The 131,100-nt window shown below is 40.6% G+C and overlaps 2 protein-coding genes across 3 annotated transcripts in view; both read right to left on the reverse strand.

Moving 5' to 3' along the window:
* Nucleotides 1–53,087: 53,087 nt before the first annotated feature.
* On the reverse strand, nucleotides 53,088–121,378 carry sorl1 (sortilin-related receptor, L(DLR class) A repeats containing). 2 transcript variants are annotated; one of them, XM_061073334.1, is made up of 48 exons: nucleotides 121,067–121,378; nucleotides 106,768–106,884; nucleotides 105,303–105,437; nucleotides 104,327–104,488; nucleotides 103,762–103,829; nucleotides 100,526–100,706; nucleotides 89,481–89,582; nucleotides 88,366–88,535; nucleotides 83,117–83,309; nucleotides 82,558–82,675; nucleotides 79,134–79,207; nucleotides 78,337–78,425; nucleotides 77,683–77,861; nucleotides 76,804–76,990; nucleotides 75,635–75,763; nucleotides 75,255–75,340; nucleotides 74,518–74,690; nucleotides 73,926–74,057; nucleotides 73,364–73,455; nucleotides 72,746–72,992; nucleotides 72,473–72,611; nucleotides 72,126–72,299; nucleotides 71,892–72,005; nucleotides 71,660–71,782; nucleotides 70,776–70,895; nucleotides 70,371–70,496; nucleotides 70,014–70,124; nucleotides 69,046–69,177; nucleotides 67,898–68,029; nucleotides 67,625–67,759; nucleotides 67,362–67,517; nucleotides 66,866–67,033; nucleotides 65,756–65,884; nucleotides 64,688–64,814; nucleotides 64,356–64,525; nucleotides 63,584–63,696; nucleotides 63,055–63,159; nucleotides 62,796–62,862; nucleotides 61,658–61,740; nucleotides 61,474–61,564; nucleotides 61,164–61,354; nucleotides 59,875–59,994; nucleotides 58,263–58,427; nucleotides 56,961–57,135; nucleotides 56,470–56,576; nucleotides 56,007–56,199; nucleotides 54,329–54,541; nucleotides 53,088–53,239 (listed from the first exon to the last, which is right to left on the reverse strand). In XM_061073334.1, exons 1-48 carry the CDS (start codon nucleotides 121,376–121,378, stop codon nucleotides 53,172–53,174), a joined length of 6,693 nt encoding a protein of 2,230 aa, XP_060929317.1. In that variant the 3' UTR covers nucleotides 53,088–53,171. The 2 variants fall into 2 exon arrangements, with proteins under 2 accessions (XP_060929317.1, XP_060929315.1); XM_061073332.1 differs by having other exon boundaries at nucleotides 66,866–67,036.
* Nucleotides 121,379–130,746: 9,368 nt separating this feature from the next.
* LOC133003753 (carotenoid-cleaving dioxygenase, mitochondrial-like) overlaps nucleotides 130,747–131,100 on the reverse strand; it is a 4,423-nt gene continuing 4,069 nt past the window's right edge. The window contains exon 12 of the mRNA XM_061073554.1: nucleotides 130,747–130,863. Within this exon, the coding sequence (XP_060929537.1) occupies nucleotides 130,747–130,863 (117 nt within the window). The remainder of the gene's footprint in view (nucleotides 130,864–131,100) is intronic.

The following is a 131,100-nucleotide window of genomic DNA, read 5'->3' on the forward strand; positions in this document are numbered from 1 at the left end:
GACATTCAAAGAAGTTAGTAATTACACTCAAGCCAAAAAACCGACACACCAGCCATAGTGTACCAGTCATACTTTCCTGTTTTACCTGTTTTTACGTGCCTGCTTTGACATCCTGCCTGCTTGGTCTTGATCCCTTGGCATCTCTCTTTAAGGCAAACTGGGGAAAACTTAAGCATATCTTTTCATTGGCGGCTGGTGAGGATGGCAGGTGAACAAATTGCATGACTATCCCTTCAGAGGCTGGGATTCTGTCTCAGGTTAGGTTTAGGCAACAAAAACACTTAAGCTAAGATTAGATAGATTACAGTGCATGTGTGGTATGATACAGCGAAAGTTCCCTGTGACTTTAAAGCCCATTTATGACAGCAGACAACGGGTTGCGGTCTGTTTGACTCATACATCAACTTTTAACTGAGAGCAGTGGAAGTAATCATACGACCCTGCATGTTGAAAAATTGCACTAGAAGGAAACTCGGGTTAAAAAGTGACGTCAAAGGATCCTAACCAACTGTGCCGACCTGCGAGTCAGACTGTTCATTCTCTGACTTTTCCTCTACCTGATCCTCTTAGCTTCTTCCCCTGGTTCTCTTGTCTGCCTGTTGCAGACCACTGCCCCCTTATGTCTGTCATGCCCTGAATAAAGGCAAACCGTTTTTTTTTAATGTATTGATTTCTGGCATTTCAGTCTGTCCAGTTCTCAATCATACGTTTTAATGCACAATGTAAAATCCCTGTAAAATAAACTTTTGAAGTAATTCACTTTGGGTCAGTTTGTTCACGTGTGTGGTTTGAGTTAATAAAAGCTGTTAAACCTGAATGGTTTGTCTCTGGCTGCTGTGGTGAGAGCCCCATGGCATGAACTTTTCTGTATGAACTTTTAATATGAAACAGTTGTCCTCATATTCATTCTTATAAACAATTCCAATTGAAGCAGACACAGGACCCTCGTTTTGTGGAGATCTGACCGAAGCTTTTTGAAATTCATGTTGGTTTTAAAAACCATTAAACATGGTCTGAGTGGGTGTAGGTAATGACAGCAAAAAGACTTTGACAGTTAATGATTTTTATTTTAAAGATATTAAATCATTTTTCAGGGATAGGATGTAATGATGACACAGAACTAAATTGTTCAATGTTGACTCAGTTTCTAGGGATAAAAACTGCTGTGGCAAAGGCTGGAAGGATGGATGACATCAAACATGTTCAGATCTAAAAGAGAGATCGTCATAAAGTGTGAGCTTTGCAGAAGATAACCCTCTTCTGTTCTTGACTTTCTATATCGGGTTACCAGGAGGCAGAATCTGCCACCTCTGTCAGGATCTCAAATTAAAGCACCAACAAAAAGCTAAAATACTTGACAATAGCCAATACCATTTTGACAACTTAATTGTACACTACTGAGCTCCCCTGAGAAGAAACCCTTTCACATTTAGACACTATTGCTTTTTCTCAGGTGCCACCCTCAGTGAAAATGTCAGTTTTTGCTTCTAATAGTAATGAACTTCTTTGTTTGAATGACTGTGCACTTACAGTACATTGAGTATGTGTACAATCAGTCTTTCAGATGTAGAGAAGAATGAGTAATGTTCACTTCCCGCTGATTGATATGTCAATTATTAAAACAGAAAATGAAGCTTTTAATTAGGGCGAGCCACAGTTCCCGTAAACAGGAATTTTTTTTATAAATAAACTATTGTAACTTATTAAACAGCATCCTCTCTAGAAGTGTAGCTGTATTAGAAAACAATGAAGCATTTTGTCAGTGCTTTGTCAATAAAAAACATCAAATTCACAGTATATCTTCTGTTAAATCTCAGTATGAATATTCTTGCAACAACGTGAAGTCTTCACTCAGACAGAACGCCGGAGTCCTGGATGCTCCTCTCAGAAGGTTGTGGCAACTTGTGTCAGTTTTACTTATTTAACATGAAGTGTGACATTGCAATTTCATGCGTCTCACTGTGTGTATGTGTCACGTTTGCAAAGACATGACTGCTCTGGAAATAGAGTTCTGTCTTCATTTGCCTACACCCACCCACCCACCCACAAACACACACACACACACACACACACACACACACACACACACACACACACACACACACACAAACACATCTTAAATCTATGATTTCTAAATAATAAAGGTCTCCTTAGTTTTATCAACATTTTTTAACAAGAAATTATTGTGGCAGAACTTAATAAAAAACTGCATATGTTTTCATGCGAGAACATGCAATGAGAAAAGTTGGCATGTAGTTAGAACAAGAACGCACCATTGCCTGAATAGACACTGTACCTGAGAACAATCACATACATTAACATGATTAGAAATCATTGAGCACTATAGGGATTGTGTGGTCATGTGTTTTTATGTATCATGACTTTGGGTGGCTCACACTTTGTGCAGTCAAACATTTGGCATTTTTGGCGTCGCTTATTCTCAGTGACCTGGCAATCATTGTGTCCCGTTCAGTGTTGATGTTAAAGTTTCTGAACGGACATTTTCTTCCCCCCCACCTCCACCTCCTGACTTACAGCCAGATACAGTGATATCAGAGATGACCGTGCGCTTAAATAAACGTTCTTCTCTGTCTTAAGACTGTACAGTCCTCTTAAAATGTAGTCTCTTATCAACGACCACCCAATAATTTTGCATGTATCCCTTAGGCTGTGCATAATGTAGCAAACAAGAATAAATGAATAAGTGAATACAAATATGACCACATGCTATTTGTCAGTATAATGGAGGGCAAGGGCTAAAGAAAAATATGCAGTAATAGGCTTTGAAGCTTAATTTAAAAATACGTTAAAGACACAGACATTCAGACGAGAAAATTATCTTATTTCTTATTTGTTGTGGCTCATTAAGTGGCACAAGCCCATTGAGGACAATGAAGAAACATTGATGCATTGGTTTTAAGTTTAGTTCCTCCTTAAGTCGACGTGGATCGTAGATGATGATCGTGGTGGCATCTGATCGTGGATAATGATACAACAAGATTGCTTAGATATACATATACCTTATCACTTTATCGCTATTACTGGCAATACTTTTATCATCAAGGTCATTACTGCTCCCTCATCGCGGTGGCACATTTTCTTTTGTATAAACATTGATACATCTCTGTGTTATAAACTGCCATTTCTCATGAATGATGTAAATATAGTTTTTTGTTGATGTGACACCTATTGCCTGTCCGTCTGTCAGGGACTGGGATCCCTCACATGCTACACTCATGGAGGTTTCATTTTATTCCCTACTTAAAGGCAGAGGATGTTGCACCTTTTAAAAGGGACAGTTCACCCAAAAATTCAAATTTTGAGTCCACAAAACCCTTTTGGAGTTTCAGGGTTAAACAGCCTTGCGAAACAAATCCAATAAAATTGAAGTAACTGGGGGATCACTTCTTCAAACAGATAAAAAAAAAACATAACAAAAACATAAAATGCCTCCATACTGCTCCTGTGGTGTCATCTAAGTGTCCGATGATTTGTGAATTTGGACGATATTAATCAGATTGAGTCTGGGTCACTCTTTACTGACCATTTGTGTATATTTCTTCTCCTTTCATATACATTCAATGGACCCAACTCTACGGATGTTAGCTGTCATTAGGTTAACATTTACAATGAATGTGTGTTTGTATGTTTTGTTCTTATTCAGAACTTTATTTTATATTTCAGTTTGTTCAGTTCTGTTAGCGGGATTTCTTCTTCTCGCTTATATGCAGTGCCTTTAAAATTGAATCAGTATTGGAGTAGCCTCCTGTCAGAATCCAGTAACACATCTAATGAAGCCATTTAACCAGCTCCACTGCAAAGTCTCAGCTTATTGCCTGTCTTGAATACACCAAAGAAATATCAACTGAAGGAATTTTAATTAAAGTATGTATTTTGTGTATTGTCGCTGTCAGGATTCCAGAGTTGGCAACTTTTGTCCAACAAAATTCTTCAAATTCTTGTCCGACAGAAGACGAAACCATCATAGCGCCATAACCTGTAACATCAGTGTGTACGTTGTACTCCGTAGAGGAACCAGCAGGAGTTCTGAACTTGATGGTTTGTTATTGAGGTCTGAAATTAGATTAGTCTCCAAATCTAATATGGCATATGTTCTGTATCTGTGGTCCACATCTCATTCCCCGGAAAACCAGGGGGTGGACTCGAACAAGCAGAGGTGCCAAACAGTGACTGATGTAAGCAGAACGGTAGCATGTGGTGTCTCAGAAGGTCTGAGGCCACATTTAGCTCATCTCCACATCTGATGGCTGCTCTTGTGGGGTTAGAAGTGCAGACAGAGTGCAATGCATTGTTCAGCATGAAATATAAATTATAGTGCCAGAGCTGTTTTAACAGTATTCCCAGATCTCTGAAGCGTCTGAAGTCAGTAGAGTTAGATTTCACAGTAATTCCACTGTGTCTTTGACCATTTTAATTAACGTTGCACAAAACTGAGGTAGTGGTTGCTTTGAATCTCATAAATCTAAAAATATCACAAACTTTCAGTTTTCCTGAATCAAATTATGATTAGATTAATGAAAAGCAAAAGTGATAACCTTCAAATAATAAGCTGTTTACTGTATATTTAATGTAAGTGATGCCCCCTAAAACTTCATGATTGGAATAATAGGTCGTGGACCTGTCGACTGAGACTCGTCAAGTTTGTGTTGGTTTCTCTGTCAGTCAGTGAGCACCTACAGTATGAACTACCCTGCTCTACAGGTAAAATCCTCCCAGTCCTGTAAGTCATCCTGTCTACTTTGTGTTGTCTACAGGTAAAGGCAGCTGAGAGAGCAACTTAGTTTGATAAAGTATTTGGCTTTCGTTTGATTTCGAGTGCTGGCACATTTCGAATTTGATCTCAGTGTAGTTAGCTCAGAGAAATATTGGGCTACGACCAGACTACGACATTTTAGTTTGAAAATGCATCAACTCAGAACAATGGATATGCCCGGCATCCACACCACAGAGTTTTAAAACAGTTGAAATACAAAAGTATTGGAAAAACTAAAACCCAGTTTTAGTTTGAAAACTGCATTTTAGTCTGCACAGGCAGAAAAGGAAATGTTTGGAAATGATCAATCATGTCGTAGCCTTTGCTTATTTGTCAGGCTCCTAGCCAACATGTGCATGCCCAGTCAACAAGGGTGGTCAAGTGATATGCATTTTCAGCCATGTGTAGTAATGACAGGGAATAAAAGTGGTACAGAACAGATAGAGTTACCTGCATGGCTTTAGAGAAAGAATTTTGCCTGATGGAAAGTAATGAGAATGAGAAGGTTACAGGTGGCAAAGATTTTTTCCTTTTTCCGGTTGAAGCTTGACTATTCTCGTTTATCAAGAGAGAGAGAGAGAGAGTGTGAGTGTGAGTGAGTGTGTGTGTGTTTGTGCGTGTGTGTGTGTGCGTGTGTGTGTGTGTGTGTGTGTGTGTGTGTTTGTGTGTGTGTGTGTGTGTGTGTGTGCTAACATGCTTTGAGACTAAGGTACAGTATTCAAAGAACTATATGGCTGCACAATATCTTCTCTTACCTTGGGAAGTTGGGAATAAAGGAAAGTTTTGTGTGTGTGTGTGTGTGATGGGGGGGGGGGTACTGTGTGTGGCAATTGGCCTGCTTTGATCTCGCTCTCTCTCTTGTCCCGTTTCAAAAGAATCCATTAAGAAAAATGTGTGTGCTGGAGGGGAAGGAAAAAAGGTAGGAGTAGGAAGAAGAAGAGGAGGATGAGGAGGAGGGATGGAGGGATTGAGGGGAGGGGGCTGTGTTGACCACCGAAGTGTGAAGAGTGTGCAACTTCCTCCCACTGTCTTTCATTGCTTTCTCAGTCTAAGACGTCTATTATGTCTGTGGAAAGTGGGAGAATGAGCAGGCGCTCTCTCTCTCTCTCTCTCTCTCTCTCTCTCGTTCTCTCTCTCTCTCTCTCGTTCTCTCTCTCTCTCACTCTCTCTCTCTCTCTCTCGCGCTCCCTGTGTCTCCCGCCTCAGTTTTCTCAATAAAGGAAGCTGGTTCCCACAGGCTGAACAATACGTTAGCCAAGTGGAGCAGCATTGTCTGATGGGCGGATTGGGTGGAAGTGAAACTATATGACCTTATAGGAACTGTAAACGGTTGCAGGGGACGTGGGAGCTCTATAATACGCATGAAGGCACGACCGCAATCGCTTTCTCAAAGCCGCTTTCAATTCAACTCGGGTTAAAGCCGACAAAGTTCCTGTCAAGTGTTCGTACAAGCACTTTTGATGAAAATATGATTTTTGTTTAAAATCAGTTCCTCATGGATGATTTTACAGAAAGGAAGACCTTGAAGCTGCTAAGTAAAACGAAAGATAAAACTAAGGTTGTAATTGTGATAAAATAAAATTCTAGTATTTCCTATTGTAACGGCAGCTGTGGCTCAGGAGTTAAAGCAGGTTGTCCACCAGCCAGATCGTCGACGGTTTGATCCTGGTCTTTCTCATTTCGCGTGCTTGGACAAGATATGGATACGGGGCGTGATACTGAAGGCTGTGTCTGCAGTGTGAGAGTGATCTGTGATACTAAAAGTGCTGAGCTGTATGAATGAGTGGGTGAATGGAAAACTGTAAAGTGCTTTGTTCTGCTGAAAACGGCTGCTTATATCATCACATTCTGTGAGTCCCTGAAAGTCTTGTTGTGTGTGCTTTGGAACCTGTAGGTTAAGCTTTGGTCATATTGTTCTAGAAAGACTCTTGATCATATTCCAACCTTCAGAGACCTTCAAAGACTTCACTTTAACAGAACTTTCTCAAACACACAGAATAGTCCAATAGAAATTCCTATAGCCGTCGTAGCTGACATAGCTGACGTGTTTACTTTAGTGGCCACCGTTCCATTCAGCTTTGAACTAGGTGGAGTAACGTTTTTTGTCAAAGAAAACCTTAGAGACACCTTCTTTGTCGACTGTTTATTACTTTTTCTGGAGGACAAATTTGTCCCTGATCTTTCTACACAGCTTCGTACACTCGTCGACCTGCAAATCGACGTCAGCCGAGATAAAAAATGACATGTAATCTCCTTTCAGGTCATCTGCGTGTCCTTGTATTTAGTCAGTGACGGATTATACAAGTCGTCATACTTTCAGATCTCTTCTGCCAAGTGCTCTTCTATTTGGTCCATATCCATTCTTCTAAATCTTCCTTGGTTTCTGCCGGTATTATGGGGCATGAAACCGGAAATATGACTCTGGAAAGGATGTAGTTAGCGGACCAATCACAGCCTTGCGGGCTGCGTGAGGCTTGCCTAGCTTTGTCGTATAGTTACAAAAATTGGTGAACGCCCGCAAGCACGAAAGAAGGAGCACGCAAGGGGCTCTTGCGTGCTCCTTTTTGCATGTCTCTGAAAACGCAGAATTATGCACCGGCCTCTCTCCTGTCGACGAAGCCTGGCCCCATAAAGCAAAACAAATTCTTTATGTAAGTGCCATTTGAGCGCTACTAAATTTTGAGTTTCAAAAAAAAAAAAAATGTTAATTTTTTTTTATACATTATATTTTTAGACATTGATGCGGGCCAATTACAAATGGATGGCGGGCCGCAGTTGGCCCGCGGGCCGTAGTTTGGACACCCTTGTGCTATGCAGTTTGCTGTGACAGCTTCATGGACTAATGTGCTTATGTTGATTATTGTAGTTTTCATAGTAGTTCATATTTTCCATTTTATGTTGTTGGCAACATGTTGATTAAGAGTTATCATTCCTAACAATACAAGAATAAAACCCATGTTGACAAATACTGGAATTTTCCTGTTGCATGTGTGGTCCTGCAGAGAGCGTTTCTAACACTGTGGTTTATAACACCTCACATCACCAATGGGGGAGCAAGCGCCCCACTCAGTACAAGAATGTATGGGGAAAGTGTGCTCTAAGGTGCCTCCACTGTAGAGTTAACATGATTAAATACCCACCCAACAGAAAAAAGATAACCAAGTTCTGGCTGTCTTAGCTATTGGTAAAACAGCATGAAGTGCCCTTCAGAGTGCATTTACATGTGACGGTCTGGAATGAAGTGCCCTCATGGGTGCCTGCAAAGTACCCCCCCCCCCCCCCCAGTGAGAAATCATGATTTAGAATCCTTTAAATGGAGAAGATGTAATGCAGTGCCCTCTGTGTTGCCATAGTTATAGGGTGAGCTGTATGTTTGCTCCTCTGTTGAAGAAAAAATATAAAGTGCTGTGTAGGGTGCACCTATGTCTGACGTTCTGAAGCACAGAGATGGGTGTTCTCTCAGTGAAGAAAAGATAAACATGGTGTAGCACTCTAGTGTGGGCGCTGTGTGAGGGGACAACATCGTGAAGTGTGTGTCTTCTCTATCATGGTAAAGGATTAAACAAGCAACACTCTGGTGCCCTAAAGTTCCCTTTGTGATAAGAGTCGCATCACTATTTTAGGGATTTAAAGGTATAACACATCTGTATACATATTTTTTTATATTATATACTCTCTATCTCCTTGTATGATTTAATGGCTTAATGGATCCAACATTGCACCATTTGTTTTAGATACACATTATCCAAACTTTGCCTTTCACACCTGAGCAAGGCAGCAGGAGATTTTCGACCCGGATACGTTCACACCAACGCAAAAATCTCAGGAGTGTAAAAGTGACGGTTTGTGCAGCAGGCAGAGGACGGAACCTATTCATTCCGCTGCAGAGATCTTGTGGTTGTATGTTTATCACCTTCACCTGTGTTAGCCCTTATCACCAAAAGCTCCATCGACACCTTTTTGGGTCTCTTCTACATGTAAATGTTTTTACTCTTCCAAACATTTGTACTCAATTGTTTGTTTGTTTTTCAGTTGTGCATCGCTTCAATGTTAGAAATGTCATCAACACTCCCTGTGGCTGACTGTAAGTCCTGTGGATAATCTCTTGCTGTGTTCTAATATCAGCTCATTCAGACATTATCCAGTGTTTTTACCAGGGGACTTGCTGGAGAAACTCCAGAAGAGTCCGGATCCTTTCACTCGGACACTTGCCTTCTCACATACAACCCCTCCGGAGAATGTCCAGAGATTATCGGGAGTTTATGTATGAAAGCGGCTTAATGAAGTTTTATTCATTGTAAAACACCAAGCACTGTATGTTCAGTAGACAGTAGCAGTTTTTGATTTCCATATGCCTGACAATATGTTTGGCTATTGTGTCAACATAGAATTGCACACGTGTATGTCAATTTACTTAGCTAATAAGGTTGATTGTCATTCTCTGTATCATACAGGGAAAGACAAGAGCAAATGTTCTATTCTCCCTCTCTCTCTCCCTCCCTCAGATCAGGGGGTGGGACCAGTCAGTTATAAGCCAGTGGATGATACATATAGAGGAACAGAGGAGGAGGAAATTACACGTGCTATCAACCAAGTTCAAGAACATTCTTCTTTATCTCCCCCCCACCCCCTCTGCCCTCCTGTGATTCTTTTTCTCTTCTTCTCTTCTTTTTCTCCTACGCGCTGCTGCACAAACAGCCGTCAGAAAAGGTATGCGTCTCACCATTCACAGCAGCCCACAGGGGGTCCCTCACCTCAAATCAGCCCTGCTGTTCATGGGATTTAAACCCCCCGCCCCCCCACACACAAACACATATCCCCTCTACCAGCTCGCAACACCGCCTACCCCTCCACCTAAGACATGCACTGCTCACAACACACAGTGGATGAGTATTACTTTGAACTTGCCCGTGTTAGAGTGTGTGTGTTTTGACCTTCTGTCCCATTGCAGGTACCGGTAAGCTTGGACTATAACATTTAAAACACATAAATGTTAGAGTGCAATCTGTTCACATCAGAGCGAGTCCTTTAACAACAATTAGAATGAGGATAACTCCATGTAGCAAGCACAAGCTCCGAGTTCGGAATGTCTCCAGACCTCTTCACTTTTTGCACTTTTATTGGGTTTAAGATAAAAGATTTAAAGGGATAAAATCCTAGTCTACATTCAATAACCCATAACAATAAAGTAAAAACATGTTTGTTCGTTTTTTTCAAATAATGAACAAAGAAAACTAAAATCAAATAAAAAATGTAAGTATTTAGATCTTTTGTTGCAGCACTCAAGGCGTTATCAGCTGCATCCTGTTTCCTTCAATGGTCCAGTCTGTAGGATTTATGATGAACGGGAATTAAATATAATGTTAATTATAATTAAACGTTTTAAGTTGTGATTGATCACCTAAAAATAAGAATATTTGTGTTTTCTTTAAAATGATCGCTTCACTTATATCATATTCCTCCGTGTTGACCATGTTTCTGTAGCCCAGAATGGACAAACCCCACACTGCTTTAGTGTTTTCATATTTACAATTACATCGCTAGATGCCAATAAATCTTACTCACAATTTGATTATTTAACACTTTAAGCTATCCCTGCTCTGTGCTCAGAACTCGATTTCACAACTGAGTTGAAGTAGAGCTAGTTTAGAAAGAACTAAAACTTGTGTGTAAGGGCTGACAATTCACCAGTAAATCCAGTATACACCAATAGGACACTTTTAACTTCAATATAAAATAGAAAACCAAAATATGCAATCTGTGTAAATGTAGACAAAACTAGATCAAAAGATTACAATTTGAGAAGATACTCCATCATAGTGCATGTGCTGTACTATTATCATCCGGACTCCTGCCTTGTTGCAGGTTTCAATGCCTGTCCACTGTTTTCATGCAGCCTAAGTGTAGCTGAGCACACCTCTCACTTGATTTAACGCACACTGAAAACCACCCAGTGTAAAAACAATGCAAGGGGCTGTGTTGATGGGGGAGTGTTGCTTCAGGTACCATTGACACTTAAAATATGATCCAGGAAATCCAGCAGAAGTAACAGATACATGAGTTAAGTTCAAGGCTGGTACGAAACCAAACACTCTGCTCAGTGGTTTATTACTATGAGACAGGATTTTACAACCCTGGACAGTTGTAGAATCTTGTTTTATCGTTCAGCTCGACAATCGCCAGGTTAATGGTGGAAATGCAGCGTTCACGTTTCAAACTAATCCACCAGGAATGTGAACTTTGCATATAATTGATTGTGGCTTTTCCTACAGTAGATTTGTCCAAAGTGCGCACCACAGCTCTTGCAAGGATGAGAGCACAGTACACACAGTACACCATAATTGATGCAGCAGCAGTGCACACACACACACACACACACACACACACACACACACACACACACTAACACACACACACACAGACACACACACAGACACACACACACACACACACACACACACCCTGTGCGTCAGCTAACATCTTTAACATTAGACGCTGTTATGGCAACGAAATGTAAATTGGCCCGATAGTTTAGAGTTTAACCATGAACTTTATTATAAATAATAAGAAACTAATACAACCAAACATATATATGTTTTCATGCAGAGGTCATTCATGTTCACACAGCCATACCTTTGGATTGTTTGGTACCAGTTTCTCTAACATAGTGAAATGAAATGACTTCATATGTCAATCAGTCATAAACTATGATCCGATTAATCTAAGTCATAAGTACCAAAAGTCAAAGTAGCTCTAATTAGTAGCTCTAATTCACACCTACAATGTTTCAATGACTGGACTTCAAGTTTGATGACTCCTGACTCCACTGTAATTACCACCTGACCATGTTTTAGGACAAATGTACACTCAAACACAGATTATACTTAAAGCAACACTATGTAACCTTAACTGAGCAACAGCGCCCTCTGCAGCCACACATCATTTCTCTTGGGTTCCGTGTCCAAGCGATTAAGTGGTGAAGAAAAATCAAACTCTGTCAAATGTTCAGCAGAGCTCTGATGGCGTTGTCCCACTCACTGAACTGAAACATACCTTAATGGCGGGTATTACTCATGGTCCCCGGCTTCCTGAACCAGGAGACAAATCTACCAAACGAAGTTTCCTCTCTGAATACCAGAGAGAGACGCTGGTTTTTAATGACTTCTATATCTTGTACCTGGTTTACAGCTTCACTCTCGAGCTTGAACCTGATTCTGCCAATTTCAGTCAGTTATTCTCACCAGAGTCACAGAGAGCATGAGCAGACGTTCAGGGCGAACAAATGTGGCTTCATTTGCCAAGTCAATGTTCCATCAAACTGAAATACAAACCTGTTATTTTAAGGTAAAATAGTCGAATAGTGTAGCTTTAAGAGATTTTCTTGTCAAGATAGGTAACACAGTAAATACCCCTTAACAAATCATTTGATTAAAAAAATTTAATAAAACATTATGGTGGGTGATTTACACACAAATTACACACACTCCAACACACACACAGTTCCCACTGTTCTCCTCTTTGGGAACTTCATCTTCTTCTCCTTCTTCCTTTCTTTTTCCTATTCTTCTTCTTCTTTTTTCTTCTGGGGAGAGTTTCGGGGGGGCTGGCACTCCTGTGGCCCTGCAGCTGCACTCTGGGTTTCCTCGCCTGTTCTCAAGGGGCAAATAAAACCCTATTATATATTTGAGGGAGGGCCGTATTCAGGCTGCAGACGCTCAGATGAAACACAGCCGCAGCCACACAATCACAGGCCGTGAAGGTATGAATGAACTGCACCCATTAAAAACCTCGCCCCCCTCTCAACCCAGTGGCTCCAAAAGCATTTTTTTAAACTGAATCTGCAGATCGCTGAACTTGCTAAATTCAGGATGATTTGTGAAATAACTATATCCTGTAACTCATTCTTCCACTGAAAACTCAAGGTCACTTATGTGCCATGTTGAGGCATTAAGCTTATTATCCTCCATTTGAAAGTTCGACATTGCTTTTTCATCATCACTTAAGAATCAGCCTGAATTTCTTTCCATGACCATATCATTTTCAATTGGACCCTATAATTAATATATTGGGAAAAGATTTGACTGCTTATAATCCACAAATCTGCTGTTAGATACGTTGTACGTTTCTTAAAGCAATTATCTGAGGTTGTCATTAGCTGTTGAATTGTTTTTGTATAATTTCTATTTCTATTTAGAGCATAATTCAAATCTATTGAAAAGTGATCTATAGAATTGATTCTTATGGACCCTCAGAAATCACGGTTATCAATAGCACCTCCTCTTTTAATCATTTTCTTACCCAAACCTCATCAAATGGAGAGGTGCAGATTCCAACACAGTTTTAACAATGTGATCTTGAAACACGTATCCAAGCAGAAGCAGAATGATTCATGGTAATATTGTGAAGTGAAAATGTTGTTCTTTGTTTGTGGCCTTTTGTGACCTGGAAAATGTTCAATGTGGGTCAATATGATATCAAGATGTCAGGGTGGGCTGCAGCTCTTCTAAAACACACATATATTTACACAGGTCGGGTTCAATCTGAGACGGTCCTCAGAGAACAGCAGCAGTACCAGGAATGTCAGCGGGTGCAACACAAACTCAGCTGCCAGTTCATTAGGGAATACAGCTCTACTGCAGTTATAATGTTTAGATTGTGTGAGTAATAATATCTCAGTTACAGAGTCACTTTCAGCAGCTGTACAAACTGTGTTTCAAGTGGTTAAAAAAATGTAAAAATCAAAGCAAATTTGCAAATATGAAATGTGCCGTTGTCCCTCTCAGTAAATGGGATTTTTTTGGTGCGTAAAGCTCTTTGCTTGAAAGCTGGGCAATGTATTGTGTAAACTTTGATTATCTTATTTTGAAGTTACAATCATGAGCCTAGAGTTCATTCTCCCTCCTTCAGGTCTGTATGTGTGTCCTCTGAGTTAGTGTCAGAGTTGTGTTGATAACATGTTTCTCCCACATACAGGCCGCTCCCTGCTGCTGACACGCTGCAGCCGCCTGCTCTAGATTGCAGACACGGACTGTTTTTCCTGCTGAGAGACGTTGGGGTTATTTAATGCTCGGATAAACCACGCTGCCTGATACAATCGCTCTGTGTGTGTGGTGTGTGTTTGTTCAGTGTATGTCATGCTATGCCACGAGCAGGGTATTTCCGTCTCAACCGAACCGTAACAGGCTTTTCATTACAAACTATTTATATCCAATTGTGTGGAACTACATAAACAGTCCTTAAGTGTTTTGTAACTTTTATTTTATCTCACCCGCACAACTAAATGTTCCTTTTCATCCCACACACTTTGAGATAAGTACAATCACAGGGCACTTATCAGTCACTACAGACACTGAGGAAACCCACAGAGCCTTTATCCAAACAGCCATTTGTCTGCTCCACTCATACTACATCTACTACTGCAGGTATTTCCCTGTATCTATATATTCACAAAAATAGTGTATATCTATATCTATCTATAAATAGACAGATATAGATATATACATTGTTACATTCTATTTTTTCTTATATACTGGAGTGGAAATGAAATCTTATAAAACTAATAACAGCAAGTATTATTGGTCAATATTGCTTAGTGATTACAAACACACTTTAAAGGTCCTACAAGGAACTTTTCATTTTAAATATATAGATAGCGAATGATGAAAAAGTAATAAATTACCATTTCAAAATAACAAGTTAGTAAAACACAATAATAAGAAATACTAGTGTCTTGAAATGAGTTGTTAAATGAAAATAATAAAGAATCTCAAAATAATGACTTTAGCATTATATTTAACTGTTAACTTAATCAATCATACAGAGGGTGAAGTTATATTGATGCCCTTTTATGATTTCTATTCTCCTTTATTACACTCACACCTCCCATTCCATCTATCCCTCTGTATGCCTCCACCTTTCTTCACTCAGCTGCCACGCTGAGCCAAGCCAAGCTGCTGCATCCCTCTTTTGCATGATGGCGCATTCTCATGGTGAAGTGGCCTTACACTGTGCAGAGTAGGGAGCCTGGGCCAGTTTATTGGGAGTTGCCAGGGAAAACTAAATCTCTGCGAAGTTCCAGCAGAGCACCAACTCGTGTATCACTTCAAATGGCCTGAAAAAAAAATGGACTTTCACGTTTGTTTCCCATGTCATACCGATCACATTACTGTCTCTTATATCCGTGACAGTTCCTCAGCCCTTTGTTTGTTGCCAAGATGACGTAGGTCTTCCAAATTATGAGGAACTATTTTTTTGTTTTAGTTAATCATCATCATCTGTGCCTTAACCTAAAAAAGAGTGTCTGTTCCACAAACGTAACAACTTTTACATTTACATCATCGCCTTGATGACTTCAAGGGAGTCTTGCTCATCTTTTATAGCCAGTTCAGTCTTCAACAGCTCCTTGAGTCCTCTCAAGACCGTTCCCTTGATCTTTCCAACTTGATTTTGCAGCAGTGATACCAAGTGCCAGCTTATATACACTGCGGAAGCCAGGACAAAAAAAGAGGAACCAGTGTGAGGCATTTCTAATTACTATATCAGATTGTCAAAAAGAGAAGCAGTGAAGGAGGAATTGACATTGGTACTTTGACAATCCCAGTTAAAATTATGGTAGCAAAACTGCAAGATTGGCTGCGTGACTGCAGTCAGTCTGCTTGGTGTGTCGAGAAGAGATAGAGGAGATTACAACTTTAAGAAACTTGACCTGATGATAAGACAGCTCTACCTATGTGAGGCTCTAAGCTGTCGGTCATGCTGGCTGAGGACTGTGCATTGACTAGCAAGGGCTTTTTGAACTGAACCTGTTTCTGCTAGGTCCACAGTGGAGAGATTTAGGTTGAGCAAAATCGACAAAATGGATTGTAAAGGTAATGCATGCTGAGCAGGTTTGTGGTTAGGACTGGAGATAAGGGGAAAGTAGGCAGAAGCCAGTGGCAGGGCTTGGAGATGTTGGGCAGCAGGCAGGTAGGCAGGATGAGATTCAGTCTTGGAAATATAAGGTCAGTGAAAAAGGCTGAACATGAGGAAGCAAAGAACTTGAGGAAGAAGGAAGAATCTGGTGTATAACTGGGTGTCATCCACATAGCAGTTGGAATTTACAGAGTGTGTCCTTCCTAGTGGAAGAATATATAATGAGAATAAAATTGGGCAGAGCATAGAACCTTGAGGAACACTGCGGTTAAATTTGGTGTGCGCAGATGACTCATTATTAATTTGCACAAATTGGAACCAATCTAAGAAATAGGATTTAAACCTGGTAAGGGTAGTTCCTTTAAGGACAAATAACTGTTCTAGTCTCTGTTATAAAATGTGATGATCTATAGTGTTGAATGCTGCACTAACATGTATCATAGGAGCAGAATTTTAAACCAAAAGTTGTGGGTTTAGACAATGAGAATTAGTCTTAATAATTGGTAAGATTCTCAGCTCTTCCTGACATTTCTGTTCTTGATGATGTATTAGTGTCAACTGAGGGCAGGCGATGGTAGATTTTATTTCAATTTTTTTATTGTTAAAGAAATTCATAAAGATGTTAGGTAGGAGCCTTTAGCTCAGTTCCATCTGCAGGCCTTGGGCAGTTACACACTAACTCTTAAACACACCGATTGAAAAAAATATTCATTTACAAAACCATCAAAGTCTCTTTGACACAAATAGAATAGTTATATATTCAAATCTACGAGTAGACATCGACATATACCAGCACATTCACTCAATACATTGGAAAAATTGCAATTCAACAAATACAAAATCTGAATCACGGTCATCCGTATCTGTACTTGAATAAACACAAAAATCAGCTTTAAAATATATTAAAGTGTATTACCATGGGCTTTACTGTTTAACATATGATTATATTGCTAAAGGTATATTGTTTTCCATATTTTATATTAAGTATAAAAAAAATGCAAGATAGGGAATGTAGGTACATTTAGGTCTGTACATATACTTTCAATGGAAGTGCTTGACAAAAAGAAAGAAAACATCAGTGAACTCAGTGTTGATTATCATAAAATCATCATCAAATGATGAAAAATGACACACTGGAGAACACATAGGATGCAGGATGCATGAGAGCACACACACTCACACACACACACACACACACACACACACACACACACACACACACACACACACACACACACACACACACACACACACACACACACACACACACACACACATACATGGGAAGAGCTTAGTGGAGAGACATAGCCAGTATTGCCAGCGAGCCGTACTTTGGGAATGATTATGTTATCTATTCAGACAAATCTCCCGGGGTAAATATTGGAAGCCATAAAACTGCCAGTTATCCCCATCTGTGTGTCTGTGTGTCTGTGTGTCTGTGTGTCTGTGTGTCTGTGTGTCTCTGTGTGTGTGTGTGTGTGTGTGTCTGTGTGTCTGTGTGTCTGTGTGTCTGTGTGTCTGTGTGTGTGTGTGTCTGTGCGCGCACGTGCGAGTTCGGTGACATTGCTGAGCGCAATGAGCCGATGGCATCTGAAGGCTATTAGCATGGAGAGAATACATTCCGGAACTGGCTGGCCAATACAAACATTTGGCTCGCCATAATGATGTGTGACTAGACTGCTCCGTTTCCATGGAGACCCTCAACAAGCCAGTGTGGCTCTCTCACTCTCTCTTTCTTCTCATCTTATTTCCTACTAATACTTATTCAGATGATTCTCATATTCAGGCGGAATTAAAGACTGTGCTTAAGTAGTTAAGCGTTAGTGTAGCTGCTTTCAATCTCAAAATCGTGTCTACTTTGATTTTTTTTTTTTAAAGACCACTGAAAGCCAAATATTCTGTTACAGTGCTAAACTTTGAGGGGGCACAGAGTAAGGAAGTCAAAAATATGGATGTTCTAGAGGATGTTGCACCATTTAAGCCCAATGAGACCAACTGTGATTTGGGAGTAAAGGGCTATACAAATAACATTTGATTGGTTGATTGATTGATATTATTAGGGATTGAAGTGAATCCTGGTCTTTACCGGGTCTGGTCCTGTAAATGCATCAAATATTTTTAGTAAATTAATTACAATCCTTCAGGCTACAAGAGTGCAGGGCACACTAACAGGATGTGTAGATATGCATGGGAAATAAAACAATATGATTAATTACCCACCCAATATACTGGTACATGAACCAAAGTCTTGAGTGACGATACAAGAGCGTATCAGCAGTGACTCGAGTGCACAGGTTTGCAGTCCTTTTTAAAAGGGAAAACCTGATCTGTATCGAACTTTATACAAATTGAAACCATGCCAACAAATGTATTGTTATCAGTTTTGTTGATTCAACCTAGTTGACCTTTATGATAAACTTTTTTACAAAGTAAATTAGCTTTTGTTCCAAGCCACTATAATTCCTCTGATGTTTTGATTTGACTTAATATTGGTCTTGCCCTCAAGCATAACTCAGCGACCTTTGGTAGATGAATCTGACTAGATCAGAACAACCCAGGCCAGGCCAGGCCAGGCCAGGGAAGGTTTCACTCCGTCAGGTACATTCCACCCTCTTGGCAAGTCTTGTGTTTATTTCTAAGGAGGGCTCTCTTTCCCAGGTCTCTCTTGGCCTCAGAGCGAAGGCTCTTGGCTGAGGTCCACGTTGCACAAAGGGCCCGGGCATTCCAGCTGTCTGCCTTTAATCCAGTGTGTCAGCTCGTGTTAATGTTGCAGCGTGAAATCTGAGGGTGCAAAGCGGCGTGGAATATCTACAAGGAAAAAACCCACCCTAAGAATTCCTCTGGAAAAGGCCACCGAGAATCGAACTGGCCACACTGCAGTCGGCTGGTGGTAGAGTTAATGAAAGGTGGACACAGCAATGTTGAGGATGATTGAGTGTGTGTGTGTGTGTGTGTATGTGTGTGTGTGTGTGTGTGTGTGTGTGTGTGTGTCCATCAGTCTCTGAGCCTGCCCGGCAGGTGGTAGAAAGTAACATTTGGGAGGTATTCCTAAATGGAGCCACCTAAGAGCCGAGGAGGACGCTGGTCTAAATCAAAAGGAAAAGCGAGGAGAAAGAGGAGTCCATGGACTAATGTGAGACTAAATCAGCATTTCCGCTCCTCCTCAGGACCCCCGCGGCCCACTCTGACACACAATAGAGGAATGACACGCTTCTGTGGACGGTTAATTATCTTAGACACACACACAGCGCATGTGCGTGACCACGGACATTAGGGCAGATGTACATATACATATTCCACAATGCACACACAAGTCAGTGCACACACACTCTCAGTGAATACACATAATCACTCCACACCCTGTCTGCCTCACCTCACTCACTGCTGTCCAACTATTGTAAGCTGCATCTACTCAGCTTTAGCACAACCCTCCCTTCTCCAGCTACTGTAACTCACGGACAGTTAGCGGACGTGCAGGCATGTATAGGAGTCCAATCACCCTTTCCGTGGTTGATTTTATCAGTGAAGGGACCTAAGTCTCTTTCTGCTGATCCGCCTCCCACATGAAGGTGCCACCCAAGACGTCCTGACATTCTGCCAACCTGTGCTCTTCCGTGCCATAAAAGCCGCACACAGATTTGGATTTTATCACTTCATGAAGCAGCTCTACTGAGCAGCTGCACTCTGATCCACTGCTTTCGTTTGTTTCTACACATACCAGAATCTAAATGGAAGGTAATCTTTCTTTCATGAGTAAATGTGTTCATATTGTAAACCTTAATACTAAAGAATAATAACATAAAAATTAACTTTATAGTTTTTGCTCTCGGGTAAATGAAAATAAAATGCAAATGTATTGCTCAATTGCCTGATTGAGAGGTAACTCAGGTTTATGGTATGTTGAACATATATTTAGGGTTTTGTGCTTCAATCTCCAATGGCAACACAATTCAAAGTGCTTCACGTGAGATATAAAAAGCCACAGATATAGAAGACACTAGTGAGTTATCAATTAAAACATTTAATACAGCACATAAAATACTGAAACAATAAAAAAGACAATAAGAAGCACCCACCAAAAATCGAACTAAGTAATATATAAGAAGATAAAACCCATCATAGATTATGTAATATTAGCGCAGGCGCCCTGCCTACAGAGGCTAGAATCCTCCTGCAGAGGCCGCAGGTTCAGACCCGTTCCTTTGCTGCATGTTAAACCCGCTCTCTCTCTCCCCCACTTCACATTTGTACTGTCCTCTCAATACAGACTAAATGTACCAAAATGGCTTAAAAAAAAATAGATAATATGTTTAAAATCTTATAGAAAACAATTTATTCTCAACTGCTGTTTTCAAGAACAGTGAACTTCAATCTCAGGGAGGACGTGAGGAGAAAACGCACGGAATTACACATTCCATAAATTCAGGCAATCCAAAATCTAAACCGAACAATGTGAAGATTTAAAAAATGTAAAGGTTGGTTATTTTGGAGACCAGTGAAGTTCAGTTTAGACTAAAAATAAAAAGTGGGTTAAGCCAAATCTTACAACATAGAGCTGAGCCTGACAAATTTGGAATGTGCTAAAATGGTCACTGTGCAGATAATAAATAAACCCTTTCAATTTAGGTCAGCGTCACTGCTTGCATCCTCTTCAGGGTTAGGGTTAGTAATTTTCATTTGTTGCAGCAACTAAGAATAGGAAGTAAGAAGCAAGACTATAAGTCATTGTCACCATTTCTCATCTCTCTGACAATTTTGTTTTTCTCATGACACAGATTCAGAATGATATCCTCAGACTCATTCTTTGAATTTCATTATCTATAATGTCCACAGCAAATGAACGTCCACATCACTGTGTATGGAAAACACAAGAAAAAGATACTCTCATTACTCCAGACATTCCCAAAGAATCATCATGCCTTTGAGTTTTCAGGAGTATCAAAGTATTGTATATATACACAAAAACGTAGGCTGTATTTTGCATGGTGATATTGGAGATTATTACCTGCTGTGAAATCACACTTTCCCATGCAGTGATCTGATCAGTCTATGACTCTATGCTGGTGTCACAGTTACAGCAGATGATGGAGTATTTGAAGAAAAAGATGAAAAAAGTGAGGTGGAAAAAGCCAGAGTAAAAGTCCAGGAAGACAATGTAGTTAAGTTTTTAGAAATTATAACTTGAACTCTTCCACCGATAACCGCTAACAAATTCCACAGATAGCTCAGTGCAGTTGTTCCAGAGACAGTTCCACAGTGCTGCTATGAGTAATGGAAATTATAAAGTTGTAATAAATGAGTACAAATAAAACAAACAAATCAAATGTAGCAAAAGTGACACGAATTAGTATCATTTTAGAAATAAGATAAATCTGATATAATGTGTAGAAAGCCTGATCATATTACACACTGCAGGTTCATGAAATTAATCATCAAAAACACCAGCGATGTTTTACTTCAGGCATTCTGTGTTTAGACTCCAACCCCAGAGCATAGGTGGTCGGAGCATGGAATATAATTCATCTGCTGTTGTTCGTGTTGTACGTTAGAAAATAAGTATTTCCAAATTTTATTGTCTTTTGTGTACAGATGTTAATGAATGTTGACACATGCACTGTTGTATCAAATAAAGACGTACAATGTAATTACGCACATCACTGAGACCACGTGTTGTCTTTATCCAACCTGAGAAATGAAGGAAATCTAAAGACAGAAACAGTGACAGCTTCCTTCAATTTTGGTTTCCTGGCGATGCACTGAATTGCATCGTACTTCTTCATATGATTCAAGAAGAGCTTATGCAAAACGTTAACAGCATTTAGAACAACATCGGCGATCAAATAGTAAGATCACACCCTTCAACATTCATTTTCATCTGTACATGAAAGATAATGAAATTAGGCAATATCTCCTAAATTGAAATAAATGGAAAATAGTTATTTTCAATGCCTAAAAAAATTAAATAAATAGGCAAACAACTACTAGGGGGTTGGGGTCAATGTGTAAATCTTGCAGGTTAATAAAACGCTTGGACATTTTATTTGTTCTTCTTCTCCAGGAGCCACAGGGTGATGTTCTTATTATCGCACCAGTGTCATCATTCTCTGTGTTCATCACACAGCCATCAGACACAGAGGAAGATGCACGCACGCACGCACACACACACAGACACACACAGACACACACACATGCACTGACTAGTTCACAGCCTATTATCGCTACCTGTTTGTGTGCATGATTCAGCATTGTCAGGGCAGGGGTCCTTCACTGTGTAATGAACACTTCCTACACTTCATAATTTCCCCCAGACTTGCTGAACAGGTTGAGTGGTTGGTCATGATGTTGGCATTTCCTCAAACAATTGTTTTATTTGAAATGTAACCGTGTAATAAAATGTGTCTGTCCTGTTCCAAGTGAATGTCAAATCAAAAAATGAATGCCATTTAAGTTTTCTTGTGATTTTGTTTTTTGATTTGCTGATATTCATTACTGTGTAATCTGGTCTTACAGGCATTATTTCCAGAAGATTCTATCAGAAATAGAATTTTATTGCCTATTTCAAATTTTCTTTATTAATTTCTTCTTTTTCCTGATGTATATGTGATACTGTGTTTTATTGGTAGACTCATTTGGGAACTACATTTGTGATTTCCCATGTTTAATCACATAATAAAGCAGGTATGGTCCAAATCCATTTAATTTCGCTGATCTGCATTATGGCAACAACATTCATAGAGTCACTTCCTTTTTGCTTATTTGTCTTCATGTAGAAGCACAATGTTTAAGGTATTACTGTTATGCTTTATATTGAGCCGAATTACACAGCTTTTGTTTTTTCAGTATTAAACTTCGATCTGAAGATTGTGTCAATTTCTTAACAGACCCCGGAAAAAGCCAACATTAAATGTAAATTAATCAAATGTATATATAAACTTCACGTGCACAGTTATATAGAAAAGTCTGTTTTATTTTATGAAAACAAGGACTATAAGATCTTCATTGCAGATAAACCAGGTAGGATGAAAACAAAATGGTTTAACTTCACTCTGCGCCTTAGACTGTTTCTAAAAGGCTCTGCACATAACATCAAGTAAACACAAACAATAAAAAGTGACAGTATATTGTAGAACTGTTTGAGGAGGAGTCACTAATGACAAGTAATGCAGGGAGTATATAGGGAGAATAATTCCAGAGTATCTCCAGAGCCTTAACCCAGTACAAGAGAACAGCACATTACAAACAGGCAGGTTTAGAACCGGCACTGCACTATTTATTTACTTATATGTCCTTAATAAGAATAACTGTTTGGCACACTGTCCCCGTCTCCCCTACTCTGTGTGCTGAAGAGTCCTTTGGCAAAATACTCATCCTCAAACTGCCCCTGATGGCTGTGCTGTCAGTGCGAGAGAGAAAGTGCTGCATGTGCAGTAGATTGAATTAAAATTAATACAGGCCATTTAACATTCATGGATTTGTAATAAGCCATCACATCTGAAGGTATAAATGACAGTGGAAAATTATGGCATTTAATAAAAGATATTCCATCAAATCAGTATTTGCTAATGTTAATACATTTTATTCATACATATACAGATACAAGTGATATATTAAATATATACAAAAGCAAACAAAACTAACCTGTGATGTGACAATATACTAGAACTTCAGTTTCATGATGGAAATGTCAAAAGTTCTACTTGACGATCTACAGCCCACCTCCACATGTTTATCTTCCACCCAGCACACCACATCTTGCACTGGCACTGGATGTAAACAGTCAGGTGCCAGCTCACCCAATATAGAGGTAATCTCTAGATGGACTGGGCTGTATTAAAAAGTCTTTGATTCCCCTTTGACTCATGATGATCTAAAGACCGAAGGCTTAATTTTATGGCTCTGTGAACTTGTTACTACACTAAGGAGCAGGATGTACTGCACCTTAAACTTGTGCGTTCTTGAGTATTGTGGACAATGACGCCAGAAAGTCTGGATCGGTTATTCATTTTTTGACCAGTGATGAAGAAAGATGATATATATAGTAACCTGCAAACAAGAAGCCACTGTCTGCCTTACATAACCATTTAGCCTAATTATCAAGTTAATGTCACCAAGTTAGTCATGACAAAGTTTCTAAGGTCTTTGTAATCATGAAACCAAAAGGCTTCCTCATGCTAGGTGCTTTTGCTCAACTGTGCTTTTTCAGTTGTCTTATCCTTGTCTTTCTTTGGCATGTTCAGCATTCAGTTGACTTATAACTCCTTTAGGCTATGCACACATCTCAGATACTTTCACCTGTACTGCTTTATGTAACAAGATCGGATCTTTTTCATATAAATTTGACCTAAATCTTGACGTCGGAAGTCATCATCCCAGGACAAATACCATGTATTCAGTCCTGTTGGGTAACCCTTCTTTGTCGCCCAGTTTGAAGAGCAACTTGATTTAGTTACTTTCAAGTTCATCCCACCCTGCACCTTTCTGTATCCTTGATGTTGAGAGAACAGTGTCGAATGCCCAGCTCTCTAATCTTTCAGACTGCTATCTGGGCTTCTCATCTACACCCTAGATGTAGAATCCAGTGCAAGCCAACCTGCTCCAAACAAAAAAGGAGGAGGAGGCAGAGGGAATGGGAGGGAGAGAAAAAGATCCAGATAGGACAAAGCTGGGAGTGGGGAGAAACTGAACACAGTGTCTGTTGTGTGTATGAAGGAAAGGACTTGGCACAAACACTGGCTGGTCTGTAAGAGTATCCTGTGCTTGCTCCCTGCTCCATGCCTGCCTCCTCAATACTGTCTTTGTCCTCCCATGGTGCACAGTGACACTGAGAATCCACACACAGCAACACCTGCCCCCTGTAACGCTTTTACACAGGAGGAGGCAGGACAGAGCGGGACAATGTAGGACAACACAAGATTGGGCAGGATAGGACTTTTTTTCTGTCCTCAACAGAAAACCGTCAGCTTTGATTCTGCTCTTCGGGCATTTATCTTTACAATTTCTTCTCAAATACACCCTTGTGGCCATGGTAAGAAAAGAGGTGTTATGTTATGAATTTCCTTTCAGTATGACCACAACCTTTCCCTCCCCTTACACAAGTAGATTTATTTCCGCTAAACTTGCTGTACTAGTATGGTAAGATGTGTGTAGGTGTAAAAATATACAGTTTATATTAGGCAGAGAAAAGCTGTGAACACATGAGTCTTGTTCATAATATTGGACCCTCTATATATTCCTAACATTACAACTGTTTTTAGTGGGGGTCTCTTTGAAAACTTTGATAGCTGTGTCTTTGAGTCATAAGCTATCTGAGCTTGCCATTGTAAGTATGATCCATGGCATTGTTCAAAGAGTTAGCTTCAGTTTCTGTTAACCATGATCCACATGTCACAATGATAACAAAGTACCTTTAGTTTCATAGCCTTTATCAAACTCATACAGCATATTTATTAACTTGTGGAAGTTTCAAACAATGTCATCTGCTGATAGGCGTCAGGAGGGATTCACATACTCCCACTTGAAATGCTGTGACACCAGTGGGAGTATGGAGACAACTTTTTTGCAGATGAAGGGACAAAAAAAACAAAAAACTTCTTTTTGACATGAACACACATTTTATTGTAAGTTACGCCTAGCACAACAGGTACTTGGTATTTTTGAAATGTAGGAAATCACAGTGGATGGATCTTCATTATTTTAATTGTAAGAATGCACATATTACACAATTCAGCCAAAACACAGAACCACACACTGTTGCCTGTTGAGTTTAATGATTTTGAAGAGGTGGTTCCGTGGTCTTGGGAGCTCACAGAATGGTCAAATATTGACTTCAGAACACAGCAATAGGCGGATCATCCTTGTTAACTGGTTGCACATGTGTGCTATATTTAGTACAATAATAAATATTGGATGAGTTAAAAATAAATGTGGATGAAGTCATGGCTGAGAAGATGCAATCAGCATGGCTTATACATTTTGCAGCAAAAGTTGGAGGTGAGAAGGAAATAAGCTTTTTTCATCGGTCTCAACCAGGGATATATTGCAAGTTATTAGTACAAGTTAATGATTTTTGTACACAGGTGACAGGAAAGTGAGACGTGTGTTTATTAGGTTATTTTCTCCTAGTGTCCACTACCATGGAGATGCGACTCCATATAAATATTACTGTGCTACGTCCGAAAGGGGACACCTTAATGTCAGCTCGCTCTTATTGGCTATTGCAGGTTTCGTTACATTTTTCAAATATTGGGGAGCATCAGTACGTTAGGATTATGTCTATAAACCTCTCACAATACAGGATCATTTGGCCAGATAATTGGTTCTGACCGGCCTCAAATTGCAAACGCCCACACTATTGTCGGGAGGGGCAATCCAGACCCCAAATCTACCCAATTATCCTGTAGTGTGGGGCAGAGGCCAAGTTGGAAACTTAAGGCTCCCACTTCATTTGTCTTGCTTGCTCTCTCTCTCTCTCTCTCTCTCTCTCTCTCTCTCACACACACACACACACACACACACACACACACACACACACACACACACACACACTCACAAACACATACACACACACACACACACACACACACACACACACACACACACACACAGAGAGACATGCTCCACACACTAATTTGCTCCAGCAGGTTTTGGTTCATTGGTTTGTGTTATGTGAGGTTATTGTTATTCGTTTATTTTTATTTGTATAATTTACATTATTAACTCAAACTTAACCTTTCATAATTCATATCAATGATTAATGAGACTGAGATGATACTGTGAGGCTGAGTAGTAATTCCCAGATTGCACTAAGATCTTCAAATCTTGTGGATCATTGGTCGAGCCACTTTGGGAGGAAAACCACTGTCATAAAAATTGAACGCATTTAAAGTCGTTCTCAATATTTTTGGTCTCCTGGTGGCTGATAATTAAGTTTTACTTGATAAAAATGGTGAAAAAATGCAAACAGTTTCCTATAAATATGCAGTACTTTAACAACAATAGTAATAAAAATAAAACAGGAGGTTATTTATCTGAAATCATTATCGGTGAGGTTGATGAGACCAATGAGACCGTACCATGACATAAACACTGAGTATCGGTCAGAGTATTTTCAGGCAGCAAAGCACTATAACAAAACATTTGGTTTACTTTGAGAAAAATTACTGACACCATCAACACTGGGTTTCAAAAGTCAGCACTAATCTCTAGAGTGTCATCATATTTATTTTCAACACCTGTCAGTCCTCAGATAAATAAACTGTGTCTGTTTAATGTTCACAGAAACTGTCGCCTGCTTTGAGACGTATCGGGTTGCTAAGCTGACGGCCTCATCGCCGGGCTGTCTTCTTATCCCTCGGCAGCCATCTTGTGTCAGCTTCCAGTGTAGAAGCACTGAAGATTTTTTTTATTCAATGGGAAGAAAGTGGTTCTTGCCATCACAACTGAGGCCTAGAAAGAGAGGGGGGGGGGGTGCAAGGGGGCATTGAAATAGAGAGTTAGTGGCAGGCAGCGTTTTTCTTTTAGCAACCTGATCTGAGCCAGGAGTGGAGCAGGACGAGATAAAAGGAGAAAGGAGCGTTGTCCGAGCCCAGCTACAGGAAAAGGACGATTAGAACAGAGCTGGGTATCAGGTATGCAGGCCGGCCGTTCCAACCAATCGCACGGCTCGTACATTAGGCCAGACGGCAGCTTGACTCCACTGCACTACCCCCCCCAAGGAACCCGCCCAACTCACCTCCCACCCCTCCAAATACCTCTCTCTCCCTCTCTGTCTCTCTCACCCTCTCTCTGTCCCTCTTGGTGTTGCACTCCTCTCTCTCGCTCTCTCTCTCTCTCTCTCTCTCTCTCTCTCTCTCTCTCTCTCTCTCTCTCTCTCTCTCTCTCTCTCTCTTCTCTCTCTCTGTCTATCTCTCTCTCTCTCTCTCTCTATCTCTCTCTCTCTCTATCCATTCCTCAGTATAATTGATCAGGTTGCTTCTCCCCCGAACACAGTACAATATAATAACATTATTGACTCTTTGCTCGATATTGCTGGATGATGGTTAATCAACAAACCTTTTTAAAACCCATACAAACAAAATTGCTACATTCAAACCATGAATGTGAAATGACTGGTGATTTGGTGAAATCGGTGAAACAGGACAATTTCACCATTAACTTTAAAGCTGTACAAATCACAATTTTTCAGTTCATCAAATCAATACAATAATATTTATTCTATCAAGCGACCATGTAAAAGGTGTCAATTAGAACAGACCTGTAGAGAATGATCACTCAGCAGTTCCCCTCAGCTCAAGGAAGAATAATGATGAACTAACCCCTAACCCTTTTTAGGCCCACAACTGTTCTAAGCTCACCGTCAAAGCTCTCATCAATCCAGTTTCCCGCCGCAGCAGAAAAGCTCTGATAACCTTAGACACAGCCAGTAATATAGTGGAGCGTTTAGGGGATGCGATGGGAGGGAACATTGGATTTCTGTTCATCACAGAGACAAACTTGATTTATGAATGCTAATGTTACTCCATGTCTGCTGGCCGTGTAAACAGGCAACTGTTAGCCATAAACAACTTTACTTCCAGGTGACAGACACACTGCGGTTACAGCTCACTGCACTGCCCCCAAGTGGTCCAAAAAGAAAACAAAATCAGGTTCATGACATAAGAGATGTTTTCCGAGCACCTTCAAAATACATGTATATTTTTTAAATTGCTTTTGTCTCACTCATGTCAATTGGTGTGAAGTCATTTTGAATATACATAGCTTCTAAGTGTAATGAGCTTCTTATTCCCTCATTATTTTTGTCCTTGCTTTGTTTATCTCTCTGTTGTCTTTCCTTCGCTCCAAACCCTGTGAGAACGCTGCAGAGGAAACCGCTTAGCACCCACAGTGTCACACACACACATACAGGCTGGTTTCAGGCAGATTTTTTACTCCAGTAACTGAACCCTATTTTGTCTTATTCATGACATTCATGACATAATTTAAAGATCATATATTCAATGAATCTTAAATGAATTTAAAAACAGCACATCAGCATTATACAATATTATAAAAACCACAGTTGCCAAAAAATGGGACCTAATAGCTACTCCTTATACATTCATCTTATGTGACTACATCATGGCCCTGCAGTGTGATCTGGTAGTTTCAGAATCTTAATGGAAGCAAATTATTCCTCATCTCCCTCTTTCTTATTGGCCCTATTTTCTAACACAGCATCTTGCAGGTGATGGAGAGGGACAGTTATCCTTCACAGGTCAGTTCAAGATTGTGTCCAGTAGCTATTCATGTTTGATTTAAGCATCCAAGTTCATCCTTTAGCCTAGAATCAGTAGTTTAATCACGTAGGCTCCTTTTAGTTGACTGATGCATTTGAAGTGAGATCCAGTTTCAGATCTACTGAGCACAATCTGGAAAGCTTGGTCAATACAATATAGCACAATGCAATTCCAAAGGCAATTTAGCTTAGGGCAAATAAAAGGCAAACAGCCACAAAAACAATAAGACAATAAACCACAATAAAAGAGCTGTTTAATTGCTTTGAGCTAAGAGTGCAATTTCTTTAAAAAATACTAGAGAAAAGAACTTGAGAAATGTTTGGATGAATAATCCTGGAAAAACTAGTGCAAAAAAAAAAAATGCTACGGATACATCCCATGAAAGCCATTAAGGCTACAACCCCAAAACACATGAAAGTGCATCTGCTAGAAGCCGACCTGTCTGTGACTGGCCAGCTTATTTCCGGTTACTGGGTCTGCTTCGGTGTATGTCCGTACAGACAGGTACATCAGCCAATCATTTCATTCAGTCTGGATGAAATTATTGGTCGTGTTTATTTCAGTCCTGAGAGTACTGGCACAGCTGTTTCCTCCTTTTTTTTTCCGACGATGAGACAAGGATTTTAACAGATAAGAGAAAAAGAGAAAAATAAAATTTTTACCAACCCTGCTTTTAATTCATTTCTTGACCTCTTAGTCGTATAATTTTATTTTATTCTATGATTCTTGAAATAATTTACCACCTTTGGCACTTTGAGGACCTTTGTTCATGCTGGCTAAAAAGTTAACATTAAAAGTTCACTCTTGATCTCGTATTATTTGACAAAAGGTAAAAGTATCCAAAGCTCAAGAACAACTTAGGTTAATCGACATTGTGGTAAAACTGTTTTTGTTATCTGATCTTTGCAAGGTCAAGCATTAACGTTCATTCCCAGCATGTCAAAATTCAAATCTACCCCCCCCATGATTAAAGTAGTTACTCTGAGGTGCTGATGGTGGAAATCCAGTTAGCTGGTGTCTGCCAGAATGCTGACAGGACAAATACTATGTATTATAACATCTGAAGCCAAAGTGAAGTACCAGTGGGATTTTTTTTTATTGCTGTATCAGTAAAAAACTGGCAAACATGGACTTTTGAAAGGAGCACACACAAAATATCCTCCTATATTTCTGCATGTCTTAGTTCAAAGAATAACAGAAATATGTGTTTTCACTTTGCCTGTCCTGCTGTATTGTGCTCCAGTGATGACATTGGAAGCCGGCAAGGTTTTATGTCTCCCAGACAGCTCTCAGAGGCACTGGCCAGCCTCCACAGACTTCGAGTAAAATGCACTGAGCCACTGAATCAGCAAACAGAAAAACAATGCGAGGAGAAAAGAGGGAGGCAATGAGAAAGGGAGGAGAGAGGGTGATGGTGAGGGGATGAGAGCAGGGGAAAACAGAGACAAGCACAGCCAGCAATTTACAGTATGGTAAGGGGGAGTGGGTATTAGGGCCAGAGTAGATGGACACCAAGAGATGTGTAGTTGGATGTGCACAAATTGGAGACAAATTGTGATTTCTGCAGAATTTTGTGGGATGAGAGTCGAGGGAGGGGGAGACAAGCAAATGGAAGCTGAGGAGCAGTGGGTTGATGGAGGAAGCCTAGAGGAGGATATTTAACTGGCAATCAGGTATGTGGAGGGCCAGGGGCCTGACAGCGGAGCATTGTAAATGTAGTGAAGTGGAGTCAGAGACAGAGATGCAGGGAAACGAGGGGACAGATGGGCCAGCACTAGATCTTACTGGGAGATGATGGGGATCCTGCCCAGACAAGATAAAGGCTTGTTTTCATTAAGCACAAGAGGTTGTGAGTAACGCGGGCAGCAGGCACGGAGAGTGTGTAAAATGAAATGGATGAGGGTTCATCACTGGGGAGAACTTCCTTTATAACACAATGAGACACAATGACAGCTCGCACGGATGGATCCATTGTTCTGAAGCACAAGTGCCAGGTCATACTACCCTGCAAATAATCCACAGCGAACTTCAGCAGAACAAACGAATCAAAACTCCTGCTGAGAATAATCAGATTTTGGGCTCCACACAGCTTTTGCCCATTGGCAGCGACAGTAGTAATGCAGTCATGACACAATGCAAATGGATTTCACTGAGGTGACGTCAGTAAAACATTTTTTTTACCAATCCTGGCTTAAATCATCCATTATAGCACATACTATGTGATACCTTAGTTTAAACTTTTTTATAAGATAAAACCTTTAGTACAGCGACCTGTTATTGTCCAGTGACAATGGCTTTAAGATTAGCTTTGCATTTCTAAGATTCTGAACCTACAGTGGCTTGAATTAATATTTTGATATTAACTAGATGGACTTCCAGAGAGCGCATTCCTCCGACAAGGCCCCCTTGAAACTACATATAAATTCACTAGATCCCGTCGGCACTAAATTGCACAGACACATAGTCACCTCAACCTATTATCAAGAGCCATGAATTATTCTCTGAGAAATCAGCCAAAGTGTTGGGAAAGCGCTATCTTGAAATGTTACAGAAAATAGAAAATCCACCCTCTTATCCAGATCAGAAATGAATGGGTTCTTTCCTGCCCCTAACCACATTTCATATAAACCTGTTCAGTATTTTGGGGGTTATTTTGTTGACTGGTAGACAAACAAACTGGTAGACAAACAAACACCAGTGTCAAAACATTATCAAGAAAATACATCTTGGCTAAAGTAAAAGTGTTTTGCTTCTGGAGTCAAACTTTTTTTCTATGTGTGCAGTACATAGAGGCAAAAGTGTACATATAGAGGAGAAAATGAGTTACAGCAGGTGCACAGTTTATTTATACATTCTATTTAGTCTATAATTAAAACATAGCTGCTGTGGTTGGATGGCCTTCCATGTCAAGCTGTTTGTATTTTTCTCCCGTGATTTTAATTCCCTCTCTGTTGGCCTTGGCCTTCACCAATCTCTGCACCCGCAGCAGCTGTGATTTTGTAAAATCCCGCAGAAAGAAAACCTAGGACAGAACCTGCAGGTTGTGATTTGATGATTTTCTGAAAAGAAATCTGTAGCCTGTAGGTTCTTCTGTTTTTTTCCCTTTGGCCTTAATCATCACACAGTGTGAAATTATTTATGGATTACAGGACGAACATGTAGACCCACCGCATCCACTAAGCTTATACTGTATTCATCCTTTCTAAATCCCTCAACTAAATCAGGCCACTTCCTCTCAGCCTTTGTTTGTTTAATTCTGTCTGCGACATCCATCCCACACAGCACAACATCAGACTGATCAATCAACAGGCTGCTCCATACTGCTGTCATTGTCAGCGCCCTCCCAGAGTCAAGGAACACACTGACAACCTCTGTTTGCATCCTTTCTCTGCTTTCTCTGGGCCTTGAACGGGCCATATAGTCGTCTCTTTGTCCTCCCCACCCGTATTGATGGAATCTGAAAGTAAGCAGATTTGCAACGGATATTAACAGTAGGCTCGCAGAACAATGGCACAAGGTTGAGAACAAATGTGCCCTTTATGTCCAGTGGGGGCCTTGGTCCAAGAGTGGAGAATAGTGAAATGTATGAGGAGGGGTGTATTCTCACACTGCAGATGGAAATGAGAATGTCTCTCACACTCATCTCCACACTATGTGCACTGAACACTTCCTAACTGTCATCATTTCAACCGGACTTGGACCCGGAGCCAGACCTTCTTGCATTCTGACAGAGCGGAAAGCAGGGCATCAAACACACACAAAGACATATCAGATCCATCCTGCTCGTCCAGACAAGCAGCGGGGGAGTTTGCTCCGTACATCTAGGTAGACCCATATATCTTCAGCTTCAGTCTTCTTCCTCCCTCACTGCCAATAAGGTTTTACTTCTCCCTCTGTGGCTGCAGCCTTCCATCCCTTTGACAACACCGAGGGGAGTGTTATTGGCTGGAAGCTGCAGGGAGTCTCTTCCGACACACAACTGAGTGTGTACCCTGCAGTAATGCAACACCTCGGTTGGGTCAAAGGAAAGTTGCACTGACAAGTACTTTCTTCAGTATGTCGTTACCTGCGCTGCAAGATCCAATGGAGAATTTCTCTTTGTTAACGATTTTGGATTCTTTGTCTCTGATTTTGAGTATGCAGAGGAAAATCTTCTGAAAACATTATTATATCATAATTACTATAATTATATTGTTTATAATAATTATATTATATATAATTATAGACACATAGTAACACACAATTAAATTCCCAACTTTAGATTGATTGGTTTTTGTGAAAGCAGCACAGAAATGAGTCTCCACTCCTGTGGATGAATACAGTCAATAGGAAGTAGGAAGGTGTTGACATGGTGACGATGTTGTTGTTGACAGTTTCAGCAGTTGAAAGTGATCATTTTTATTTTTATTGAGCAAGATTCAAGTACAGACATTTATTTGTGTTTTGACAAGAATCAATGGAAATGTTTGTCTATTCACTGTCTGAGAGTGTGCGTGCTGTCAAAATGATGGGGTCAATGTGTGTGTGTGTGTTTGTGTGTGTGTGTGTGTGTGTGTGTGTGTGTGTGACTGTGTGTGTGTTTGTCTGTGTTTGTCTGTGTGTGTGTGTGGGGGGAGAAGAGCTAAATGTTTGAGCACATGATTACAGAGATTGATTTGTCATTGTCATATTTTGTATAATATTAAATATGTTACATCATGAACGAAAAAAAGGAGAGCTTCTTTTTTATTAACGAGAAAATCGAGAACCGTGGATAACTTTGTCAGTTTCAGTTAATTTTAGAAAAGTGTCAGGGAACCGACCCCTTAAGCCACTCTCACATAATAGAGAAAGAAAAGAGGAATCATTATGTTACACAGAAGAAAATATCATTCGGAAAGGATATAAACACACAACGTCTGTCTTTTGACAAATGAAGCTTTCATTCATACCAGTTTTGCTAATGAAAAAAACATAATTAACGTCAAGTATAAGAAGAAGAACAGTTTTTAAATGACGTCTCTTCACAGTGTCAGTTGGTTAGTCAGTGGCTTTTCATAACCATTGAATCTTGTTGCTAGGAGAGCTGCAACTCCGATCTCTTCGATTGGCCAGAAAGATGTGGATGTTCACCCAATAAAAACCCAACAGATATAACACACTGATGGCCATCTTCACACAGTCATTGTTTGTCCTTTGACTGCAGCTGAAGTGGCCTGAGAAGTAGCTGATGGAAAGGTCACTAAACGGTAAATGGTTTGTATTCATAAAGTCGTTCTAGTCTTGATGTCTACAGTTTGCCATTCACCCATTCACCACCCATTCATATAGTGCATCTATGGGCAGCACTATTTTTTTCATGAGGGGCCATTCAGGGTTCAGCATCTTCAGGAGAAGAGGTTAAAGTGGATGTTACACATACATATTTCTTTAATGCAAATAGTGTATTTGAAGGATGCTGATGATTACAATATCCTGTAGAAAATAATAGAACAGGGGAAATGTGTTGATGGATTTGAGTAGCATCTTAGAGCCAATGAGAACTATTCTCCATCCTCTTTCTTCAGAATAATCTACCGGCCGTATTGCTGCTGCAGGAACTCATGGACTGAATTTAGAGATTCTTGTAACTTGAACTTTTAAAGGCCACATGAAATGACAAATACTTGTTGTGCCAGTTCTAATCCTGAGGTTCTGTGCTAACTGTATGAATTAACTTTAATCTCCTGTTATGTTCCAAATATGTGACAAAAACCCTAGGATTGTTACATCAAAATCTCTATCTTTTCTCTTCCTGTAAAATGTCAACGGCTTGATGCTCAGGATTCACACTGCAGCATAGAGGGGTCGGCTGCAGTTGCTGCCAGCAGACAGATGTGTTTTACACTTTCAGCAGGCAGGGATGCTGTTTCCGTCATCTATAACAGCATCTTCTGCAAATTACATGCCTCTCATCAAATCAACTGTCTCTCTTGAAAAATCTAACATCTGATTTGCAGCAGTTTAGTTGAAAGTGTAACATTTTCTCCTCCATGATAATATGCGACTCGCCCAGACGTCAACACACGGGAGACTTGGCTGAGTGACGTGATGAGATTTGGCCACTGACAGCAGGGGAGAAGACTGCTTACATTTAAAGTGGAGGAATCCATCAAAAATAAATCTAAGTAAAGCTACCGGGCATATTTCTAAATAAGAATAAACCTGCCTGCTTGGAATGGACTGTTCTCTTGTCCTGTTAAAGCTCTGGAGCTGCTTCAGATTTAAGACTTGTCCTAACATAGACACGTGGTGGTTCTACTGCTGCTCTGCTAATGTGCTGATCACCTCCTGTGTGGACATGGTGCTGTGTTTGTGGCAGTCGCCCTTGTTGTGATGCGACAACACGTCTGCTGAGCAAACCCTGAAAGCACCTGGACCTGGCATTTCTTGACGTTTGAGCAGTGGAAAGGGCTTATCAGTAAATTAAGTTGTTAAAGCATCAGTATCTGTCACTCAGATTCACCTGAACCTGAAAATGGGCGACTGAACCGCGAAGTGCATGAAAAACATTAATCATTCACTTACGCAGCTGTCAGCTGTGTTTTCAAGGTCCAAGCCGTATGTGCTGGGAAACATATTATTACAGGTCACATGCTGAGCGCCAGAGGAAACATATTATGGCAGATGTCAGAAAGCAACTATTCCTGTAAAGCAGGTATGTACTGTAGCCTGGTAATAATGACCTGCCTCCCAGGGGGAAGTGGGGCTGGATGTTTGAGGACTGTCTTAAGAGCAGCACTAGAGGAACCATCATGAAGTCATTCAAATCAAATGAGTTCACTATGCTGTCTATTTGAAGAATTATTATCACTATTTCTTTCATCAACATTACATAGCTCAGCTTGTCTATATGTGCAAATGCTCTGTAATTCTTAATTTTAAACAAGAAATCTTAAAAACAGCAACACAACCCCAGAAAATGTACAATGTGGAAGTAAAACAAGCAGGATATACATAAAGTAAGAACTACAAAGTAAAACAGCAAATGAGAAGAAGAACGCATATCTCCACCAACACAATGTTAAAGATGCCACTTTGTCCGGATCTACATCAAAATGGACTACCACTTAGTGGCTAAATAGGCCAACCCCCCCAATGCAACCACATTTAAATCTTCAACTCTACAATCGGGATCCATGATATTCAATCGAAATAAGGTGTCCAGTGCAAGATGGCAGCGTCCCTGTACAAGATATTTTGGCATCATGTTTGTACAGTGGAATAAGGTGGAAATGCATCATCCATTACAGGGATTGTTAACATGACTTTAAGCTCATTAATTGAAACAAGGTGAAGTGTGAGTTTTCCTGTCCACAGGGTACATAAGCAAGTACATAAGCAAGTATGAAAACACTAATACTTAGTACCTGAAGTATAAAAAAGAAAGCTCTGACTTGATATTGGTAGTAAACTGCTGCAAAAGTATTCTATAATAAGCTGAAAGAGTGGTTACAACAGCATTTTGAGAGAACCGACTCATAAGGGTCAGGATAGAGCAGAAAACAAACTCACATGTCTCATGCACACAGCTATGGAAGGCTTGTATTGTCATCTGGGGGTGACAGCATAAATATGATATTATTAAGTGATTGAATAATGCGACAATAATATGGTGGGTAATTAAATCATAACTAAACATTGATGTATAATTGGGAAACAGCCATTCAACTGCAAACCGGAGGACAGGAAACAGGATGTGATGGTGATGATGGTCCGAGCAACAAGAGGTTGGAGAGACAATTGCCATTACTCATTGTTACGGACAGTGTTCTGTATGTCCTGTATGTATACATGTGTTGTGTTCTGTCTTGTGTTGTTGTTTTGTTCCCACATCCTTATAGACTGGTGTTGCCTCCAGTGACTGGAAGGGGGAGCTCTCGGGCAGGACGTGCCAGTGAAGTGGCCAGAAGAAGAAGCATCATGGCCGCTCATCTCACCTGCATCCAATCTTCCAATCACCCCACCTGTGACAGATCTCTCGTCAACCCTTCCCCTTTAAATAGTCCTGTGTTTGTTTTGTTGGCGAGAGGAGGCTTTTGTGGTGAGCTGTGTCAGAGCGCTGATTGTTTTGTTTGGTCCTGATGTTTGCTGGTGTCTTGAGTTTTTACCAGTAGTTGTTTAAGTTGTAGCAGCCTACTTTTGTTTTGTCTTTTGTCGTTGTTGACTTTGTTTGTTGTGCGCACAGGGACTACAAGGGCAGGTAAGATACTCCGGGGTTTACATATCACACTCACGTAGGTTTACTGTTTGTTAAAACCTCAGGTTAGAGTAAGCACCACCCGCTGTACTTTTGGGTGCTAAGCACCTGTAAAGGGGGGGGGGGGGGAATTTCTTTGTGTTCTTTTTCTTTGGTGCCACTGTTAGTCCTTGTTGATCCCTGTGTTGCTTTGTCTAAATAAATACTGTCTTTATCTTATATCTGGTCTTGTGTTTTGTGTGATTGCACCCTCACTTATTCAGACCTGTTGCATTTATGTTATGTCCAGCTACGAGCCACCAGGGGGCGTAACATAAATTGGGGGCTCGTCCGGGATCGTTGATCCTAATTAAGCAACAGGTTTGTTAAGTGTTGGTGTGCAGTGTACACGTCAAGTAGGCTGTTACTTTTGGTTAGGTTAGTTAAGGTTTGAGTGAAGGCTGGTTGAAACATCATGGACATGTTTGATCTTGCGTGTTTTCTTAGTGATCCTTCTGTGGAACAGATTGATCGCTGTAAAAAAAAGATTTGTATGCCATTGCGGCACATTTTGAATTTTCAGTCCCCCCAAATCAGCTTAAAGCTGAATTGAAAGAAGAGGTCGTACGTATGTTGGTTCACAATAAAGTGCTTGGTACGGGCAGCAGTGCCGCTACTCGTGCGCCCACTAGTCCAGCCTCATCCTTGTCTTCTAACTCAGAGAAGGACAGCAGGGAGGAAGAGGTAGATGGGGAAGGGCTGGGTAAGGATGAGTCAGTTCCTTCTGATCTGGAGCGTAAGCCTCCTCTAACTCTGCCCCGACTCTCTCCATTTTCCTCACCTAGAGCAAGTGATGATGCCCGCTATAGGCTACGCTTAGCGCGCTTGCAGATGGAGGCGCAGGAGAAAGAGAAAGAAGCAGAGTATAGTCACAAGTTGGCTATTCGTAAAATGGAATTAGAAATAGAGGCGGATAGCCGCAGATTAGAAATAGAGGCGGATTGCCGCAGAATAGAAATAACCGCAGATAAAGAGGTGAAGTTAAAGCGCCTAGAAATAGAAGCTGCTGCTGCGAGTTCAGCTCAAACTCGGTCCGTATCTGCTGAATCCTCCGCGCCTGCGAGAGGTTTTGAAGTGAGCCGAAATATCGTGCTAGTACCTCAGTTTCGTGAGGCGGAAGTAGACTCATATTTTACTGCCTTTGAGCGAGTGGCTACCTCCCTGCAATGGCCAAAAGAGGTATGGTCTATAATGCTTCAATGTAAACTCACAGGTAAAGCCCAGGAGATTTTAGCTTCCCTCTCTCTAGAAGACAGTTTGTCTTATGACACTATCAAGACAGCTGTGCTTCGTGCATATGAACTCGTGCCAGAGGCATATAGACAAAAGTTCAGGACATTTAAGAAATTGTCGAGTAAAACCTTCGTGGAGTTCGCCCGTGAGAAAGAGACTTTGTTTAATCGCTGGTGCAAGGCAAGCAACGCGACTAATTTTGGCACTCTATCACAATTGGTTCTCATCGAAGAGTTCAAGAACTGTCTGCCTGATCGTATAGTGACGTATCTCAATGAGCAAAAGGTTGGGACAGTGGGGCAAGCTGCGGTGCTTGCTGATGAGTTTGCGTTATCGCACAAGCAAACATTTGGGATTCCCCGATATGAGAGTAGGTCTTTTACTCCTTCTGCCTCGGCTAGAATGCAGTCTAGTCCGCCACGTCCCTTGCCTCTCCGCTCTAACGAGGAACGGGAGTGTTACTATTGTCACGAAACAGGTCACATAAAGGCTGACTGTTTTAGGTTAAAACGCAAGCAGTCACAGCCAAGCAAACGACCAAAAGAGGTTGGTTTGGTGCAAACATTGTTGGGTCCAGTGTCACTAGTCCAGGAGATGGAGGACAATACTCTGGAACCCTGTTACACACCATTTGTGTTGGACGGCCTGGTTTCCCTTAGTGCGAATGCGTTGAACCAGCGTCCAGTGCGCATATTAAGAGATACTGGCGCAGCACAGTCTTTTATATTGTCAGATGTGTTACCTTTTTGTAATGACACTTTAAGTGGCTCCAGTGTGCTTGTGCAAGGCATTGAAATGGGCTTTGTGTCTGTGCCTCTCCATAAGATACATTTATCCTGTGACCTAGCAAAAGGAGTGTTTAAAGTGGGCGTGCGCCCGTCTTTGCCCGTTAGAGGCGTCACATTTCTGCTAGGGAATGACATCGCTGGTGGCAAAGTTATGCCAGTTTTAGAAGTTCTAGAAAGACCTGAGATTTTGCAGCCTGATGTGTTGGCTCAGGACTTCCCTGAAGTGTTCCCTGTGTGTGTGGTCACCCGTGCTCAAGCACGTAGTCTGGGTGAAGCAGTTGATTTGTCGGATACCCTGTTCGCGACTGAGGTGTCTGGCCAGACTCTTTCCCCATCTGTGGTTATTCAGTCTACTGCTGAGCCGAGTGTCCAGCTTAAGGTTCAGGGCGATACTTCCACCACAGAGACAACTAGGTTGCCTATGGTACGAAGTAGTCTTATTGCTGCTCAGAAGGAGGACGTTACTTTAGCAAAGTGTTTTGCTGCGGCTCTTGCTCCAGAGAATGCTAAAAATAAAGAAATTGATTATTTTATGGAAAATGATCTACTGATGCGGAGATGGAAATCTCGCGCTGATTTTGATAATGAGTGGAGTAATGTTTTTCAGACTGTTGTGCCTACACAGTACAGACAGTCCGTGTTATCTCTGGCTCATGAACATCTCTGGTCTGGTCATCTAGGTGTTACGAAAACCTATGACCGAGTGTTGCGACATTTCTTCTGGCCAGGTTTGAAGCGAGATGTGTCTTCGTTTTGCCGTACGTGCCACGTATGTCAGATCACGGGGAAGCCTAATCAGGTTATCAAGCCTGCACCTCTTCACCCGATCCCGGCTATAGGGGAATCGTTTGAGCACGTGTTGGTTGATTGTGTTGGTCCTCTGCCAAAAACGAAATCCGGTAACCAGTTCCTGTTAACAATCATGTGTGTAGCTACCCGGTATCCAGAGGCTATCCCTCTTAGGAGAATAACAGCTCAGTCAGTAGTAAGGGCCCTGATCAAGTTCTTTTCTACTTTCGGCCTTCCTAAGATAGTGCAAACCGATCAAGGTACCAACTTCCTTTCGGGTATTTTTGAACAGGTGTTAACATCCCTCTCGATATCACATCGGATCTCGAGTGCTTATCACCCTGAGTCGCAGGGGGCACTCGAAAGATGGCATCAGACGTTTAAGTCAGTGTTGCGAAAATATATCATGGAGAGCGGTAGGGAATGGGATGAAGGCGTCCCTTTGGCTCTATTTGCCGTTAGGGAAATAGTGCAAGAGTCACTAGGTTTTAGTCCAGCAGAGCTGGTATTTGGTCACACCGTGAGAGGCCCTTTAAGGGTGTTAAAGGATCAGCTAACAGACAAGAGTTCGTCCACCCAGCGAAACGTGCTGACCTACGTGAGTCGCTTCCGTGAACGACTGCACGAGGCTTGTAGTATCGCTAGGGAGAGTCTCTCTGCTGCACAACAGGGTATGAAGCGGCAGTTTGATAAAAAAGCACTTCCACGTTCTCTACAGCCAGGTGACTTGGTTTTAGTGTTACTGCCCATTCTAAGTAATTCAATGAGTGCTCGGTTTTCAGGACCTTATACTATTGACAGGAGGTTGAGTGCCACTGACTATGTGGTCAGGACCCCTGATAGAAGACGGAAAACCAGAGTGTGTCATATAAATATGTTGAAAAATTATTACAACAGAGACGAGGTCCAGCCGGAGACACGCAGTGCGCCTCTTGTAGCCACTGTTGCGGCTGCGGTGTCACTAGCAGTGAGCCCTAATGCAGTGAGTGATGAGGATGGCCTGAGTTTACGCAATGCCCAGCAACAGACCCCTCGGTTGTCCAATTCAGAGATGTTGGTGAAACTTCCATCCTTGATGCATCATTTAAGCAGGGAGCAGGAAGCTGACCTACTCTGCCTTATCTCAGAGTTCCCCTGTCTGTTTGGAGATGTGCCTACCCGCACTACGGTGTTAGAGCACGACATAGAGGTGGGTGAGTCCCGGCCTATTAAACAGCACCCATACAGGGTAAATGCACATAAGAGAGCTTTGATGAGAAAAGAGGTTGACTATTTACTTGAACATAATTTAGCTCAGCCCAGTTCCAGTCCATGGAGTTCTCCGTGCTTATTGGTTCCAAAGCCTGACGCTGTCAGATTCTGTACAGATTATCGAAAGGTAAACCATGTTACTGTGCCTGACTCGTTTCCTATGCCCCGAGTAGATGATTGCGTGGATACCATAGGGTCAGCTCGATATGTCACAAAGTTAGATCTATTAAAAGGTTATTGGCAAGTGCCCCTTTCACCACGTGCTTCTGCTATCAGTGCTTTTGTGACTCCTGACAATTTTTTACAATATTCCGTGATGGCTTTCGGAATGAGAAACGCTCCGGCCACTTTCCAAAGGTTGGTGAATATTGTGTTTAGTGGTGTACCTAACTGTACTGCATATTTGGATGATGTGGTAATACACTCATCAGAGTGGACTGCTCATGTGGACTCGCTAAGAACTGTGTTTCAGCGACTGGCTGATGCATCCCTGACACTGAACCTGGCAAAGTGTGAGTTTGGGAAGGCAACTGTGACCTACTTGGGTAAACAGGTGGGCGGAGGCCAAGTGCGTCCCTTGGAGGCCAAAATCGCAGCAATCACGTCTTTCCCAGTGCCCACCACTCGGCGGGAGTTACGCCGATTCCTCGGAATGACTGGTTACTACCGAGGGTTCTGTAGGAACTTCTCTTCTGTTGCAGCCCCAATGACTGACTTGATCAGTCCATTGGTAAAGTTTGTCTGGTCAGACAGGTGTCAAACTGCCTTTGAGTGTTGTAAAGCACTCTTGTGTAATGCGCCAGTATTCAGTGCTCCTGATTTTAGTAAACCGTTTTCCATGGAAGTCGATGCGAGCGGTATTGGTGCAGGTGCAGTTTTAACTCAGATGGATTCTGAGGGTTTGGTCCACCCTGTAGGATTCTTTTTGAAGAAGTTTAATAGTAGCCAAATGCACTACTCTACCATAGAACAGGAGACGTTGGCTTTGCTGCTTGCGCTTCAATTTTTTGAGGTGTATGTTGGGTCTAGTGCGCAGCCTGTGGTGATTTACACAGACCACAATCCGCTGGTGTTTCTGCATCGCATGCACAACCACAACCAACGACTGATGCGTTGGTATTTGTTTATTGAGAATTACAACCTTGTGATCCACCACAAAAAGGGCACCGAGAATGTGTTTGCAGACGCTCTGTCTCGCATGTAAATATTGTTGGTCAGTAGTCCTCAAAACCTCTCTGTGGGAAATTGATATTGATTTTGGGTTTACGGGATGGTTTAAGGTATCGTCAGCCCTGGGCTGACTCTTTATGGAGGGGAGTGTTACGGACAGTGTTCTGTATGTCCTGTATGTATACATGTGTTGTGTTCTGTCTTGTGTTGTTGTTTTGTTCCCACCTCCTTATAGACTGGTGTTGCCTCCAGTGACTGGAAGGGGGAGCTCATATTCTTTTTGTAGATTTCCAAATTTGAGAACTAACTTTGCTATGAGCAAATACTAATAGAAGGCATGCATGAAGCAGTAGTTGTTAGCCATGGCGTGGTGTCATGCCATTGGAGGGTAGGATGAGCCTCTCAGCAGTAAAAACTGGGATTTGACTGCAGGGACTGCTCTGCTCTTTCTAACTTGGATTAACAATGCAAATGTAACGTGTTATTTATCTTTCGTGGGACTTGGTCTTAAAATACAGGTATAGATATAATTAAGATGAAACAACAGTTCACTCTGCTTTGACTTTTGTTCGTCTCCAGGGCTACAGCCATGCCGCAATACCCATCAAACTTTCAAGTCTTCTGAATCTTTCTAAAGGGCAAAAAGGCAAACTCACGGATCCCAAGGGGCTCGAGGGAGGAAGACATAATCATTTTGTTCAGGCTCTTTCTGCCTCTCGCTTCTGTCTGTGAGTCTGACAAGGTCAGAGCAGCGATCCCTCAAGCAGACGGGGAGAGTCTGAGTTCAGCCCTAAGCACCACCCCAGCTGTGATACTGTCAAAGACGCACAATATTTATATATTTAATATTTAACAATACCAATGTCCTCCAGTATACTGAAATCATAGGGCGTAATAGAGTTATAAACAACATGGTGTAGTCATATATATTCAGATACATAAAAGGACTAAAGGGTTTCTGCCTTTATTATCACATTGTGTCTACTGTGATAAAAACGGCTTTGTTTTTGTGAAATCTCCTGCAAATGAAAAGGCACGCATGGTTGTGGCCAACTAATTGCCGCAGTTTGGATTCCCAAGACAACACACTTGTCAGTATGAAAAGAGCTGGAGCACGATGACATGTCGGCCGATGATGACGAACACTGTCAGCTCCTCTCATCGTGTTTGAAGACGTTCTTAAATGAAACACTTACACCACCTGGAGCTTTGGATGAGGCCTAATGTTTGTAGCTTCAGTGTAGTTTTGGGGGATTTTGTAAAAATGTGATGTGTACACATCAATCTGCAGCACAAGCCAGCCAATAGTAATCACTTCACTTCCATCATTCTGCAGATTTCCCCACATACCCAGAGTCAGTTCAGTTAGTTCGCTACACCTGAAACAGGAAATGTTACATCGGGTTGTAATAAAACAATAATAAACATTTATTGAATAAATTATATAAATTGCAAGGGTCAGGCGGTCCATATAAAGAGCGTTGTACGAGTATACTTATAACCTGATCAGCATCTTACCAACTGTAATACAAACAACCATCATCAAGGACATAGTCTTCATCATCGTCATCATCATCATTATCATCATCATCAAACAAGAACCACCTTGAATTAAAAACCTGAATTTAAAAGACAAATATGTAACACATATTGATTTTAAAGACGGCATTATCATGGCCTAAGGATTTCGAGCTTATCCAGATATCTACAGCAACTTTGGAAAATGTTCTATAACTTTGTCAACATACATATTATATTGTAAGGAGGCGGAGAGAGAGAGTTTGTAACCATTTATCCTCGAGCCCTATCAACAGCTCATGGTAACACAATCACTTTCTGGTCTGTTTGCATGTTTGTGTGTATGTATGTATGGAATGATATAGTCATTTGTGTAAACCTTATGTTGTGTTTTACCTGTGATGTGAAGTAACTGTCTGTTTTAAAAAGTGCTATATAAAAAAATATATTATTAATAATTGTTGGGAGCACTGGACTCTGAAAAACTGTGATTTAATGTCCTCACCAAATTTTACCTTCTTTACATTTCACATTCTCTTTCTCTGTCCCGAAGCCGCCTGACAAATAAACAGGAGAGCGAAAAATGCCCTGATGACTTTAAATATAAAAGGCTCATTCAATGGTAACACTTTTTAGAAATGTTGCACACGAGGAACTTGAAGGAATAAAAGTGCTGGTCATGGTGCAGGTTGTTTTTATGTTTTTTGTACGCAGAGAAAAATCAATTGCCTCAATAGGACAAACTGCAGATGGAAGAACGAGAAGATCACCAGTAAAATGGATTAGGCATGAAAACTGAACTAAGGAACTGAACCTATATTCACTGGAATGAAGATGTTTTGAGTTTGTTGGATTTAACACAATACACCGAGGGGAAAAATGCGAACTTCATCGTCATCTTCAAGAAATTCTTCTTCAGTGAAAGTTGCCTTAATAAATAACGTTTAAATGTATGAACAGATATATAAACACATCATCACAACAGCTGTGATCTTATTTCTTTAAATCTACTTTTATCCTCTGGCTTTTTAAGAACTGATGGTATTTTTTTGTACTTGTTTTAATTATTTAACTTTTTGAATTTAAAACATTATGTTTTGAAAGGTGCTCTGTTAATAAAAGTGAAACTATATGTCTATTATCAGACCTCCAGGAAGACCTCAGGGAAGCTGTTCAATAAGAAAAAGCCTCCATTCTTGCAACTTCACATTTAAGTACATTATTGTAAGTTTAATTTTGACCTGGAACATTTTTCAGTTAGTAATAATAAAGCTTTATATTACAGAAAATTACTGAATGCAACATGTACTGAGATTTGGTTAAATAATGTAAAGGAATATTAGATTTATTGAATTAATTTAAGCCTTTTGATTGCCTTAATTAAACTAGCTTAAATCTTACTGGCAGAGTTTTACAATTAGATATTAGTCTGGCAATTGTCCACTGAGAATTTATTAAACTGAGGCAGCAAGGAGCTGATGATAATGACTAAATGAAGCACCGTCATATAAAACCTGATCCTGTCTCCAAAGTCATTTCAGTCTGAGCCCATGGGAACCAGTCCTCTGCAAAGCCAGCTGCCTGTGAAGGCCTCAGTGAAACACGGTGTTTGCCAGATTGTGAAAGAATTTTGCAACTTTGCTTATCTGGCGATTCGGCAACGGTGATTGTTCAGGTGTGATGTTGGGAGCCTTAAAACTTCCCTCTCGATGTTTCTTCATTATTATTATTCAGATTTCTTTCCTTTTAACTTTTTGTGTGTTCACAAGAGCAGTTTGCAAATGTGAACCAGTATCTCAACATGTGTTCCTCAGAGGAGCTGTTATGGATATTTTCATAATAACAATGTGACTATGTAAAAGGCTCAGAGTGACGACTCCACAGAGAATCTGCAGCTCCCCCTGGCTTTACGGAGCTGCGATGCTATAGTCAGCTCATTGTTAAATCGTCCGGGCCACAGTTTCACTGCTTTGTTTAATTGCCAAAGTTCTCATGGCCTCACTTTTCTAGTTTATTATTTCTTTCCTTTATTTCACCTCTTTTGGTTTTAGATTACTTAACATTTTAACGGTTTTTAATTGCTTTTATTATTTCTTTTTGAAAGCACTTTGTAACGTGGTTTTAATAAGTGCAATGTAAGAAAGGTTTATCCATTCATTGATATTATTATCATTATTATTATTATTTATTTTTCTTTGGCCAAGACGATAGATTTTAGACTCATGAAATGCTGTAAACAAGCTGCAGTAGCTGCTGAGCCACTGTAATAGCTCATCAACTTTGTGGAGTGCAGGAGGTGGTGGAGACCAAAAACAGAGTGAGAAGAGTATGACTATTGTACTAATTCAAGGACACAGCTCCAAATGAATGATAAAGTTGCACTGTAACTGCTGGATGTGTAAATAAGTTTGTTTGTGAAACAGTTCATCATACCAACTCAAAATGTGATAATATGTCAACAATGTTTTCACTCCCCAAGTAGCACAAAATAGAATATTCAAGAAACATTCCTGGACGTTTTTGTGTGAATTCTTATGTAGAAATTTTTTTTGTTGATAATGTTGTAAAGTGTAGGAGACCTCCAAACCAGTGTAATCCTCCTTTACTGGGATGGTCAAGTTCCTCCAGTGGAGCACGATGGTAAACCAATGCTCTGTGGACTCTGCCTCGACTCTCCTCTCTTTTTCTTTTTCTGTCACAGCCTTCACTCCAGTCTTGATCTTGCATTGTCAACCTCCAGTCTACTGACCTTTGACCCTAGGCAATTAGAAACTGTCAAAAAGCTCTTGATCACCTCTTGACCTGTGGAGGTTGAGACAAGTGCTCTGTTGTTTTGGTGCATTTATGCGTGTGTGCATTTGTGCTATGTTCTCAACCTTCCTGACCTTTGACTAGTAGCTACACTAGAAAGCAACCAGCAGCTCCCTGATGAGGCTTAACTCTACTTTGTGTGTCTTTCTGAGTGTGCGTGTGTGTGTGCTCTTTTACAGCTATCTTTGTGAGGACCATTTTGAGCCTACAACCCACGAAGTGAGGACAGTTCTGGAAAGTGAGGACATTTTGGCTGGTCCTCACTTTCTGACCCACCTCTATTGGATTGTTTTGGGGTTAAGACTTGGTGTCAGGTTTAGAATTAGGTTTAGGGTTAGGCATTTATTTATTGATGTTTAAGGTTCGGGTAATGGGGCAGGGAAGGCATTATGCCAAAGCGTGTCCTCAGTAAAATAAATTGAATATGTGTGTGTGTGTGCGTGTGTTTGTGTGTGTGTGTGTGTGTGTGTGTGTGTGTGTGTGTGTGTGTGTGTGTACTGCACAATACATCTTTATGGACAAGGTAACCCTAATCCTAACACGCTTTAAACAAATTTTGGCAGCTTAAACTTAGAAAGCTGATTAAAATGGAACTGACATCATTTTAGATGCTTACTCTGTAACCGACGGCATTCAAACTTCCTCCAGGTGGTATTATAAACTGCTTACAGTCTTTTAAAATGCACTGAGATTTACTTACAGTTCTAATAAAAGTACAAATCCCTGAGCTGGTTCTTGGTTTCCCGATGATATTAAGAGCTTAACTAGCCTGACGTTGTCATACTCATGATTCTAGTCAGAATATGAGTCTGAGACCGCTCCATTGGGCTGTGATTATGGGGCTTTTTTCAACCGCACCAGGAAAAAAAATGCCTCTTCGCTCAATTGGATAGACCTACAATCAATCAGAGCAACGTAGTATGTGACGTATGTTGAGCGACGCATGGTTGTTGTCAATAGAACTCAACTGCACGCATGCTGGAAGAAGTAGAAGAAGAAGATGAAGAACGATTTTTGCCGGTGTTGTAAAAAGAATTTAAGGATACACGGACAACTTACAGACTCAATGGCAGCATTTACACATTTCAGCTCTCCAGCGGCAGACACGTTTGTGGAAAACAAAGTCAACCCAAGCGGTATTTGCTGACGTAGTTGATGACGTAACTGTTGATCATCTGTCCATCATCGTATAACGTCCGCCCTGACAATTTGATTGGTCTGAACAGCTTCTGTTCGGAGATAATTTCTCGCCAACGGAGCGACTCCAGACCAAACTTCCCGACCAAAAAAATTTGTGGGAGGGGCTAAGTTCGTCTGGCACCCAGGCTAGAGCTTAACCATTCCAGCTAGATAATTTAGGGACCTACATGTCTGTTGCTCTGTCAAACAACTACATATATTTCAATAAGTATGGATCACAAATGAATATTGGAAGTTGCTCAGGAGACATCTTTATCCTTATCAGATGCGTGAACCACCTCCATCTGGTTCCATTTGACACAAAAGAGCAACGGCTCTGTGGATGTCCAAAGTCGTCACCCTATCTCAATGTAGAACGCTTATTTCATCTGCTCATTTCATCCGTGATCTCGTTCTTTCCGTCACTAAGTAAAGCTCATGACCACAGGCGTGGGTCAGGACAAAGTTTGACTGGTAAATCGAAAAGATTCACCTTCCAGCTCAGCTCTCCTGTTCACAATTTTACCATTAAATAAATATCAATCTGTTGAGGACACCAGAGTAAAAGTCAGGGGTGGGATTTAACCTGTGGATACCTTGAATGCCTTTACAACATTTCATGGCAAGAAGAGTCCCTCAACAACTGGTCCAACAGAACTCGTGCTCTCATCATAACCTGCTTAAAAAACCTTGAAATCTGAGAGGCAGTGGCTGAGGAGGTAGAGCGAGTCGTCCACAAACCAGAGGGTCTGTGGTTTGATCCCCAGCTTCTCCATTCTGCTTTCTGAAGTGTCCTTGGTGAAGAAACTGTATCCTGCAAATAACCTTGATAGTGTTCTGTCCCAGTTGTTTGTGAGTGATGTGTGAGTAAGAAAGAGCTGTGCATGGGCTGTATGACTGTGCAGGGCAAAAATATACTGCAAAGTGGTTTTCAAGTCTAAAACTGCACAATGTTAATACAGATCAATTTTCATGCATCTCCAAACTGCAAATGAGCAGTTGTGTCCATAAACAGTAACTTTCCTCTAAAGCAGTACAACCCAAATTACACTATGAAGCCGCAACCTGAACTTATCAGGACAGCACTGATTGAAGTTTTTGGCAGGTTTAATCTTACCTTTTTGGTTAGATAAAAATGACTTGGAATTATTGTATCGCTGATCTTCCTCTTAATAATTACGTTCATGATTTTTCACCCCACCATAGAAATCCTAGGAATATTTGTCAGATTTCTAAAAACTAAAGCTTGTGACAAAACTGGATAAAAATGGTAAGTGCTAACAATCTCAGAAACAAATTTAAAACACAAAATACATTTTATGATAATCTATTGCAAGAAATAAGAAGTTTTTTTATTTTACAATTCTGAATTGTGAAAATTTTATTTTATTTTTCTCTTGAGCTTTGGAGAAATATTTTTTGAAATTAGAGGGTAATGAAGATGTTGATATAGACAGTTATTCAGACATTGTTGATCACTATGACAATTCCTTCTTCTCAAACCATATTAGTGTTATCTTGACAGTAGCTTCTTATTCATTTATTGTGTCTTTTATGATGTTGTATACCTAAAAGAAACAGTTATATTTTATATCCTTCCTCAATCAAATGTTTCATCCCATGTCCATACTTTATTCTGTTTTGTAATAGTTATTCAAAAACAGAAAATAAAATTGAAATTGTATAAATAACTGATTTCTTTACATTTTCATACTATTTAAAATCATCCTGACTGACTTTGTTTGACTGGTCAGTTGATTAATTGATTATAATCAAACACTTTCAAACTTTAATTATTGTGACAGCTCCTGTCAGCCTCCATACCAAAGGTCCATTCACGGTCATTATTTAGTAACCTCCTACTGTTTTCTTCATGCATGACTGAACGTGTAATTTCTCAACTGTATGTTGGAGTTCACATCTGTGAAGTTGAGCTTTCATCATACATGACCTATTCATCCATTCCTCAGTAATATGACAAAACGGTTTATCTCACTTCTGTATCAGTAGAAACTCATTTCCGGCCCTGATCAAAAGAAGGAAAGAGCAGAGTTTCATTTCCAGCAACTTTATTTCAGTACAAGTGGTTTTTAAAACACCTCACACTGTTTCTCCAAACATCTCAGTTTTCTTGCAACTTCCGAGAAAAGCAAGCGAGACATTAACATCTTCAGACACGGCCAAGTCCAACTGTCCTCTGTGCCAAACGACATTTTGAAGCAAACTATTTGACAAGAGTTGACATTAAGACAAGAGGGGAGCAAACCATCACATAATAACAAATGATCGTACTTTGTACATGAGTAAAATCTGACTAAAGCCAGACTAAGTGGCAGCTTACAGCAGCTGACACAGAAAGGAGCAGTGATCTGACAAAGACAACCGAATGCCCTGACACCAACCTCTTCTCTAGCCTCCTTAGCCTGTTGTATGGGTAGTGCGTTTGTGTCTGTGTGTATGTGAGACTGTGTAGGCATGCATGTGCACTTGTGTTCTATCACAAAAAAACAATACATTACATAAAAACCAAATGTGTTCTAATAAGGCATTATGTGGCAAAACACAAAGTCAGAAACTCCACAGAGCAAAAAACAGCATTGATGCCAGAGAAATCTGTTTTTAAGGCCAAGAAACAGACCAAATGTGAGAAAGACGGGGTAAAGAGCTGAAAATCCAGCCTTGAGGAAACCTTACATGTTACAGCACAAACAGAGGAGGGGGGGTTAAGAAAAGAAATATGGTTCAGGAATATTCTGGGCTTTACCTGACAAAGAAAAGGTTTGCTGCTCTGGGTTAATGATGTGAGCGCTGAAGTTTGTACGAGCCGGTCTACAGAGGAACAACAGAACTCCTGTGTCCTCCTCAGTAGAATGGGTGCTTTACAAATTCATTGGAGCCAGGACAGAACCAGGGAGTGTGCATAAACCTCACAGGTGGTGACGGTAGCATTATGAGCTGGGACAGTACCTCGGAAAATATAGATACAGTATAAAATACATTCATGAAGACATCTCGACAAACAAAACAAAATAAGAGCAGAACACCATCAGTTCTAATGGCTCAAGCTGAGAAGCAAAACACAAAAATCAGTTAATGGACTATAGTGCAGAGTCAGGTGGGGGGGGGGGGACGACAATGGTGAGGATTCTCCAAAATGTGTTTTGAGTTGTACATCAATGGGCTTACAACAGTGTGATCGTACATACTGAGATAGACAGATCAGCTAACCAAATAATAGAAAGTATGTTTTCTCACACAGGACCTACAATCTACATTATTTTCTTTTATAGTACATAAATGTTTTGAGATATCCGTCTCTGAGATTTCTGCCTCAACACCCGTGTAATGTGGGTGAATAGAAAAGAAATAAGAAAGGCCCGGTCACAACAGCATTGGCAAATTTCGGCTAGACATCAATCACTATTTTGTGACATATTAACAATGAACTGAATGATTGAAAACAAGGATATGTCATCATCGGATAATTATATTGTTAATTGTAGCCCTATAATCTATAAAAATGCGTTTTTACAAAGGACAGTTGTTTATAAACAGCCTTGAACTGGATTTTATTGACATACTGAAGTTATACCAGAAATGAAGTTTAATTACAACAAATGGAACCAGAACACTAGGCTGGAGTGTCAACAAAGGTAAGTATTGCACAATTAAAATCATATTGTTTCATATAAAGCTGTTTGGTTAAGAGTTAGCCTATTAGCCATGCTAGGTCACAAAATATATGCTAAGAAGCCTGTCCTCACTATTTTTCAAAGTAAAATCAGGTCTGACTGCACAACAAGGCCCCAGTCACTATTGCGCAAATGCATCAGTGGTGAACCTTCGATTTTATGGCGACTTTTATTGGCGAAAGATAACCGTCTCTAGAGAGATGTACATTTACCACGAGAAATCTCAGCGACAGATCTCTTAAAACTGTCAAACTACAACTACATGCTAACAGAGGTATGTGAACAAGTATGTGAGTGTATTTTTGCGTGAATCAGCCCTTTCAAACTTTTTTCCAAACCTGACTCTTCATCATCACTACTGACAATGACGTGTACCTGCCAGTCATTCCACCCACAGCTGATCCTGACCTCCTCAGAGGTTCCTGTACCTAATCAACAGTAGATGGACAGTGCTGCCTAAGCCAGGTGGTGATGGTGGTGGTGCTGCGCTGGTGTCCGCTCTGACACAGTTCCCTGAGAACCCCAAACACACTTCCTCTACGTCTACAGCTATGGCAAAATGCTGGGGGCAATAATTTGTGGTCCTGAATGATAACAACAACAAAAAAAAGATTACACATTTTACAGAATGATATGACACAGCATTACAAGGAGAGAACATAATAAAAGCCAATATTTACAAATAGTTAGGATCTTGGCAACGCTGCGAGGGATTCCGTCCCCCTCAAAGCCAGAAATATTCTCATATCGTGGGACATGTGTTGCCTCTACATACAGACATAGAACAGTGTGCTGGTGGTGGAAAACAGAGTAAAAAAAAGGGGATCTATGGGGACACTACAAGGTGCCAATGGTCAATCCGGTCATGGATCTGTTTAAATATGTTTACAAGAACAGTTCCCAAACATTGAGATTCAGTAAATGAAGAAACATAATCCACAGTTAACTCATCCGACTCTCACCCTGGGCACCACTGTTACATACACTGCTATAGTACACACTGTACTAATACCAAACTATGTAACAGTTACTGCTCCGACCGTTTCTATGTGTACATTTTGTATACAGCATATACCATATCTAAATATGTATTTTTTTTTATCTTTAGTGACTCTTAAAATGTTTTTGCATTCTATATTTCAGTATCTGGATGCTTATTTTGGCTTTAAGCAGTGAACCGCTCCTATGGATAATGAGTTTGCATCACAAACAGGGTCGTTCCCTCCTCCACAAACTCAAATCCTTCACAGTTTGTTTCAGTGTCCTCCTCCCAGTCTTTTTGACCCCGAACATACATATATATATTTAGTATTATAAAAAATAAGTTATTGCGCATCCCAAAAAAAGTGCATTGTATATTTGAAAAATATCTCTTTCTTTTGTTAGACTTTTTCCTTTTTTTTCTTCATGATTCCTGTTATTTGAGGGAGGGGGGGGAGGAGCGATCGGGGGTGGGGGCGGGGGAAGAGAGAAAGAGAAGAGGAGGAGGGCGGAGAGATAAACAGGTAATGGAGGGATGTCTTGCTACGCGATGACCATGGGAACGTCGTCTGAGAAGCCGCTGATCATGGGAGCATCTTCATCATCATCACCTGGAGAGGAAGAGGAGAGAACAGAGCGGAATGTTAACTACAAGTTTGCTGGATGATTAATAAAAAGGCTTTTTATTAATACTGTACTATTCCATATATATTTCGTACTGTACATATCTTATTTATTTACATATTCCACTTTAAATATGCACAATACTCTGCACTTTTACTGCCTTTTTTGCACTTCTGGTTAGATGCTAGACTGCATTTCGTTGTATAAGTACTTGTACTGTGCAATGACAATAAAGTTGAATCTATCTATCTATCTATCTAGCTATTATTGAAGAATCCTACATATGATTGTCTAGTTCTTATAGTCGAAATATAAAGGGGGAAAAAAGACCTGAGAGTTTAACCCTGAAACATTCATGAAAATGTTCAAAATTGCCCAATGTTGCAATGTTACTGAAAAGTTTAAAAAAAAGTCCTTGATCTGCTCCTTAATCCACATGTGAATTAAGATTGAATTGGTTCTTACAATAAAGGAGTTTTATGACTGTCATAAAATCATTGAAGAAGAAGAAACAATACAAGTTACTTTGGCCATCTACAAGGGAAAGTTATAATCACTCTCTGTGTTCCAGCTTCTTCTCTGTCTCGAGAAGCGGGAAAACAGCTGATCAGTCATGTGATTTAGCGTTTCAATCTCCCAATGAGTACATTTACTAATTTTTTCGTTATTTACTCGTGTAATACTTCAAAATGCGCTAAAATATATGTTTATGGAAACACAGCATATAAAGGGAGTTTCTGTTATATATTTAACTTCATGAGTCGACCATCTATTCTCTTGTGTATCCAAACAACACATGACGTTCACCTCTTAATTTCTTTTTTGCCGTTTCCTGTGGGTGAAGGGAAACGACATGTGCCTTTTTAAGTCTGGCGTGTGATTTTCTCTCCAACCCCCAGTGGCATTTTATTTATTTATCTGCCCAGAATCTCCACCGTCTACACTTCAGAGGCAACCTGAGCAACCAGTGGGTGTTTCCAGTGCAGCCTAGTGATCAAACACAGATGGCTCCTGGACCCTACTGATCTCTTCTGAGTGTTTTCCTGGATGACCACGTACAAAGTAGAAAGTCTTACCCAGCTCATCCCCTGATGAGAAGATGGCAGAGCCCAAGCGAGAGTTATAGTGGGAGTTGGCAAAGGCTGTGAAATTGTTCTGCAGCCGGCGGTGTCGGAGGTAGAGAGCCACCAAGCTGCCACACACTCCGAGCAGCAGCAGGAAGAGGACGGGCACCACCACTGCTGCCATGTCCCCTGAGTGGCCCTCACTGCGGGAGGCGTCACTGGCACCTGGGCAAGTGGAAAGGAGCATTAATCGCATTAAGGGGAAATCAGGTTCACCGTCATCAGAGGAGTCAAGTAACAAAGTACAAATACTTAATCACCTTACTTAAGTAGAAATTTTGGGTATCTTTACTGGAGTATTTATTTTTCAGACGACTTTTAACTTCTACTCCTTACATTTTCCATAAATATCTGTGCTTTCTACTCCTTACATTTTAAAAATAGCCTCGTAAAGGGAACTTAATGTTAGGATAACAGATGATGACTGGAATGATGCTTGGAAAAGTGCTATAATACTGAATGTATGTAACCGAGTGAGAGCTATGCAACTGAAGCTCCTACCGAGGGTTCATATCTCTCCCTCTAAACGTCATAAATACAACCCTAATACATCTCCACTGTGCCCCAAGTGTAAGATAGAATTTGGGGGTCTGACACATTGTTTGTGGGATTGTAGAAAAATACAGCAGTTTTGGCAGGTCATAGGGAAGGATATTAATAAGATTCTGTCCATTAACAGTATTAATAACCCTTTATACCAGCTACTTGGTATATCTGACATGTCCATCACTGACAAATTTAAAAGAAGACTTTATCAGACACTTGCTTTTTGTGCTAGAAAGTGTATTCTTTTGAAATGGATCACAGATAAAGCTCCATCTAAGGCTCAGAGCCAAATAAACATATATGAAAAAAAATAAATAAATAGCCTCGTTACTCCTATTTCATTTTGGCTTGTTTTCATTCCGGTTTGTCATTGTTCAAAAACACACACAAATTGGGTGCCATGTTCCACCAGAGTCGAATCAAGATTACAATACAGGATTGAGCTCAAAAGTCTCAAGGTCTCTTCCAATAAAGGTTATTGATAACATTCCACTGAAGTTTGACTTTTTGCACTATTACAATACTTATTGGCAACTAGTTATCATGTCTTCCACTCCATGAAACGCATGTTAATGCTCAGTAGTACACATATGGTACTTTAATGTATTTGCATTGTAATAAAATGTGATCATTTTCAATGGGCATATATGCAGCTGAAACGGGAAGCCTAGTGCATCCCACATTTTTCAACATGACATTTTAATACAACCATACAAGGCCATTAGTCATTATGGCCTTTAGAAAAATGTTTTTTTTGTAGGAGGTGGTGTAGTGCATTATAGGCCCCTGAGACGCGGCTTAAGAGTTTGTCCTTAATGGGAAAAAAAATCCCCTTACATTACTTTTACTTTTATACTTTAAGTAGATTTGAAACCAGTACTTTTACACTTTTACTGAAGTAAAAAGCTTGAGTTGATACTTCAACTTCCACAGAAGTCTTTTTAAACCCTAGTATCTATACTTCTACTTGAGTAATGAATGTGAATACTTTTGAGACCTCTGACTGTCATACACACAGTATTGAATTGTGCAAACTCTTGTTTTCCTTTATGCTCCAGCTCACATTACAACATGGGGTTAGTACCTGCTGTCAGCTCGTCAAAGAGCAGCAGGGCTGGTTCCCCACACAGCTGACCACTGAGCAGGCAGCGGGCCTGCACGAAGAACGTGTAGTTGTGACCCGCCAGCAGGCTGCTGATGCGGAAGAAGTTCTCTGTGGTGTTTCCCAGGAAGGACGTCTGGTTGGTGATGCTGTCATGTACGTGCACTTCATAACCCTGTGAGCATCACGCCAAGAAAGTCAGAGGAGGATAAAAGGAGCATAAATGCATGGGGAAGAAAATCTATCCTTATGAAAACACTTCTGTTACTACTACTGTGCTTGCTGATTAAATCGCAGTACTAACACTTAACCACAAACCTTAACATCAAGAACATTATTATTATTATATATCATTAAGCTGTATTAAACCTATAAATCCAGCAGGCCTTTAGTAGAGTGTGAGAAGACTGTGTAAAACAGAAGTTGGTGCTCAGCAGCGTCTCACCCTGCTCTCGTTGAACTCCTTCTCTCTGACAGCCAGGCTCTTCCAGAGGAGGATCACATGGTCTTTCTCTGTCAAAATCTTCAGGGCCTCAGGAGCAGCAAGAGGAACTGCAGCAGAGGAGAAAATACTTCTTTAAGCAACACTGGACTCTCACTGTATCGTCTCTGTAAAGTTACTGCTTGTATTTAGGTGTGTTGGGAGCTCATGAAAGAGTACAAAGTATTACAAATATTACAAACTGTATCATGTTGTGCACTTTAATGTGACATATTTGATGAATTACGTGAAATAATGGAACACTAACACATATTAGAAAATTGGTAATAATATTTTTTTTCTAGATTGACTAACACGATGATTGATACTATTGAGTTGATTGACATGGCACAATGGCAAGCTGTATGATAGTTACTGCTCAGAGAGGAAAGGCATGAGACGCTGTGTGTGTGTGCGTGTGTGCGTGTGTTCGTGTGTGCTTGTGTGTGTACGACCTGTGCTTAGAGTGAAGCTGGCCTCCTTGCTCATGTTGCGCAGGCGGACAGAGATGCTGTACCGTCCTCCGGGCTCCAGGCCTTTCAGCAGGTACTCCACTGTGTTGTTTGGTGTGGTCACCTTGTAATCGAGTTCCACTTTACGGATCACGTCCCGCACGTGGACTGCATAGGTCTAGAGATGGATGAAGACAGATTCAGATTGCTGAGAGTTGAAATCCATCCAGTCTGACAAATGATTAGATCGTGTAGTGGTAAGATATGAATTGCTGAGTTGGGATGGGAAGAGGAGGACTGGAGCCTGGTGGAAAACAAACTTGTTGGAACTGGTTGTGCATGTCAACAGTTGGAGTTGGTAAGATGCACGACGGAAAACTAAGGATCAGTCATGGGGACTTAAAAGAGATGGAGACAAGCAGGATAAATGTCTTCAATTCTGAAATGTTTGATCCTTCCGATCCGTTTACCCTGACCCCTTTCATTTATTTTAACGAGGTTTTTATTGTTATTGTCGGACAGGAAGATGCACAGCTTCTTATCGTAGAGTCCTGGCGTTTAGTTCGGTACAAAGGCTGCTCGTTCCAGAAATCTCACATAGCAGCTCGGCAGCAGACTGTGTGAATAGCAGATGCACGCGCACCGAATGCCGCCTTGCATAAGGCTGTTGTGGGACCTTAGGATCAGGGTTAGGGTTCTGGATCAATGCCACATCATCAAGGCAAAATTGTGCACAGCATAGTATCCAGTGTCTCTGGCTGAAACAACCCAGGCTGATGTCACAAATGAGCAGCCTAGACAAACACTGAGATGCTGAATCTGGGATGCCAGAACTCGCTGCTTAACCTGCTGTAGGAGTCGTGAAATACAGTCGTGAAACATATACCAGTGCAGCCTCAATAAGAGACCTGGACCATCGAGGAAACCACATGGGAGCAAGTACTGGGCAGAGCTTAAACCTTCAACCACCCCAGTGGGTGAGAAATACAGGGGTGTCACTTTAGACTCTGACATCATGTATCTGAGAACATATTCAATGGAAGCTTACACTAAGTGAGGTGGAAGGACATTTTCAAAGATAAAAATAAGCGGATAAACGGGTTCAAGACCCGACAGGTTTACCGATGAGACATCCTCCTGAAGGATTAGAGACACCCTTCAGTACAGTGGTGAACATCAGCATTTGCCTATCAGATTCTCTGTTGTCTGTTCAACTCTACCAGGTCATGAAACTCCCTCCTGATCAGATTCCTGATGCTTATTGTCATGTATTTATCGTCACAGTAACATGAGACAGTGTTTTACCAGAGCGGTGTTTGGGGTGTCATAGGGCGGCTGCCACTTCAGCGTGGCCTGCGTTTTGTCTACTCGCACACGATGGAGGTTCCTGGGTGGCAGCCTCTCGTTGGGAATCATTTTCACCACAGAGTACTCAGAGGGCGGACCCAGGAAGGGTGAGACGGACCGCACCTGAGAAGAGACAAGAGAGAGAAATCACCACGGTGAAATGGGACAAACGAGGCAATCTGATGCTCCCAGTCACCTTTTCAATGACTTCTACTCCACTAGTGAAGATGCCCCTATGTGACCTGTTACCTGTGTATTATATAATTAGTCTATCCTACAATGACACCGACATTGACGGAAAGCACTTCACTTAAAATTGTCCACTGTATTAAAATGTCTGTAATGTCAATGCTTTTTTATTATTATCCTGTTTTTAATTTTCCTATAATGCTTTGTTTTATTTAGCCCCTAAACAACATTTCCACATTAACATCACCAGACACAAATGTATACAAAAAACAACAATGTGATCCAACGACATTAAGTTGAACTATCATCAGTTAAGTTGATAAAAAAAGTATTTAAAGGCAGGGTAAGCAATATTAATTCAATACACTTATGTTGATTCTGCCAACATCTCCTCACCGTGAGCGAGTTGTATGTTCTGTGTGTGTACATCAGTATTTGAGTGTCTGCCTCTTCAAGGGCCACAAACACACACTGTAGGTTGTGTAAAAGAGTTAATGCTCATGTCTGTGGTGGCTAATTCCAACTTGTTGAGATCCACGGTGCACTTTGGCAATTCATGTGGATGAACGTGGGGGGGTGGAGCTTCTGAGGGAGCAGTGAAAGGAGGGGGGTATTTGTTTTCAAATGTCAACAGTTACTCCCCAGACTCAGTTACTCCACCGTTACTTGGTGTATTCAATCCACACTTTATATTTCTGGGTAATTTTACAACGTGTTATGAACAGGAGCTGCTGTATTTCATACCAAATCAAATGGAAAATGCTGAATACTGAATACTCTGATGTGATATTGTTTTTCTAATGTGAGCAATAGTCATGGTTTTAAAGCTGTACTTGCAGTGAAGCACGTGAAGCTAAAATCTGTCTTCACTCATGTAGTCATGATCCGCTGTTCACTTTTCATTCCACAGCAGACAGGTTGTGGCGGAGCTGCAGATCAGATCATGTTTCCCATTAGCACCTGCATTTGTCGAACCTGACACAGAATAATTTGCTACTCCTGCTTTTTCTACTTTTTCTTTGTTAGGTGAAAAGACTGAGGACAATTTAGCCCTCCACCCACCCCCCCATTGTATCTTTAATCAGACGCCTCTGTTCAGACCCCCTGACTGCTGGAACAAGTTCATGCCAGCCCGAACCCTTCGGTGTGAAAACTGTGACTGATAGATGTGAATGATTTCATGTGAGACTTTTGTGGGTTCAGACATCTGCCCGGACGTCTCTGGATTGAGCTTTACTTCACAAAAGTAAAAGCTTCAGCTAAATATGAAAATGGTATCAGCACAAATTTTAAAAAAGACCTGGTTGCAGACGTCCAGGCTTTGAGGCAGCAGATGTTAAAGTGGATTCAAATAGTCTGTAGAGGATTTCCAAAGACTCACCAGGAAGAGATACTGTTCATCACTGTCCACGGTGACTGTGAGGCTGAGGGAGGTGGTGCGGACCAGGTGAGGACTCCGGTACAAATCCAGGAAGGAGGTGGCATAAAACACACCATACATCTACATACACCCACAAATAAAACAAAGTCAACTTGTAACACTTCTTTTTCCGAAGGGATATTTTCCCCTTGGTTTTACAAAATATCTCTGTCCAGAGGAAAACACTAAAACGACTATAAACTATGTATTGAATACCAGAGAAGAGCATTGATACCATGCTCAACCGTATATAGCAAGTTGGTGTTACATGTACACACAGATACAGAAAACTTCGGAAGGCATTTGTAAAAATCTTGTTCAATTGTGGACAAGAGGCTCACACACAGAGGAAATGTTCATTTTTAGGTCTCAGCAAAGTGAGAGAGCACTGGTCAGTTTTCTGGCTTTAATAAAATGACAATGTGTACAAGCAGCATCATGCAAGAAGTTTGATAACGTGTGACCCTTCTGGGTATCCAGACCCACAGGTTGGGAAACACACATAGTACAAAAAGTACAAAAAGTGAGTCTGAAATGGTATTCACTGAATATCTGCCTTTTTGTAGAGTTTAAAGTCAAAGTACAAAGAGGTATTTTTACGGAGAGATTTTGGTTCTGTGACCTACTAACAATGTTTTTGGAAAAATATGGATAGGTACCTCCGCCAAGGACGTTATGTTTATTTGTCATTTAGAAGGATTACGCAAAAACTACGATAAGGATTTCTACAAAACTTGAAAGAATGCAGTATGTGTCAGGGAAGAACCCCTCCAGCATTTTTATTTCATAAATGTGGTTCATATGTGGTCTGTTGGGCCTTGGCAGAGGGAGTGAGTGCACTTCTTTTTCTTATACTTTACTGTGTTGCAGTTCAGTGTTGTCTTTAGATTAGGAAAATCATTGACCCCCATTAAAAATCAGCTTTGTAGATCTGCATAAAAATACTTAAATGAATGTTTTTCATTTAATCGTGACAATTTTCATGTTTATTTTTTGTTCGACATTTTTATCAAGTCATTTCATGTCTTCGATAGATTTGTTTCAATGGTTAAGTGTAAATAACTGTCCCGAACAGGCTAAATGATGTGTAGTCACTGAGTATGTAGTACAACATAAAGAGCAGGTTCATATGCGAATGTTCTGGTTATTTTTTACTGTATCACATGTTTATAAAACAGACAAATAAATAAAACCTTAATTTCAAAATTTGTTATCGTTTCCTTGGACTGCATCTATGGTGAGTGCTGTACCTGAGCGGGGGGGCCTTTGAGGGTCCAGGTGCAGTCCACAGCTGTCTGATTGAGAGCCCTGGTTTTGAGGTAGGGTCTCTCTGGCTGCGTACCGGCGGTCTGATGATGGGACAGGGCAGTGGGACTGTCTCCTATGCTGGTGTGAGCCCACACAGCCACTTCATACATGGTTCCCGCCGTCAGGTTGGCAGCTGGAAACAGGCAGCACACAGGAAATGACTGGATTGAGATGATAGTCGGTGTCACTGTGTCACTTGAAATTGAAAGTGCACACGTATCTGGACAAAGACACATCGCCATTAAGCAGTACCTTTGAGAATCCCCTGTTTTACTGTGAAGTTCTTGCTCTCCTTGACGTGTTTGTCAAACTGCCACGACAGAATCACAATGTACTGTTTCACCTTGAAGAAACACAGGGAACCATCAGTCGTGTTCGGACACACAGAGACAGAACGCAAGCTTACGACCTGAGATGTTAATTTAAAGAGACTTACATCGTACTGCGAGTTCAGGCTGAAGGAAAGACTCATGGAGTCAGGGGTGATGCTGTCAGCGATCACAGAGGGGGGAGGCAGAGCTGCAGCAGGACAAAGTGGAATTAAATGAAAATTAAACCAACATGAGTTTCACATTAAAAGCCTTCCAGCAGCTGTATTCTCGTAGCCTCCTCACACAAAGAGTTTGCACCTATTGAGAAAATGTAATTCTTTCTGAGGATGTCTTCCATCACAATTCAGACTAAATTATTTTTCCCAAAGCATCTCGGACTTCAAGGTAAAAACCGTGAAGTTAAAGTAAGGGAGCTTTTATTTGAATTTTTTTCATTACCTATCACAGCTTTTAAAATAATTCATCATATGTTCAAGGTTGAAGAGTTAAATCTTCTGTAAGCTCGTCAAAATAACCTAAAGTGCATTTTGAGTATTTTGAATGAATGAAGGAACGAAGGAAGGACAGAATCTATGTGAACAGATTTTCATTCCATTTCTTCCAATGAGCACATTTCTTTTTGTGAGACAAAGTAATGGAAATTAATTAATGATTGAAAACTGAATGTGACCAAATTTTATCTGAACAGAGTGATGACGATGCCACAAATGTGTAAAATATCATTTGGAATTGACCCCAAAAGCAACTGGGAAGTTTTGTTTTCCCCCTGGTTATTATTGACCAAACTTCACTTTGAGAATTTATGATGGCCAACTAATCTTAATATTAATCTAATAAGGTTTTAGAGCACTTTTAATGACCGTGCCATGAACTGTGGTGAATTTATTAAGCCTTGTGGTTTAATCTGACCATTTTAACTGTGCTGGGAGAGGAGTGAAAACATGTGGGCGGCGGTTTGCCCAAGGAAGCTGCCAGCGGTTTTCCAGTTATGTGGTGAGGCTATTTCTGATGAGTTGTGAAAAAAATAAACTTGTGCTCTTCCCTGAAGGACACAAGCTTTGTGCACGGAGATCCAAACCATCAGATTCATCAGAAGTCCCACTATCCCAGTTTAAGTTACAAACACTGGTGTATCTCCAAGCACAGCACACCTGCACAACCTGACCTACCTACCTAACACCAGCAGGGGACAGTGTTGCACAGATGTTTAAATTGTATTTATGTGAAAGATGGACGAGTTACCTTTCTTAGGAGTGATGGATTTAACCTCTGTCCAGTTCCCCACACCTCGACTGGTCACTGCTGCCACCTGAGAATCATCATGTCAGAAACATCCACAGCTCTGCATGATAATATCAGCACTGTGGAAATCATAGGTTTCTAACCGTTTTATGATAGTAACAGAACAGAGTGTGTGTGTGTGTGTGTGTGTGTGTGTGTGTGTGTGTGTGTGTGTGTGTGTGTGTGTGTGTGTGTGTGTGTGTGTGTGTAGGTGACTTACCCTGAACCTGTACAGGTTGTCTGGCTGCAGCTCCTTCACCTCAGTGCTGGTTGTCAAGCATCTCTGTGATGTCCAATCAAGACTTCCACGCTCACTGTATTCAACCTGAACACACACATACACACACACACCAAAGAAAAGTATACAGTAGCTCAAATAGTTTGCTACAAACCTTTAGGAACACGCTGAAGTCAAATTTTATTTATACAGCAGATATAAAACAACCATAGTTAACCAGTGGCCGAACAAAAAAACAAAAACCACTTTATATATAAAAGAATAAATAGAAATTACGAAAAATAAATACAATGTTAAACATCATAATCATTCGTATAAAATATTGCACACTAGCAAATAAAATGAAGGTCTCAACCTGAATTGAAAGCCAGTGAGAAGAAGTGAGTCTTAAAGCAATAACTTAAATGTATCAGGGTTTGACGATCAGTCAGTCTTGGTGTAAGTATCGTTATCAGTAAATATTCTAAGACTCTAAGTACATGTAGTTTCTGCCGCATAACAAATGACTTACGATGTATTCCCTGATGAGGCCGTGTCCTTTGTCAGGAGGACTCCAGGAGACCTCCACTGTCCCATCCTCACCGTTATCACAGGACAGCTGCAGGTTCCGGGGAGGATCTGGCACTGAGGCACACACACACACACAGAGAAATTCATTATAAATTAAGTATTAATTAGATGAAGCACACTCAATGGGTTACATTTGTGTTAAACTACATCACTACAATAGTTAACTCCACAATGCGTATTCTTATTGCCTGCTCTCAGAAAAACAACAACATCAAGAGACCTTAGACGTGAGGACATGTTCCCTGACAGAGCCGACTATTTGCTGTCAGTTACCTGAACAACCCTGTAATTTAGAGACAGGGATAACAAGTGAACCCTCTCTGTTGCTTATTGGCGAGTAGTTCTGGGCTCTCAATTTCAAAATCATAAATGTACAGGTTAAAAGCCGGACTTCTTGGCTCTGACAAACAGGCGCTAGAATTATATTGACAGATTTCTCTATAAATTCAAAGGCTGTTTTGTTTATAATCTTCATTTGAAATGTAACTCCACATCCTGTGCTAGAGCTGTGACTTCTTCAGCAATTTTATGTGTTTACTTTATTGAAATAAGGTGAAAAGTGACAGCAATGTCCTGGTTTTAGCTAGAAGGTTATGATACAGACCAGTACAGATTTCAGATATGATTTCATAGAGGTTAAGTGTAAATACTGAGGTCCCTGACTCTCAATGACAGTAACCCAGCCTCCTGTACATCGGTCACTTGATCCTCACCTCCTTCTGGCGTCCTGACTCTGATCACCTCGTTGGTCTTGTGCAGCTTGCTGAGACACTGAGTGAGCACCTTCACGTGGTAGGTGGTGTCTGGCTTCAGCACATTCAGTTTGTAGCTGGTCTTGTTACTGTGAGTATCCATGATGGTCCACTGCTGCACGCCCACAAGTCTGAAGACAGAAACAAGAGAGGAGAGACATGAAGGGGCGTCACACGGCACTGGGCCAGGAGCATTGCTCAGCATTGTATTCTGGGCAGTGGGAGAAAAGCTCTAGACACATTCAACGGGTGAACTTCAACATTATCAAGAGACTGGTGGCAGAGGAGTTCACCTGTAGTAGATGAGGAAGTAGCAGGAATCCAGGGGAAGGTTCTTGGGACGAGACCAGGTCAGCGTGATGGCACCTAAAACGTCTGGTGTCCACTGGAGGTTCTGGACTTTGTAAGCCAGGGTGTCCACTGGTGGTGGTGGTGGTGGTTGGGGGGAGAGTTAAATGAGTTAAGTGGCATACAACGCAAGTGCACACTAACAACCAGTAGGTGGGAGCATTGCACCGCTATTAAACTACAACGGGTGGTGACACATTGGGGACCTCACTTTATATTTTTGACTGAAAAGCGAATGTGTTGCTCCGAGCAAACAAACGCAAAAAAAGATTTCATTGAAGGTGGAAGGATGGGAAGGACCCAGTGATACTTGGACAATGAAGTTCTAATCCTTTGGTGTGTTCTGTTCAACTATATCAGATAAGGGATATTTTGCCTATGTTTAATGTGATTAGTGCTTCTATTTTGTATGGGGAAGAGGCAGTGTTTCAAATATTTATGTTTGTGACATTTATTTAACAGATAAACATTGAAACTGTGCTGAGTCCCGCACGTGGTGAGACCTTGAATCTCTAGAAGAGCAATGCAGTGTGGCAGCTCTAATCTGTTAACCTGTGCGCTGAAATGAAAAGCAAGCAGTTCTGTGGCGCAACCGCAGCCAGTGTGGCCCGAACATTATAGTTCTTAATAGGGTTGCAAAATTCCGTGAATATTCAAAGTTGGAAACTTTCCATGGGAATTAACGGGAATATACGGGAATTAACGGGAATTAACCGGAAATGTTGTGGGTTATTTATACTAATTGTATTTACCTTGTCATATACAGACATAAATATAAACATTTTGTTTTATAATAGGCTGATTTTAGCCCTGAGGAAACTTTGGGCACTTGACTATATGCTTCTGCATCTATGTGTCTGCTGTACATTAAGAACTTCTTAATGTACAGCAACTTTAATGGTTCATGTGTGATGTTTTAAAGTATGTTATCATGAAGCATCTGCATCATCTAACATGTCCAGTTTGATCAACTTGGTCATGGTGACAGTCAAGGTGTAGAAGTGGGGACCTACAGGTGCAGTTGTCCTCGTCGCTGTGGTCAGAGCAGTCCAAGAAGCCGTCACACAGCTCGCCGTCCAGCACACAGGCTTCACCATCAGAGCAGCGAGTCCCGTTGGCACAGAACAGAGGCCCACGGGTGGCTGAGCAGCCACGGGAGGTGAAACAGAGAGAGCAAGATTGTATTTTTATTTGTGTTATTGCATTGTCTGCAGCTGAAATACTACACTGCGCAGTTTCAAGAAAAAGTGTGTGACTCCTTTACTACTTGTTTTTTCTTCTCTAGTACAGACAAACACAATGTGCTCATGTTAATGAAAAACAAACAGACGTTATCCATTTAAGCTAAATACAAAACAAGCACTTGTACTAGCCGAATCTAACCAAGCCCGACAGAATAGTAGTGGAGCCTGACCTGAACCGGACAGGCATTCAGTCCGAGCTGGATCGATGCCTGATATTTTCACAAATTTCAGGCATGTGTAGAGTAAAAAAACAAGTAGAGCCAACATGACTGAATCGGACCTGAAGCCAAATATCATTTTGAGATTTTTGTCCAAATCCGGTGAGGGCTCAGGTCAGGTAGCCACACTCTACTAGCTTCAGATCAGAGCTGCACTAAGCTCAGGAGAAATGTTTTATGATTCTATTAACAGAACTGCTTCAGCTCAGACATGTTGTTGTCTGAGCCAGATCATATATTTAGTCTGTTGTGAAAGTCTCTACAGAGAGTGTGTGCGGTAGATTTACTCCAGTGTCTAGTGGCATTGCTCTGCTGCACTAAACATTCTGTTTTGGTATAATTTCCACACAAAAAAGAAAAGGAAAAATAATGTGTCCCTGGGTTTGCCAACTCCTGACCATAATTTACAGTTTATATAAGTTCAGGTCAGGTAAACAAGTTGGCACAGAGCTGCAAGTTTCTTTTATCATTCAACATTAAAAATTTGGTCATTTTTATCCTACAAACAAAACTAAAGCTGATCTCAAATTATTCTCAGGAGATATAATGGTGTGAATAAGACTCACATTCACCGAATATGTATATACACATCTAAATCTAAAAATCCATCCTGCATCCTTATATCAAAAACATTTTCTACACCATCACCGGTGAGACTCACGGCAGTGGGCTTCATCAGAGCCGTCCTCGCAGTGGCGCTGTCCATCGCAGCGCTGCCAGTCGGGGATGCAGTGGGGGGTTCGGCGACAAAGAAACTGACCCCGACTGCAACGACCAGGAGCTGGAGAGGGTTGGGTGGGCACCGGAGCCTGCGTCACACTGCCATTAACTGCTGTCGGGGAAAGACAAAGTACAGAAGCTTAAATAAGATATATTGCTGAGCTCCACAGATAAACATCCAAAAATAAATACATTTATCAAGAAATGACAAAAATATGACCTGTGGAAACTGCTGGTGTTTCCTTTTTAATGAAGAGGCTTTTCTGTTTTCTGTTTCTATCATCTGAAGTTCATAATAATAACATATGTGTGTATTGTATATTTCAACATATTTTTAAGCCTGTCCTGGGAGTGGAAGTGGTGGTGCGGCTACAGAGCGATAAAGAGCTTCATGTACTATGAGGGAACCAGTGGATACCGATCAGCAGAGCTGGTACCTGTGGGACATCCGAGCTCGTCGCTGCCATGGGGACAGTCCGCGTAGCCGTCACACACCCAGGTGTTGATGATGCAAGCTCCAGAGTGGACACAGTGGAAGCGGTTGGGGGCGCAGGTAGAGGGACCAGGGGCCACAGTGTGAGGAGTAACACCGCCTGCAAAGGTGGATATTCAAGTTAAACGATGGCCCTTTTCACATTTGACTGAATAAAACCTAATTCCCATAAGGGTTTTGTTGCTATTAAAAAAGAAGCAGGCTTACCTGTACACTGGGCCTCGTCAGACCAGTCCCCACAGTCGTTTTCCCCATCGCACTTCCACCACGTGGGAATACAGCGTCCGTTTCGACACTCAAACTGGAAATACCTCGAGCAGCCGGGAACTTCAGTGGGAGCAGCTACAGCACACAGAGCAAATGTTAGCATCAGATAGCTAAAACTCTCCATTTTAGGACCAATTAGTCAAACTAAATATCATATGCACACAGTGTAAGCTGGTGAATTTATATTTTTTGCATAAAGTCTTCTTCTCTCACCACAGTTGGCTTCGTCGGAGTAGTCGCCGCAGTCGTCCATGCCGTCGCACTTCCACTCCAGGCTCACACACACTCCGTTGGCACACTGAAAGGTGTAGGCGTCACACACTTTGCCAAACTCAGACGATGTGGCTGACAGGAAAGACACAAGAGCATATTCAGATGACTGGTTTAATTTCATTATCTGTAGGTGACAGAATTGGTGCAACAGCTTCACGACAACAGGGCTCCGATAAATACAGGTAGAATACAGCGAGGTAATGAGACACAATGACACAGCTGACAACTAGAATGTCACTCAGTTAGTAGAAGGCATTCCTCCGCCAAGGCCCAACAGTCCTCTTATGAAACCCAGTTAAATTCACTGGATCTGGATTTTCACTTAGGTCTACCAAAATCAAATCAGTTAATCCTTGAGTCCAAGTGAATATTTGTGTGAAGAAATTCCTTCAAGACATCGGGAAATATCGTGTTCACAAAAACAGGATGCATGTACGCAAGCAAGTTTTTTATTCACGGGCAGACAACCCAAAACCATAATATAAATAAAATAAAATCCTAATTTAATCAACAATATTGTCTACTTTTTCCCTTCACTTATCATAAACAAGTTATAAACCACATGTCTTATTTTGGTTCCATACGGTTTAAATGAAGGAAATCAGAGAGAAATATGATCAGAGGATCTGATACTGATGAAACATGTTTGGGCCCAAGAAAACAATAAGTTCCAGACAGAGCGGCTGGTACAACTCGTTGAAATGTAAACAGATTTAAACTTTCATGCCCTACTGATGCACAACATCGATTCAACGAGTCACTGTTCAGGTGCACAGGCCTGTGACCAGCCCAGTCTAAACACAACTCCTTCTCTTGTTAACTGTGAAGTGTCAGTGCTGCTCTTGGCAAACATCAGTTCAAGCGCTTGACAACTGCAGACTTAGATCCTGTCCTTTATTTTAAGTAAATAAACACGGAAAAGATGTGTTTTCAGATTCTGTATTTTTTTTACATCAAGCTGGAAAAGTGAAATCATGTCGCCTCATGTCTGGATCTGCTTTGTTGAAAAAGTTCTTTCTGGGGTTTTCCAAGGATCATACAGAGCTCCAGTGGAGGGCTACAGTACAGACACGTTGAGTGTTCCTCACCACATCCAGCATACTCAGCGTCCTCATCTGATCCATCTTCACAGTGTTTGATCCCATCACAAACCAGAGACTGAAACAGACACTGGGCTCGGTTCTTACATACAAACTCCATGTAGCGGGTACACAGGGGGTCTGTGGGTGAGAGGAAACAAAGCAAAAAGGCAAAAATGACTCATGGTCCACAGACAGCAATTGACTAAAGCAGTTTTCACACATGAGCAACTTTCACACATGAAGAACGCAGCAGGAGACTCTGCGTTCAGAAGCGTACTGTATAGTACTGGTGTGTATTTGAGTACACGGGACAACTTTTATTCAAGAAATACTGTAGTTCTACTAGAAACCACAGAAAAGGCTGTAGTTATATTAAAAGTTAACATAAAGAACTTCAGGTCATGGGCAGTAGTCTCTCTCTCTCTCTCTCTCTCTCAAACACACACACACACACTCACATATTCAGGTCATTTTCAGGATAAAGACTGTGTAAAAAGAGCACTGCTGTGACCTGGCGTTCATAAAGTATCGATACTAATAAAATTAGGTATTGTAAAATGTGTAATGTCTGGGTATCGAGACACCTTTTCTTGTATCAGCATACGTGCAACACTTTAATTTACTGCTACATATTTGAATATGTACCCTATAATTGCAATGTATTCTGACAGCAGTGTATCTCCCATATTAACTTTGTTTACATTTTGCCAGGCTGCCACGATTAAATGTATGCTCACTTAACCATTACCAGAGTCTATTTGCTTTATACCTATTGATGCATCACTGGATGACTCTTTTTTTGATGTTGTACAGGACAACAGTCTCTGTAAAGAGTGTATGAGACAAACTGAATCTAAACATATGGGTATTATTTCTATGCTTAGGTCTTAAAATCGGTTGAATTAAGACATAGAGGAGGGGTATAAGTTTGGACTCATCATGTCTCTCCCTCACCAACAAACATCATCTCTCACCACAGTTGTGCTCATCAGCGCCGTCTGGACACTCCTGGATGCCGTTGCAGTGGACGGTCGCTGGCAGGCAGGTGTCATTGGAGCAAAGGAAGCCTTTACACCGAGTTCCATCTGAAACACACAATTTAAATGAAACAATACCGCTAACAGAGAACCATTGCTTTTCTTGGAGCCATTTCTGATGGCTACATCATCTGCGACGAATAATGAATATCAAATTGAAGTCACCCCAAACCCTGCACCCTAAACGACTCATAGGCTGTCAAAATTATGCTCTTGATGTTGATGTCACTGAATATGTAGTACTAGCATTGACAGGACGACTTGTGTGTGAAATTGTGTGTGTTGCCGACTCACCGCAATATCGAGGGTCTTCGTCTGAGTCGTCCTGACAGTCGTCGTCACCGTCACACATCCAGCGCTGTGGGATACAGTGACCTGTGTGACACTGGAAGCTACTGGCCTCACATGTATGGTGGCCAACTAGGGACAAACACAGAGAGATAAGAAGGTTGAGGGTGATAACAGGACTACGATGTTTCACACATTTGCCTACCTTTAACAGTCTAGAATGCAAATTGTATTTCTCTGATCATGCAGTGATGTGAAGCTTCTGCACAAGCAGATCCAAAGGCAGTGGATGAGTACCTCAGTAAGTACATGAGTGCTTAGGATATAGGATACTTCTAGTGACTTGTGTAACAACTGGATCACATTCAGTTTTTAATTTTGTTATTAAAGATAAATCATGTCATTAGTAACCTGTGCAGTTGGCCTCGTCTGACCAGTCTCTGCAGTCATTGTCTCCATCACACCTCCACGCCTCACGGATACAAACTCCTCGTGCACACGTGAACTCCCCAGGGCCACACTGGTGAGACTCTGAGAAAAGGACCAACAATACAGTCAGAGCTTGAAAAAATACTGTGTTGTCCTGTGTGCAAAAGATAAGTAAAACTGGTTTATTAGAAGGCCAAAAGATTCTCAAACGTGGCCCAAAAACATACAGACATACAGGGACTCCCCCCCAAAAAACCCTACATTTACTGAGATTAAGTGGTTGTCAAATAGGGTAAGTCAACAAACCCAAAAAAATATCCACAAAACTGTCTTTAAGCAGAATTAATTGCAATATTTCAGTACTCACATAAAGATTTTTTTAAATGATGATGTTTTGAATTGGCATATATTGTTATTCTTCCTGTGTTAGACACATTAAGATAACTACAGGGAGAACAAACTATTTATCTGTGGGCTTCCACAGGACTTTTTGTTTTGCTGAGTTTTATACACTCAAATAAATCCCTGAAACAGATACAGCTTATTGAGAAAGCCACCACAGTATTGTGTACACTGTCCTATATAGAGTTCCTAACACTCAAGGTTAGGCCTCCCTGTACAGGTCATCGGTTTCACCGAATCAAGATTTTACTTTTCATATGTTGCTATTTCATGGAATTCAATCTTCTTTTTATAATATTTTGTATGAGCACCGTCTTTTGTTTGTTAACATCTACAATAAAACACCATGTTAACGTAACATATGTAACATTAATGTAACATGTCGGTCGGCACCTCCAGTGCATGTTTGCTGAGGCTATAAACAGCTGCACAGAGAGTTGACACCAGCCAGCACCACATCTTACCACAGTGGTCCTCATCACTGTTGTCTCCACAGTCGTCTTCGTGGTCACATTTAAAGGCCAGGGGGATGCAGGATCCTGAGGCCACGCAGCGGAACTGGTTGGACGGGTCACATGTTGTGGTAGCTTAAAGTAGAAGGACACAAACAAAGACAAATCAATATGTGTGGTCCCCTTCTCCCCCCCAACACAAACCTATTGATTTATCTACACTTTGATGCTGTTGGATACGTACGACACTCCTGCTCATCACTCATGTCTCCGCAGTCATTGTCGCTGTCGCACTTCCAGATGCTGCTGATACAGCGGCCATTGGAGCAGCGGTACTGGTTGGGTAAACAGCTATGCTCTGATTGGAGGAAAAGCAGGATGACATGCACACAGCTCATTCATCAGCCAGTTTTCCCTCTGAGACGAAAGCCTCATTTCCGACAGACACAAGATCCTGCAGCACTTGCTTAAGTCTCACCAGTCTTGACGCAGGTGTTGTTTTGGAGCTGGTAGTTGGGGGGACACTGGCACTGCAGCTCACCGTTGGGCATGGTGACAGTGGGGGTGCCGTCTGGGCAGACACAGGTGTGCCTGTGGCCGGGCTGAGGCAGACATAGCAGGCTGCAGGGCTGGTCGGCGCAGGCGTTATGACCTGGTGGACATATTCAAGATAACGTGGATATTAAGAGAGCATTTCTTAAAGTAGATAATTGAGATCTTTACTCTAGTCTTAGCCATTACTAAGACAGTGTGTGTTCATACATTTGTATCTGAAACTGGACGTTTAACGTATTCCTATTTTGACAGTAAAGCTTTGATCCTCACCTCGATTCTTCCCCTTGTAGAAGATCTTGAGGTCCATGACTCCAGTTAGTCTGCCAACAATCAGCTCATTGCTCTTGGAACCAGCTTTTGGAGCTTTGAAAATTCCCATCCTGGACCAGTCGTCCCAGTACAGGTCATTCTAAAATGATCATTCAACACAGAGAGAATAATTAAAGCTATTGCATTACATTTTTGGTGTAAGATGTAAATCAACTTTGTCTTATCGGAACTGTAGGCAGATTAAGAGATTTTTAACGGTTTACACTGGCTTACTTTAAAGACAGCAATGGCATACGGGTGGGGCAGCTCCTCCATGAGGACGCTCCGCTGGCCCCCGGTGAAGTCGGCCCTCTCAATGCGGTCGCTGTACGCTTCGGTCCAATAGAGCCAGTGGTCGTCAGCTGTGATCCCATTGGGCCATCGGACACCCTCTGACACAATGCAGGACACATTGGTTCCATCCATGTAGCTCCGGTAAACACCGGCTGCTCGGTCGCCCCAGTCTGTCCAGAACATCAGACTGTGGGAAGTTGACAGTATGAATCGGACTGGAAGTAATATAACTTTATCTAAAAGCATTAAATGGACACTTTAACCTGTTTGTTTTGTCCAAATTTGTGATAGTTGGAAACATTATTTATTTCTTTATTATAATAAAGGTTCATAAAAAAGTTGATTTATTAGAGTACAGTGACTCCTTCCTCCCAAATACAAGAGTCCTGACCTTATCTCTTTTAATAAGAAACAGCAGAAAGGAGAGAATAGTGAATTATGAGCAGTGAGGAAAAATTAAATTAATTTGCTGAACCGAATAAAAAGGCAGTAATAAATGAAAAACTGTGTGTGTATATGTGTGTGTGTGTGTGTGGGGGGGTATGTGTGTGTGTGTACCTTTCTCCAGGAAGCAGAACCAGAGCACGGGGATGTTCCAGGATAGACGAGTTGAGCAGGGTGTGGCGCAAATCTCCATCAGGGTTGGACACCTTCAAACACAACAACAGTGAAGTGTATGTTTTGTTTTTTTTAATGTTCAGTGTTGGAGCTCAAATAACCTTTGGATGAAGGACAAAATGATCTCATTGAAGAACGTTTGTATCAGGTTATTGCTCAGTCTCTATCGATAATTATTGTGATAGACATTATTTCTTTTAAGTTTAGTGACAGATTTTTGCACCTGAGTGAAGGTTGTGGTTTAAACTCGTCTTTATGACAAACACTTAATCAACAACAAAAAAATTCCCAGATCTGAGATAGAAAACGTCTGTCCTACATCTCCTCACTGTGCTTACAATAAGCATAAACATTATATGGATATATATTGGACTTCTCTTAAAATACTTTGATGAAAATAATATTGCGATGATTATTATTATTTTTGTACCGCCCATCCTAACTTTGACCAGGGCTGATTGCATGCTGTATATGGACAAACACACACACAGCACCTCTATACCTCAATCTTCTGCGCTCCGGCATCAACCCAGTAGAGCAGTCGGCTGATGGGGTCAAAGGTCAGGGCCTCTACGTTCTGCAGGTCTTTCCTCACCACGACCTCCTGACCTGTACTGCCGTTCAGACACAGACGCTGCGGGAGAAAGAGAGACAGTCAACGGAAAATGACAGATGACTGTGGCGCATTAACGCTGAGCTTTGTTTATTTCATAAGCGAAAGTATATTCCAGCTGGACAGATTTACATTTGAGCAAAACTATGTTTGATAAACAAGCTCTTCTCGGGTCGCTGAACTCATATAAACGAGTTTCTCCGGCCAGCCCGCTAGTAAAAACCCTGGAGAATGTCCGTATGAGCCAAGAACACAGAATGAGATCCATTGCATGATTCACCGCTATTGAGTAATGTGTTGATGACACTTCTAACCCAACAACAGATGCAGAAATGGAAAAACAAAAAACTAATGAAACCCAATATATATTTCTGTGTTGTTGTGAACATGCTGCGTTGTTCATGTGTGACAGGCAAACTTCAGGGGAAAATCGGGATCCACTTGTGCAGACATCCTCTGAACTTCGTGTCTGAAAACTCACCTGTATGGTGTCCAGTGAGATGTCGGCCCAGTAAAGACAGTTCTTGTCATAGTCAAAGTCCAGAGCCACAGCCTCCCTGAGTCCGGCCAGAGGCAGGGCCTGGTCTGTGCCGGTGGCCAGGTCGTACCGGTGGATGGAGTTCCTCACCGCGTACAGGATGAACTCGTTACTCTCTGCAGGAACACAAGAGACAGGAGTGATGAGAAGAGACACACACACACAAACACACACACATTAAAAAACATGTTCGATAAGTGCTGTAGTTTGTCCAGTACACCGGGAAGATTAAATCAATGTTTAATTTCATTTTTCAATGAAAATGACCTCTTCTCCCACAATAGACTTACTTTTGTATATTGTAACTAGTGTGATTTGTCTTATTGTAATTACTAGATAGATAAAGGTAATGTACAAGCCCATCTGAATTAGTCTGTTGCTGACAAATAACAGCACCTTAAATTCAATGGCAATTTTTGAGAAATTTAAAATGAATTAAACTATAAAACAGCTGGTATCACACTTTTACTCTGTTCATGTGCAAGAAAAGTATACAATATAGAGAAAACAAGAGTGAAAAATTAAGGATTAAATTATTTCTATATTTTCTTAAGAGAGAGGAAATACCTCAATGATTGAAATACAATAAATGTATTAGAACACTCCATGGGTGACTTCAAAGGGTCAATGCGAAGAGTTCTGTTCAAATTTAAAAAAAAACTAATTAAGTACAGTTTTACCTCCGACAGGACAAGGCAGCATCTCTCCATCCAGCCTCGACTGCACATCTCCTCCATGACAACTGTCTCCTGGAACCTTCCTGTAGCTGCAGCAGCAACAACAAACATGTTCTTACTTGATAGCCCTAATCCCAGGAGAATGAACGCTTGTTTGCATTAAACAAGTAAAAAGCAATCTACACGATAGACACAGATATTTATTTCCTTATTATCATTGCACGGTCAGCAGGTAAGAGGGTCATATTTTCACTTGTGTATTGAGCTCAGTTCGAAACCTCAGTGTTACTTTGCAATGGGTAATAGTTGAGCAGACATTAAACAACACAAAAGAAGGAAGCCTGTATCTTCTGCAAGTGTTAAGTCAGATAACTGGAGCTCACCCTTTGCTGCGCCGGTAGGTGGTACCGACAGGACACGGGACCGGAGGAGCATAGAGGTCACCAAGGAACTCGGGGTCCGGCACACACACCTGCAGGGACAGGTCTTCACTCAGCTTGAAGCCGTAGTCACTGGAAAGAGGAAAAGGAGGAGGACGAGAGGAGAAGAAGACAAGAAGCAACCACAGTTAACTTCTGACCTCTGATTGTTGGCTGCGCCTGATGTGCATTTCAAAACAGTCTCCTGATGAGTTGTGATGGGAGCAATCAAAATTTGCAGAGTGGGCTTGGGTTGTAATGTATTGGGTTGTCAGTATTTAAATTAAATGAGAGTCAGCTATCAGACAGTCAGTTCCCTGTACTTCTAATAAGACAAGAAGTCCCAGACACATTAGAGCTAATGAATATGGATTTTCTTTTTTAGCTCTTATAATCATTTGTGCAAAGTCATTAAAATGTGCTGTGAGAGAATTTGCCTCCAGTTGACATAAAGAGCTGTTTGCCAATTATTACCTCAGGCAATGAGATTGGGTTTTCACGTTTGTTTGGTGTTTGGTTTGTAAACAGGATTAGACAAAATCTACAGGAAGGATCTCCACGGAACTTGTTGGAAGGATGCAATTTGGGACATAAACCCATTACAGTTTTGTCTTTTTAACTGGTTTCGTGACATTTTAACTGTTTTCCCAGGTAATAATTGAGGGATCTTGATTAAATAAATTAGGGACATTAAGAGGACTGATATCTATGAGTGTGCAACATTCGATTAAAGCATTAGCTTGAACTGAAGGACCGTTGGGCCTTGTCCTTGTAAATAAATGTAATAATAATTAGACATATCTATGCAGTCTAATATATATGAGCAAATTTATCTCTATATTCATATATATTTTATCAACAATCCTCTTCACTTGTTACTTGTAAACAAATGGTTTGAGGCTATATGACTATATGTGAGTTTAACTCATTTAGTTTGCCTTGCACATTGATTTTAAAGTCACAAAAAGTTGTGTGTTTGAATTAAAAAACAAATGTCAGTGAATTTGTAAGATGAAGTTATTTCAAGGATGATCATGATGTATAGTTAAAAACACCTTGCTATCCAACAACAACTGTTTAAAGTGGAATTCAGTGACAAATATGCATGTTTTGTGCATGTGTGAGTCCCTAACCATTCATAGTCCTGGCGAGTGCACGAGCAGTTGGAGACGGAGATGGGCCGGTCAAACTCTTCTCCGTTAAAGCATGTAGCGTGAGGAGCGCGTCTCTTAAACGTGATCTCTCTGCCCAGCAGACACTCGTTCCCGTGCTCGTCTGATGGAGACCAGCGCTTGTAGTCGGCCTCTAAACACGGAACACCTGGAGAAAAGAAGAAAGGCTACAGATATCTGATGTTGACATGGAACTTAAGATACTTGCTAAGATCTCTGGGGGTCCATTTGTCAAGGAGCCTTCCTTTTCTTTCTCCTACTAACATACTCTCTATAGTAGCCTTAATTATACATTTTACAACTGTGAAAAAACTATGGGTATTTATATAATAATATGAATCCATTGTACTAGTAGTAACTATGTATTAGTAATATAAAGTGTAGTGTTTAGCTTTTATGGTGTGCTTCTACTTCTACTAAGAGTTTTACTTAAAGAGATACTACACACTTAAATGTGCTTTTGAGCTGTAAATTACAAAATGATATGTCTGTTCTTGGATGAAACACATTAATGTTTACATTTATGAGTTCGACATGGCTCATCGCGACACCTAGTGTTTCAAACTGTTTTGGATCTTGTAGAGCCAACGCTCCACATGTGTAGCATGAAAAACCTATTCAACCTCCTTAAAAGGGAACATCTGAAGAACCATAACAAGGTTATTGCACTCAGGTCAGAATAACCCATTCATCTGAATCTCATGAGGTCCTAAGACGTAAACAGTTAACACTGACCGCCACGTTACAGCAGACGTAGGAAAACCAATCATCTAAGAAAAACACTACATTGTCTACCTTCCTCTCTCTACACGTCAACGTCCGCCTCGCTCTGGAACCTACCCAAAACGTCCGAAGTGTTGACCTGAAGGATGAGCCAGCTGTGTCTCTGGTTTGCGTAGGAGCCGAAAATGGTGAAGATGGTGCTCCTCTCCCCAGGCTCCGTCAGTAGCTGGTAAACATACACCTCCCGCTCTGAGAACTGAAAGTCGGTCCAAGTCTCCCCTTCGTTGGTGCTGAACCTGGCAGAGATGAGACTGATATTTAACTCATCCTTTGCATAAACCCGGTTAGTGCTTAGCCAGGGGAAGGAAAACTGAATTATCTCTGCATGTAAACAAAGCAAATATATTGTGTCACCTGCCTGTGAAGCCTGCAGTGTTACTGTTGGCATAAAGATGTTTTATTTCTCTGCTGTTCACTTAAGGTTTATTTTTGTTTGTTCCCTCTACATCAAGCTGCTTCACATTCTTACAATCTGCTCCTGCTTATTTATGAGCATGTCTGCTGGGGCCTGTGCTGCTTTATGTGCTTCACTCTCCAGATTCCCTCAAGTTGTTTGGGGATTTGACTTGGAAACCTTCCAGCCTCTCTAAGTTTTATGTTTGAAACTGTTGTTTAGCTAAAGCCAAACCGAATGGCAGATTCTGCTTCAGAGCTCACATTAGATGGACTTCCTCCCCTGGGAGAATATTTAAACACCTCATTTGGACTTACTTCATATGTGTGCTGGCGCCTCCTTGTGCGATAGCCATCAGGATCCCACCATGGTCACCCCAAGTGTAGAAATGAGGGCCTGCCAGTGCCTGGATTAGAGGAAACATGGAGAGTTAACTTTCAGACATATTTTGACATATAAATACATAAATTATATAATTTCAATGTATGGTTCCACCTCCCAGCTTCACTTTTTAACAGGAAATTCATTTCAATGGGTTTTTAAAGGCTTTTCAACTTTTGGACCATAGCATCTTTAATTGAGAGACATCATCTTTCAAGCAAACTTAAATACTGATCATTTGTAAATGAGAAAACTAAGGTGAGTCTACATGGAAATATCAAATTCAGTATAAATTTAAAAAAAATTCTATTCAACCTAATGCATGTCAACTGTGTTCTGTTTATACTGGATGTTTAGGGAGGTTGAGAGAAGATTTATAGCTAACACATGAACCATATTAACTTTATAAAGTCAAATGGGTTTCCAGCTTGTTTCCAGCTTTAAAGATCTTTGAAAGAAAATAGTTGTGGTTAATGAGAAGCTGTTGTTCTCTCTACATATTTTTTTGAATAATCAAACAATAAATGAATCAATCAATTACTTAGAATATTCGAACAATTATAAGCAACTAATTCAAGAATTATAGAGAAATTAAGGCAAAAATGCAGATAAGTCTCTCATGCTTTCCTACATTTGCAGGCACTAAAGTGAAATTCAGTGCAACGTTTCAAAACGCTCAAATAGACAAGCAAGCTGTGTTTTTCTTGTCATCTGTGTCAGATTTTGTACTGACCTCTCTCCAGCGGGCTCCGGCACTGCTCGATACATACACATTAGGTTTGCTGGCCAGGTTCCTGCCCACAGATCCTGCAATCAGAGGAGAAACCGACGTTTCACACACGGGCCTTACAGGGGCTTCCCACTGAATATTACAGACTTGATGTGACCACTGCTGTTGCTTTCACAGTTGGAAAATTTGTAACCCAAGAAGTCAAACCACTGCCTCCACTTCTGTAACTTTTCATGCATGTGGCTGCTTCATGGAGTGTCAAATACTTTCCTCTGCTGAAAACACACATTGAACAAATTCAACACACAGAAATAGAAAGCAATATTCCAGTTTCTTTTGATTTCAGAAAACTGCTCAGAGTCTACAGCTAAGTTAATGCGAGTGAGGAAGTAATTAAATCAGGCTAAAAATTAACACTGCAGTCTTCCCCTCTGTGAATTTGGGACTTCAACATGAATCAGGTTTGCACTGGTACATACACAACTGCCTCCAGGGTATGATCATATTACATTCCAAATACTTTTGCCTTACTCTTCTAGTTTGGTTAGATATTCATATGAAAGAATTTCATCTTGAACTTTGTTGAAAACTAATTTGAGCACTGTGTGACGAAGTTCAGCTTCAAGCAGTCTAAGTGCGACTGACTGGATCAAGTTACAACATCTACACAACCGTGCACTTCATTTGACTAGCTGAAAAGACTCAATGCTGCAGTTTGGCCTAATTACACAACTTATAGTGTCGGATAGCATAAACAGTGAGGCATATTCTTTTACATCCAGTATATCATGTTAGGATGAAAGGTGCACATTATGGAATACTTCATACATTTAGAGGTGCAGACCTGGTTTAACACTCCTGGCACCAGCTGTAAAGTTCATTGTTAAGAAAACCAAACTGTGAGACGAGTAAAAGTTTAGAACCTAGGTTTGTTTGTGATCTTTTGTCGTTTTATTGAAGTAAGTGTAAAAAGAGTGAGAGTGTGGTGCTATCAAACAGCTTTTATGTTGTGAGCAAAGTGAAAGTGTTCAGAGATGTGACTGGTTGTCCCGAATGGTGGAAGCCACTTGTGGGATTTTGTGATATCATCACCAAAGTAAATACAGTTTATCCCAGAGGGAAAACAAATATGAGCCTAATCTTTTCTCATTCCAACCAGTGGATGTTGAGATGTTCTGCTGGATGAATTAATGTTGACCTGCTGGTGAGCCTAGAATTACAAGGAACTCTCTGTAGACCTGCGATAAAATTGTGGGCAGGCATAGATCAGTGCGAGGTTATAAAAACACTCCTAAAGCTTTGAGTGTTTCCAGGAACTCATTCTGGCCACAGTGAGTAACCAGGCAAGTGGTAAACAGAAATCCTCTGCGGAAACGAGGGGACCTGCTGGAAGGACGACCATCTCAGCAGTCCTCCATCAATCAGGCCTTTATACTCGCAAAGACACCACTTGGAGTAAAGGCCATGTGCCTGCTTGGAGTTTGCCACATGGCGAGACTGAAAGTATGAGGACATTTATTTTCTTTATCACTACGCAGTTGTTCGCATCCGTCAAGCAGTCAATTTCCAGTTTATATTCTTGTCTGTAGCTTACAAAGACATAAACATTTTTTTTCAAAACAACTGATTTGATTTGACTTTGTAAAGCTTTGTTATTCTTGCCAACTGCATTTGTTCAGTGAGAGAAATACAATTCCAGGATTCCAACAAATTCTAGTTTCATTGATTCTGACAGAACTCAAATCAAAACTAGAATGTCACTCAGTAGTTCTCATATGAAACCACATTCAAATACACTAGATCCAGATTTTTATTTGGATATGCACCAAATTGCACACACTCATGAATATCAGTCCTCTTAACTTGAAAGATTATTTTCGTCAAGATCCATGAATTATTCTCTGAGAAATAAACGAAAATGTAGAAAACACACTATTTCACAATGTTGGATCCACAGATGGACACAAAACCAAAAACACATCACCTCTGACCGCAGCTGACGCTGGTCTCTGGTTATAAACATAAACACTACGAGTGTACACCAGGCATTGCTCATCAGCTGGCTAATACCACCCCGGTAAAGTGTGGTATCATCATCATCATCATTATCATCATCATTAAATTAAGCTTATTGAAGCCTACAAAGCAAGGAAGGCGATAAAAAGTTAAATCCTTCCGGCAGTAAATAGATTTCTCTGTCTGACATTTCATTTAGAAACAGCAGTTAAAGAGAACAGAGGGTAAAACAAGAATTAGGAAAGGACGAAAGAAAATACTTTTTTGACAAAAAGAACAAAACAAAAGCCAAGTGGTCTTACAGAGTTGTTTATGAAAGTTTTATAAAACTACAGGTCAGTTGTTAAGAAAGGCAAAGTACCACCCCCGCGTGACTCCTAAGCAGCGGATGTGCAGTTTATTAAAGGAGTGGTGGTGCGCTGTCACAGCTCTCATGTTTTGTATGATCTTTTGAGGTTTGGGTATTGTCTGGGGCTTTTAAATACAGTATATGGAAAAATGTTCTCAGATTTTTGAACCCTCTGTTTTCAAAATGATAAAAAAGTATATTAATTTCACACTAATTACCTTAAACTGACAAATTAATCAAGCATGTAGAAGATTGATTAGTGCGGGTTCTGTATGTACACCTGATTGTATAGTTTGTGTACGTGCCTGCCTGTATTCATGAGTGTGTGTGACCCGTCGAGTGCCCTCTGGGGGCTGCAGCAGTAATTAGCCCATCTGTTCCGGAGTGATAATGAATCGAATGGAACAAGTGATTGCCAGTCATCCTTCCTCCCCTCTCTCTCTGTCCATGCTCTTTATGTAGTAAGAATTTAATTAGAGGGAAAGCAGCCTCCCAGACACTGAAGACATCAATGTTGTCTACCAGCTGTGAGGGAGAACTGCAGGGAGAGTCCACTCCATTCTGAGGACTTGTGTCTGCAACATGTTGAAGCGTTTTTTTTTCGTTCTCTTAGGACACTCAATGTGGACCAACATCTACCCTCAAAACACTGACACGCTAAAGACAAAGTTTCTAGTTTGAGTTCTCAGAAGTGCAACCACATTTCCTGTTGAATGGGTGCGAAGCCACCCCAGAGGAAGCCCTGTAGATTTCTGTCGCTTGTTTACTGTCAAGGCTGAGTAGTTTGTCATCAGAACAAGAGGAAGTTGGTGCATAACCCAAAACAGGAGCTCTATCGCTGAGTCACTCCTCCAACAGGCCACAGCTAAAGTTGATACATCTGTTTAGACTTAAGAGATAGGCAATAGCTAGAATTTTCTTTCTTTCAAAATATTCCAGAACTGGAAGAATGTGATTAATATATATAGGTGGAAAATCAAATAATCGGTGAAACAGCTTAGATTTATAACAATAAGTTGGTTGAAGCACTCATATCTGTGATGTGGATGCTTTTTGTCCCACCTGTGGCCATGATGACTCCGGGTGCCGAGTCCTTAGATAGAATGGGCATCCTCCTGAGCTGGATGTTGAACAGCTGGCTCCAGCGCTGGGCCAGGTGCAGGGAGCAACCTTTACTGAGCTGAAGGAGAGAAGGATCACATGGTGTTGTTCAGTTTCTACTCTGAGTGATTTTAATTCCACTGGGAAATCAGCGGCAGGTCAAAGGAGACGGTAAGGTGAAAAATATTGGTTTGCCAATAAATTGGGCTGATATTGGATTTCAGAGAAGGATCACAATATTTTTAAGTTAGAGCTGTCTACCTCTTAGCTTTCATCTTATCTTTCATACTTCTCCAGTAGGAGGTAGTAACACCTTCATCATGTTGTCTTCATGAGTAATAGAATATTGGTGGTCTGACTTGCTTTGGTGATTAAGTTGTGGATATTTGATATGAGCACAAAATGCTAAATAAAAACCAACAAATAATAATCAGGGATGTGAGATTTGAGGAATTACGTCTTATGATGGAAACATTTCACCCTGGCTTATTATGTTGTTCCGCTAATCACTTCACTGCACCTGACAGTCCACCGTTCCTCCCAGGCTGTCGGCAGCTGGTGGCTGAAGCAGCTCCCACGTCCCTCCTTTGTCGAAAGTGATGACAGATCTCATGTTGTTCTCGCTGACCGAGCCGTTGATGAGCGTGGCGATGAAGACGCCTCGCAGCCCCTCCAGGCGATGCAGGTCTGCAAAAGGCTCATTGGCGAAGTACCTGAAAGACAGAGGGGGCATATTAAGTCAGGGAGCAAGACTGTGTTTCATAAAAATACAATTGTGTGTCTATGTGCCACGGTGATACATTTACAAATTAAAAGTGGAGTAAGTAATCGTTATCTAATACACTGATACTTTTACCTTCTAGCTGCCTGTGCTGTGTGTGAGAGAAAAAAAAAACGGAAAACAAATCTGCCCTATTTCTGTAAATAGCAAACAAACAAAGTGGCTGAAACACTATTTGAGCCTTTTAGCAACAGGGGACAAGGATGTTTTGAATGGGATTTGGGGCCGGCAGATGAGAGACAAGCAGCGGCATTAAGATGAGTGAATGGAAAGAACTGGTGGCAGCATGATGGTTGCATACACGACACATTTGCAATGTCAGGAAGGAATAATGGTCTGAAGTATAACGAAAGAGGTCAGATACTCAAACATTTTCATACTAGAATGGAACTCGGTAGAGTGACAGTCCCCTTGAATTCGATCAAGATGTACCACATTTCACAAACTCATAGAAATGTTCCCTTCATGTGTCATCAAGATATATGAACCATTTCCTGGAAAAACTGTCAATATGCAAAAAAAAATAATATAGTATTTAAATCTTACAATGTTATTGAAAGCATTCTGGTCAAGATAATGGGTTATTTTCCAAGTTTTGTGGAAATCCATTCAGTTGTTTTCGTGTTATTTTGCTAACAAAGGCAGGGGTGAAAAAATAGCCACCTGGTCATTGGTAGAAATAAGTGCTGTGATCAGACAAGGGCTAAGAGCTTTGTTAACAAAGGCAACGCTTTGGAAAGGTGGAGACTGCATCAATCTGATGTCCCTCTCAACAATCCACTGGCCCACTAATGCCTGATTGCAAGTGCGACTATGGTGCGACGACCTGAGAGTGGCAATTAAAGGCAGGAAGAAGGTTATGGATGTGGCTGTGTTTCTGCTTGACAGGTTGTTGACAGTGGGGGTGCAATGTTTCACAGAGCCAGTAGGTGTGCTTGGTCTGGGAAATAGAGCAGTTATGTCCACTCTGCATGTTTTCAGCATCAACTGTTGTGAAAGCAAGTGTGGTCACAGTTTCCTTTCATTATCGCTGTTTGCACTTTATCATCTCATGCAGTTTTTGATTGTGCAATATGTGAATACCTAAAAAAGACATCTTTACTAACACAGTGGGATCATTTGGACTGATGCATATTTCAAAATGTTTTGTCGGGTAACATTATCTCCCTTGGAAGCCACAAGTCTACACGACCCTCTTCTGTCACTCTACTTTCATAAAACAATTTAAACAACTAACTCGCTCCTTTATACTCCACTGTGTTCTGGATGCTGTGTTTGTATTTGGTCTGATGCCGTTTTATATTATAATATTTGGTTTGTTTCAGTTTATCCGCTTCCACGCTGCACGACACTCTTTGCACCCTTGTGTTCTGAAAGATTACTGAAGACAGGGGTGTATTTGTTTTGCTGTTATGTTCAAGAACCAAGTCTTTCTTTCAAATCGCTTATAGAGTGCTTCTCTATCATGAATCCATTTACACAATGCAGGCACAGCCGTCAGGACAATTATGGAATTCTATGTCTCTTCTCAAGGGGACTTTGACATGCAGGAAGGAGGTACTTGGATTCGAACCACCAACCCTTTGACCCCTGAGAAGATAGAAATGGATTACCTGAATTCATCAGCATTTTTGTAATTTAAATTTACTTTAGGTTTACCCTATCTACATGAGGATGAAAAGCAAACAAAGGTCCACAGTTGATTTTAATGGGAGAAGACACAGAGTTGTATAAACAAAGAGAATTGTAATTGAGAGGCAGCCTGAGCCAACATTGTTTATGCCAAAATAAAACACAGAATCTTCCGGATGTGATTATGAAGAAGAATAAACATAAAACTTTACTCTTCTCTGCAGAGGACTTGTTGGAGTGACCACTGGGTATTCAGTCACTGCCCTATCAAAAGCCATTCTTACCCAGAAAGCCCTGTGTCAAACATGAGCCGGTGTTTCCAAACTTCATCCATTTAACACAAGATTCTGATTTGATTTTGTACACTTGCTCTGATCTGTGCTTCACCTCAGTGTTATTGCAGAGGTCTACAGAGAGTTCTTGGACTTCCTGGCTTTTTACCTAAACATACAGTGGGAATTGTGGTACCTTTTATTCACTGATGTCTTCCTTAATAAACATGATTTTTAAAAACCAAACTTAAACAAATTATACAACAGTATGGATATATGAAAGTATGAGTACAAGATAAGAACTTGTCTGATGAATTATGTTCATGAAAGTAACATGATTTTGTGCATGAATGTGATGCATGTTCTCCCTGTGTTTTAGTTGGGTTCTGTCAGGGTATTCCACCATCTTCCCACAGTCCAAAGACATGCACATTGGGCTCAGATTATTGTAGTCTCTAAATTGTCTGTATAGATGTGCATTTGAATGGCTGTTTGTCTGTGTACATAGTATTGTAGTCTTTTTAAATATGTAATGCAGCCAATAATGAATAAGCTCAAATGGTTGCAACATTAAATACCTCTGTACACACATAAACAGCAGTATTTCTTTCCAGAAAGATACCGACCATATTTTGAATACGCCTCCACTTGCAAGCTCAACAACTTTGGAGTGAGACAAAATATTCCGCAAACTGTGCATGGGAGCGGAGTGGAAAGTCTTTATTATTAACAGGATCATGTCGTGTTAGTAATCTGAACTGTGAGAGGAGGAACAATCTTCAGAAAATAATGAAGGTGGCCTCCAAAATTATAGGGAAGAGCAGCTATGTAGAGAATATGATGAACTCCTAGGAAGTAAAGCTGACAGAATTATTAACGACCCCCCCTCATCCACTGTACTGTACTAAATTTTAAATGTTACCCTCAGGGAAAAAGTTATAGATCACCAATTAGAAATAGAAATATCTAAAGGAAATCCTTTGTCAAGGTAATAAATGGAACTAAGGTCAAAAGGTGCTCCTGACTTCACTGCAGTTTCTTGCACAATATACAGTAGGTGAGTGTGACGTAGTTTATCGCGGAAACGTGTGTATGAATGTGTATGTTTTGCAGTATATTGATATACATATTGTGTTTTATGTTTTTAATGACGTCTTTATAATGGTACCAAAGGCAAATTTCCACATTGCTGATAATACAGCTTTTAAAATGGTTCTTTCTTCCCTATCATTTCCATTACTTTCTTCACCTTCATAATTGAGGCTTCTCTGTCTGTCTCTCTAGCTGCTTTGAGACATGCACTGACCTCCGGAGATCCTCTGGACTTTCCCATCTTGCCCCCGAGTAGAGGTTCGCAAAAAGACCAGACGAAGCCGAGCACAGCAGGAGATCCTCCGCATGATTCACAGCGAGTGAGTGGGCGGGTTGAAGCAGATTTTAATATGTTTTTAAATGAAGCAAAGTATCTACAAATGAAAAGGAGGAACCACACATGTAAAGACACCGACGAAGATGTCAAGAGTTTGTGGTGATTAGAAACTATGCCTGTGTTGCTATGCTGTAAATAAAAACACTTGATCTCCGCAGCAAAATGAATACACTACGTCCTGCCACAGCCTGCGTCACCACGCCTCACCTTAATCCTGGAGGATGTGTTGCTGTTGTGAACGTGTCTGAGCAGAAAGTCTCCGGCTGCGTTCTACATGTCTGTATAGTAAACTCCGGACCAAATTCTCCGGAGTTCCTCTCAAGGTCATGTCTGAATACGGCTTCTGTCTGTATGTCTGTGTGTCTGTGTGTCTGTGTGTCTGTATGTCTGTATGTCTGTGTGTCTGTCTGCCATTAGATTTTCTCAATAATCCCTCAGCTGCTTGACCTCAAGGGTGTTTAACTGAGGAGCCAAGGACGCGCAATGTTGAAGACAACATGAAAAATACAGGAATAAAATATTCAATATAAACCCTATGCAACCATCCGACTGACAGCATGGTTTTCCTCTCACAGTTCAAAGACATGCAGGTTAATTAACCTGGTAGCTACACCTCAGAGGTCTGAATAACATAAATAAAATATCATGTGTCATGTGTCAATTTGTTTTGGATGATGATTTCAAGAAGAGTGCAAGCTGGATTAACACACAGCACACAGTCAGCCGAATGCACATTTTAAACAGCCACTGAACTGGCTGAATAAATAAAATGAACAAAATGGATAAAACCTACAAGTTATTTGGTTAAAACGTAATTGTCTTCTCATCGTGTGCCACATCTCAGCTCTCCTCCTGAGGAGAGCTCTAAGGATTGGACTAGATTGCATGAAAAAACATTAGCTGGGTAGCAGAATAGTTTGACAAACTTGGGTTGAAAAGAGAGGAATGCTAGTTTTAAGCCAAGGTTTGTGTGCTGTATAATTGATGATAGACATCTGTGGTTTTCATTTGGAGAACTCTTAGGGAGTGAGAGAGAGGGGAGGAGGGGGAGGAATGCTGTGTTTGGGTGTAGATCAGTGAGTCCAAATAGTGTGAGTAAGGATTTACCCCTGAGCGATAATTACACTTCTTTCCATGCTAGCTCCTCTGTGTAGGTGACAGTGAAATATTAATCAGAGATGAAATGTTCATTCTGTAGATATCTTGTATGTTTACGTCCACTTGTACCAAATTTGAAAGGATTTGGTTTAAAGGTAAAGGCTGACAACAAATACATTTGATAAATAAAATGTTCCTTCAGACGGCCTCAGGGACATATTTTTGAAAGCATCATTTTTACCAAAATACACCAGTCTCACTACACCAAATCTCCTGCTACTTTCATCAAGATCCATTAATTATTCTCTGAGAAATCAAGAAAAAAATTCTAGACGCCCCATCTTGCAAATTTATAGAAAAAACTCCTGGATCCGCGGCCAGATCCATATCCAGATTGAATGTGTACTACCTGGATCCCATGTTTCATAGTTTTTGCATAACCTTGCATACAAACCAACTACTAAACCAACGGACAGGGTAGGAGGTTATGTCTGGCTGGCAGGTTTTTGATAAATGTGAGATAATCTGTGTGTGTCTGTGTCTGTGTGTGTGTGTACCTGATGAGTGTGTTGCTGCCAGAGCCCTCAGGACTGTAATACAGCACGTTCTCCAGCGACAGAGAGAAGGACAGGCCCTGTGTGTCTGAGATGTAGAGGTGTGTGACGTTGTTTATGTGGTTCACACACACAAACACTTGGTCCTCAGATGCATCTGCTATGTAGTACTCCTGTCAAAAAGAGAGGGCAAGAGTTAGGGCTTGGGTGGTGGGGGGGGGGCATGATAAGGTCACTGACCAACTGTCAGAATACATGACGACCTGATTAGACAAAGTGAAAAGACTGGATGCCTTGTACACCGTCTAGGATATAAGGATCACAGTTCTGTCATTTTACAACAGGTTACTCATTCACACTATTTGCTTATTCAAAGTAACCCGAACTGCTCAGGAACAGACCGGAGTTGAGGAACTGTGGATGTAGACACCGACTTTGACTCATCTATGACTCCAGAGTGCTTTAATGGTCATATACTCGATGATCATTTGTAGAGCAAATGATCTTGTCTATCATGTTAACTCCAAATAAATCTTTAGATATTCTCATTCCTCCAAAATAAAGTAGATCTGAAAGTACAATAAAAAGCATCCGCTGTATTTTATACCCGAATCAGGCAATGTTAACTTTATTTTATCATCATGCCCTTTCATAATGCCATTTGCACCATATAATGACAAATGATTGGTTAATCTATAGCTGTAAATGGTGTCTGTTATGTTATTGATTGATTATTTATTACTAAACTATATGACTTCATAGAGACATCATTGTGACTTCATTCCTACCATATAATCATAAATTATTTTGATATATAAACTTTTAGTCTCGTCTGTAGATAATATTGTGCATTTACCTAAAAAATGCATTTTCTTCCTTTGCTGAGTTTTATTGTGACTTTCACATGGTGTCACTGATCATATGAGATCAAATGAAAGGGAATCAGTTTCTGATCAATTTAAATTTAGATAATTTATTATGGAAAATGTTCCATCATCTGCAGATAAACATTAATGTCTGCAACAAAAGATTTGGATGCTTGATGCCCAGCCCAACTTTAACATTTGATGCTTCCATAAATTCTGAATTATCAGTCAACATGTAAGAGGGAGACTCACCGTGATTGGATGGCGGGTCATGAACCGGGCAGCTTTCATTGGCTGGCGGTTGTAGGAGACCCAGAGCTGGACAGATGACGGATCGTGGCTGCCAAACAGTTTCTGGAGAAGCAAAGAGACTGCAAGTTCATTCAACTGCTCATCACACCAGTCATTGAAACATTCTAGAGGCAACCAATCAAGTAGCATGCTCTCAACTTCTACTGTCAGCTCCAACTTGAAATCAGAATACAGCCTGAGGGAAACGTTTATAAGTTAGAACCATAGACTGAACACATCCACTGATTCTATTTAAGTATTGAAAAATAATTTGATCTTTTTTGGTGCTATCACTTTGATATGAGACACTGCTGTCCTGTGTGAGCTGCTGTCCACAGGGAAGTGAAGCTGTGGACAGAGGAGACTTTTGTTACCTGAACTGTCCTGATGGTGTTTTTCTGTCTGGATCTCCCAGTGTGTGAGTGTGTGTGTGTGTGTGTGTGTGAGAGAGAGAGAGTCTCATTTCCATTCCAAATACATAGAAAACTGGCAGCTGGAAGGAGCAGTGCTTTGATTTTTCATGATTTAGGTTGAGCTGAGTGGACGACTTGAGCATATCTCCTCAGAATATGTGGGGGAGAGAGTGTGGGAGGGAGGGAGGGAGGGAGGAACAGAGCTACCTTCTAATTGGGGTCCTGGGGATATATTCAACATTTCCTTTAGGTAAGTGACTCAGACTTTCATTTGAGAGTGTGGAAATGTACAGTGACGGGTAAATTACACATATACCATTGGGGAGTAATACACTCACAAGATAAATGTGATGTGCCGCTTTTAAATAAAGTGTGGATGTGGAAATTAAGCACACGTAAAAAAGCTGTCGATCAAAAGTCAAAACTCGCACACATTTCAATCACAAGTTTACACATTATTAAAACATGATTTGTTCTTTTAACAAGAGAGAAATGTTTCTAAAGTGCCTTTAGATAATATATGTGATGATTTGGTAGAAAACAAATACAATTGAATTGAAAGGTGACAATCAGGTAAGAGGAATATCACAGGGTTGACCTTCGAGAAAACATCAATCTTATATTAAGAAAATAGGAATACAAAAATTATTTGTAGGGAAAGAAATAAGCTCCTTTAAGCAATCATAGCAATGGTATATGTTGCATTGTATTGTACAATCAAAGTTGTCTTGAGTAGTTTGTAGTTTAAAGAGACTTTATTATTAGTTTTTAGGATTTTTTATCTTTGTTGGTATTTTGTCTCTGATATTGTACATTAGCACTTTCTGTGTGTGCCATAAGTACATTTTACCTTTTTAGCATTTGTGTATTCACTATTCCCTTTTCGAATTGCAAATAAATCATGATTGTATTTTAGTAGATATTCTTTATTCCACACTAACCCTTTAAACACAGTCTTAAGAAATGCACCTCCTTAAACCTAACACCAGTTTAACAACACCAACCTTTCGTGTGAAATTTGAAAGACAGTGTTTACATCACCCACAACCAAGACTTTAAGTGGTATTATGGGTAGTGTAGGCGTCAGTGGTTCTGGATATTGACCGACACTATATACAAGTCAGGGTGTATCAGGCTTCGAAGATTTACTTTTAAATCTGTCTTTTTTTGAGATGTTAAAACGGAATTTAAAATAAATGTTTTTGTGTATTTCCTCAAGAAATGTATTTGAACGAAGTGACGGTCTGAAGTGAAACCTCGGTGGTTCCTCTTCTTAATTTCAACGTCAGACCAGACACCAGTCTTAAATAAGTTGGGTGATCTTGAGCTTCACTGTGTACTTTTAAAAAACAAAGCTTTTCTGCCTCATTTACGGCCTGAAAACTTGATTCTAACCAGAGGAGGTGGATGAAGACCTCAGGCCAAAATGAAAACTATATATGAACGATTTCCTCAAACGTGGTGAGGAAATTGAAGATTAATGATGGCTGAGTGTTTTTTTCCTCCAGCCCTTTATCAACCAAAAGAACAAATCAAGCTCAGAGGACTGTGCACTTCACCGACATCATGTTACATTATTTCTAGGCCATAAATGTTTGAATTCTGGAAATTATTTGCATGATTTCCCATTTTCACTACAGACCTCCAAAGGGGAATTTAACCCTCTAAACTGGCTTGTATGTCTATAACTATATGAACTATGTTAACACCTACCTGCTCAGGCCCTTTTGTCCAAGCTCTTCAAATGTATAGTTATAGCAAGAGAAGAAATACGTCTGCTTTCCTCCCTGTGAATAAACCAGTCCTGAGGCGCCACTCTCTACTCTCAATTTACATACTCTTCACTCTTTCTATTTCAGTCTCATTCCTTGCTCTCCCAGCTATAAATCTAAATGGTAAGGGCAATGTATTATAGAGAGCTGAGCAGCTTCATTATTTTTGCTTTGAATTAGTTTGGACCACCCTGCCCGAGCCTTTAGCAGCAACACACACTTAAGAGAAAGAGTGAGAAACGGGAGGAGAAACAGAAAGAGAGTGAGACAGAGGGAGAGACAAAGACCAGGGGGAAATTCAGAGTCTGGAATTCAAGGAGCTGAGCAGCACATCCACTATACTTACTTTGTCTGGGATGTTAGAATGACATAGATGTGCTATACTTAGAGGAATACAAATGGCCACAAATCATCACATATCAGCCTTTCAGTGTCTGACAAATGGGGTTGAGGTTGTGCAGCATTTTATCAAACTAACATTCAGTGACCAGACTTTTGATGGCAGAAGACGCACAGAAACAATACAAGTTTAAGTGGGATCCCCTGATGTGCTCAGCCTGTATAAACAACACCTGGAAATAACATGAACTGCATAATATGTCACTTTTACAATTATAATAGAACAGTGTGACATTTTAACACGAGATAGAATATCACTACCACTCTCATACTTGTCTGTTTAACACTGATTGGGTGAATCACATATCCCTCCTCGCGAAAAAAACAAACAAACCCTGAGATCTCCTTATCTTAACTACAGCTAAGAGGTGAAAGGTTGGAAAAGATGGTTGATAAGATCAGAGTTTAGCAAATCCTGATATTTTTCTGTTTGCAGCCAGGACCAAATTCAAACTGACTATAGAACCTAATACACATTAAGTAACTCTGGACATGGTGCAGTATATGAATCTAAAGAAGCAAAAACCTGTATTGCTTTGGTTGATATTGATTCTGTTTCATAGGGTTATTCAACCTGACAAGAATCAAGGAAGTGCTGAAGTTCATTTCTTTCCTTGATTTTTGTTTTTTATCAAACCATTTAGGTATTGAAAGTCACAATACCAGCTTTCAGCAACTTTCATTGTACTTTTAAAAATGAAAAGAAATCTTGTGCATGTGTGCATGGGCCTTGGAAAGATTTGTGTCTATTCTTGACTGCCTGAGCATCCCCAGAGCACTTCAGTCTTTTCCATCCGCTCTATTGATTTGTCCAGTGTAGTGCCCACATTGACTGTGTAGTGTGATGTGAAAGCAAAGCAGAAACTATACTGAGACAAGGGAAGGAATGGAGAGAGGTACAATTGGAGGCACAGAGCACAGACAGAAAAGTATATACAGAATGACAAAGGGTCAGAAAATAAAATGTAAGTCGGTAATGTGTATTTTTCCATTTTAGATGTTGAGGAAGCTGTTCTCTTCCTCCAGTCGGTAAACGGTAACTCAGTTAAGGTTTTCGGCTCAGTTTACTTCTATGAGTCAAGAGGGAAAGTTGGACAGGAGAATGTCTATGATGTATTTACACATGTAAGTGGCATGGTGATGATATATTTTCCCAGTGAAACCACAGATTGCAGCCTAGTGGCAACTGTAAGTGAGCTACACTGTGATCATGATCTCTCAAAATGATCCTTATTCTAACAGCCAAATCCCTGAGATAAACACAATGCAGGTGGCAAAAAGACACGAAAACAATCATTTGGGAATGAATGTATGAAATATGGAGTAGCTAACACCACACAATCCTAGTATTCATCAGTCTAAAACAAAATATAGCCATATTGGGCTGAATAACAGGAGAAATGCTACTGCAGAAAAAAAATGTGCCTGCTGCAGTTTTACTCAGTGGATATGGTAGATACTGGTGTGTGCAGGGATGAAGGAACACCCCAGGGTAAAAGGGAAAGAGTTTAATAAAAACCTAAAGATTCTGAAAGATAAAAAATAACTGGATTAGTATGAAACCAGTCAAGTTGCATATAAAACTATATGTATTCACACTCATATGAATGTTGAAGATTTGAAATTAAATAAAAGAGATTAAGTATGTTTTATCATAATTAGTATGGGTTAATGGGTTATGGCCAAAAGTGTGTGTTGAAAGGTCACATTGGGTGTCATTGTGTGATTGTTTGTGATCAAATTTAACTTTTACTTAAGGTGTTCCAGGGATATCCTGTTCAGAATAATGGAACAGACAGAGGGGAGATCCCAGTGTCACTGAAATGTATGTATTTAATGTAATTCAACATAAACGAGACACCTGGAGCTGTATTCCTAAACAGCGAGTAGCATATTCTCACATTAAATGTTTTTATTACTTGTAAAAGGTCAACACCTGCTGCTAAAGTTAGATTTTCTTCCTTACTTCTAAAATGTATTTTCCCCTGTGTGACTATTTTATCAGTATTCACAAACTTTATTGAAATCTGACCATCAGGGACGACTTCTCTTGCTTGCAACACATTTAAAGATGGGTGCCTTAAATGTACACCCTAGTCACCTAGATAAGTTCAACAGGGCTCAATAATAGGCCCCTTTCTATACAGCGCCACTTGCCACTTGTCCTGTCATAAACTCAACTCAAAGCTCCTACTATTGCTATATTGATGATGCCAGACCTTTTGTCAAAACACACATCACAGCTTTGCTGATATTTTGGAGTAACTGTCAAAGCCCTTACCTGAAATGATCCGTATACTTCGACATTCTGTGAAATGAGCCTAAAAAAAGAGTGATTTCTTGTTTCCACTCAAGGGAGGTGGCCAAGTGCTCATTGAAGCCTTTATCATCTACTGCAACTCCCACCTCACTGTGTCAGCCAACACACCACACAGACAGCCAAGAATTCTAGTATTCATTTCGTGTCCAACTTCCCAAAGTTTTTCCACACTACTCTGCTTTTCAGTTCACTACATTGGCTCCATGTTGCTGTTATCTGATACTTCTCTACACCGACCGCCTAAATGTAGCAACTGGGAGACTTCTTCTTAGAGATAGAGCTTCATTTTAATAGACTTGAACTTTTTCTCATGATCATTGCATTGGTTGCATTAGCTGTGGCAAAGGTAAATCAAAGGCACTGCTTTGTCAAAACTGAATAAAGAAAAGAGGTGGATTAACAAGTTTTCTTGCCTTTTCGTTGTAGGGGGTTGTACTCATGTTTCAAGGTCTGTTAAGTCATGTGCTATCTTATAGTACAAATACAGAGGCAAGGTTACCAAGGTTACTGATGCCTTCAGCTGTCTCCATCCAGCTGTCTCATGACTCTCACCTTGCATGTGTTAGCAGTCCCTCACGAGTATGTAGTGGTCCCTGCATTCTTATTTATAAAAGAAAATAATAATAATAAATATATATCTATATCAATTTGTATGTCTTTATTTGACAGGATAGTGAAGGTTAGACAGGAATCAAGGTCAGGCAGTAGGGGAATAACATGCAGTAACATGCATGCAAGTAGAACCAAGGACCAGCTGCTCAAGGCATGTGCCCATGTGGTATGCAGCATAACCAAGTGACTATAGCATTGCCCTCACACCCTAGATTATGATTTGAGCATAGTGCAAGTTGCTCAAACCTAAATCAAGCAGGTTTAGGTTTGAGCAAACCTGCTCAAACCTAAACCTGCTTTAGGTTTGAGCAGCTTGTTACATTGTTGCCCTTGTTACAATGTAACAAGGGCAACAATGCCCTTGTTACATTGTTGGGCGCTTGTGCTAAATCATACACACATTTTTCCAAGATTTGAATAAACCTCTCTACCTTCACTGTCAAGGGCATCCTGTATATTTCCTTGTCACCTGCAAAGCCATAGAGATAGCTCCAGTCCCTCACTGTAGACAGCAACAGGGTGTCATTTGTTAATGACTAGCCGAGAGGAGGAGCGTGTGTTCACCGACATCTCTTACTTAAGGCTGACATTTCATCCTGACAAAAAGGTACCTGCACTTACACCGCAATGATTCGGAAATGTCACGAGTCAAACCTCTGAGGCAAAGTGCTTTGTTTCAATCCCTTGGTGTAGACTGAATCCCATTAGACCTTTATGTACTTTACAGCTTTGGCAATCAGGCTGGCTTTCTGCTCCATCCCAGCCCGTATCTCAGGACTCATCTTACATCTTCATGATCCACTGGCTGAATGCACCTCTGACAATGCTGTTATTCAGATTGGCTTGTAATACACTATAATGTCAACACGTCTCATCTTTCATACAATGCAATCCCTCTGCTCAAGAGGATGTCGAGTACCTCTGTAGATGATTTCATGCTAACAATTTTATCATTTTAAAATAAATAGAATAGTGGATGAAAACACTCCCCTACGAGTACTACATCAAATAACAGCAAACCAGTTTGCAGATACTATGCAAGTTTCCCTCTATTGAGGTCTGGTAAATGGTTCCAATTTTCAGACTGAATTGTAAGCGGATAATGTGCCATACACTGTACAACTTATTTGGTTTTCTCTTCTTCCATTTCTAACTAACAGTGTGAAAAGGTGGGATGTTGGCTCAGCTCTCTAGTTTTTGGCTTTATATCAAATTCAAACTCTACTCTACCAAATGGAGCAATAATATGCAAATTGACAGGAATGTCTTCGCTTTGATCCTTCCTCCAGTCTCCACTTCTTGTTTTTACTGTCAGAGACCTTTTTTTTTCGTAGAAAGATCTGTGATTGAAATGGGAAGGAATATACAGTATGACTCACAGATACAGTAACTGGTAAGAGCAGGGTGGTGCCTTATCAACACCCCCATTACATCTATTAAAGCAGCTATCTCCCCCAGGTCTAACTGATGGGACCAAAGGCTGGGGTCCTTTAGGTCTGATTAGTACTCTATTCCTCAAGATCCCTATTGTTAGATAAACCCTCCATTTATGGCTCTTTAATAAGCATGAGCAGCTCGGCACTGCCAAGAGCCCTTGTGATATTCCATTATTCTAATCCTATTAAAATAGGATTATGCTTGTCTTAATTTTTCACTATCACTATTGCTCATGAATGTTGCAAGGCAGCTGGCTAGCTATGCTGCCTAGGCGATGGCTTGTCTTAATCCCACCAACAAAGCTTTACCGGTGATCTGTTTCCCAGATAGCTGAAATAGTTGTCAATAGGCACCACAACCCCTCAAGTCAAGGTCTGGAAACAATAACTTCCCTATACTCCCAGAAGACATACGGCCCCAAATACATAGATTAAAAATGAAGGCATCATGAACATGAGAGATTTTTTCTTAATAAATAACTAAATGGCCAACAAGGCTTGAGTGCTGGTATGTCTAATCAGCCTGAGACACGAGAACAAAGTGTGGGGGGACTATCTGTGTTGCTCACTTGTTGTTAGTTGTAGCTACAGCTCTCCTCCTTTAGTGGATAAAAACAACATGTTTAGTTATTAGAAACTTAGGTCAATAATCTTGATTCCAAACAAACAATTGGGGTTGAATCTGTTTCACTCTCACGTTCTGCAAGACCTCAACAACTTTCGGTCGGATTTTAAGTCAGTCCCACACCTGCCCTGCTGGATTGAGGTGGTTGACTCTGCCAGTGATGAACATCCTACTCCTGGTCCAGTAAAAGGCTCTTGCAGCATTGTCTATATGTGTGACATCTCCTTGTCTAAATAATGGTAGAATATGTAGAAAAAAGAAAGCTACAGTTTCTTCCCTGTTGACGGAGTATGAATGTGAAAAAAATTAAACTATATTAAAGAACTAAAAGAACCAATATATGTCACTGTTGAGTCTACATAATCTGCAAACACAAAGACAGTACTGGTAATATATACAACTGTCAACACAAGGATCAAGCCCAATAAATTGAATATGAAACATTTATCCTTACATTGGGAATGAAGAGAGTAAGACTTTGCAATCCACAGTATAGTCGTGATTTTAATGACAAGGTCAAATAATATCTACCATACATGTATACATATCATGCAGCCTAAGCAAATACCCCGTCCACAATATCAACACTGATCACTGCATGAAGGTTGATACTTTTCTTAAATTGGTCAAATCTATCCTCATAGCTGTGCGCATTCATTCAATCAAGTCCTGCTGACTCTGCTCGTTGTAAATGTTTTTTTTTTAGGTTCAATTAATCACAGACATTCATTCATTTAGGTGTCACTTTGGTCCACATTGGGATTGAGTGAATAACCTAAAGTGTTTTAGTTCAGAATGGTGCCAACATTGTCACATCAGCAGAAAAATGATTTTGGTAGACTTGAGATAAGCCTAGAAAGAAGAACCTTTATAAGCAATACAATTATTTTTTCTATTGACCTATTACTGTCATCCAAGTTACTGGTGTAACACAACAGGAAGCTATGACAGTTTATATTTGTTTTTCTAGGTTGATGAAAGAAAAGGAAGAAAAAAAAGACCACAGCACAGAAATACTTTGAGTTCTGACTCAACAACCATCTTTCATCTTTGGGTCCCTGAATCCACCTCTGATAACTGCTAAGTCTACATTTCAGCCTCTTAGTTCATCTGTATACTATCATTACTGTTTAGTGCTCCCTGCTGACTGCTTTCATAACATGGAGCACTGATGAAATGCTTAGTAATGTACATTTCAGAGCAAAGACAAGAGAGAGAAAACCAAGACAAACAAGTCAGACAAGTGTTGGCAGCTTCACTTTGCCCTCTGGTCCTCTGAGCTCATCATCTGTAGTAGGCCACAGGCTAATTTAAGGTTTGTTCTCTCATCTGCACACTTTGGGATTTAATATAGCACAGAGCTTCTATCTGTCTTGTGATAAGGGAGATTTTGGAATGAGCACTAACTTGGATAAACTAAGATTTGTATGAAGAGTCAAATTAAATTTTGACAAAATCATCTGTGAAAAATGTCCACTAGAGAGAATACCATGAGATAGATTTAAAATAGTAGGTGGACTTTGCAAGGATTATTTGGTCAAACATTGAACTGAACTGAACTTTTTCTCCCACACTGAGAACAGGTTTGATGATGCTCTCATCAGAAAAATAAAGTCCCCTAGTTTAGAGAAACTAGCACCTAAACAATTTTTGCTATTATTTCAAAATACCTGAAATAGTTGTTGCACGAAGAAAACAAATCAATGTAGACTAGGAGATGCAAACAATGCAGACAAGCAATTATGCCATAATTGATTTAAGTGATTATTTATCAAAAAGTCTGGTATTACGGTAACGTAACTTTGTTCAGGTTATTTCTCATTGTGAAGCAATCCTGATCAGAAATCAACATGGTTGCCCTTGATGGTTGGACCAATGACTGTGTTTAAAGTTGAATAACTTAAGGGCTCCCCAATCGTGAAGCCAAAACATCTTGATTTGACTTTTACTGTGCAGCAGCTACATCTCAACCTGCATTTACCTGAGTTTTGTGAAGTGGAAACTGCTTATAGTGATCAAACACATAACTGGATGAAAACGAGTGGGACAGAACAGTCCCTGTACCAATAATCTCCCAAAAAAATTTGATCCTTTCCAGCTGAACTCTCTTAACAAACAACTGCCGGCCACAGGCTGCAGTCAACCCGCGGCAAAGCCAACATGCAACAAGGAGGAAAGCATTTCTGTTCAGAGCAGGATGTTTAAGGGAGGAGGTGAGATCCTAATCATATTCACCCTGGGCTCCATTTGTCAGTTGCCTAAATGAGGCTTCCACTACCCAAACACTGACTAACTACGACAAACATACAGTGTTTCAAGTTGCCTCCAGCCAAATATTGATCTAACATCCGTTACACTCAGCAGAATATGCTGAAGTGTGAAAGTGGTTACCTTGTACAGTGCTTCACTTTGCTGTAATACAATGTCGGCTTTTAAAAATGCATGCAGGTACACAGTAGGATCAGTAGGAAACGCCTTGTTTAAGATGCTACATTACATTTCTCACAACCGGTGCAGCTTAAATAGGGTTTTTAGTGGGAAACGATATCCAGCTAACCACAGGAAAACTGCTCTGCAACAATACAGAGAAATAAGGAGTGACAACACAAAGAAAAAATAAAAGAATACCCAGGCCTTTTCTTTTAATTTGCTCCAGCTCCTACCACCAATACTTTCCAGCTTTATCATTTCCCAGTTCAGTTGTTTTTTTGCTTTTACTCAGAAGTACTGCCAAGGATTCGTGGGCCGGCCTGATCAAAATACTTTCAATCTGTAACAGTGAACGCTGTTCAAACGTGCCAGCTATACTCAGGGCGAACTACACGGACATTTTCCGTTCCTAAACTAAAAATGATTTCATCACAACCTTATAATATCCTCTATTTAAATATGGTATATGTATAAATGTCAAGTTAAATTTATGGGAAACATTAGAAATAGATACTTATGTACAAACACTGTCTTTTCATGTACAATCATTTTGGAGTTTCTTTTAGCAGGACCATACTTCACTTTGCGAATTTATTGATAGTTTACATTTTCAGGGTTACTGAGCAGTATTACCTGACTTTCAACTTGATATTCTATGTCATTAAATAACATTTAGGAAATGGAGCTAGGGTATGATTATGATTAGTCCTGCTTAGCATACAGACTGAGAGTGAGTCTGGCTCTCTCAAATAAAAAAAATGTGCCACAAATCCACTTACTAATAATAAACACATTTGATCTAATTCATTGAATATGTACCCAGAGGAACAAACAGACAAAAGGTTGGTTTGGGTTGTATCTAATAACATTGTAGCCATCTGACTTTTATATGCTCAAAACATTCTTTGTAAACATCATACTGATTTTAATCAAAATAAAATATACTGTGCACTTTTCATATATATTTACCAACAAATTACGTCTCTCTCTCTCTCTTACCCTGGTGGTGGTGGCGAACATGTACTTGTCTCGGAGCTGGAAGCTGTCCACCTGCTCCAGGATCACTCTGCGATTCTGTTCACTTTGGAAGAAGTCGGTGCTGCTGAGAATAGTGGAGACTCCCTGGGGCTCGTGTCTCTGGACCAGCACTGTGGTGGAGGGGTCATAGGGTTCCACACCCCTGAGATGGTTGGAGAAGGGAGGAAGAGAAAGGGTAACAGAGGGAGGATGGGAAGTATGTTAGAAGAGGCATTACAAAAGCAAGGGCAGATGAGGGAGATAAAAGATGTTGGTCGGCCAATTCTTCTTGAAACAAAGCCATTTTAGTTTTTTGTTTGCATATTTCTATGTACATCCATTTGCTACCTTGCTGAGCATTAAATGAGTGAAGGTTTTTCAGCTGTTGCTTATTCGTCTACAGTCGGTCATGTGCTCTCTGCACGCTGTTGTCCAGAATACACAACACTCACAAACAACACTGTACAACCACAGATGTATCACAGTTTCAACCAAAACAGCAGAGTGAGACCAGAAGATAACATATAAAATAAGGTGTGTGAGATTAACTATTAGAAACAGGCTGCTCAACATGTAAATAATCTTTCCAGCTTGAACTTTCAAGAACTCCTGAGAGGCTTCTACACCACTTTAAATACACCGTCTAAAAGAACTGAGTGTTTCTGGCCTCCACTGAGCTGTTTCAGAAGCTTTATACACTGACAAAGTGTCCTTGTCATTTTCTGCTCCAGAAATGGGCAAATTGCAAGAAAATAAATGTCTGCGACTTGATTATTAAACTGAAAATATCTGTCTATCGGTCAACCTTGACAAACAGCATAGTCAAACTATTTATGACTGGGGTTGCTCAAAAGCCACTGCGCAGAGAATCGGACAGAATGAATGAAGTCGATTTACGGCTTCTTCTGCCTTCCAAATCAGTGTGTTTTCCTCCAGAGTCTTCAGAGGCGAACAGAGAGAGCAGTGTCTTGGCTCGGCTCTGCCTCTGTGACATTCTCTCAAAGAGCCCTGTTCAGCTGATGGACACTGTCTGGGCGGAGAGTGCTTGGAGAGCTATTCCCAGTCTGTCCCTTCCTTTGAATTCATCTGTGCCCCTTTTTAAACGCCTCTTAAACGCCCTTCCGCCTCTTGTTTGTCATTCATTCACTGTTTTACTGAAATGGTTTTGTAGGAAAATATCCCCCTCATTACACTGAGCTGCCAAGAGTCAAGTTTTATGTTAATTTGCAGGCCCAAAGTTTGTGACCTCACAGGTACATTTACATCGGGATAAATACAATATTTACATCTAGGTTAATAGAGAATTACTAATTATCCATTCATGATAATCCAAAATGCTTCCACACATTAGTGCTTAGTAACATATTTACCCTTTCAACATTGTTTTCTAATTTTCTCTTTTTTTATGTTGTTTGCTTCCACCAATCAATCAAACTACAGAATATATTGAAACAACATTCTGTCAATTGTCAGAAGTCTGTGTTTTAGCAGTGAGAACAGAGTGGGTCGATGCTGTGGCCCCAACATCTTGTTTCATATTGGTGGAAGTGTAGCCAGCTGAATCACAGCTTACGGTTAAGCATTGAAGACAAGGCCTATAGTCACTGTAGCTGCCCTCAGTGTTTACACATAATTTACTTTCATTGCTTTGACATCAACAACCATTCAACCTGTTGATCAGCAGAAAGTTCGCCTGTGAACCTCCGGCAATGAGGTTACCTTTTATCTGAATTTGTCCGTTATTTAACAGGATTGTGGTTAGTAGGATACAAATACATATATTTCTTGAAGGGGTGATACTTATTTAGTTACTATGCAGTAACAAATATTCCTTTCAACTATTTCAGATAAAGGCTATTTTGCCTGCGTCTGATGTGAGAAGTTCAGAACATTTGCGTGTACATATTTTATAAATTCACTTCTAATTTTGTGGTGAACATTTAGCTTTTATTAAATGTCTTCTATTTACTCCAGTTTCAGTCCAGAGTTTCCTGTGAATACAATTTGTTGTGTGGTTTTTTAACACTTCTTCTAATATAAAAAAGGAGTTGGATTCCACACTATTCAAATGATATTAAGGTGCCCAATTCCACAGTTAAAAGAACATGAAGGGTTGTGAAGGTTGGTGTGTCCAGGTAGACTGTGTGTCTGTATTTTCATAAGTGACAAAAGGTCGTTAACAGAACAATCAGTCATTTGTTTCGCTGAGGAGCAGCAGTGAAGGAGACCTGCATCTCCATGAGACCACTGACCTGCAGCTCCACTCGCACATGCAGAGACCAGAGGTGGGAGACATTTATTCATCTGAATACTAAATAAATAAATACTTATAAACTATGCTTTGGTCTTTATCAAATGAGGTTAAATCAGACTATACAACTCTATTAATTCTAAAACTATTTGAATTCACTGCAGGGTCGATCTTTTCTCTGGTTCAGAGGCAAATACTAGTGGTCTGTTTATGCTGAAATTCAGATCTCTCCCACAGAGACCCGATCAAACTCAATTTGACCGCAGTGAGTCGTGTTGTGTTTCATAAAACATAAAGAATTAAAATATGATTGAAGCTGCAAGGTCACTGTCACGCTTTTTAGTGAATATATGTAGCCAATTAAACAGTGCATGACTCTATCTGCAATGTGTCACATTTTCAGAAGTACCATTTATTCCCTCTTGAACTCCTGGTGCAAAGTGTCGAGAATTTGAAGAGGTGTAGCTGAAAGTTGGGGATCTTGGAAAGGAGATGTATTAAAACTTTAATTTAGTCTTAGAATTGTGGATAAACACAAACCAATTGTCACCTCACAGCGTCTTTGTTGCAACAACATTGCACACTGCAAAATAATATAGTCACGATAAAGATAATTTTGGAAGTGGTTTATAGAGACGATTTACGATCCATTTCCTCATTTAAATCTTATTATGTTAGGGCATCAAATTAAAAACATCAATTGGTTTCTCTTTACAGCAAATAATGAACCCATTTACTTCCCCGTCCTAAAAGGCAGTCTGTGAGTCATGCAGTCGTGCTAAAAGGATGCAGATGTTCTTTTGTATATAAGCAAAATGTGAGGTTCATCACAAGCGGTCACTGGAGACACCTTCTAATACCAGGTGTGAACTGATGAACCGAGAGTTGTCCTCTCGTGATCACATCACCTGAGATGGATCTTAATACCAGGTCTGAACAGCACCTCTGTGATCAGGGGTTCTCTTACCAAAAGTAGGCCTTCACATGCTCTTGGATCAACACCCATGTCTCCCCAAAGTCGTCTGATTTCCACAGCTGCAGGGGAAGGAAGGGAGAGAGGGTGAAGAAGTGAAAAAGAAGAAGGAGGGGTGCAATGTAAAAATGTAGGTCAAGCTCATTCCTTTGCTTTGGCTCTTTCACTTGTGACAAGTACACTGGCGAGCCATTTGGCACTTTTGTGCTTGAACTCGACAATGAAACCAAAACAGCTTACATGCTAAAATCTAAGCAACCAATCATCTCTTTTCCTGGTTACCACAGACTCAACACAAAGCACCTAATCAAACCGTGCTGAAAAATTCAATAGCAGCTCAAGAGGAGCAGAATACATCTTAAATTCATTGGAACAAGACAATGAATTTACTTATTATGACATAAATAAATGTAGGTATATGTTTTGTAGTAGTGGTTGGTTAATGCAAAGGTTGGCTGTCTAGCTATCAACAAAAATATATTAAAAAGCACAAAGAAAGTGCACCTATAAATAATACCAAGATTAGACTTCACTCCATGAAGACAGAAGCGGTCTTTACCTGTTTGTTTGGGTGGGAGCTGTCGTAGGCCAGCACCAGGTTCGATCTTTTGCTGTGGAGCAGCAGGTCTACTGGCTTGAAGGGCAGGGAGAAGCCCTGGACGCTCTTACAGAAGTCAAACGTGTTCCAGAGGTAGTTGTTGGTGGAGTCTACGAAAAGGTACTGAAGAGGAAGAAAACACACACACACACACACATAGACAAGTCATGAGACATTTCAGACAGAAATAATGCGTGCTGTCATTTTTAAACTCATTTGACAAAAATATTCTATAAAGTATAAGAGATTCTTACACAAAGAGTGTATTATTCCCCAGTCTCATTACAAAGTTTGATTAGGTAATTGAAGTGTACTAATCCCACTTATCTCAGCTGGCTTCAATGTGCTGTGTCACTGTATTCCCAGTAACCTCTCAATGATGCATAATCAGGGCACAGTGCAGTTTCACTGAGTAAAGGCAGAATCGCCATAGACCAATGGGAAATTTCAAAAGACGTAGGGTAGAATTACTGTTATTAATGATCTTTAGAGGGATGCTCCGGCATTTCAGTATTGCTTTCCATCATGTTGTGGAGATCACCACAGACAACATAGATTTGAAAAGGAGAGAGACTTAAAGTCCTTGTTATGGGTACTTCTGCAAAGACACTGGATACTGCATTTCTCATAATAAATAAATGTGTAGAATATGTAGAACATATTTCAAATGTTTAAATTTAACTCAATTTGCACTTTCAATGAGCCATGGGAAGTATGTGAGGTATTAAAGGCTTTGCAAACAGACTCCCAAAATTCTAGATAAAAAGTAAATTCTGTATCATCACTGTAGGATACTTGAGAAACATCAAATCATATGTGTTTTAAGTGTGTTAGTATATATGGAGACTACTTCCGATATGGAGATAAAACATGTAGCCTGTATTTTCTTCTGGCTTTTTTTGATTGTCGTAGCCACTGGTCCCCGGCTGTGACTTACCCTCCTGTTGTCTGCAGGACTGTGGCAGAACTGAGAGATGACCTGCTTGCTGCCCTCCTTGAACTTGGGCCCTGACAGCTGGAACTTGTCTGAGACAAGCGTGAAAGTGGTCCCGTAATCATAGGACAAGTAGACCTGGAGACAATGGAGAGAGGAAGTAATCAGCACCTACACTTTGTCGTCTCCCTGGTAACACATAGTGTCTGTCTTACAAATGTTTTATCCCTGGTGCTGGCAGTGCTGGGGATGCTATGTTTTAATTCGGAATATCATGCGCTGTAAGGTGACCTCAAGTACAATGTAAGGCACAGTATCTTTACATTACCTATGGCTCTACATTTCAGCATATAGATTAGATCTGAACAATTTGTTTTTACAGCAACATAGTGATTTTAGATAATGAGTAACTAGAATTGCAGCCCTGTGGTTTTATGTTTCCACCAACCAGCGCAGTTTTCAGACTCATGTGAGATCACTTTGACTTTAGACCACTGAAATCTAATCAGTGAATCTTTGAGTCGGAGTGAGAGCTGATAAAAATTTGAAGAAATTCCCTAAACATCATTGACTTGTACAGAACTGAAATTATTATTAACTGAAAGAATTATTCTATTACTTCTTGTGGACAAACAAACACACATTATAGCTCTCTTTGAAATGTGAAATCATCCCATTCATCTGTGAGTAAACATGCTGAGGCTTTTCCTTAATTTCTGAGGAGACAATTTAATATTTAAATGTCAAATGTTGTCAACATTTTGGCTTTTAAAGATAGAGTTACATCTATATATGTGTGAGACAAGGTCTAATTGAAATATCCTTTGAATTTAAAATAAAAATGATGTCTTTATGATCCAGTCCATTGGTTGGATGTTATGTTTGACACATATTGGCTTTTAAACCCGAAACGGTTCTTTTTAGTGTTATCCACATTTGATGACCTAGTATGATTGATCCGTGGTAATCAAACACAAGCAGGAAACATGTTTAAAAACGTTAAACATGGAAATTAACCTTTTCATAGTTGAAAATGTTTTATAAAACAAAATGACTGCTTCCAAAGTAATATATACTAGTTTTGAACTTAAACATCACAGGGAAACCATTTCATAGCCTATTTTAAGTTAAGGGAAGTACGCAGCAGCTCAGATTGGGGAGGGAGGAAATAGAGGAAACAACCGCACAACATCTACAGTCTGCTTTTGTATGAAATGTTCATACGGTGTAGAACAGATGCTCAACAATCATAACATCACCAGCAACAGGAGAAACAAGTGAAACCAGTGTGACCACAATCACATTCTGCTGCGCTTGTTGTTTACTAAGATTAAGATTATGTTAAAAAGAGAGCGTTAGATCAATGAGAGAGCATGCACTGTACGTGAGGCTGTAGCTATTGTATGTTTGAGCCATGAGCATGCTAGCTAGTCTGAACTTGTATCTGTTTTTTGCATTGGTTAATTACAGAGCTGGTTCTGGTCCCTGTGGCTCCAGCGCTGTCTCGGGCCAAGGCAACAATGACGTTGCTCTTCTCTCCAGCCCAGTGGACCACCATCTGGTTATGCGAGTCATTCAGGTTGGCCTGCAGGACAAAAACAGGTGGAAGTGAATATGCATGTCAGGGAAAAGGCAAGATTGGAAACACTGCACACAACCTCCCCTCCAACCAATGTGAGATTAATCTTTGCTACACAGAAAACTGACAGTGTTTCTTAAAATGTTATCAAAACCATACGATAATATAATTATAACTATATATATTATATAATTATGAATAAATAGAAAACAAATAAAACCAAAAGTTTAATTACGAAAATAAACATTTTGTAGTTTAAATTTATAAACATAAATGCATTAATACCTTCTACATGATTTATCTGTAAACATAAAAAACAACAATCATCATAACAAATAATAATATAATAAAGAATGTTCAATTTAAAGTGGGGAAATCATACTGTCATTTATAACCACTGTTAACCAGCCAAAATATCAACCGAGCTATACTGCAAAGTTCTGGAAAAAGAAAGAAACCATGACAAAAGAAAGCAGAAAATGTAGGATTTAATGGATTCAACCTTTAAGGATTAAATCAAAATATATTAGTTGTGCAAATGGCCATCAAGGAATATCTGAAAGGAGAAATAACACCATCTTCCCTTTGCGGAGGAGAAAATGAAATAAAATAAATAAATAAAACAATTCCACAGATTTTACTGCCAAATATATTTTTGATGTGGTCTAGCTTTTGGAGGAAAATGTCATTCTCTACTCACACTATGTTTATGTGTTCAACAATAGACCACAGTTGCCACTTCATAGCCTCAGCCAGTAAATGCTACACAGGCTCACTTTGAAGCCGCATTACAGCTCAGAGACTGAAAGTGAAGAAGAGTCTTTGAATGCCGCGGCTCAATAAAAATGCAACTACTATATTCACAGTCTTAAAGGATAAGGCCGGTGTTATCTTACATTCACCAATGGAAACACTATTTTTTTCCAACTCTTCCAATGTCGTCTACTCCATCTATGGCATTCAGTGCCAAGTCCACTACCTCTTACTGACTATGTAAATCGTTTGGCTGCTTTATGGCTCAGGAGTAAGCGCAGGTCATCCACTAGCCGGAAGATCGGTGGGGAGGACACTGAAAAGAGTGAATGATGTGTGATAGAAAAAGCTCTGTGTATAGAAACGGTGTTTGAATGTGTGCGTGAATTGGTTGATGTGACTTGTACTGTAAAGAACTTTGAGTGGTCGATAAGACTAGAAAAGCGCCACTTAAATGCAGTCAATTTACCATTTAAAACATATCACAGACACATTGTTTTCTTTTTTTTAAGGCACAGTAATTTTATGAATCAGTTGATCCATAACAAATGTGACTCAAACTGGAGGAGATTGTGTGGGTGTGTATAGATAGTAAAATAAATGTCACCCAGTGCAACCGTGAGGCTCCTAGATGTTTTAATAGTCTGTGGACAACAATGGAGCTCTATGACAGATAGAAACTGAGCTACACAAACAATACTTGCTGGAAGGATCGATTCAATGTTCAGTGCTTTTTTTATTAGCTGACCATAAAAGATGTAGACGACCAAACGACCAAACCATATCTGGCTGATCAAGCTCCATCACTATGTGCCTATGCATATGGTCAAATTTCATGTATATAATTCCTTGTACGTATATGGTGGCTAATGCTTCAGCTTGCTCTGACACATACTCTCATCTCCCTCCCTGTCGGGGACATGGATCACTGAGAAGAAATGGGCTATTTCATCTTTTTCATTGTCACCGCGTTGCCATCTCATCTCCACACTGCCTTCCTTGCATTATCTTTTATTGATGGTTCTCCGAGAGCCAGGCCTGTAAAAGGACTCTTTTTCTTTCTTTTTTTTTGCTTCAAAGCCCTTTTCTGCACTTTCCTACCAGCGGAGTAAACAACAAGTATCTTTGCTACCCCTGTCAGCTGTGATCAGACACGTCTGACCCGATTCTGCTTTGTATCTTCCACTATCACAACAATGAAGTGGATGACATCACTAAAATTTTGGCAATGTGGGCCGTTCGGAAACTGAGTTAAATACAATATTCATTCTGAGACATTTCTGCCGTTGAGAATAGCTGCTGGTACAATGATAAGAACTGCTAGGCCTGTTTTAATAAAACAAGGTTTGGATTTTTCCATTCTGTACCACCATAGACTTGTCGCCTGAAAAGGAGAAATACACTGATGAACAGACAGACTCATAAATATATCCATCCGCAGAGCCCTCAAAAATCCTTAACCCAATACAACAATAACACATTCAAACGTAGGAAATCATTAAAAGAATAGTTCAACCAAAAATTATAATTCCCTCACTTTCTACTCACCACTATGCCGATTGAGGGGTGGGTGAGTTTCAGGGGTAAACAGTGTAGCAGCCAGGTATTACCGAACCCAATACAATTAAAGATATTACGTTTTTATCTTCAGACATAAAATAAACAGAAAAAAAACATAACATGCCTCCATGCTGCTTGCGTGGTGTCATCCAAGTGTCCACAAGCCCCGACATTCATATTTGAGTAAATACTAGGTCATTTACACCAAGTTTTAAAGCATTAATGTCTGCAGAAATCTTCCAACGAGGTGCATTCAAGGAACGTCAAAAAATGCTAACGTCCGCTAGCTTAGCCAGTTCTGATGAACTTTAAGGGTCATGTGGTGTCATCAAAGTATCTGCAAGCCACGACATTCATGTTCGACTCAAAACTAGGTCATTTCCATTCTTATGTCTGAAGCTAAGCCCCTTATATCTTCAGTTGCATTGGATTCGGCTGCTACCTGGACGTTACACTGTTAACCCCTGAAACTCCAGAAGTGTTTTGTGGACTCAAACACTTCACCCACCCCTCCATTGGCATGGAGGTGAGTAGATAATGAGTAAATTCATATTTTTGTGTGAACTATTCTTCTAATGGTTAGACTACAGACATTAGAGTGACGATATGAGTGGCTTTTTCCTCTAACATGGTGTTGAAGACGTTGCCAGAAAACAACAAGCCAGCATCATTGCATGATTTGACTGTATGTTACCAACAAGACACACATTTTACCTTTTCCTCCATGACTTCCAACAAAGGAATGACAGAGTCGCAGTCATGCAGCCAGCTTCCCTGATAAACAACCTGCTCTTGCTTCAGTGATCAGCCCAGTGCTCCGCCTCCTCTGTCTCCCTCAGGGCTGCCTTAGTAAAAGCCAGGGTTGTCTGTCAGGCCAAGGTGTTGAAACAGTAAATCTCTTCATTTTAGGCTTCATTGGCCACGATGTGACCGGGCAAAAAAGGCAAAAGCTGCCCTGCAGACCATCAGGGATGAATCTAAGACAATGATGATGACTGCAGAGGTACGTTCTATTTGCCAGGATGCAGCATATTGCAGCTGCGAGAATCCATTCATTGCAAGTCACTGCTCTGTTCACGAGTAAGTAGTGGCTAAAATGGAGGCAGAAGAAACAAGGTCCAATCCACATCAGGACCATGATGAGGAACATTTGTGTATCATAAAACCCTGCTGTTTGGGGTTTGGTATCAAACTCTACAGCTACCAAATTCATGTTGGAAGAAAACAGAATTCTCTTTGTCTGTTTTTGGCTCACATATCCTATGAACCGTACATATCTCTGGCTTTATACATGGAATGTGTGATGTTAATGGCCAAGGAAAGTGCAGAGCTTAATTTGGAGTGATTTGGATTCCATTATATTATATGTTCAAAGTGAATACATTTGAATAAACAGGCCACCAGCACTCTGGCAGCTCAGACTCGTCAAAGTATTGTGGAGCTTGACTGAACTTTGAATAAACAGGTGAACAGCTCTTTGTGCAGAAGCAGTTTGGCTCAGGAGGTGGAGAGATGGTTAAATTTCTCACTTGTCCAGTCCTCATGCCAAAGTGTCCTTGAGCGTAACACGGAGCCACAAAACTGCAGCATGTGAATGGGATGCATGACTGATCGACCGAGCGCTAGACACAGAGACACTATGTGAATGTGATCTGTCATGAAAAGCACTGAGTGGTCATTAATTCAAGAAGAACTCTTTATAAACGGGGTTTATTGAGGATCCATATCTGTCTGTATATCTAACACAATATATCAAACATTCATACCCATAAACTTACTCTATAAATAAAGCCCACAGGTACACTAAATTATTTCAATCCCTGTGCTGTTCCCCATGACCTCCTGCAGAACAAAGACCACAGGATCGTGTTTTCTTATATTACCACTGGCCACATTTTAATGTGAAGATAATCTTGTCATGTTCATCAACTGATAATAAACTCATAAACAAGGCAGGAGAAATAGAAAAAAGACAGAAAAGAAAGAATAGTCGAGACAGCTCTGGCACACTCTCTCACTCACATGTACATTTCCACATTGGGGTCTCAGAGCTGATAGCGAGTATAGAAAGATTTGTATAGAGGTGAAGTTATTATTTAATTAGGATTATAGATTTGGTTGTTATATATTTAAAACTATCCTCAAACCTTATTTACTATAGCTTCCATTTATTTTAATTATGAATCAAAATACCAAGATGTGTGGATAATAATTAATGAGACTGATTTAATCTGACTCATTTTTATGAGACTGAGCTGAATACCACAATTGTACCAAGAATTTGGGTTAATTCATCAATAATTAATAGTTTTATAAAGTAAAGATCTCTGAGAGCAGGATGTCATCCAAAACTGTCACAATCAACAAGATCCTTGTTAGAAGTTTATTCCAGAGTAAGGACTGACAATACATCCAGGCTGCTTAAAAGAGCACTGCACTCGTTCAGCATTGCACTCCTAGAACACTGTCAGGCTCTGAATGGACTTTTTTAGTTTGAAGAAAGAAAGCAGATATATGCTTGTTTTTATTCCACATATTGTCTTCCTTTTCAGATCCTGCAGCCTCCAACCACAACGCACATCTCAGCCTATGACAGTCCTGTCAGAAATTCTGATATGTTGTGCTAATGTAGCCTAGAGCCTAAAGTAGGGAGGAGGACTGAGCTCCACAGGTCTGGTTAGCTCAACTCTTTGTGATCCACAGCAGGGACGTGCACAGACAGTTTGGGGGGCATGGGCTCAATTGAGAAAAAGGGATCTTCTCATACTTAACAATAAAAAAAAATGTTTTAAAACAAAAAGTTGAATATAGTAGCACATCTAAGACTTACTTACCAATGCGTTCCAATACCCTCTCACTCAAACAATAGTTAAATACTTAACAGTTCACACAGAGACAATGGTCTTCTTCCACAGAGTGCAGAATTGAACTGCTTCCAAAGAGGCAACGAAGTCCTGCAACACATCTGGAACAGGAACCCAGTCCATCTTAACTACTTGAAACCAGGTAGAGCACAGAAGGACCCTTTAGGGCCAGTGAGCCTCAGGAGCTCGAGCTATAGCCAAGACCAGTGTTACCCTCAGCTACTCACAGCACATTTATGTCAATCATTAAGAGCTGCTGAGTGCAAAGACAATCATTACTTTTCATGAAATATCCATGAAATTTGTTATCCATATAAAGAACAGTTAGAAACACCCTTCAGTTTAACATAGTCAGAGCATCATCTAAGCCACGGGTCAGAAATTCACACTTTCAGTCTCAGGTCACTCAGAAAAGAGAAGGATTTAGTAATTTGGAGACTGAAGGAAAACAGCAAAATTTGTTTAAATTAAAGCAACAGTTTGCAGGATTTAATGTTAATATACTGTACATATACACAAAATAAAAGGATGATATATTGGGCTGGAAGGACCTACTAACATTGCTGAGGTCAAGAGGTTAGGACCATACAGCACATGAATATTATGAAATCTAAAAAGTGACAAAAGATGGAATAATTGCTGAAGTAAAAACCTTCCACAGTTGCCTGTAAGTATTAAAACTTCTAACGCATTCATTCCTTTAGCCATCTTTACCGTTTAGGATTGAATTTCATTGTTCCACCAGAACTTTTTCACAATATTAAGGCCTGAGGTCTGTGCCTACCAGGCACTTTGCACTTATTTCCCAGAGCATCAGTCAACCATGCGATCGGTGCCTTTCATGCTCTTGATCTGGTTTACCACCATACACATTACTACCTGCAATCACTTTGAATGGCAAACGTCGTCCCTTTACATGCTTATTTGTGTCAGGCTTTGCTTTTCACTAACAAGCCATTACATGCTGCAGAGAAACTGGCTGCATTCCTCATTTGTGATTTTATCCAAATAAAAAGCTGCCGGACTTGTCTAGCTACGTGGGTTTCAGTTTGCTTCCTGGCAACACTTAAAAAAGCATCTTCATCGGTTATGCATGCCTCAGTAATGTATATTGATTATTAACGGTACAGTTTAAAGCCCCACCAAACAGTTTTTGAGGTGTTAAATATTCACAAAGCACAATAACTGCCATGGGACGGTGAGTAAAAGGCATGATGCAGGCTTACTGGAATACAGTTGAAGGTTGTTGAAGGAGTGGTTCAATTATTCAGTTTATTTCAAGACTGTTTTTTGCCATAAAATCATAGTAATCTTCAGCCAGTATAATTAAATTATTTAAACCTTTCCAGGGCAAGTTTTGTGGTTTCAGGAAAAAAAGAATCTTGAGACATTCATTGATGCATTCAGGTCGCCTGACTTTGAACATCAGATCAATGGTTTGTTGGTTTATCTTTGCCGTTTAACTGGCATAATATCCCTGTAAGACAAGAGGTTTGTGTTTAAAGGCAATGGGGGGAGAGGGCAGGGCTAACAGGCTTTACATTGTGATGAATGTCAACAATGAATCACCCCAATTTTATAGCATGGAGGACTTGAGCTCACTGTCTGGTTTTAACCCCAAAGTGATTTGGAGACAATTGCAAATCAATCAAGGTCTTCAGCAAATAGCACTTAACAGTACAGTTTTACCACACACGATCGTGGAGTACATCCATGTAAAGTCTTTTCTCTATCAGACGTTACTCGTACACTACTGGCTCAGCCATCAGGGGCAGTTTGGGGTTAAGTATCTTGCCCAAGGACACATCGGCATCCTGTATATGGGACTCTGGGATCCAACTAGGCTTGCGCAATTATTAATTTCTAATCATTACATCTTGCTATTGGAGATGCACATGCTGTTCCACCAATATATTTAAATGGAAAGCAGGTTGCAGATTTGAAAAATTACCTTGATAACATTATAGTTCTTATAGTTAGTTATATAACCTAAATATCATCGTAGGAAAAACCAATCATAAATGTAATGGATGATAGACGATCGGAAAAAGTACTGTAGAGCAGTGGTTCTTAACCTGGGTTCGATCGAACCCCAGGGGTTCGGTGAGTCACTCTCAGGGTTTCGGCAGGGGTCAAAACACACACAGTATAGCCCGGTTCACACTAGCAATGTCTGCGCCGTTTTTGTCGGCCGTCAAAAAATTGGCTGCCCACAATTTGGTAACACACAATTTTTCTTCGCCGTGTCAGATTGCAAACATTTTGTTGCTTAGTAAAAACGTGTTATACAAAAGAAATTCAGGCTACTCGTATTATTCGTGACGTCACACTCCGCAGTGATAAAGCTGGTTGCAGCTGATCACGCCACATTGCTTATCTTTGATATCTGTGCTGCTTGGTGCGCTCAGTAGTCGACTTGTGGCTGTTGTGATTGTACGTCATTCAGCAGAGCCAGCTTCAACAGCAACTCTTCAGAACAACAACGCTCTCAACGTTCTGGTGTCACCAAATCGTACCACACCCCCTTATTGCTAAGAAAGCCTTGAGATACTCACACTGTTTGTTACAACGTATTTGTGCGAGCAATCCTTTTCGATAGTAGACATGAAAATTAAGAAAAGGAACAGACTTTGTTGCGAAAATGATATGAAAGTGGCACTTGCCAAGGTGAAGCCGCGCATTCCTGAACTTGTATCTGAAAGGCAACAGCAAAAGTCCCATTGATTTGCAGTAAATAGTCATTGAGTTATGTTTTTGTTGTTTTTTATGGTTGTTTTGTTCTTTGAACACATTGATTTTGTGTGCAACTTATGCATGGTTCATTTTGTGCACTAACAAATTATATACCTATGTTTTGAAGAAATCCTATTTTATTTTTCCAATTACGAAGGGTTCGGTGAATGCACTGATGAAGCTTGCAGGGTTCAGTACCTCCAATAAGGTTAAGAACCACTGCTGTAGAGGGAAAAGCTGTGTTCCTACGTTCATAATACTCTAACTGCTCTCAGGCCATGGTCAACCCCTTCAATGAATGAGTGGTTCAGTTAGATATTGTAATAGTTCTCATAAATATTTCACAAATTCATAATTTGCAACAAATTGCTCTTGTTTGTTACAGCGGAACAGAGCAGCTTCCCTCCCCACCCTCCTCATTCCTCTCCTCAGCTCTTCATTATTCAACAGCAAGGGGGTGTGAGGGGACATCACGGCCAGCACAACAATGACATCATCTCTGCAGGACTGGCAGGCTAAGAGGGCTGATTGCGCTCTGACCAGACGCTGCGCACAGTTTGCATGTGTGAGTTAGCCTGTGCCGTGAGCCACCATTGTATTTCTGACGACAGGGACGATTGCACGGTCGAGCCAATGTCCTCGCCGACCTCACTGTCCTCTGCACAACGTCACAGCAGATTTAGGTTTTAGTCAGTGTGAACAAACTGAGACCAAATAAAACCTGAGGACAGAAAAAACTGGCATATGCTTGTAGGGATGACACTGAATGTTTAAAGGGTTCTAATGCCAGGCGTGTTGTTGTGATGAATAGAGGCCTTAATGGTAAATATCATATTCAAGTCCTTGCTGAAGCTGAATGAGTGGTGGACAGAGGTTGATTCACATCAAAAAGCTGTGCTTGAAACATCCTGACAGTCACTGCACAAACTCAATAGAGGCAAGAACTAATGCAGATGTAAGAGGTGCTGTGTACAACACACACACACACACACACACACACACACGCACGCACGAACACGGCCATCTTTTGTGCCACTAGCCCAAGTTCAGGGATTACAGAGTGAGCATGCAGTTTCTGGGAGATTGATGCTGCTGTACACACACTGCTCCAACTCTGGGTGATGTGGTGTCATTCAGTTGAATATGACAATCACTCTACCTGCACCTTTAAACTGTGACTCACTCACAGTCTGTGAAGATCTGTGTGCTGCTCTTTATATTGTCTCCAACATCTCAAAACTTGAGTGAAGGTTTGACACTGAACTTTGCAAAGATCACAATCTTCTATTCCAATATGGATTTCTTTGTCGATAAACCATGTAATATCAACTACACTCTTATCACATATCTGCTGTAATTAGTGTCATACACACAAAGAATAATCGCAGACCCTGTTCAGGACTGGTGTACTGAACAGGGTACTGGATGAATTTGGACAGTGCCAAATTCAGGTCTTGTCCTATTCTTCAACACTGGTCACCACATATTGACTGATACTTTTCCTAAATTGTTCAAATCTTTCCTCATAGCTGCACTCATTCATTCATTCAGTACTGACTCCACACGCTCTCTTTCTCGCTTGCACCAACACAAAGTCACACCCAGAGACACTGTCATCGGACACATTTATAAACTCAATCTGGGTCGAAACAACTTAATTTCTTTTTCGCGTATACACGATTGACAGTTGTGTTAATTTGCACTACGTAGTGAGATCAGACCACAAATGGTCAGATATTCAAGACACAGTTTAATGCCAGGTGTGAAAAGACGTACTACATGTTGTCCACTTGTCCCTCAGGTCCCCTTTATGGGCTTTTTAGCGTCTTCCAGCTCAGTGTTCTGCAACTTGATAGGTTTTGGTTCAGTGTCACAGCTCTCATCTGGGCTGCTTTGATCCACAGCAAGCCAAACAAAAAGGCTGGTTATTGCAAAAACCCTGCACGACACTCAGTTACAATATTACAATAAATAACCCTTAAACATTAGCAGAAAACACTGGGCATAAATTGTGAGGCAGTGTAATCCGAACTGAATAGTATTGTACAATGTGCATAGTCTCTGTGTGTCCTCTCAATGTTTATTTACACTGCACATTAGTTCAAGCACATGGTGATTAAGAGGGGTAATTGTAACACCAGGACACCAGGAATAGCCGTGACACTGTCTCTGAACAACAAAAGCAGCAGCAGCAACAGCTGGTGAAACAACAGCAGATCTGAGGATTTAAGCGGTTTGACTTTTCATAGTGAAGTTTCTCTCCTGCAGCAAACTGAGCACCACTCGTACATTTCTAAACAGGGGAAACACAGCTAATGAAATAAAAAGCTAAGTCATTCAACTCAGCCAACCATGATATACCTAAAGCGACATGTTCTATATGATACAATGAATCACCTCCAACATTTATAAAATAACTCACTTCTCGGTATTTAACAAGTACATTAAGAAATAATCATATGTATATATAATGTACGATATAGAAATATTAACATCTCTTAGGGACTAGTTTGACTTAATAGTCACAATGACAGCAATGTCAGCATCACCCTCTCTTCAGCTAGCCAGTTAGCTCCTGTTCGAACACCTCCACCAACTGTATCTATTGTGAAGCAAAAGTGAACTTGTGTGCATTCCAACCTCATGTTGGAATGAAAAGATTACATATCAAGTATCGAGTTCAGATCAGTCACCTTTTCTTTTTGCACACAATTTGTTGTGGATTACATTTAAATTGACATGGACTGCCCATAACTTGATAAGCAAGCATGAAAAAGTGGAAACATGTTTTCAGGATATTTGGCAAATTAAAAATCACATATTGAAATCTCTTTTAAAAAGGTATTTAAAACTCAAAAAGTATTTACCTCTGGTAAGTAGGTCTGTATGACAGCAGTGACATGTCACAGTAAGAAAGGCACAGGTGTAAATAATAAAATTACACATAAGAGCAATTTCCACTCTTGACCGATTTCAAAAATCGTGGGAGACCACAGACATAACATATTTAAGAGATTTATTTTCTTATATTCTTCAGAGCACATACACTGAACGATTTTGCCAATAATCTGCACACAGTGACCTCCAGTCGAGAACGGGCAAATTGGGTCTAAAATCGGTCCAATTATCCCCTTGTGTGCAGCTGCCTTTAGCTGCTTCAGTCTCAGGGTCCTGGGACGGTTTGTGCTGGCTCACTGTGTCACACTGTCATGGATTACTGAGCCACAAATGGAGAGCTGAAAATTACAGGTGTCAGACGCATTGAGGATTCATTGGAGATCTGATCACAGACGTGGACGGGGACTTGTGGTCACATGTGAACTGAGGCACTGGGAGCTGTCCACATGTGGTCACCAGAGACTGATGTTAATACCAGGTCAGAACAGGGCTGAGCAAAGCCATTGCAGCTGTGCCTACCTGCTGAGAACTGTATGTCTGTTATCAGACATGACCTCCAGAGAATCTCCAGAGAATTGGGTCTGAATTATCTCCAGAGGTTTCCTATTACACATTAAACTGCGGAGATCACCTGTTCTGTTAACAGCACATCAAAACCAGCATCGGCTCTTAGAAACATCATCAACACCCCCACTTGCTTTTGGAATCCTGCGGAGAATCTCCTGCTGTGGTCTCCCATTATCTCCTCTGGACTTTCTGTGGACGTTATACTAGGGTATACTAGGATACAGAAAGTCACACATAAAGCCCCTGGGAGGGTAAAATCTTAATGGATGTTTTGAGAGGCCACAAATGTGGTGAAGAGAGAGAGGACGAGAGAGGGGCTAAATCCATACTGTTAAATTCTAAATTTGAAAACACAACACTGCTACGAAAAGGTCTGGTGACCACACTACTCCAGAGTTTTGGAGCCACAAAAGCTGAAAAGTTCGGAAATGCTGCTGGACCCGAAATAGTGCGAGAACTCCAAGGCCATGTTCAAGTGTAGACTGGTGTTTAAACACAATGACGTAGACACTCACAACTGCTTAGTGATTCGGTCATGATGTAAACTTTGCTGATTTGTCAGGGTCCTATCACATGACCCTCTTCTGGAATAAAACAACCTGTATTAGTCTCCAATAGTATAGAGCGCAACATCGATATTCAATTACAAGCTTTGCTGACCCTGTTGTCTTTGCTAGTAGCTGTTGTGCAGTTAAATCCTACATTTAACAATGTTACTGCTTACATGTGTAGAAGACACTGATCTTTTATATTATGTGAAGTGTTAAAACATTTTCAGATCATAATGAACATACCTGGGGGAAATTGCCTTTAAATTTGATGGCTCAGTCCATTGTAATTTTCATAGATTGTAAATTATTGCACAACTTGTATAGTTTATCTACCTGAGTGTAAACATGTATTGAAAAAGGATTAACTCTTAGACCACAGTCTGTAAATAGCTATTCATATTCAAAACCTATTCCTGGTGGACATTTTAATGTTTTACTTATTTATTATTAAGTAAAGTAAACAGCTTTGGTTTAAGAATTGACACCACTGTTAAAATGTGTGATGTGGAGAAAGAAAGAACTTTCATCATGCGTTGGGATATTTGATATGAGTTAGTAACACTGGTAAATGGCAAAACAGCAATATATAATATTCAATATATGATGAATACAAAGGCGTTCACTCCGATTTTAAACTGTGAGGAGAACGTGTGAGGCCTGTTACTGTGACAACTCGGCCTGTTTGTTTGCCGTGTGTCTTGGAAATAATCCACTGTAAAAAGCACAATGTAAATAAAGATCTTTCGCTGACTCATTTGTTTGTTCATTCGTCCAACGTCTTTGTTGAGAATGGCTTTCGGTGGACTTTGTTATTCTTACCGGTGTTTTCTGAAGTAGTCTGTCTACTGAGCATGTCCACCGTCCGGGCACTCAATGCAGTTCTTATTAGGTTTTGCCAGTCATTTTTTGCCATTATTTATCAAACAGTCAAGACGTGTCTGGACTCTTAACCTGGCAGAACACAACCTCTTAGCATAGCCCATGTGTATTCATGTAGTGCTAGAGGGGGCCGGACTGATACAGACAAACAGGTTTCTTCCTCATAATTGTTTCAAAGCAGAGGCTTGTGGTTGTCAACTTTACCAACAAACCAAATTGAAAGTTGCTGATCAGAACTATTTTAGTAGAAGCAGCAACAGTGAATATTATAAAATAGCATGCTGGGCTTAAACAAGTAGTCAGCTGTCTAACCAGAAGAGATCTAAATTTGTGTGCATGTAGAGTGTAGCTACACGCCCTGAGCCCACATGAATATTTACATTTGGGTTAATGACAATCTGTTTATCTTTCAAACAACCTACGTTCCTCAATTTCACAGTTTCACTCTGACGCTCGACTGAAACTAGACGTCAATTTCCTTCCCTTCAGATCAACACTGATGTCACCCACAACCTCTAAGGAGTCCGACTGACAGGAATCCATTGTATCGGTGAAGAACTTCCAGAGAAAGTGTTACAAATGGTGTAACTAAGATATGCAACAGCCAAATACATACAACCTGCCTTTATAACTTGTGGTCATTCTGTCCATCAAAAACTATGCATCTCCAAAATGACAAGCTTGTTATGAGAGAAGGAAGCCAGCCATCTGCTGAGAGGTGTGACTCAGTGCGTGTTGGAGATGATTCAGCAGAGCACCCTTTAACACGCCAAGCTCCATGTCATGAAAACTGACATCTTCACACAAACTTTTCCTGTTGGTCTCAGCTCCTCGTCCTCTGGAGACAGAGGAGAGAGCATCTTCAGACCTGGTCCCCCTGAGCACCAGCACCCCCCTCCCCTCGGGGCTCCCCCTCTGCTGAACGCCACTGCTCTATTGCGAAAACACGTCGTTTCATGTTGTCGTGCACAGGCGGACACACGCACACCTGGAAGCACGGCACCTGGATCCCACAGGGTTCCTGGGACCTTCGGCCTCCATTTCCCCCTTGTCATTCTCCCCCTGCTGTCGGTGCTCACCTAGGGAACCGACCACAGACAGGTCGCCATCAGGGGAAACCTGGTGTGCGAGCTGGCGTGCATCTCTCTGACTGCATGTGTACTGAAGTGTGACGTTGTGCAGCTCCACTGGAACCAGCAGGTGTTGTGAGTCTGCTGGAGACACTCGGATTCCCTCTCTCCGCACAACACACAGTGACAATAAGGTGCAGGAGAGGATGGGACTTCACAACAACACTGGACGCTTGCGTAATTTGTCTTGAACACATCCTCGCCAGCTTCTCATGCACAACCCCTCGCTCCTCCCCGGGATGCTTCACATTACCTGTCCGTACACCTTCGGCATGGCCGGGTCCCCGGGGCTCCGGCGGCTCCGGTGCTGCGGGAAGGTGCCCGAGTCCGACCCGCCTTCCGAGGTGCTGCGGTCGGCCACGGGCAGCGCTGCACCTCCGCCTCCGTCCGGGGCATCCGCGCTAGCCTCCACCGTGTGGAAGCCTGTGTTCTGAGGCAGCATGTGGCGCTGCGGCTCCGGGTGGAGCCGGAGGGTCGAGGCGTGGATCCCGGCGAACCCGAGGACGAGCAGGGACAGCGCGCACCGGAGAGACGACGGCATCCTGGCCGCCCGAGCTGTCGCCATGTTTGTGTACGTTCGGTCGGTCGCTGCTGGATTAGCAGAGAGAGCTCCGTCTACAGGCTGCTGCTGCACTCACACACCGTGGGGGGGGGGGGGGGGGGGGGGGGGGGGAAGTCAGACAGCACAAGCCTCCTCCCCTCCTCCAGCACACTCTGACAACAGCAGTCCGCATGCCCCCCCCTGCTCCACACACTTCTGTCTTTTATTAAGAGACTCCAGTTCATTGGCAACACACACACACTGACTACGAAAGAGAAACAACACAATGTAAAAATGAAAGAAAAAAGAGACCCATTCGAACGTTGCACACACACAATATGTCAACCTAGAAATAAGACACATGCCAACAAATACAGCTATGTCTCATAGCTGGAAATGACAAACAGTTATTTGAAATAAACACACAGCGAATAATTAATCAATCAATACATTTTTATTTGTAAAGCACATATATGCGACAATCCTCTGTTCTTAACCCTCAACAAGAGTGAGGAAAATCTATCAAGAACCCTATCACCAAGTTGACTCATGACCTTAACCGCAAATCAGTCAAGTTTTGGAGGATCTGGGAACCGGTGCATTCCTTCTTACAGAAACCATAACTCATAATCTTTTTCTGGAAGGGGAGGCCTGACTGCCTTTTGATTTTATTTTGTTTCATTCTATTTATTTTATACACACGCTATTCCCTTGCCTGTCTCCTGTCATCCTGCTGATTGTGTATGTATATATATATATATATATATATATATATATATGTGTAAGGATATAGATTGCAGTGCTCATTGTTAGTTTGGGGTGGGACTTTTTTGTTTTGTTTGTTTTGTTGTCTGTTTTGTTTTTCTAATGTTTGTACTCACAAAAAGGTAAAAAAAAAACAATAAAAAGAGTATTAAAAAAAAAAAACTATCACCGGGGGGAGGGGGTATTTATACATAAGAATATACTCAATGTCTGCTAGCGATGAGCAGTAATGACAATTGAAAAGGAGGAGTTATTGTTGCTAATGGTGGGGTATGTGAGTAGATGTATTATCTTATTATCTTATCAGTCTTGTTGTCATCATAGACCACGTTCAGCTGCCACCACAATCACGATCCACCACCACTAATTCTGGGATTTATGAATATGCTAAAATTGCCCCACCACTGTTCTCTGTCTCTCCACCCTCACAGCGCCACCTGCAGTTCAGAAGCCTTTTTCCAGCTGCTGAGCCCCACCCACAAAATGACAGGATTGGTGTCTTAGGTTTGTGACATCACAGACACTGCCACACTGTCTATATCTGTTTTTTGCCATTCGTTTACTTCAGTGTTTTGATGGAAATAAAAAACCATGGTGCACACTACTTAATAAGCTAAAATATATTTTATTAATCCATTTCTCACTCAATGTCAGCTGGGAGTGGCTCAAGCACCCAGGCAACCCTCGAAGGAGAAACTGTATAGATGATGGATGTATCACTGGTGCCTTTCATGCAATGACGGGTCGAAATGTCATGTCTGTCTTTGGGGTCATGCTGAGGTTGTGTTTACTGGACTCAAGTCTATAGTTTCCCTCCCTAATATTGATAAATTTCTTCAGTGTCCATAATCAACAGTCATCCACATTGACAATCAATATTTGGTTCATCATCAAGTTTTTGACCTTGTAATTTCTTCTTTTAAATACACAGCATTTTTCTTTGGAATATTTATCACTATGAGTTCAATTTACTCTCTTTGGTTTATACTCACCCATAAGCCAGGCAGCAGTTTTGATCTGCAGTTAAACCCACCACCTTATTGCCGTCTTCTCAGGTCTGATCCTCCTTTGTATTGTGTAGCTGCCCCAGGTCAATGAAATAATAGCCACCAAACATTGAAGATATATTTTTATCTCATTACGTTTTCCTAAGAACAAAGGTTTCAAACATACATCTCTTCATAGTTTACTGAAAGTCTCTTAAGGTGATATCTGTAGATAAACATATATCAGCACAACAGAAATGTGCCAAAATTCACTATCATGTCCAAAAATATCCATAATGTCAATACAGTCACTTAAACAAGTATTTCAGTCAAACAATGAAATACAGTCAGAGTGTGCGCCTCTTGAACCATGTGCAGAATAAAGCTATTCTCTCTGTGTCCATGTTAGCTATATTCCATTTTGCAAACGTATATAACCTCTGACTATGGTCATGTGACTACTTACAGTACACATGAAGTGAACCTTATTTTAACAGCATCAGATTTTTAACGAATATCCATTAACATGGTATACAATTAACACATCGTTATCTATGGTAACACATAACCTCTGTATAATGTTTAATGCCAGTATGAACTCAAATGCTTATGTAGTTATGATGTAAAATACAAAATGAATTAATTTATGAACCTTGTCTCCAACAGTTACATATTTATTTACTCCCCTAAGACTTGGGGGGTTAATGACTATGCCAATCCGCAACATTCCCTCTGTGCTACCCTAATTAAAAGAGACCGCTTTCAATTGTGTATAAACAATATTAAAAGGTGTGTGTGTATGTGTGTGTGTGTGTGTGTGTGTGTGTGTGTGTGTGTGTGTGTGTGTGTGTGTGTGTGTGTGTGTGTGTGTGTGTGTAACTAGTCACTCTGTAATCTAATTAATGAGAGACATATGTTCACCGGCAGTGTTGGGAAGGATACTTTCAAAACGTATTCCGTTACAGAATACAGAATACATGCACAAAAATGTAATCTGTAACGTATTCCATTACATTAACTAATCTGAGTAACGTATTCTGAATACTTGGAATACTTCCGGTTTGTATTGCATTTTTTAAGTGTATGATTGCGGCGTTGTTATAGTCAGGGGAGCAGCAGCAGTTTAAACTCTCTCTCCACCGATGCTGCGGGCCCGCTGGATGTCCGGCTCCCATCCACTCCCACCTCTGTGCCGGTCCCACCGGAGGCTGAACCCCCCCTGCGCCAAGGCTGCCTCGCGCCTTGCAGCGATCGTTTCGGCGTCGGGTCTATTTTTTGCGCTTGACCCGAGCGTATCGCTCCAGGAAACACACTGAAAAATGATTTTAAACGATATTGATGACATATTTTATATGATATACATGATAAAGCATGCAACCCATAGTTTGTATTCCCCTTCTGTTGTCCTGGAGTTTTAAATTTACCAATTTGACCGATCACATTATTAAATGCCCCCCTCCATACAGACACACAAGCAGTCATAAAGATAAAAAGAGAGGGGGGGGGGCGGAGAACACGTAATTTACCCTCGACACCCGACATTGAACGGAGCAAACAGCGGAGAAGTTCTTGAAGATGGATGACATTAAATTGGGACGCTGTTGCAGTTAATGTTGGAGCAACAAGTGACTATATGCTTTTATACTTCTGGGTCAACGGGTGATATTATTTTAGCGGCGCTTCAGCGTCCGGTGTGAACCCGGCGTGCCTCGCTGGCCTCCTGCAGAGCCATGACAGCGGAGCTCTGGAAGCGCAGGTCGGTCTTCTCTCACCAGGTGCTGGAAGGGCAGCTTGCGGATCAGCAGCTCCGTAGATTTCTGGTAGCGACGGAACTCTCTCAGAGCCACGGTCCCGGGCCTGTAACGGTCCCGAGCCGGTCGCGGTGAGGCTTCTTCACGCCGCCGGGGTCCGGGCGCTCTTACGGCAGCCCTGGTCTCCAGCTGCTTCCTGGGGGCTTTGCCTCCGGTGGATTTACGAGACAGTGATTAAACTCGTGAAACAGAGAAGTACCGTCATGTAATCCACTGATTTCAACAATGTAACTGTATTCTGAATACCATCTATTTAATTTGTAACTGTAACGGAATACAGTTACTCATAATTTGTATTCTAAATACGTAACGCCGTTACATGTATTCCGTTACTCCCCAACACTGTTCACCGGTCAATAGAGATAGTTTACCTGCTCTTGTAGAAAGCCTGACTTTACGAGAGGCCCTGAACGCAGCACTGACGTTGCTTGCGGCGCGCGCCAGGATCGATAATCACTTCTGATCAGCTGTGATTGTTTACACTCTAATAATTCATCAATAGTTGTTGAGGTGAATGAATTTATGATATTTAAACTCTGTGACACGGACCCAAGTCTTGTAAGTAGACGTCATTTACCGCTTGTTTGGTTCTGTTTGTACTGCGGCAGATCATTAAGAGGTTAGCATACCTGCTAGCTTAGCATTCAACTGTCTCACTTGCTGCTAGCTTTATGTTTGCCAGTTAGCCCATTTCACAGTGGGTAATACACTCGAATGCTAACCAGCCAACGGGTAAAGTTAGTTTGGTAACAGCTTGTTTATGTATTTAATGCGGTTATAAAAGCAGTTATATTATTTACACAAAGTTGTAACACTAAGACACAAACAAACCAAACGTTAACCCAGCTGGTTTTACTTAATATAGGCAACAGATAAATAAATATTATCTTGTACCACATGTGAGTCAACAGCCACAAATGAGTCAATACGCAAGTAACTCTCCACCAGGAAGTGTCTGACCAAGAGGCTGGTAAACACAGCCAGGTCACAGTCAGCCAATGTTTCCATAGCAATCAGTAACCAGACTTTTATACACATCCATGCACTATTTACCCCACGTGCACTGTAAATATTCACTGCAGCTTTTCCCACCTGCGCCTTGTATCCTCACAGCCTGCTTCGCTTGTGTTTTTCTTTAGCTCACATCCATTGTGTTTTATCTGCTAATTTTTTTTGTGTTTTAGCAATTATTTGTTGTGTGTTAGCCCTTATTAGTTGTTTGCTTGTGTATATGTGTGTGTTTTCGCTGGGCGTCTGAGAGAAGCACGTTTTATTCCTTCTATGTCCTGGACATATGGAAGAAATGACAGTAAAGTGGATTTCAGACTCTGAGTAACCAGATCAACAGTTACAAAAGCGAAAGCAGGGCAATAACAACAGTGTGTCCTCCCAACCATGAGCTGGGCCCCTTTGTCTCCGATTGGTTTGTAACAAACTGGTGTTTTGGTAGTCAACAGAGTGAGAGGGATCATCAGATTAAAATATATGTATTCAAAATACAAGGAACATTGTTAGTCAGTGGCACACATGGTTCATATGATGCTGCTTTGAAGTATTACTTTTGACACTAGCGGGTTTTTACAAATATTCAAAATGTGCTGCATAGGCTTATTGTGTGCCAAGTACTGTGTATTGTAACCCTTTGTTAGTGAGACACTAACAGATGGTTGTTATGTCTACTTTTGTGTTTTATTTGCAGTAGAATAACAACACAATGAAAGAAACAACACCGGTGGCCGCAAAGCCCATTGCACCAGCATTTAACAAGAGGGCAATAAAAGACAGCAAAGGCCCCCAACAGGCAACATCCCAAGAGGTAAGAGTATCAGCTGCAAATGCTAATAAAGCATTCAGGAGAGAAAAATATTTCAGATTTAATGTCTGCATGTTGTGTAAGAAAGAAATGATCGCAGCAGTTAATGAGGTACCCATGAGTTGATGCTGAATGGGATCCAAAAGAAAATGACCTGCTGAATTTAATAATAAAATAAAACAGAGAACAATTAATGGATAGAGTACTGCAAGTATTTATACTGCTACTTTTGTGTCTGATTATACAGACCAACAGAAACAGATATTGTTTTAGTGCATGTTCAGCTCTAATATCTTCTTTACAATAGATGGATCGTACACCTGAGAATCGAGACAAATCTCCACCAAAAAAGAAAAGACCTCGCTCTACACTCTCCACTTTAGAGTCAGCTGATTTTTTTGAGGCTACAACTGCAGGTATGTGCACCGTCATTCAGTCACTATGTTTCCTAAACAGATGAAAGAAGCATCAAACTGCTCTCTCACTGATAGTGACACAAGCAACAGGTCACAGGAAGTGAAAAGGAAGTGATCCACAAACTCATGTGGCCTATGAGAGATGTGAAACAAGTATAGTGAACTTAAAATTGTTGCTGACATGTGTTGTTGCTCTTCACCGAGCTAATTGGAGTGTTCAGAATCATATTGTCAAGCCATCATATTTGGCCGGTGGCTGTATTTTTGAACTGCTGACCAATGGCCACACCTAGTTATTTTCAACTCACATGAATCATCATCATTTAATGAAGTGGAATGAAATGGCAGATCATTGTCAAGTTAAGATGTTTTTATGAATTTCTCAGCATTTCTCCTTGCAGGTGCAGGTGGAGAGATCAGCGTGCTGCTTTCACAATTTGCTGAGGTGTTACGGTAGGTCATAACCTAACAAGTTAATCTGACTTTTTTCTGTTGTCTACTAATAAACAATAAATATTCATTATGCTTGCTTATGAGCTCTTCATCTGAAAACTGCTGACAGTGAAACATTGAATAAGTGAAGGAAAACACATAAATATTCTGGTGAGGTGCTGGTTCTTATTTAGTAATAAAGTCCAGGAGAAGAAAGCTGCATAGTAATGACTCAAATTCAATCTTTCTATTTGAAATTCTGTGCTGTAGATAAAGGTTTCAGCCCTTCTTGTTGAGGACAGAATGCTGTGGTGAATAAAGTGGAAGTCTAATTCTAGCAACTTCTGTGATCCCCTGACCTTTCACTGCCACAACACAAACAAGTCATATTTCTCACTTGCTAGAATAACAACCACAGCTTAATTTGGCCTGCACTTTGAAATCAATGCTTATAAACTTAACTATATTGCCATGGTCTGCAACAGCCGTCCCTCAGGCCAAAACTGGCCAATATCTGTCATGGCAGCAACGTTCATAGAATTTCTTCCTCTTTAGCAATTTGTCCACAAAGTAAAAGCACACTGTTATTTTTAGTTTTTCTTAGAAAAACTGTCAATAATATTGGACAATGCATCTATTATTCTTGCTACTATCCAGACACAAAGCCAAAATATCACTTGTACGAGTGTGCCCTTTTGCTCATTTGGAGCCAGGGTTCTGCAGTTAAGATCCCGCTAAAACAAATGGGTCCTTGCATCTGTAGTGTGGTTAAGGTGTCAGGGAGTTACTCACTGCACAACACTAGCCCCTTGTTACTGTAACATCTGCATTTACCAACTTAAGGCAGACATTTTTATAAATTGATGAGAAAAGACAGCAAAGATGTTGTCATTACTGACAAGCCAAATCCTTAATGCTGCAAAAGACCTTGACAGCGGCTCACAACTGTGGCTCTGTTTATTTCTGACAGCACGATACAATTTGATGACACTCATAACATCACAGCCTGTCACTAATTCCTTGAATAAGCCTTAGTTGATGTTCTGACCAGCCATTTAAGGGTTAAGAAAAAAAATAATACTAAAAATACATGTTGTAAGAGCCATGACAGTAGTCACTAGGAATTTATTTTTGTGGTAATATTTTGAGAATCCTTATGGCCTGGTATTGGTTTTTGTTTTTTTTAGATGATTTATTATTGTGATCACAGTGCTTAGTAACATGGGGTCATGTGAATATGGGTGGTAACTCATAGTTAACAAAAGCACCAGCTCACCTGTGTGGTTTGCTGAGAGAGGTTGAGTGGGTTGCCACATGTTTTGATGGCCACCTTTTGTTGATTGCTGGGATTAGTTTGTTAATACTTTGTGCATGTTAAAATAAGTCTATCTTTGTTGTTACCCACACTATTTTAATTGATTAAGTACATACATTTTCAGTGTAACCCAAATTTATTGTCACTGTTTATGCTGTTTTTTTTCCAGTGAGAGAGCTGCAGCAGATACTGCACAGATGAAAAAGCTGCAGGGTATTTTGACCGAAGCTCGAAACCTGGAGTCCTATCTGAAAGAGAAGAAAAACCATCTGAGGGAAACTCTAGCTCTGATCTCCGATAAACTGCAGGGTTAATGACGGCCTGTCAGCCACATGTTACCAGTCTATTTTACTGAGGAATAGTTTTCTTTTGTGTATAGTTGTGTCCTGTACTTGTGCCCTCTGCAGTTCATATGTTGTATGTATGTCTTACTCAAAATGCTCAAATATACATTCAGTGCTTCATATAGTCTAGCACAACTTTAATAACAAACTAATACATGTGTTTTGTTTGTTGAGTCATGAGTTAAAATAGAAACTAATTTTGAATAGAATTTTATTTATTCTCTCTTATCTCAACACAAATGATCTCAATGTCACTATTTATTTATTCTTCACATAAAACTTACATTTTGTGATGTATAGTATAATGCCATTCTTTTTTCAGAGTACTAAAGTTCAGTATTCACAGTGTGTTTATTACTGTTAATAAAGAAGAATGCGTAACATTTTTTGATATATTGTCATCATTGATAGCGGGATTGAGAGAAAAGCCCTCTCCACCAAACACATATACACCAAATAGAAAAGGAAAAGGGGAACAATGAAAGAACAGAGGCGCAGAGTCTCTAGTGACATAAGCTCTTTCCAATTACACTGTGTTCATGTGCAATAGTTGGCCAGCAGAGGGTGCAAGTGTGCCAAAGACCTTGTTGACTCAGCCTCATGAATCGAAAACAACAACTAGAGTCAGTGCTTATTTTGAAAAACTTTGATTAAATATCAATGTCTACCATCAGGGAGTAAAGATTGGTTACAAGGATGAGACAAATGCAGACAAGATGTTAAAGTGGAGATTTTTATTGAGGGATTTAACAGTCTTATGTTTTAGGAAATGTAAATTGTATTTAAGCCATTCACAGTCCATTCATTACTCCGACATGTGAGCTTCCTTATCCGTTTCTTATTCTTACAAAATTAAATGACAAGAGTCTGTGTCATTTTTATCTCATCTTAAACTGTATATTTGCTTAAATTAAAATAATAAGACATATTCCAAGTGTTAAAGTTATAAGGTTTTTAATACTTTTAATATACATTTTCATTTTATATACACAACATTTTCAATAATCCCAACGTCTTGCACAGTGAAACTCGTACAGATGGTCTAGAATACTGTGGAGTGTCAGGTCTTCAATCAGCCTAATAGGGCACCTGTCACTCCACTGCTCATCGATCTCCACTGGATACCCATGGCTGCCAATGTCACTAATGCTTGTCTAAGCTTGTCTAATGAGCAGCATTTGAAGTTAGTGCTTGCAATAAGGTTTTACCGTTCTGAAGCATTACTGTTGTCACTCTTTTGGAAGTAGCTCTGGATGAAAGCATCAGCCAAAACGGTAAATGTGAAAGTAATGTGACATAGTGCAACATATACAGAACAGCTTCATATAATTGCTGTAATCGTTTTTCATTATAGACAAGGAAACTGCATCCATACACGTGTAAATTTGCATGTACAAAGATATAAACGAAGCATCAAAGGACAATATTTACATTGTATACAATCAATTGGCATCAATTCCATTCATGTGAGGTTGGAAGAGTATTTAGCGTAAATTTCCTCCCCACATGTCTATGCTGTGGCATTGAATGCTCCATGGAAACCATAGGGAATGTTGACTGGCACCTCAGCTCGGCCCAGCTCCTCAAATGTCCTGGCATCCAAAACCAGGAGGAATGTGCTCTTTTCCTACAAGACATAGGCAAAAGATAGGTAAAGATTTAATTAAGTTTAAGATTTCCAGAAATCAGTTGTGTGCATTTAAAATGATTTTTCTACTTGATATATGTAAGTACCAGTTTGGGCTTCTGTAAATCGAGAGATACATTTCTTTTCAACATAGATATGGTACACTCTCCTTGGTTCTGCTATTGTATACCCCTATCCCATCTGGAAAAAAACTCAGATTCTATGATTGTACTGAGT

This window comes from Limanda limanda, chromosome 6 (assembly GCF_963576545.1).
Source record: "Limanda limanda chromosome 6, fLimLim1.1, whole genome shotgun sequence".
NCBI classification, from domain to species: domain Eukaryota; kingdom Metazoa; phylum Chordata; class Actinopteri; order Pleuronectiformes; family Pleuronectidae; genus Limanda; species Limanda limanda.

Excerpts from the sequence above, each read along its gene's own strand:
- sorl1 (XM_061073332.1), bottom strand. The coding sequence starts at position 121,378 with ATGGCGACAGCTCGGGCGGCCAGGATGCCGTCGTCTCTCCGGTGCGCG. Across the intron at positions 89,583-100,525 it reads TGTTCGCCACCACCACCAGG|AAACTGTTTGGCAGCCACGA; the intron begins GTAAGAGAGAGA and ends TTGCTTCTCCAG. Across the intron at positions 62,863-63,054 it reads ACAACCTGTACAGGTTCAGG|GTGGCAGCAGTGACCAGTCG; the intron begins GTAAGTCACCTA and ends GATGATTCTCAG.